Here is a 121,896-nt window from a genome sequence, read left to right as displayed (position 1 = left end):
GACCCTGCTCCTGTTCTGGGCTGTGTCCTCAGGCAGAGCAGCAGGCGACCCACCTGCTGCCTTTGGAGCCAGGAAACAGCGCTGAGTTTATGCCCCTCCCGGGTAGTTAGTGGGAGTGGAGGGGGGTCACGGAGGTCACCCTGACCAAGGACTGCAATCTGGCAGGACTCTGAATGTGGTTGGTCCAGACGGCCCTGGGCCCTGGCCAGGGGTCCTCGGGTCCAGTAATGGTCAGTGTCCCTGACACTCAGTGCTGGTGGCCTGTGTGGGGACACTGACGTGCTGCCTGGACCCTCTGGACTAGGGGAGTGTGGTTGGCAGGTGGCCTCCAGCTGCCAGCCCCCTCGAACCCGCTGGGGCCGCGTGGGCTGTGGGGGCCATCGAGGGGCTCCCGGCCCGCCCTCCTTGCGTCCACGGCCTCCTCTTCCTCAGGGGTGCGGCCCAGAGTTCTTGCTGTTCCTGGGACATGCCAGAACCTTCCTGTCTGGGCCTCGGCCTGCGCTGTTCCCTGCGCTGGGGTGCCCGTCCCGCGAGGTCGCAGGTGCCCCCTCCCCACCCTCCCGCCCCCTCCCCTCCGCTCCTTCGTGGCCGCGGGGCACCGCTGCTTTAAGGGCGACATCACAAGGCTGTGGAAGGCCAGGGGCGTGGAACTCCGGGCTCTTCTCTTGGTGTTTCTGGAGCGCCCCTGGGCTCTGGATTTCCACCTCCATGGGACCACGGGCCCGCACGTGAGCACTGAGGACGCGGCCATGGCTGAGGGCAGCGAGCTGGTGAACAGGCTCATGATCGAGAACGCAGACCTCAGGAAGCAGGTGCGCCTCATGAAGGAGAACCAGATGCTGAAGCGGCTGCTCAGTGAGAGCTGCCAGGAGAGCTGTGGGCGCGGGGGCTGCGACCTGCTCATCCCCAAGGCGCCTGCCTACCCTGAGGCCTGCTCGCCTTGCAGTGCAGGTGAGCCCGGGCCTGTGTCCTCAGGCGGGTCTGCACCTGGGAGGAGGGCGGACAGGTTACCCGCTTGGGCTGGTGGGGTTCTGTGTCCGTGGTGGCCGCCAAGGTGCTGTCACAGAGGCTACAAACAGCACGTCCAGGTCCACCAAGGTCAGCCCGGGGGTGCTGGCGGGGCCGGCCGTGTGCGCCTCTCCTTTCCTGGGAGCCGGGCCCGCCGGGCACGCTCAGCCCTCGTCCGGGGCAGCTTCGCCCGCCGCGCTGGCCGTCAGTCAAGGCCCGTCGCCTGGACCCCACGACAGGAGTGGGAAGGGCGCCCAGGAGGGGGGAGCTGCAGCATCACCAGCAGGAAGTGAGTGAGGAACCGTAAAACAGCGCGCCCTGTGGGAGCCGCTGCAGAGGCCGTGACACTTGCTGTGAAGGTCAGTTGGCTGTGCTTTAAGCATTTTCACATGTGGAGCATGATTTAGGGCGTGGTTGGAGCCCTGACCTTGGTCTGAGTGGTTGGGATATGGACAGTGGGCCCCTGACCAGGCAACCTCCTTGTCCCTGGAGGTGGTGATCACTCACTGCCCAGTAGGGCGGGCAGAGTCCACACCCCAGCCCTCGCCTGGGGGTGCCCACGCCCGTGGACCTGCCGTCTCTTGGGATGAGCCGTTTTTAACGACAGGGTGTGAGATGGTTTCCTTTCCTTTTGGAAGCAGTTGAAGCTGCTTCCAAAGCTGCTGCCAGTTCCGCAGCAGGATGCCCGGCTGCTCCGGGGACCTCCGTTGTGTGGTCACCTCCTGGAGTCCACCGAATGCCTGCTGCCACCCTGAGCAAGCAGGCCCACGTGGAAGGTGGCACCATCACCCATCAGCCCCTGCACGCAGCTTGTGGGCGCAGGGCCCCGTAAGCGAGCGTGTCCCCAGGGTGCAAGGGTCCCTCACGGCATCTCCACACCTTCAGCCTCAGGGGGGCCTTGAGGAAGGAGCTCAGACAAGCAGGGGGTCCTCGTGGGGGATGGAGGGTAAAGGAGGGGCCCTGCCGGAGCTCAGGACACACACTTGTCCCCGGGCGCTTGCTGAGGAGGGGCTGACCTCACGGTGCTGTGTCCCGCGTGTGACGCCTGCAGAGCACCCGTGCCGCCTTCGCAGCCTACGAGGGACGCCTAGTGCACGGAGGCTCATGGGGCACTTGTCCCAAGGCCTTGCCTGCACTGTGACAACTGTCAAGAGTCACCTGCCTCGTGCCACTCTGTCACCCTTCATCCCAAGAATGGGCCTACCCTCAGGGCTCAGAGCCATCCACGTGGTCAGCGGGCACAGGCTCTCTGGGCCCCCCCTCACTGGGCTGGAAGGGTGGGCTGCGGGGGAGGTGCAGGCCCTCGCTCAGGCTGGGCTGTTCCCTGTCAGAGTCCAAGTCGGGCCAGAGTCTCCGGGACCATGGCCAGCACCCCGCCTGTGGGCAAGCCCAGATCCTGCCGGACAGCAGTCTTAGGAGGAGCCCCAGCCCCTGGCCAGCCCGCGGCCACCAGGCCTTCCACAGAGAGGCCTTGGAGCCCCAGCTGCAGGGCGTGGGCCAAGGTCGGCATGGGCCCCAGCCATCCTCAGGGTCACCTCCATGCCCAGGGTTCAGCCTTCGGCAGAGGGTGCAGCGTTGGCCTTGGGGCTGGACTTGGAGAACCAGCGGGTGTTCCTGCGAGCAGCTCAAGGTACAGACGGGAGAACTGCACACAGCAGCGGCTCACTGTCTGCATTCGAAACAGGATGTGCTCTGAAGACCCATTTTTCCCATTTACCAGAGTCGCTCAGGGAACGTAACTGCCCCCAGGCTGAGCCTGAGCTCCTGACCCCACTCCCAGAGGCGGCCGCTGCCAGCGTCTACTCGGTGTCTCTCTGACATTGTCGGTGGCTGTGTGTGTCTAGGGATCCTTTTAGTTATGTAAATCGGGCTGAGCCGTTCTACACTTTGATTTCCCCAACCGTCCATCTTGCTGTCATTGCCCGTCGGCCCTCTCCTGGAGGGCACACTGTTCCCTGTGGGTTCACCACAAGCCCTTCAGCCTGGACCCCATGACAGGAGCTCCTTTCCAGCTCCCTGTGACCACGGATGGCCCCACGTGTGCATCTGCGGCCTGCCGAGGGGTAGCTGTCGGGAAACCCTTAGGTCAAAGGCCACGTGCAGTTGAAATGTTGAAGAGGACACTGGGGCCCTCTCCAAAAGGCTGCGGCCTCTACACCCTGCATCTTCCCAGTACACGGCCTCACCTGTGGGAGCTGAGCCAGGCCACACCGGTGTCTCCTGGGGCCGCTTCGAGCAGATGGTACACATGATCCAAGGGACAGAGGCGGGGCGGTCCCCTCCCTCCTGGGCCTGATTCCTTCAGACCATCCTGGTCCCCGAGCCCCTTGAGTCATGGAGCCTCCGCTGTTGCCTGGACTCCTTGCTGTCCTGGGTGCAGTGTCAGGTGATTTAAGTAGTTTCTGAGTATCTCTCTGCCTCTTTCCCTTTAACACCGTGATGTGGCTATTTCTGTATTGTTATAAATATATTTCAAATGGCTGTGTAATATTCCCAAAATCAGATGAACCACAATTGAATGAACTCTTCTTATGTTTGAAATGACAGTTCTTTTTTCTTACGCCGAGGTAGATACCACAGCAAAATACTTTATATTTAGGGTTATTTCCTTAGGGTATGTTTTCCTAAAGGTAGAATCACTGGCTCAGAAGGCAGGGGTAATTTTTTTCACATTTCTTCTGCGTACATTTACCCAGAGAATGATTTCATCTACTGCAGTTTTATTAAGCTCTTTTGGCTCTGTTTCTTCAAGCCTCTTCAGCCAGGTCTCACACATAAATCTTTCACGTTAATTAGTTTATCCCTGGAGCACTTTATGTTACTTGTTGTAATCATGGATGGGATTTCTTTTTCCACTGTATTTTCGTTATCAGTGTTGCTGTGTTTTGGAAAACTGTTGATTTGTAGATATTTATCCTATATCCAGCCTGTTCATAAGCTGTTTTATTCTGCTAAGTTTTTCAGTTCATTCTCCTATGTTTTCTAAGTCTGTAGTTGCTCTGTTTACAAACGATCATTTTAAACGAGGTTGGCAGCTCATACACTTGTTTCTGTCTTTGTTCCTCAGAACTCCCAGGACCTTTGGCCTTGGCAGCCTCCCCGCTATCCTCCTGGTGGGTGGTGGGCCGTGAATGGCCCTGTCTGCCCAGGGATCGGGGGGTGTGCAGTCTGGGTGCTGGGGAAGAGTCTTTCTAGTCCTTTTGTTTTTTTTTTTTTTTTTGCGGTACGCGGGCCTCTCACTGTTGTGGCCTCTTCCGTTGCGGAGCACAGGCTCCGGACGCGCAGGCTCAGCGGCCATGGCTCATGGGCCCAGCCACTCCGCGGCATGTGGGATCCTCCCGGACCGGGGCACGAACCCGCGTCCCCTGCATCGGCAGGCGAACTCTCAACCACTGCGCCACCAGGGAAGCCCGTAGTCCTTATTTTTAAAGAACAACAAAAAAAAAAGAACTGAGAAACGGCTTATTTTGTTAAATTTTTATGACCTCGTTTCGGCATCGGCGGAAGTGCCCTCAGCTGCTTCTCACAGCTCGTCTGTGGGGTCTTGTTATGCTGCTTCGTTGAGAGACCCCGTGGGTCCTGGGTCTGAGCTGTGTCTGTTGTGGCATCTGTTTGGCTGGGGCTTTGCTTAGGATCTCTGGACTCTGTTCCTACATGAATCTGGGCTACAGTTTCCTTTCTGTGGGTTGTCTTTGCAGGGATTTGATATCAGCGTTGTGACAATTTATAACCTTAATAATCAAGCATCTTTTAATTTTTTCAGTGTTCCAACCTCGTTTATATGATGTAGGGATTGTGAATTGTTTGGGAACTTGAAAGAACTCACTCACCAACCAATCACCCAGGCCTGCAGCCCTTTGCAGCATAACTATTCTGTAACTTCTAGGTTTTCCTTTTTTGCTTATTGGTCCATTTAGGTTTTCTACTTCTGAGTCATTTAAAATAATTTCCCAGATGATCTCTCCTTTTATTAAAATTTTTAATTAATATTCAATTGTATATAATATCAATACTTTTATAATTTAAACATTATCTTCCTAGTCATTCTTATATCACTTTTCTCATTTCCAATTTTATTCCTTTATGTTTTCTGTTTCTCTAAAGTAGCTTTCCACAGTTTCGCTATCTCATTGGGCTTCCCACAGAGCTGTTTCGAGTTTATTTCTGCTGCCATTTTTATTATTTTCTAACTTTTTCTTTCTTCAAGAGTTCATTCCCATATGAATGTTTAATTTTTTGCTGATGTTTTAGAAGTAATTAAAGGATTTAAGTTACTAATTTCACTCTAAATACAGTTTTTGTTTTATAAAGTATTTTTTTAAATTTATCTTTTGGCTGCGTTGGGTCTTTGTTGCTGCAATGCAGGCTTTCTCTAGTTGTGGTGAGCGGGGGCTACTCTTTGTTGCGGTGCATGGGCTGCTCATTGCATGGCTCCTCTTGTTGTAGAGCATGGAATCTAGGCACGTGGGCTTCAGTAGTTGCAGCACATGGGCTCAGTAGGTGTGGCTCGCAGGCTCTAGAGCGCAGCCTCAGTAGTTGTGGTGAACGGGATTCCTTGCTCCGCAGCATGTGGAATCTTCCCGGACCAGGGCTTGAACCCATGTCCCCTGCATTGGCAGGCGGATTCTTAACCGCTGTGCCACCAGGGAGGTCCCTCTAAATACGAGATTTAAAAAAAAATTTATTTTATTTATTTTTTTATGCAGTAGGTTCTTATTAGTTATCCATTTTATACATATTAGTGTATATATGTCAATCCCAATCTCCCAATTCATCACACCACCACCCCCGCCCACCACTTTCTCCTCTTGCTGTGCATACGTTTGATCTCTACATCTGTGTCTCTATTTCTGCCCTGCAAACCGGTTCATCTGCACCACTTTTCTAGGCTCCACATATATGTGTTAATATATGATATTTGTTTTTCTCTTTCTGACTTACATCACTCTGTATGAGAGTCTCTAGATCCATCCATGTCTCTACAAATGACCCAATTTCGTTCCTGTTTATGGCTGAGTAATATTCCATTGTATATAGGTACCACATCTTCTTTATCCACTCTTCTGTCGATGGGCATTTAGGTTGCTTCCTGGCTATTGTAAATAGTGCTGCAATGAACATTGGGGTGCATGGGTCTTTTTGAATTATGGTTTTCTCTGGGTATATGACCAGTAGTGGGATTGCTGGGTCATACGGTAATTCTATTTTTAGTTTTTTAAGACACCTCCATACTGTTCTCCATAGTGGCTGTATCAATTTACATTCCCACCAACAATGCAAGAGGGTTCCCTTTTCTTCACACCCTCCCCAGCATTTGTTTTTTGTAGATTTTCTGATGATTCCCATTCTAACTGGTGTGAGGTGATACCTCATTGTAGTTTTGATTTGCATTTCTCTAATAATTAGTGATGTTGAGCAGCTTTTCATGTGCTTCTTGGCCATCTGTATGTCTTCTTTGGAGAAATGTCTATTTAGGTCTTCTGCCCATTTTTGGATTGGGTTGTTTGGTTTTTTTAGTATAGAGCTGCATGAGCTGTTTATATATTTTGGAGATTAATCCTTTGCCCATTGATTCGTTTGCAAATATTTTTTCCCATTCTGAGGGTTGTCTTTTCGTCCTGTTTGTAGTTTCCTTTGCTTTGCAAAAGCTCTTAAGTTTCATTAGGTCCCATTTGTTTATTTTTGGTTTCATTTCCATTACTCTAGGAGGTGGATCAAAAAAGATCTTGCTGTGATTTATGTCAAAGAATGTTCTTCCTATGTTTTTCTCTAAGAGTTTTATAGTGTCCAGTCTTACATTTAAGTCTCTAATCCATTTTGAGTTTATTTTTGTGTATGGTGTTAAGGACTGTTCTAATTTCATTCTTTTACATGTAGCTGTCCAGTTTTCCCAGCACCAATTATTGAAGAGACTGTCTTTTCTCCACTGTATATCCTTGCCTCCTTCATCATAGATTAGTTGACCATAGGTACGTGGATTTATCTCTGGGCTTTCTATCCTGTTCCATTCATCTATATTTCTGTTTTTGTGCAAGTACCATATTGTCTTGATAACTGTAGCTTTGTAGTATAGTCTGAAGTCAGGGAGTCTGATTCCTCCCACTCAGTTTTTTTTCCCTCAAGATTGCTTTGGCTATTCAGGGTCTTTTTTGTCTCCCTAAAAATTTTAAGACGTTTTGTTCTAGTTCTGTAAAAATGCCATTGGTAATTTGATAGGGATTGCATTGAATCTGTAGATTGCTTTGGGTAGTATAGTCATTTTCACAATATTGATTCTTCCAATCCAAGAACATGGTATATCTCTCCATCTGTTGGTATCATCTTTAATTTCTTTCATCAGTGTCTTATAGTTTTCTGCATACAGGTCTTTTATCTCCCTAGGTAGGTTTATTCCTAGGTATTTTATTCTTTTTGTTGCAATGGTAAATGGGAGTGTTTCCTTGATTTCTCTTTCAGATTTTTCATCATTAGTGTATAGGAATGCAAGAGATTTCTGTGCATTAATTTTGTATCCTGCAACTCTACCAAATTCACTGATTAGCTCTAGTAGTTTTCTGGTGGCATCTTTAGGATTCTCTATGTATAGTATCATGTCATCTGCAAACAGTGACAGTTTTACTTCTTCTTTTCCAATATGTATTCCTTTTATTTCTTTTTCTTCTCTGATTGCCGTGGCTAGGACTTCCAAAACTATGTTGAATAATAGTGGTGAGAGTGGACATCCTTGTCTTGTTCCTGATCTTAGAGGAAATGCTTTCAGTTTTTCACCATTGAGAATGATGTTTGCTGTGGCATTTAATATGTTGAGGTAGGTTTCCTCTATGCCCATTTTCTGGAGAGTTTTTATCATAAATGGGTGTTGAATTTTGTCAAAAGATTTTTCTGCATCTATTGAGATGATCATATGGTTTTTATTCTTCAATTTGTTAATACGGTGTATCACATTGATTGATTTACATATGTTGAAGAATCCTTGCATCCCTGGGATAAATCCCACTTGATCATGGTGTATGGTCCTTTCACTGCATTGTTGGATTCTTTTTGCTAGTATTTTTTTGAGGATTTTTGCATCTATATTCATCAGTGATATTGGTCTGTAACTTTCTTTTTTTGTAATATCTTTGTCTGGTTTTGTTATCAGGATGATGGTGGCCTCCTCGAATGAGTTTGGGAGTGTTCCTTCCTCTACAATTTTTTGGAAGAGTTTGAGAAGGATGGGTGTTAGCTCTTCTCTAAATGTTTGATAGAATTCACCTGTGAAGCCATCTGGTTCTGGACTGTTGTTTGTTGGAAGATTTTTAATCACAGTTTCAATTTCATTACTTGTGATTGGTCTGTTCATATTTTCTGTTTCTTCCTTGTTCAGTCTTGGAATGTTATACTTTTCTAAGAATTTGTCCATTTCTTCCAGGTTGTCCATTTTATTGGCATAGAGTTGTTTGTAGTAGTCTCTTAGGATGCTTTATATTTCTTCGGAGTCTGTCGTAACTTCTCCTTTTTCATTTCTAATTTTATTGATTTGAGTCCTCTCCCTCTTTTTCTTGATGAGTTTGGCTAAGGTTTTATCAATTTTGTTTATCTTCTCAAAGAACCACCTTTTAGTTTTATTGATCTTTGCTCTGATCTTTATGATTTCTTTCCTTCTACTAACTTTGGGTTTTGTTTGTTCTTCTTTCTCTAGTTCTTTTAGGTGTAAGGTTAGTTTGTTTATTTGAGATTTTTCTTGTTTCTTGAGGTAGGCTTGTATTGCTATAAAATTCCCTCTTAGAAAGTCTTTTGCTGCATCCCGTAGGTTTTGGATCATCGTGTTTTCATCGTAATTTGTCTCTAGGTATTTTTTGATTTCCTCTTTGATTTCTTCATGATCTCTTGGTTATTTAGTAATGTATTGTATAGCCTCCATGTGTTTGTGTTTTTTTTACATATTTTTCCCTGTAATTGATTTCTAATCTCATAACGTTGTGGTCAGAAATTTTGTTTGATATGATTTCAATTTTCTTAAATTTACCAAAGCTTGATTTGTGACCCAAGATATGATCTACCCTGGAGAATGTTCTGTGCACACTTGAGAAGAAAGTGTAATCTTCTGTTTTTGGCTGGAATGTACTATAAATATCAATTAAATCTATCTGGTCTATTGTGTCATTTAAAGCTTGTGTTTCCTTATTAATTTTCTGTCTGGATGGTCTGTCCATTGGTGTAAGTGAGGTTTTAAAGTCCCCACTATTATTGGGTCACTGTTGATTTCCTCTTTTATAGCTGTTAGCAGTTGCCTTATGTATTGAGGTGCTCCTATGTTGGGTGCATATATATTTATAATTGTTATATCTTCTTCTTGGATTGATCCCTTGACCATTATGTAGTGGCCTTCCTTGTCTCTTGTAATATTCTTTATTTTAAAGTGTATTTTATCTGATATGAGTATTGCTACTCCAGCTTTCTTTTGATTTCCATTTGCATGGAATATCTTTTTCCATCCCCTCACTTTCAGTCTGTATGTGTCCCTAGGTCTGAAGTGCGTCTCTTATAGACAGCATATAGATGGGTCTTGTTTTTGTATCTGTTCAGCAAGCCTGTGTCTTTTGGTTGGAGCATTTAATCCATTCACGTTTAAGGTAATTATCGATATGTATATTCCTACTACCATTTTCTTAACTGTTTTGGGTTTGTTTTTGTAGGTCCTTTTCTTCTCTTGTGTTTCCCACTTAGAGAAGTTCCTTTAGCATTTGTTGTAGAGCTGGTTTGGTGGTGCTGAATTCTCTTAGCTTTTGCTTGTCTGTAAAGCTTCTGATTTCTCCATCGAATCTAAATGAGATCCTTGCCGGGTAGAGTAATCTTGGTTGTAGGTTCTTCCCTTTCATCACTTTAATAATACCATGCCACTCCCTTCTGGCTTGTAGAGTTTCTTCTGAGAAATCAGCTGTTAACCTTATGGGAATTCCCTTGTATGTTATTTGTCGTTTTTCCCTTGCTGCTTTCAATAATTTTTCTTTGTCTTTAATTTTTGTCAGTTTGATTATTACGTGTCTTGGCATGTTTCTCCTGCCTGGGACTCTCTGCACTTCCTGGACTTGGGTGGCTATTTCCTTTCCCATGTTAGGGAAGTTTTCAACTATAATCTCTTCAAATATTTTCTCAGGTCCATTCTCTCTCTTTTCTCCTTCTGGGACCCCTATAATGTGAATGTTGGTGCATTTTAATGTTGTCCCAGAGATCTCTTAGGCTGTCTTCATTTCTTTTCATTCTTTTTTCTTTATTCTGTCCTGCGGCAGTGAATTCCACCATTCTGTCTTCCAGATCACTTATCCCGTCTTCCTTGGTTTTGCTGCTATTCATCCTTCTAGTGTATTTGTCATTTCAGTTATTGTATTACCCATCTCTGTTTGTTTGTTCTTTAATTCTTCTAGGTGTCTGTTTTTTAATTCTTCTAGATCTTTGTTAAACATTTCTTGTATCTTCTCGACCTTTGCCTCCATTCTTTTTCCGAGGTCCTGGATCATCTTCACTATCATTATTCTGAATTCTTTTTCTGGAAGGTTTCCTGTCTCCACTTCATTTAATTGTTTTTCTGGGGTTTTATCTTGTTCCTTCATCTGGTACATAGCCCTCTGACTTTTCGTCTTGTCTATCTTTCTGTGAGTGTGGTTTTTGTTCCACAGGCTGCAGGATTGTAGTTCTTCTTGCTTCTGCTGTCTGCTCTCTCCTGGAGAATTTAGATGATTACTTTTATCCACCAGTTCGTTTTCAGACTTGCTCAGTTTGTAATGCTCTTAAAACATCCAGGTTCAGATGTAGAGTCAGCAGCATCAGAAACTCAGATGATAGCTCTTGACTGATGTAGACAAAGATGAATCAATAGTCAATCTAATGATACCAAGGGACCACTGCTTATCGAAAACCCAGTCTTCAAACTGAGAGCAGAGTTCTTCCCGTTACATGTTAAATCCTCTCTGAAATCCTGCTAGTGTTGGAGGGTCTCCTGCAGAGGCGCGGGTGGCTATGTCTCACTGTGAGGACAAGGACACTGGCAGCAGAAGTTCTGGAAAGTACTCTCCTTGGCGTGAGCCCTCCCAGAGTCCACCTAAATACAGTTGGTTTTTTTTTTTTAAACAAATCCTACAGCTTGGCTTGGGTTGTTATTCTTTTTAAATTTATTTATTTATTTGTTTATGGCTGTGTTGGTTCTTCGTTTCTGTGTGAGGGCTTTCTCTAGTTGCGGCAAGCGGGGGCCACTCTTCATCGTGGTGTGCGGGCCTCTCACTATCGCGGCCTCTCTTGTTGCAGAGCACAGGCTCCAGACGCGCAGGCTCAGTAGTTGTGGCTCACGGGCCTAGTTGCTCCGTGGCATGTGGGATCCTCCCAGACCAGGGCTCGAACCCGTGTCCCCTGCATTAGCAGGCAGATTCTCAACCACTGCGCCACCAGGGAGGTCCCTAAATACAGTTTTCAATGTACTGATGTCGTAGTATATATAGTGTTCTGATTTTCAGTATTTTTCAATAATCATTTTCTTCCTATTTTTATTTCCTCCTTGATCTGATCATTACTTAAGAGAATGCTTTTAATTCTGAGGAGATGGAGTTTTCTATTGACTCTCATTTTTCACTTACAGTTTTATTGTAATGTGACCTGAAAATTTGGACTTCACTGAGGATTAAATAAAATTTTTTTTTAACGTTTAACACAAATTTATTAAGGCTTAGGAATAACAGAAGGGGATTTCAATTCACTAAATAGAAACTAAATGAAAAGTGCAAACCCACCTGGCCACACAACAATCCCTCATAGATGTGGCTCTTCCCCAAGTCCATGAGGTGTTTTTCCAGCCCCTGCCCACTGCTGGAACAGCCCACCTCCCCTCGGAATGTTTGCATCCTGAACACAGGGCTCCAGGCTCCTCGGGCTGAGCCAGAGGAAGAATCCAGCTCTGGGGACCCTTGATGCCTCAGCCTTGGTAAGTCCCTGAGGCGTGTCCCGTTGGCAGTTTGTGGGCTGTGTGTTTGGCAGGGGATGCACATCGAGGGACACTGATCGCGGCTTTGCTTTTACAAGGAAATCTGGAAACAGCCCCACGTGCCTCAGTGGGATGATGGTTAAAAAAATCTGTGTCTGTGTGCAAGTGTGTGTGCACGTGTGCCGGGAAATGGTTAAATGAACCAGTGAGCTACCAAATGACTCAGTCAATGTGGATAAATCTCAACAAAAGATAAGTTTCAGAATAAAACATGTGTCAGATGATACCATTTATGTAAAATTTAAGAAACACATAACAGTCACTGTCACAGTGTGTGGATGCACAGGTTGGAGGAGGCATCAGAGGCACCCATGCTCACTGTGCCCATGAACCTGAGGCTGCTGGTGTCCTTGGGCGCCGGCGCCCATAGCTGTCTCGCCCACGTGTCCGTCACCTCCTCCAAAGCGTAAAGGGGAGCAGGTGTCAGAGCCGGGGCAGGGTGTGTGCGTTTTCTTAAAGTGGTCTCTGCACTTCTCGGGATGTTTCGGGAACCTCAGCCTGACGTCTCCTTCCTCTCCTCCCTGCCCTAGTTCCAGATTTTGGAAGGTTCAACGGTGGCCCTGATGCACCCTCCCAGCTGCAGGCGTCCTCCCTGGAGGATCTGCTGTGCTCACATGCCCCCCTCTCCAGCGAGGACGATGCCTCCCCGGGCTGTGCGACCTCCTCCCAGGTGCCCTTCAAGAATTTCCTCAGCTCCCCAGAGCTGTCTGTGCCCCGTGGCTCTGACCGGAAGCTGTCCCCGCTCCCGAGTTCCTTGCAGGACCCGCTGGCGGACAAGAGCCTGCTGGAGCCCAGGGAGGTGGGCCGGCCCAAGAAGGTGTGCTTCTTGGAGAGCAGCCTGCCCTCCGGGGACAGGACCAGGAAGAGCTTCTACCTTAACGGTACAGCGGGCCAGGGGTGGGTGCAGGGTGGGAGGCGCTGCTGGGGAGAGTGGTCCGGGCTCTGTGCTGCTGCATTTATCTGTGTCAGTATTGATTCCAATACACAGTGTCTCAATGACTATAGCTTTAAAATAAGACTGTAAATCAGATGGTATAAGTTCTTCAACTTTGTTCTTTTTGTCCAAGTTGTTCTGCCTATTCTAGGTTCTGTATGAATGTTAGAATCAACTTGCCCATTTCTACAAGAAAACCTTGCTGGCATCTACATTGAAAATTGGTTGTTCACGGTCTTCTGTTGGAAGAAGATTCTATCCAGGACTTTACAGTTAGAGAGGAGAAGTCACTGCCTGGCTTCAAAGCTTCAAAGGACAGGCTGACTCTCTTGTTAGGGGCTAATGCAGCTGGTGACTTGAAGTTGAAGCCAGTGCTCATGTATCTTCTGAAAATCCTACGGCCCTTAAGAATTATGCATTTATCATCTGAAAATCCTAAGAGCACTCTGCCTGCGCTCTATAAATGGAAAACAAAGCCTGGATAACAGCACATCTGTTTGCAAAATGGTTTACTGAATATTTTAAGTCCCCTACTGAGACCTACTGCTCAGAAAAAAAGATTCCTTTCAAAATATTACTGCCCATCAACAATGCACCTGGTCACCCTGGAGCTCTGATGGAGATGCACAATGAGATAAAGGTTGTTTTCATGTCTGCTAACACAACATCCATCCTGTAGCCCATGGATCAAGGAGTCATTTTGACTTTCAGGTCTTATTATTGAAGAAATACATTCCGTAAGGGTACAGCCACCACAGACAGTGATTCCTCTGATGGATCGGGGCAAAGTCAATTGAAACCTTCTGGAAAGGATTCATCATTCTAGATACCATTAAGAACATTCATGATTCACGGGAAGAGGTCAACATATCAACATTAACAGGAGTTTGGAAGAAGTTGGTACCAACCCTCATGGATGACTTTGAGAGGTTCAAGACCTCAGTGTGGGGCTTCCCTGGTGGTGCAGTGGTTAAGAATCCGCCTGCCAATGCAGGGGATACGGTTTCGAGCCCTGGTCCTGGAAGATCCCACATCCTGTGGAGCAACTAAGCCTGTGCGCCACAACTACTGAGCCCGCACACCACAACTACTGAAGCCCGCATGCCTAGAGCCCGTGCTCCGCAATAAAAGAAGCCACCTCAATGAGAAGCCCTCGCACTGCAACAAAGAGTAGCCCCTGCTTACTGCAACTAGAGAAAGCCTGGGCGCAGCAACGAAGACCCAATGCAGCCAAAAACAAAACAAAACCAAACCCTAATATTCGATTATTTTTTTAAAAAAAGACCTTAGTGGGGGAAATAACTGCAGATGTGGTGGAAACTGCAGGAGAACTAGAATCAGAAGTGGAGCCTGAGATGTGACTGACTTGCTGCAATCTCAGGATAAAGCCTTCATAGATGAGGAGCTGCTTTTTATGGATGATCTAAGAAAGTGGATTCTTGAAATGGAATCTACTCCTAGTGAAGATGCTGTAAAGATTGTTGAAATGACAACAAAGGATTTAGAACATTACATAAACGTAGTCAATAAAGTAGCAGCAGGGTTTGAGAGGATTAACTTTAATTTTGAAAGAAGTTCTATTGTGGGTGAAATGCTATGAAACAGCAATGCATGCTACGGAGGAATTATTCTTGAAATGAGTTGCAGTCAATGTGGCAAACTTCACTGTTACCTTTTTAAAGAAATTGCCACACCAACCCCAGCCTTCAGCAGCCACCACCCTGATCAGTCAGCAGCCATCAGCACTGAGGCAGGGGCCCTCCCCAGCAAAAAGGTTGTGACTCACTGAAGGCTCAAATGATGGTTAGCATTTTTTAGCAATAAAATATTTTAAAATTAAGGTATGTACATTGGAGTTTTTTTGGACGTAATGTTATTGCACACTATAGACTACAGTATAGTGTAAAACTAATTTTATGTGCACTGAAAAACCAAAAAAGTTCATGTGACTTGCTTTAGTGTGATATTTTGCTTTATTGTGGTGGTCTGGAACTGGATCAGCAATATATCCAAGGTATGCCTGTATATCTCTCCATTTATTTAGTTCTTTAAAAATATCGCTCAAGCCGCCGTCCTCGTTAGTATAGTGGTGAGTTTCCCCGCCTGTCATGCCGGAGACCGGGGTTCGATTCCCTGACAGAGAGGCAACACGCCCTCGGGACTTCCCTGGTGGAGCAGTGGTTAAGAATCCGCCTGCCAATGCGGGGGACTCAGGTTCGAGCCCTGGTCTGGGAAGATCCCACGTACCGCAAAGCACCTAAGCCCATGCACCACAACTACTGAGCCTGTACTTTAGAGCCCGTGAGCCACAACTACTGAGCCCGTGTGCCACAACTACTGAAGCCCGCGCACCTAGAATCCGTGCTCCGCAACAAGAGAAGGCACTGCAATAAGAAGCCCGCGCACCACAACGAAAACCCAACGCCTCCAATAAATAGATAAATAAATAAGTTAAAAAAATATTGCTCAGCAATATTTTATAGTCTTCTGTGTACAGATCTTGCACATTTTTGTTGAATTTATCCCTTAGTATTTGTTTTTGATGCTGAAAAATAAATAGTATTGTTTTTATCAATATGAATTTCGGATTGTTTCTAGTATACAGTAACACAATTGGTTTTGTATATTGACCCCATGATGGTTAATTTTATTTGTCAACTTGACTGGGCCATTAGGTGCCCAGATATTTGGTCAAACATTATTCTGGGTATTTCTGTGAGGATGTTTTTGGATGAGTTTAATATTTAAATCAATAGACTGAGTAAAGTAGATTGACTTCCTTAATGTGGGTGGGCCTCATCCAATCACTTGAAGGCCTGAATAGGACAAAAAGGCTGACTCTCTCCTAAGTAAGAGGGAATCCCTCCTGCCTGACTGCCTTTGGATTGCAACTGAAATCTCAGCTCTCATGCCTCCAGTCCTTTGAACTGGAGCCACACCATTGATTCTCTTGTTTCTCAGACCTTGAGCTCAGACTGAGACTATATCATCAGCTCTTCTGAGCCTCCAGCTTGCTGACTCACCCTCACAGATCTTGGGACTTGTCAGTTTTCATAATCACACACACACACACACACACACCACATATGGTTCTGTTTCTGTTTCTCTAAAGAACCCTGACAAATAGAACCTTGTATCTTGCAACTTAACTGAACTCACATATTTGTTCTAGTAGTTTTTTTTTAGATTCTTTAGGATAGATACCATGTCATTTGTGAATAAAGACAAAGTTATTTTTTCATTTCTAATCTGTATGCCTTTAATTTCTTTTTCTTGTCTTATTGCATTGGCTGGAACAGTGTTGAATAGAAATGGTGACAGTGGGCATTCTTTTCTTTTTTGGATGTAGGGGGAAAGCATTCCGTCTGTCACCATTAAGTATGATGTTAGCTAAGTTTTGTAGATGCCCTCCATCAGGTTGAGGAAGTTCCCTTTAATTCCTTGTTTGCTCACAGTTATCCTGGATGTATTTTGGAATTTGTTGAATGCTTTTTCTGCACCTATTGAGATGAGCATTTGGTTTTCATCTGTAGTTTGTTAATATGGTAAATAACATTGATTGATTTTTGAATTATAAACCAACCTTGCATTACTGAGATAAACCTCACTTGGTCATGATGTATTATACTTTTTTGTATTGTTTGATTCAATTTACTAAATTTTTGTTAAGAATTTTTGCAGTCTGTGAGGGATATTGGTTTTCTTATAATGTCATTTTTTGACTTTTATATTGGGTTAATGTCAGCCTCAGTGAATGAGGAAGAAAGTGTTCCATTCTCTTTAATTATCTAGATGAGTTTGTGTAGAATTGGCATTATGTATTCCTTAGGTGTCTGGTAAAATTCATCACTGAAACCATCTGAGCATTGAATTTTCTTTGTAGGAACATTCTCTCCCCACCCCAACAAATTCAGTTTCCTTAGTTGATATAAGGCTGTTCAAATTTTTTTTTATTTCTTCTTGAGTGAGATTTGGTAGTTCACTCACAAAAAAAGATACAAAAGTGAGCTTTTGTATCTTTTAAGGAATTGGTTCATTTCATCCCAGTTGTTAAATTTATTGGCATAAAGTTGTTGTTAATATTACATTATTATCCTTTTAATGTCTGTAAAATCTGTGGTGATGCCATCTCTCATTTCTGATAGTGGTAATTTTTGTCTTCTTTTTTTCTGTAATAAGTCTGGATAGAGGTTTATCAATCTTACTGACTTTTTTTCTTTGAGGAATAGGTTTTTGGCTGGATCTTGGAAGGCCCAAGTTGGCTAGACATGATTTCTAGATCCTCTCAGGTGTAGCTCGTTTCTTCTGCCTAATTTATACTTTAGGGAAGCAGGGAGAAGGACTGATTTCTGATGAGATAAATGTATTAATACAGAAGGGGGAGTTTGCAGCCTGCTCCTCCATGGGCCCCATTTTCCCTAACATGTTCCTGTGCAGTGTATCTGGTTCTCAGCTTTAATTCCTGGGCACCTTCTACAGCACTGCTAAGTGATTAAGGAAGGAGAACACTGAAAACTATAAAACATGGTTGAAAGAAATTAAGACCTAAAAAAATGGAAAAAATCTTGCAGTCTTGGCTTAAAAGACTTACTATTATCAAGATGGCAAAACTCCCCAAATTGATCCACAAATCTCAATGCAAATCCTTATCAAAATCCCACCTGGCTCCTTTGCAGAAATTGACATGCTGATCCTAAAATTTGTATGGAAATGCATGGGACTCAGAATAGGCAAAGCAATCTTGAAAAAGGAGAATAAAATCGGAGGACACACATTTCCCAATTTCAAAATTTATTATAAAGTTACAGTAATCAACAGCATGGTACTGATATAAGAACAGGCATACAAGTCGATGAAATAGAATAAGTCCAGAGATAAACCCATGCATTTACAGGTTTGATCTTTGACAAGGGTTACAAGACAATTCAGTGGGGAGAGAAGAGTCTTTTCAACAAACGGTGCTGGGAAAGTGGATATCCAGGTGCAAAATAATGAAGTTGGACTTCACACAATGTAGAAAATTAACTAAAAATAGATCACAGACTTAAAAGACCTAAAACCATAAAACTCTTAAAAGAAAACATAGACATAACTCTTATGACCTTGGATTTGGCAATAGAGTCATAGCTGTGACACCAAAGGCATGAGCAACAAAAGAAAAAACAGATATATCAGACTTTATCAAAGGTAAACACTTTGGTATTTCAAAGGGACATTTCAAAAAAGTGAAAAGTCAACTCACGGAATGGGAGAAAATATGTGTAAATCATGTATCCGATAAGGGAACAGTATCCAGGATATATAAGAACACTTACAACTCCTCAGTAAAAGACAAACAGTCCAATTAAAAATGGGCAAAGAATTTAAATAGACATTTCCCCAAAGAAGGCAGACAAATGGCCAATAAGCACGTGAAAAGATGTTCAGTATCCTCAGCCATCAGCGAAATGCAAATGAAAACTGCAGTGAGACACAACTTCACATCCACCAGGATGGTTATAATAAAAAAGACGGACGGGGCTTCCCTGGTGGCGCAGTGGTTGAGAGTCCGCCTGCCGATGCAGGGGACGCGGGTTCGTGCCCCGGTCCGGGAAGATCCCACATGCCGCGGAGCGGCTGGGCCCATGAGCCATGGCCGCTGAGCCTGTGCGTCCAGAGCCTCTGCTCCGCAACGGGAGAGGCCACAGCAGTGAGAGGCCCGCGTACCGCAAAAAAAAAAAAAAAAAAAAGACGGACAATAAGCAGTGTTGGAGAGGGAGTGGGGGAATTGGAACCTACACACCTTGCCCCTGTGGAAAACAGTCTGGCAGTTCCTCAAAAAGTTAGACATAGAGTTACCTCGTGTCCCAGCAATTCCATTCCTAGGTATATCACCGAAAGACCTGAAAACATTTGTCCACACAAAAATGTTTATGTGAGCGGTCATAGCAGCATTATTCATATTAGCCAACAAGTGGAAGCAGCCCAGATGCCTATCAGTGGAGGAAGGGATAAACAGAATGTGCTGTATCCATACCACGGAATGTTGTTCAGCCATAAATAGGACTGAAGTCCTGACTCACGGTACAACATGGATGTGCCATGAAAACATGCTGGGTGAATGAAGCCAGTCACGAAAGACCACATGTTATGTGATTCCACTGATATGAAATGTCCAGAGTAGATAAATCCATAGGGTCAGAAGGCGGGTGCGTGGCTGCAGGGTGAGCTGTGAGCGAGTGCTAGTTGGGTGCGGGGCTTGTAGACTGCTGATGGCCATACGACTTGGTGAGTATACTAAAAGCCACTGGATTGCATATTTGAAAGAGTGAATTTTATAATGTGAGTTACATCTCAATAAAAAGAGTTAAAAGTCATTGGGACGCAGCGAGCCCCTCAACCTCAGTTCCTTTGTGTGTAAGTGGAGCCTGAGGCCCCTCGAAGGCTCATCGTGAGGATAAGTCAAACCACGGAAGGACCAGAGACGCTCCTGGAGGAGGGAACGGAAGCAGCCCGGCTCAGCTGGGTTGGTTGCTCGGGGCCTCAAGGGCCCCTCTGAGGGGGTCCGAGCCCCTGTTACCAGGAACCTCCCCGTCACCCCCGGTTTAACCCTGAGTCCAGAGCCTGTCCTGCCGCTCCGGCCGCAGCCGCCAGATTACTTTCTCGACACCCGCTGTGGCTCCCTGTCTCCACAGGCTCAGCCCAGCATTTCTCCTGGGCCCTCGGACACCTGGCTCTCTGCCTCCCCCAACCCTGTGACCTTGTGACCCCAGGGCCCTCACAGGGCTCTGGGTCTTGTGGCTCAGGGGAGGACCCCTGCCCCGGGCACCCACACCCCCTCGGCCCCCATGCTGGCCCTCCCATCTGCCCGGCCCACATCCCCTGAGACCCGGAGTGCTCTGAGTTCGGCCTCGTCCTCCCCACTCAGCACCTGCACAGGCGCGGCCGAGGGAGCGGAAGGACGGATGTCCCCCCAGCCTCTCCTGGTGTCCACAGAGGAGGAGGCTGCCGATCCCTGGCCTTGATAAGCCCGTGCTGACTGGCAATCACGTTCCTGTGGAGAGTGACCAGGCGGGGTTCTGGGACGGGGGGCTGTGTGGACAGTCACAGGATGTGGCCGAGGGAAGCAGAACAGCTGCCCGATGTCACGGGCAGGGCTGGTCCTGGAGCCCAGTGCTCACGCCCACACAGACAGCCCGCAGGAGCAGTTCAGCCACTCCCCGGGCCACTGAGCCCTGCCGGCATGGCTGGGGAGTCAGGCCGAGCTCTCTGTGTGCTGGGGGTCCTGAGCCTTCGGTGGGCACAGGTGTCTGTGGGTAACAGGACCGGGGGGCCGGCTCTCCACGCAGAGCACCTATCCCGTTTGTGCACTGCCCGCCCGGTGGACGGACCCAGCAGGGCTGTACCATCCGACACCCTCGGAAGGGGTTTGGATCACGGGCACTGCCCGCCCGGTGGACGGACCTGGCAGGGCTGCACCATCCGACACCCTTGGAAGGGGTTTGGATCACGGGCACTGCCCGCCCGGTGGACGGACCCGGCAGGGCTGTACCATCCAACACCCTCGGAAGGGGTTTGGATCACGGGCGGGTTTGAAGGTTGCAGGGCTTTTAGGAAAGCTTTAGAAATGGGCGCGTTACTAAATGTCTCCCGTGGGGAAGAAAGGGCAGAGCGTGGAAGGCACCGGATGCTCTGCCGAGAGCCCGCGTCCCCCGCCGGGCGTGTCCTGGTCAGTGAGGGCGCCCCGGGCATTGTGAGGCAGGCCCTTTCTCACCCAGCCGTCTCTCAAGGTCAGGTGCACCTGGTGATAACAGTGTGACCTTCAGAGAGCACAGTGGTCTTGAAGGGTATTGATCGTATCACGGTTGTCAGGTGGAAGACTTGCTGACATCGGAGACTGCTGTGGGGAGGGGAGATTTGGGAGCAGGTTTTGGAGGGGAGGGCGGTTGATGTGCCGGGGTGACGGTGGGAAATAATTAAAATTAGAATCTGCCAGCGCAGCAATCCTATTCACAACGAAGGAAAGTCTTATTACCGAACAAGCACTAGCCCAGCATGCGAGGCACACGGGCTGCCAAGACAGAGCTACGCAGACTGGATCCACACGTGTTACTTACATGTCCTTCAGTTAACCAGACCCACCCTCAGGTGGGGGACACGCCTAGCCTGTCCTGAGTTCACCTGGTCTCAGGGCTGGGGCCTCTGAGGGGTCAACTTAGACTGGGTGCTGAGCAGACTCGGGGACAAGAAAATAATGCTGGGCTGTGAAACAGGCTTTTAGAGTGTTTACGCCCATCTTTGTTGGGGAGCGGGGGAGGGATGGAGAAAGGACCTGGGATCAGGGTGCTCAGGGAACATGCCAAGAACGGGGAGGAAAGGAAAGCTCTCTTTCCCCTTTGGCAACAGAAAATTCAAAGTTTCCTTTTAAATTTGTGTTTGCCTCACAGTGGAGGGCAGGTGTCAGTGGGGAGGAGGGTGCCCCCTCAGGTCACAACCAGGGCCTTGCGGAAGGCTCTGCCGGGCCCCCGAGGCTTCACCGCAAACGCACAGTGTCTGCGTTCGGGTCGGTCCTCTCCCTGAAATGGACCCTGGAGCACAGGCAGGAGGAAGGTGGGTGGCCCCTGACCCTCCGAGTCCTGGCCGGCCTGTCTCACTGGCCCCCCCGCCCCCTCCCCCTTGCAGAGACCCAGAGCTTTGCCGGCACCGAGAAGGACGGGCGCATCGTTGGGGAGATCACCTCCCAGCTGGACTGGTGCATCCTGGCCTATGTCTTCCCAGGGGTGACCCGGCTCTATGGCTTCACTGTGTCCAACATCCCTGAGAAGATCAAGCAGGTGCGCCTCCCTGCCTGGGGGCCCTCCCTGCCCTAGAACACCCCCTGCCCCGGGGCCCCCTTGCTGCCCCATCACACGTGGTGCCCACGCAGCTGCAGCCCTGGGCGAGCCTGAGTGGTGTCTGAGGCAGATGTGCCGGGGACACGATGAGCTGGTCCCATCTCAGGAGTGGCTCCAGGCCGGGGAGTACTTTGACGCTTAGCCCCAGCTGGCAAGACACCTTCTGCGAGCCTGGAGTGCCGCTCCCTGCTCTCCCTGACACTGTGCTGGAGGGAAACTGGGGGACGGCTCCCCTGGTGGGGTCCTGGCTGTGGGCCTCATTGTCACCACCTACACAGCTGCGCTAGGGGAATCTAGCCCCTGCCCAACCCCCCGCCCTGGGCCTGGGCCTCACCTCCCGCCCCACTCCATGGCCCCGCCTGCGGGTTCCCGGCTCTGCCCGCCCACCCGCGCCTGTGCCCACAGACGTCCATCAAGTCCCTGGACGGCTCAGTGGACGAGAAGAAGCGGCTGGAGCTGACGCACTGCTACCTGACGCTGACGGCGCGCCTGGAGAGGCTGGGCTACAAGCGCGCTGTGCACCCCGTGTTCAGCGAGTTCCTCATCAACACCTACGGCATCCCGAAGCAGCGGCCCGACCTGCGCGCCAACCCGCTGCACAGCAGCCCGGCCGCCCTGCGCAAGTTGGTCATCGACATCGTGCCCCCCAAGTTCCTGGGCGACTCGCTGCTTCTGCTCAACTGCCTGTGCGAGCTCTCCAAGGAGGACGGCCGCCCGCTCTTCGCCTGGTGAAGCCTCCGACCCGCGCCTCCCTGCAATAAACGCGTGTTGTAACCCGGGCGCCGCGCTCCTCGTCCGCTCTCCGGAGAGCGCGCTGAGGGCGCCAGGGCCCGGTACGCCTACGCCCGCGCTGTCCCGACACGCTGGCCGGCGCCCGGCTGCCCGCCCCACCGCCCACACCTGCGCAGCGGGTCGCACTCTATTAAAAGTCGTCTGTTTGCTGTTCCTCCTTTACCGCTGCTCTTTGAGGGCAGAGGCCCCACTGTATTTGGAACGAGGCCACCAACCCTGAGGACCCGCCAGCACACACGGCACCTGGTCCCCTCCCCTGGGGTCGCAGTGCCTCCTCTTGGAAGGGCAGCGGTCCGTCCCCCTGCGGGTTTCCCTGAAGGCGGAGCCTGGGGCAAGGATTCCGCAGCAGGCAGGGCAGCTGCAGAATCTGCAGGGCGGAGTGAAAACACAGGCCCCTTTTTCAAAAGTCAGGAATTGCGAGACAGCGACTGCAGCGCTTTAAACCACGTGCCCGCGTGCAGCTGTGTGGGTGCGCCCTGCCGGCGAGGCTGGCGCAGGACGGGCAGTTTACTTGGGAGATGATTCAAGGAAGCAGGAGCCCCCATGGGAAGGGGAGCCAGTGTGCAAAGGGCGTCGATTTTCTGCCTGGTTCTGGGATCGAGAGCCCTGGTCCCTTTGGTTGGAAGGTGGTAGTAGAAACCAGCAACCGGGTGCTGGTGAGATGGCTTTTTCCTGTAAGTGGTGGAGCTTTCTAGGGTCCCCTATTCAGGAGCTATTTTTAGCACCTGCCAAAAATTTTAATGTCTCAAAACTGCCCCCAAGAACTGGTCCCACTCCCCTGAGATAGAAAAAAAATAGAAAAGAAAAGAAAAAAAAAAACTGGTCCCAGCATCACACTGGGTCCTGTCCCTGCATCTTGCGTTCCCAGCCGTAGCCAAGCCCTGGCCCAGAACCGTCTCTGTAGGACACACAGCCCCACTCCTGCCAGAGCCCTCTGGCCCCCAACTCTCCTGAAGCCTGGAGAGGGCAGGTGGCCCCCTGAGGCTCTGCAGTCAGGACACCTTCCTGGTTCCTTCTCTGCTGTAGGTATGAGGATGAAGGTGCTAGGGCGCCCTAGCCTTGTGTGTCCCAGATGCACTGGCCCCTGTCGCAGTCAGCTCAGGTGCTGTAACAAATACCACCGACAGGGCGGCTTAAAAAATAGAAATTTATCATCTCACAGTTCTGGAGGCTGAAATCTGCGATCCAGGTGCAACAGGGCTGGTTCCTCCTGGGGCCTCTCCCCTGGGCACGTGGACAGCTGTCTCCTCCCTGTGTCCTCACATGGTCATCACTCTCTGTGGGTGTCTGTGTCCTAATCTCATAAGGATGCCACTCCTATGGGATCAGGCCCACTCTAGTGACCTCATTTTAACCTCATTATCTCTGCAAAGACCCTGTCTCCAGGCACAGTCATGCTGGGATTAGGCCTTCGACATATAAATTTGGGGGCGGGGGTCACAATTCAGCCCTTAACAGACCTCATCCCTCCCAGCTGCCAGACACTACCCTTGCTGAGACTCCCCACCACCTGGGGGCCCTCTGCAGGACGCAGGGCCGTCTGGTGGGCACTTTGGGCCCCCACCCCTGGGCCTGCGGGCTCTTTCGGGTTAGACCTGGCGTCGGGGCCTGAGTTTGGAGAGCTGCCCTGGTTAAGCCCTCGCAAAGGACCAGGTGCTGCCGGGGTGCCCACGTCCCCTCCTGGGACCCGGGGGGCAGGACGGCCATCACCCACGTTCACCCACAGTCGGCCCAGGGAGCCACAGCTGGACAGGACGGGCCTGCCCCTAGCCTCCAGGGTCTCTGGGCTCGCCCAGCCCTTCTCCCTCTTCCAGTCCCCGTGAGCAGCTGCTGGAGGGGGGGGCTTCCCAAGGACCAGAGAGCTGCTGACCCGAGGGATCTGGGCATCCCCTCTCCTGGCCCTGTGGTGACTGCAAGGGGTGAAACAGCTGCGGACGCTGACCCCACAAAGGCCGCGTGGGGGCCTGCTTCCGGGAGGAGCACGGATGGCTGCAGTCTGCTCTTGGGAGGGAGGGGTCTGTGGGGGTCCATGTGCTGCCAGGATGACCATGTGATCGGTGGGCCTTTGCAGAACGGAAACAATCCCCTGTTCAAAAATCACGAAGGACTGCAAGACAGTGTTGACTCGAGCTGGCTCTCTGGGCTCAGGGCCCTGTGCTGCTGACCTGGGGTGCGTCGCCCTTGTGGGGACCCTCCGGGCTCAGGGAGCACAGCCAGCAGCCGGGAGAGCTGGGCCTCACCTGCCCGCCCCGCCAGCAGGCACGCACCCGCACATACTCACCCCCTGCCCCTTCTCCTGCCCAACCAGGCGTGCTGCCCTCTGCTGAGAGCCAGGGCTGGTGCCGGGGCCTCACACATGGTCCCTCTCACCCCCTGCAGCCCTGAGGCTTGGCTGTTCTGCCAAGGAACGAAAGGCCTGGAGGGTCACCGGACGGTCACCCAGAGGGTCACCAGGGGGCCCTGGACCCAGCTGGGCCTCAAGCCTGGGCTGACCTGAGCCGCCGCCTGCCGAGGACCCTCCCCCGAGGGTCCAGGCCACAGGCACTTCCCACGGCGGAGCCCACGCCCACGTGGGTGGAGGCCTCGGTCCTCGCCCTCCACTGGCAGCCTCTCGGGTCCTGGCTCTGCCCCTCCCCCATCTACTCGGTTAATAAGAAGCCTGGCCCCGGGGTGGGGCGCCGCCCGAGGGCATAAAGGCCCTGCTGGCCTCCTTCCCACCTCTGCTGGCGAGAGGAGCGGCTACAGCAGGGCCTGGACTATGTCCCAGCTGGTAGAATGTGTCCCCAACTTCTCCGAGGGGAAGAGCCAGGAGGTGAGGCACCAGGGGGTGGCGGGGGGTGGTGTAGGGGCTCAGGGCAAGGAGGATGCGGCTCAGTGTGCGGTTTGGGGATTGTCTTCTCTGGAAAGGGTGCGGAAGGTGGCAGCAGGCAGGCAGCCAGGTCCTGGCCCAGGTCTGGGCCTGGGGTCCGGGGGGGTCACTTGGCATCTTGTGTGAAAACAGGGCCCCTGAAGCCCGACCCCCAGGGCCATTTCAGGGTCCCCGGGGGGTACCCCGTCTTCCTTCCCCACCTTCTGAGGTGGGCGCCGCTCTCATACCCACATGACCTGCAGGAAACTGAGGCACAGAGAGCTGGGCAGGCCTTCCTGCTGCCTCAGAAGTTTCCGGGCCCTTCATGCTCCGCCCCCCAGACACAGGTGGCCTGTGGGCTGGGGCCCTGCCCCTCTGTGATCTTGGCCTGTGGGTCACCTTCTCGGGGCCCTGAGAGCCCCTGCGCCCGGGTTCTGCTTCCTGCCTCAGTTTCTCCCGGAGGGTGCTGCCTGGGCGCCGGCCCCCATATGCCCAGGTCCTCGCCCCGCGTCGTGTCTGAATGGGGACAGGGCGGGCATGGCCCCTGCAGCTCCCGCCCCCTCTTCCGCGTGGGGAGACCGAGGCGCAGGCCTGGCTTTGTCCCCAGGTGATCGATGCCATCTCCCGAGCGGTGGTGCAGACCCCGGGCTGCGTGCTGCTGGACGTGGACGCTGGCCCCTCCACCAACCGCACCGTCTACACCTTCGTGGGGCGCCCCGAGGACGTGGTGGAGGGGGCCCTCAATGCCGCCCGGGTCGCCCACCGGCTCATCGACATGGGCAGGCACAGAGGTGAGGGCCCGAGTGCGCACGGCCGGCCTCGCCCGCAGGACTCCCCAAGGGCATGGGGCCATCGCGCTGGCTGGATGCTCCTTGGACCCCGTCCACGTTTCAGGGGACCCTGGAGTGGCTGGCAGAGAGGTGATCGCACTCTGTGCAGGCCCTGGGCGGGGGTGGGGGACACAGCCCGATCTGTCAACAGCCCACAAATCAAACACATTCTTTGGGCGGCAGGGTCAAAGGTCGGTGGACACACGGGGAGCTGGTCAAAAGGGCAGGGTCTCTGGATGCCCACAGAGGGGGAGGGAATTCACAAGAGATCCCAACTGGTGAAGAGAGATGGAGGCTTATCTCAGGAACCACCTGGGGGGAGGGGCCCGTGGGAGCTGCCATCTGACCCCAGTGGGACTCGGGCTCTGAGAAGGACCCTCTGTAAGGCAGCCGGGTGACGGCGCCCCTCCCTGAGGGCTCGGACTTATCCTCTCGGCTCTTAGGAGAGGGAGGGGTTTACCCCTGAGATGCCGCAGAAATCGGGGGCTGCTTCTCCCAGGGCCCTGTGGTCAGTGCGGGTGTGCGTGTGCAGGGGGCTGGAGTGCAGAGTCTGCCCCGAGCTCCACACCCGGGCCCCAGCTTCCTCAGCCCCCATCTCTGTGCAGGGGAGCACCCTCGGATGGGCGCCCTGGACGTGTGCCCCTTCATCCCAGTGAGGGGCGTCACCATGGACGAATGCGTGCTCTGTGCTCAGGCCTTTGGCCAGCGGCTGGCAGAGGAGCTGGGTGTGCCGGGTGCGTGCCTGGGGAAGGGCGGCCTACCCCAGGGGCTCCCCCAGCCAGCCCCTCCTCACTTCATTTCACTTCCCAGCAGCCTCAGCCATCCGTTGAGGCTCTCTGCTCTTGCATCCTTAAAAATGCATTTTAAGAAAAAAACCCAAAAACCCTACCATGCAGGTTTTTGACAGGTAGGAATATGTCCCGCTTCTCCTGCAATGGGACAAACCACAGGGACAGGGTCCCAGCCGTCAGGGAGGCAGGGACCGAGGAGCCGCTCTGTAAAGGACTAGGGGAGCCCTAAACAGTCTCTTTGGGGAATTAACCAAATCAAGGAAAAGCCCAGCACAGGGCAGCAGGCGGACCTGTGAGCCCGGGCACAGGTCCAGCCCCCTGCAATGTGGCTGATGGACGGGTGTCACCTGCCCTGTGCAGGTGTCAGAGCTGGTGGTGAGTTTTGTTTTCTCTCCTCCTCGTTCCTTAATTTGCGGGCGTGTTGCTCGTTCAATGAAAATGCACTTTGGAGAGAAACACGAATATCCTTCCAGCCCCTCTTGTGGGCGGGCAATGGCTTTTTCTGGGGCATCTGTGCAGGGGCAGCAGGGGTGGGCAGAGGACGGGTCCTGGCCCATACAGAGTGCCCATCAGCGATCACCCACACCCATCTGACGGGGCTCAGAGATGGGGGCGCTGCCAGCAAGACGGAGCTGCGGGAATGGGGGTCCTGCAGCGCCCGCCGGCCGAGGGCCTGACCGGCCAGGCCCCTTGCAGTGTACCTCTACGGCGAGGCAGCACGGACGGCCAGCCGCCGGTCTCTGCCGGCCATCCGGGCCGGCGAGTACGAGGCCCTGCCTGAGAAGGTGCGGTGTCCCCTCCCAGTGGGCGGTCTGGGGGCGGACCCCGCAGGGTGGTCCGTCCTCCCCCTTCCCTCACCCACTGGTCTCCCCACAGCTCAAGCAGGCTGAGTGGGCGCCCGACTTCGGCCCCAGCTCCTTCGTCCCCAGCTGGGGGGCCACTGTCACGGGGGCGCGGAAGTTCCTCATCGCGTTCAACGTCAACCTGCTCAGCACCAGGGAGCAAGCGCACCGCATCGCCCTCGACCTCCGGGAGCAGGGCCGCGGGGCGGGCCAGGTGAGGGCGGGCGCGGGGTCGCCGTGAGGGCACCCGTGCCGCCGCCGGAGGGGGCCCAGGCCCTGCCCCGTGCGTGGGGCTGCTGACCAGCCTGCCTCGGGGTCCACGCCACGTGGGACCGGCAGGGTCGGGGTTCCAGGGTTTGAAGCTGGGGAGCAGGTCTTTAAGGACATTTTCCATGGAAGTTGCAGGGCTGCAGCTGTGGTTAAAATACTGCATCATTTCCACACTGATAGGAAAACAGCCGCTTCTGCACCCTAGGTACCCCTAGGTGCCCCCATGTACCTCCAGATGCCTCAGGTACTTCCAGGTACCCCCAGGTGCCCTCATCCACCAAGTCTGCCATCATAGCTGTCACCTAGTGTGAGTATCGCTCCTGCAGAAAGTTCGAGCTGGACACAGACACAGAGACACCCGGTGAAGGAGGCCCTGCCCACCTGTCAGGCCCCACTCCCAGAGCCCTGGGCCTTCCAGGCAGCTGAGGCCCTGGGAACCCAGCTTCCGTGCTGAACACTCAGTTGTCTGCAAACACAATACAAAAACACGGCAACTCCCGAATCCTTCTCTGTGCTCTGCTGACGTCAAGAGTCTGCCTAAGCCCGAACGGTAGACTGAGTCACCCCAGGCAGTGAGGGCCAGGAGCTGGCCTCTGGGGCCAGGGGTGGAAGGGGTGGGAGGCAGGGACCCGCCCCCAGGACAGGGATGTGGGCGGGATGCCCAGGCCGCCCGGCCTGGTCTGAGCCTGTGGCTTGTGCAGGGCAGGCCCCGCGGCACTGACCCTTCGGGGCCTTGGTTTCCCGTGGTGGGCAGGCCCTTTCCCGGCTCAGATGAGAATGGGCGAGTGAGGAACAGACCTGCCTGAAGCCGGCTGCCTGGCTGCACCGCACAGTCTTCAGGCCACGGCCCCCCTTGTCCGGGTGTCTGGGGTGGAAGGGAGCCCTCGGGCTGGCTGGGGGATGCAGGGGCAAGGGGCTCTCAGTGAGGGGCGCAGGAGAGGCTGGGCGGGGCCGGGCTGGGCAAGCCTTCTCCTTGGCAGCCAGGACGCCTGAGAAAGGTGCAGGGCATCGGCTGGTACCTGGATGAGAAGAACCTGGCTCAGGTGTCTATGAACCTCCTGGACTTTGAGGTCACAGGGCTGCACACGGTCTACGAGGAGACCTGCAGAGAAGCCCAGGTGAGCAGGGTGGGTCCCCTCCCCTCTCTCTCAAGCCCAGCCCCCTGGGCGCTGACTCCCCAACCTCCGACCTCTGACCTCTACAGGAGCTGAGCCTCCCGGTGGTGGGCTCGCAGCTGGTGGGCCTGGTGCCTCTGAAGGCCCTGCTGGACGTGGCCGTCTTCTACTGCGAGAAGGAGAACCTCTTCGTCCTGGAGGAGGGGCAGCGGCTCCGGCTGGTGGGTGGGGCTGGGGGTGAGTCAGGGAGCAGGTGGGGGGCTCCGGACGCCTGCACCCCGGGCCTGGGGCCCTGTCTGTGGGGCCAGGCCTCCTCCTTCTTTGTTTTCTTGTCTGTGCCTGGAAGTTGAGATCACACTGTTTTCACTTGGGGGACACTGTTGAGGTTTTCTCTGTGACCTAAAATGTGTTCAGTCTTGTGAAACTTCAGCAGAGAGGACGGGGCCCGGTGCCTGTCCTGGAGCCACGTCCCGCAGATGGAAGGACCTGCCCCTCGTCCGCTCCCTGCCTGTTGGGATTTGGGTGCGTGAATCTAGTGTCCATGGGTTATTCACAAAGCTGTTCCTTTGGTCCCAGGTCCTACCGCCTGCTCTGGGTGTGGCCGTCCTTCTCAGTCCTGTTGCTCTGGCCTCGGAGTCATTTTGTCTTGAGGGTGTTTCTTATAATGAACGCGTGATTGGATTTCTCTGAAAGTTTTATTTATTTATTTATTTATTTTTGGCTGTGTTGGGTCTTCGTTGCTGGGCGCGGGCTTTCTCTAGTTGCGGCGAGCAGGAGCTGTTCTTCGTTGCGGTGCACGGGCTTCTCATTGCGGTGGCTTCTCTTGTTGCGGAGCACGGGCTCTATGTGCGCGGGCTTCAGTAGTTGTGGTGCCTGGGCTTAGTTGCTCCGTGGCATGTGGGATCCTTCCGGACCAGGGCTCGAACCCGTGTCCCCTGCATCGGCAGGTGGATTCTTAACCACTGTGCCACCAGGGAAGCCCTCTCTGAAAGCTTTTGTCTTTTGGTAGTTGAGTTTATCCTTTTGTATCTACTAATTTAGCAGGTATGTCTGGACTTACTGTTGTCCTAGTTTTAGGCATGAGAGTATGTGGTTTCCTTTGGGCTGTATGGAGGAGTTAGTCTATTTTTAGGAATTCTGCTAATTACCTTATAACAATATATTTATCTCTATTTTTTGATTTATTAATTTAAAAACTTTATCCAAATGTATCAGTTTGACTTAATTTTTATCAGCACAGGCACCTTGGAGATAGCATAGCTTTGGTTCTAGGCCACTGCAAGAAAGTGAATATTGCAATAAAGCAACTCACGATTTTTTTGGTTTCCTAGTGTGTATAAAAGTTATGTTTACACTAGACTGTAGTCTATTAAGTTTGCAATACTATTATGTCTAAAAAAGCTGTGTACATACTTACTTTAAAAGTACTTTATTGCTAAAAAATGCTAACCATCATCTGAGCTTACAGAGAGTCGTGATCTTTGTGCTGGAGGAGGATTTGAAATACTGCAAGAATTACCAAAATGTGACACAGAGACACAAAGTGAGCAAATGCTGTTGGAAAAATGGTGCCAATAGACTTGCTTGAAGCAGGGTTGCCACAAACCTTCAATTTGTCAGAAACGTACTATCTGTGAAGTGCGGTAGAGGGAGGTCTGCCTTTTGCTGTCTGGCGGAAGCCAACAGAGCTTATACTCAGTGGTGTAGCTTTGAAGACATAATCATCTGAAAGCATAATATACACTTTAAGAAAAGAATCTACATTCCCATAACATGAGACACAGGAAATGAATGAGACAGTAACTGCACAGCATTTACTGCTGTCTTTCTTGCTTCTCTATTTCCTGATTTTTTAGACTTGTGCTATTTTTTAGGGAGCTGGTTATTTTGGTGCTTAAGTATTTTTTCAGTTGTTTAAGTTATGGTAAAATAGACATGACGTGAAATTCGTCGTCTTTTAACCATTTTTAAGTGCACTGGCCCCTGGTGTGTGTGTAAAGTCGGGCAGCTGTCACCAGTGTCCGGGATGGGGTTTCCTATTTCTGCAAAAGACGTTGTCAGGACTGTGACGGGGCTCGTGCTGACTCCGCAGGCCACTTTGGGGGGTGGTGCTGTCTTACAGCACCGTCTTTCCAGCCCTGGACGTGGGCTGTATTCCCCTTCATTTGTCTTTGCCTTCTTTCATCATGTTTTGTAGTTTTCGTTGTAGTCTTTCACCTCCTTGGTTAAGTTAATTAATTCCTAAGTATTTTATGCTATTGAAACGGAATTGTTTTTGTAATTTCTTTTTTGGATTGTTCACTGTTAGTGTTTAGAAATGCACTGACCTTTGTGTGTTGACTTTGTATCCTGCTACCTTGCTGAATTCATTTATTAGTTCTAGGTGCTTAACTTTTTAAGTTTAAATAATGTATTTAATCCTTTAGCTGTTTATCAATATTAGACAATGTCTGTTGACTCTTGGTGAAGAGAGACAAAAAAATTAATGCGCTTGTGTGAGTGTTCCAGATTTAAACTGCTTTGCTGTTATTTTTACATTGTCAGTGTATAACACTGACCTTCTGTACCCATATCCACACATACTAAATACCCACAGATGTTTAATCTTGGTTCCATACACAAGTGAGGTCACTATGCATCTCTGTCCTTTCCCATCTGTCTGGCTGGATTTCACAAACAGGCAGATTTTTAAAGAAAGGCTCACAGGGGCTTTATTCTGTGGGTTCTGGCAGGTTTGGGAATGTCCTTCTGTGACGTTATGCTTGCAAGACCGTAGGACAACCAAAACCTCAAGTCACCAGTCTTTTCCTGAGAACGTTGCAGACACGTCGTTACCACCTTTGGAATGAATGTCCCTGTGCGGAGGTCTAAGGCTAACCCTGACCTGGTGGCCGGTTCTTTCTCCTGGATGCTTGAAGAATTCCATCCTTATCCTTGAGGGTCAACGACGCTGCCACAGGAGTCTTGCTGTGGATTGTTCCGCATCAGTTTTTTCTCTGGAACAGGGTTTCTTGGGATTCACAGGTTCATTCTTGTTTAGCTTCAGGAATATTTTCTTCCATTGTATTTTTGATCCAGTTTTTGGTCCTTTCACTTTACCGACACCCGTTACACTGCGGTAGCATTTTCTTCCACATATTCTGCCTTTTTTGTTCTTTCTTTCCCCCGTATTCACTGTGGTTTTCTCAGGCTTCATTTTGCAATCACTGATGCAGTTTATGGCTGGGTCTATTCTCTTTCTAGCAGTTACAAAGTTTTGTGTAACTTTTTATCTTGATGTAATTTCCTACTCACAGAAGAGGTGCGAGCACAGTACCAGGAGCTCTTTTATGCTCTCCAGGTTCACCTATTGTTGCATTTGGCCCCATCTGCTGTATCACTCTATTTCTGTATTCCACGCATAATCATATTTTTTTCTGGAACATTTTAAAGTAGATTGAAGACACTGTGCCCTTTACCCCTTGTTTATTCAGGGTGTAATTCTTAAGATCAAGGACGTTCTCTTACACAATCACAGTGCAATGATCAAAACCGGGAAATCCAGCACGGTACAGCCTGGCGTCTAATCTGCAGACCGGAATCAAATCGCATCCGTGCCCCCCTGTCCATGGTCTGCCCCAGAGCAGCAGTGGTTTCGGCTGGCTTGTCTTTTATGGCCTTTAATCTGGATCAGGTCCCCAGTTCTCCCCGTCTTTCCTTGACCGTGACGGACTGTGGAGCACCGGCTGGTGGCTTTGTGAAGCGCCGCTCGCTGGGTGCCGGTCTGACCTGTCTCAGGGCTGTGTGTGCTTGTGCGTTTCCGGCAGGAGTAGCACAGAAGTGATGGAGTGTCCCCCTCAGGGCGTTACCTGGGTCCTCTGGTCAAGCTGGTATCCCTGAACCAGGGTTATCACTGCAGTGTTTCTGTTTTCCTTTTGTTGTTAATAAGAACTCCCTGGGGAGGTAGTTTAAGAATGTGTAAGTGACCTGTTCCTCTTAAAATTCCAGCCGCAAGTATTAGGAGCATCGAGAATTTTCTAACTTCATCCTTTTTCTCTAAGAAGCTTTCACCTCTCCCACATTTATTTATTCTTTATTAATGTGTTTGACGCTCTCTACTGTCTTCTTTTTTGTTTTTTTTGTCGGTACACGGGCCTCTCACTGTTGTGCCCCCTCCCATTGTGGAGCACAGGCTCCGGATGTGCAGGCTCAGCGGCCATGGCTCACGGGCCCAGCCGCTCCGCGGCATGTGGGATCTTCCCGGACTGGGGCACGAACCCTTGTCCCCTGCATCGGCAGGCGGACTCTCAACCACTGCGCCACCAGGGAAGCCCTCTACTGTCTTTTAAAACATATTATTTTATATTTTTTATCTGAAAGTTCTGAGGTCTGCAGTCCTTGAAGGTCTGATTTTGCAGACTGTTGTGTCTGCTGATTCTCATGGTGGTGCTTCTTCACGCGCTTTGTGAGTTTGGATCGTGAGGGCCTGTTCTTTAGAGTTTCGTCTGTGGTAATTCTTGGTCACCTGGTTTAGTTTGTGTTTGCCTCTGTTAGATGTTTGGGCCACTTTAGATGAGCCTTTTGCTTGGCGCTTTGGTGCCACACAGGAAGAGAATTCTGTGTGAACGGTGGCCCACCTCCCCGTCAGGTTAGAATTCCCAGGAAAGATTTTTTTCGTGCTTCACCAAACGGAAGCCCGAGACTGGGAAGTATCCCAATATTTCCTGTGATGGGCCGTTTTTCCAAGATTCATCCTTGAAGATGTCCTCTTTCAAGGGTCTCCCGTCTGACACAGCTCTTGTGGGCTCGAGACCACCCTACTCGTGAGAGGTCGCAGATGTCTCCAGGGTGGACCCAGCTTCTGGGAGAGGAGGTCTTTCTGGGCATCTCTGGTCACTTCTGGCTGTGAATGGTTTCCTTTACTTTCTGCCAGCTTTGCCGGGTGCTGAATTCCATTCTGACAGTTCTGTTCCTCACTCTGAGGTTTTCTGCGGCAGGCGGGCTGCTTGCCGGCTCTACCGCCAGCCCTTGGGCGTGCTCTGCCCCATTTCCACATCCTCAGGGAGACCTCATGACCGTCCCCTGGGACCTGCTGCTTCGTTTCCCTCAAGCTGCACTTGTCATTTTCTGTTTTGTGTGGAACATGTCACCTGTGTGGCTCAGAGGGGTTGGAACTGTGTGATGGCATTCAGCATTATAAAGTGTCCTGAGTGGTTTTTGGTGGAAAGAATTCTACTCCAAAATGGGGAGTAGAATTTCCAACTTCCAACTTAATTTTGAATTTGGGTAAAATTCACTTTTCCTCACATATCAAGTCTCACATTTGGGCAGATCAGGCAGCTCCCGGCCTTTAAGAACCAGAGAGACCCTGACACCCGAGGAGCTGGAATCCTGTCCAAAGAGGCAGTTTTCTTGGTCCCTTTCCGGCACAGGCTCTTGTGGGGGCAGGATGGGGTCACCACGGGCCTTGGTCTCCCTGGAGCAGCACGGTGGGTGGGTGGTGTGTCCGGAGCCCAGGCAGGGTGCCTGCTCTCGGTGAGGCCTTCAGCCGACAGGGCTGCTGGTGGGCATGGGGTGCGGCAGCTGTGCCCCTGCAGGCTCCCCACCAGGGCAGGGTGCCCCGCGGGCGGCAGGGGTGGGACGTGCCGGTCAAGGGGACTCCACTCACTGGCCCCTCTTCCAGGTGGTGAACCGGCTGGGCCTGGACTCCCTGTCCCCCTTCAACCCCAAGGAGCGGATCATCGAGTGAGCAGCCCCCGCCCCCCACCCCTGCGTGGAGACCCTCTCAGTCCTCCAGAGCTCTGCTCTGTCGCCAGGCGTGGGGCTGGGAGCTTGCTGGGGGGCCCAGTGGGGTCCCGACAAGGTCCCACTCTGTCCTCACGCAGCTCCTGGCTGGTCACAGCCCTTCCCTGGGGCAGCCACTCTGCATATTGGACCCACATCCTTGCCCCCCCCCCACACTGGTGCAAATCAGGGGCCCCCAGCCTGGCCAATCCCACCCTTATGGCCTGGCTGCAACGACCCAGGACCCTGTCCCCGCCCCTGCATGATGCAGACCCTCACTCCCAGCCCCACCCCTGCAGGTACCTGGTCCCCGAGGCCGGCCCAGAACAGAGGCTGGTTGACCAGCCCCTGCGCACCTTCGTCCGTGAGGTGGGCGCCCGCTCGGCAGCCCCAGGGGGCGGTTCCGTGGCCGCAGCCAGTGCAGCCATGGTGAGTGGGGCCTGGGCGAGGATGCGGGGGGGACGGCCGGGGTTGGGGGCGTCGCCCAGCCTGGGGCTGGTCCCACGCACAGGGCACTCTCCCCAGGGTGCCGCGCTGGCCTCCATGGCCGGCCTCATGACCTACGGGCGGCGCCAGTTCGAACACCTGGACGCGACCGTGCGGCGCCTGGTCCCACCCTTCCACACGGCCTTGACTGAGCTGACCGCGATGGTGGACGCCGACGCCCGGGCCTTCGAGGCCTACCTGGTGAGCGTGCAGACGGGCCTCCGTCACCAGCCCCGCAGAGGCAGCCCCGAGGGAGAGTGGGGTCGGTGGACAGTACGGGGTCCGGACGAGAGAAAAGTGGGTCAGGGTCACAGGGGGAGGGGGAGGGGCTGCCACCAGCACAGTTGTCTGTAGACCCCGGGGGCTGGAGGGAGGAGACAGTGGTCTAGCCCCTCTTGGGCACCCCCCTCCCCCCGCTCGTGCAGGGCCAAGCTCGGCGGGTGTGGTGCAGGCGTGACTCCAGGTCGGGGTCTCTGCAGGCTGGGGGAGGGGCAAGAAGGGCACCTGTCCTGAGGGTCAGCCAGGCTCAGCGTCCCCCTGCCCACGTCCTTGAGTCCCGCTGATGGGTAACACCCAGACCTGCAGATGCCGGAGGAAAACAAGGTCCCCAAGGAAGAGCTCCCATCCCGGGAAGGGCGGGAACAGGAATCTTCCAGAAGAAACGCTGTGGGTCGTGGTCTCAGAGATCAGAGAAGATGTTCAGCCATGAGACACAAAGGGCCCCCGGGGAGCCGGGCACTTTCAGAAGCACAGGACGTGGGCGGCTGCATCCAGGCAGTGCCCATCCAGGGGGCAGCGGAGGTGGGACGTCCATCAGACCGGGCGGGGGATGGGGAACTTGCAGGAAGGTCGAGGTCCGAATTCAAGGTCAAGAAGCCCCAGGCGTGTCTGAAGGCAGATACAGCAGAGAGGACCCGGGAGAGGTGGGAATGAGGGCGCTCGTACCCCACGGGGGTAGGAAGACACGCCTGGGAAGGAATGAGCTCCCGACAGACAGCAGGCATCCAGAGCCGCCTCGGGGGTGGGTGGGGGACGGGGCAGGAGGACCTGGGCCAGGCGACCTCGGGGGCTGCTGGGCTGGGCGCCCCGACGTGAGTGCCACATCCGCACGGGGACAGTCTAGGATGTCGCACTGGGGAGGAGGTGACCCTGCGACAGAAGCTGGGTCCCCGGGGGCGGGGTACAGAGACTGATCACCTTTCCCCTATGCTCTTTTACGTTTTAATTTCGTTTATTTGCTTTTTAAAATGGGTGAAGACTTCAGGGGTTCAGAGTTCACAGGGGCAGAGGGCAGCTGGTGTGTTGTCCCCGTGCCCAAGCAGGTGCAGCCCCAGTGCGTACGTCTCCCTGAGATGTTTGTGTGCATTTGGGCAGAACTGGGTCTCCCCTTTCTCCTCCTTTCTTACGCAAATGGCGGCAGGCAGATGTCCAGTTGCAACTTGCATCTTTCACCTTATGTCCTCCTGGAGCAGAGACACCCCCGGCTCAGTGGCCCGGTGTTCTGGGGTCGCCTGGGGTGGAGGCCTTGGACCAGCCCTGTTGGGGATTCTGGCCAGGTCCAGTCAGCACGTGGGACAGGCAGTGTGGACAGCTGGCCTCCGTCACTGGGCACTCGGTGGACGGGCTGTAGGAGCGACTCGGGGACGGGCTTTCCCCCCAGGGCGGGTGTGTTTCCCACGTGGAGGGTGCTGCCCAGTGGCCCTTGCAGAGGTTGTGTGGATCGAGCCCTGGAGTGGCCCTCTCGCCGTCTGCCCCGACGCCGCGGCCACTGGACCTGGTGGTCACGTGCGTCTCTTGGTGCTGCCCTGGTGCGAGCGTCTCACGTGGGCGGGGCAGGGGGAGGAGCGTTTTCATACTTTCTGCAGCGGTTTTATTTCCTTCTCAGGAAAGTGAGGTGTCCTTTTCTTCTCTGTTCTGCGTGGTGCTGCCTAGGCCTTTTCATAAGCCAGGGAGTCTCAGCTTGTTTGACTTTCAACTTTGCTTGTGCTGGTTTCTGACCATAAGAGCCTTGTGTTTTCATGTCGTCGAATATTCAGTCTTTCTTTTGCTCTTTCCTTGGTGTTGTGTCGTAGTTTAAACGGCCTCCCCAGGCCAGAGTTGTTGCACTTCTCTCAGGGCACCTCTAGCTGTCTGTGGTCTGAGGCACTTCAGATACTGAGGGGCTCGAGTAGAGGCATCAGTGTGCATATAAGTAATAACACGTGATTAAAAACAAATATTAGAAATTCTGACCGCTAGAGATTAGAATAAGACAAATATAAAACAACTGGAGGGGGCACTAGAAAAATGAAAACCTAATCCAAAGGCAGGAAGGAAAAAGAAAAGTAGTCAGCAAAGAGGTGTGGTTTAGAGAAAACCTAACATAGAATGGTTAGACTGAAGACACACCCGACCGGCGATCACACACACACGCGCGTGAGTATGATAGACACTGCACTGGTCTAGGTCCCCAGTGAGCAGCAGGAAGACAGACTTTTGAGCAAAAATAAGAAAACGTCCTTATCTTGCGCCGAATACATGCGCAATCTCAGGTGGAGTCACCAGAGAAACCTCACAGGAATCAGAAAATAACTCAGACTGCAGCCCTGAGGGCGGGCCGCCCCCCTCAGCCAGACACAGACGTGGCCACGTGAAAGTCAGACTTGACGAAAATCAGCAAAGTTCTGCCCAGTGGAGACCCTCCTGCCCCCCCACCCCTGCCCCGACCTGGGTCTGCAGCAGAGTCAGCAGGTCCCCGTGTCCGGGAGGAGCTGCTGTGGGTCCACACGGAAAAGAGACACGTGTCACAGGAGACAGGAGGCCGGAGGGGCGCCCGGGGAGACTGGGGAACGTCAGGATGGTGACAGAACCCGGTTCAGGTCGGGTCCAGGATGGTCACAGAATCTGGTTCTGGTCGGGTCAGGATGCTGATCGAATTTGGTTCAGGTCGGGTCCAGGGATCCTTTATGCTCATGCAGGGTTGATGGACCAGCTGACTGTTAACGGTTTTGGGCGGAGATTTGGAGAAACCCACAAAACCAGCAGGGCATGTTCCCCACCAGCTACGCCTTTGGATCCGGCACGTGGGCAGGCCTCGGGCGCTGGTGTGAGCGAGCGGGGCTGGACGGGTGCTCACAGCACGGGGTGCGGGACGGGGGAGGCCTGCCCGGCAGTGGCGAGGCGGGCGACACATGGGCTGATGGCTCCTCAGAGGAGGCCTGGGTTGTGTGGCCCCTCGGGGATGCGCGGACACGGCCTGAACCATTAGACCTGGACTTCGGGGCTTGTGCGGTTGCCTTGCCTGGAGGCTGGGAGGCCTGGGGCTGGAGAACCCGCTCCCTTCCACCCTCCTCTCCAGCCTCCAGTGCTGACCACGTGGGGCCTTGCGCCGGGTCGCCTGCCCTCCTCTGCCAGGAGCCCAGGGCTCTAATCCACGGAACCGACCTCGGGGGTGGTGTGGGCCCTGCGTGAAGCCCCTCCCTGCCCCAGGCTCCCGTGTCCCCTCATCACAGTCAGTCACCCGCGCGTTTCTGTGTTTGCTCCGGCAGAAAGCAACGAAGCTGCCCAAGAACACACCTGAGGACAAGGACAGGTGAGCGCAGCGCTGGCTGCGGACATCCGGACGCCTCAGGAGGCCCTGGTACCAGTCAGTCCCCCACTGGGGTGTGTTGTGATTGAAGAACAGTTTCCCTGTGGTCCCCACCCTGGTTCCGTCTGCTCAGAACGGAGCCATCAGGTGGGTCCAGCAGTGTCCGGGCGCCCTGGGCTCTAACCACTGACCCTCTTGCTTCCAGACGCGCGGCTGCCCTGCAGGAGGGGCTGAGGCGGGCGGTGGCCGTGCCCCTGGCGCTGGCGGAGACGGTGACCTCGCTGTGGCCGGCGCTGCAGGAGCTGGCCCTGTGCGCGAACCTGGCTTGCCGGTCGGACCTGCAGGTACGCTGTGGAGCTGCGCTGCGGGGGCGACGTGCGGAGGGGCACTGGGCATCACAGCTCTTCACCAAGCCGGGCAGGCACAAGCGCTCACAGGGCGTTTCGGTCAGTCTCAGCCCGCAGCCCGGCGCCGTCACCCATTACGGTCTCGTGCAGGGTTGCGCGGCAGAGAGAAGCAGGAACTCGAGCGTGTCTCCAGAGGCCACCCCTAACCCTCCCCCAGACCCCGTCCCTTCCCTCCTTCCCGCCGCCCCTCTTCCAGAGCCCAGGGGCTTGCAGCCCGCGCCGCGCGCACAGGCTGGGGACCAGGAGCGCCAGGGCCGGCTCGGCGTGTCCGCAGCCCATCCTGAGGGGAGGAGCCTCGTTTCCTTGGGCTGGTTGTTATATCCGCCTCTGGAGGGGGCCAGGCCGAGCTGCTTCTCTCTGTGGGGAGAGGGCCGGCCCTGCCGCCTGGAGGGAACCCTTGGGCTGGTCAGTTTGCCGTCTTCACGGATGAGGCATGAGGCCCCCAGGCCGTGTCCCTGGGCTGAGGAGTGGGCAGGGCAAGGCCCTGCTGCCCCCGGTACCGACGGCCCTGCCCCTTGGCTGTTGTAGGTGGCGGTGAAGGCCCTGGAGACGGGTGTGTTTGGCGCGTATTTCAATGTGCTCATCAACCTGAAGGATGTCACCGATGACGCGTTTAAGGACCAGGTGGGCAGGGGTGTGGGCCGGGCCCGCCGAGGGCACTGGAGGCTGCCCTCGGGCTGTGGCTCCCAGACCTGGGGCCCAGGGCACCTGGCCAGCAGGTCCTCAAGGGAGGGAAGTGTCCATCAGATGAGTAGTTCTTCCAGCTCCTGAGGGTGGACGAGGCCTGGCCAGCAGAACGCAGGCGTCGGGGACGGCTGGCGCCGTCTTTCAGCGCCTCTGTGGAGGCAGGTGGCCTGGGGGCCTGCCGGCACCCCCTAGTTCCCTCCCAGGGGGCTCTGGCCAGGGCTGGGATCTCTCCCAGGTGGGTTGGGCTGTAGCGCTGGCAGCACAGGGTCTCAAAGAACAGTCTCCAGCCTAAGCAATGATCCCACTTCAGCATTTGTGATCATTTCATTGTTACTGTTTATTGGAGGAAAATTCACAAAACGTGCAGCTCACTGTGTTAGATGATACAATTCAGTGGCGTTAAGCCCACTTACGGGGTTGCGAGACCACCACCTCTATCAAGGTCTGGAACATTCTCAGCACTCCAAAGGATGCCCCACAGTCACCCCCATTCCCAGCCCTGGCCACTGCCCATGTGTCTCTGTGATCTTGTGACGATCTTTAAAAAGTGATTTCGCGGCTCGGAATGGGAGCGCCACGGCCTTTTCGAGCGTCAGCCTGTCCCCACCTGCCTCTCCAGCTGGGCTGGGCTTGGCCATCAGGGAAGGCCCTGTCCACTATGGAAGCATTGAGATGATGGACAGGCCGCTTGAGCTCTGGCCCTTAAGGCCTCAAGGACACAGCCCTGCCTTTGGCAGTCATGGCTAAAGTGGGGAGACCGGGAGGGTGGGGGCTGGCTGGCCCCACATCTCAGGAAAGACAGAGGGGCCCCTCCCGTCACCACCAAGAGACCCATGAGGAGCTGGGGACCCCTAGGTCAGGGGCTTGGGGTCACCCAGAGTGGACAGCCCAGGGAGGTGGCAGGGAGGTGGGGCCAGCGGGGTTGGTGGCGGGCTTGGGGTGGTGACGGGGCCCCTGTGTCTGTCAGGTCCGCCAGCGCATCTCCGGCCTCCTGCAGGAAGCCAAGACCCAGGCGGCACTGGTGCTGGAACAGCTGGAGGCCCGGCGGGAGTGATGGCCGGGCGGGGGACCTCACTGGACTCTGCTTCCCCCTGAGGCCCCTCCAGACACATCCCACGGGGCCCAGAGAGGGGAGGGTGTGGGGGGCAGGTGTGTCTGGGTTCGTGGTGTCACCTTCTGTCACCTGGGGCCTCCAGTAAAGTGAGGACACACTGGTGCCTGTGGGGTGCATACAGGGGATCCGTGGGTGGGCTGGGGGAGGGCTGAGCCGAGTGGCTGGGACGGGGACCCCGTGAGGTGCCGGTGTGGGGGCAGGTGGGGGGAGATGGAGGTGCAGCCCACGGTGACACAGGGTCCCAGGGCACCTGGGGGAAAGAGCCTGTCACATGGAGGGGTGAAGGCCGCGCTGCCTGATGGGCGGGGACCTGCCAAGGTGAGGACAGGCAGAGGGCCGGGAGTTCCTGGGGAGGTGCTGCTGACATGCGGCCGGGTCCCACGTCCTGGCGGGAGAGCTCAAAGCGTTGGACCTGGGCTCTGGGAGGGGGGTCCTGGGCACTGGGCACCGACTTCCCTCAGTGGAAGCTCAGGGGCTGAGGCCCAGTGGTGGGGGTCCCAGGAGGGTCCCTGCAGGGCCTGGGCAGTGAGGGAGGTGGGGGTGCGGTGGAGAGTCCCCTGGGCTGGGGGCAACCGACCTGGTCCAGGTGCTGCAGAGCCAATGATGCCCGAGGGAGGGACGAGGGATCCTGGGGGGCGAGAGGTGTGCGTGGGGCCCTGCAGGGATCGTGGGAGAGGCCTGGGCAGGCAGCCGTGTTGCCCCAGTAGGGCAGCATCCTTGAGGCTTGGAGCTGTAAGCGCGCGAGCTTCGGCGTTACTTTAGGAGGGCCAGGAGACACCAGGAGCTGCAGGAGGGCCCCAACCTGTTCTTTTAAAATAGGCAACGCATCACGTAGTTCAAAAACCAGGGCTGTGCAGAGTCCCCACCACCGGGTCCCCAGCAGCCCTTGCGTAACCTCTTCAGGAAATCACTGAATTCCCTCTTTGCGCCCATTCAGTGTTTATGCAAACACAAACACATGTGAATATATACTCTTCATTCTTCCTTGACTGCGTTAAGAGAGCAGATCAAATGCTGACTTTTGTTCCTAGTTAACACGTTAGCCTGGAGGCCATGGCCCGGCCCTTTCACATCAGCTTTTATTTTAGAGACTCCTACTTACTTTATTCACTCGTCCTTTCTCCATATTTCCTTCACCATTGCATTGTGAAATAGAAGATACATTCAGGAAGGTGCATGTCCTGATCGGCCTTCTCCCGTCACAGACCCCTTCTCACCCTGACCCCTGACCCCAACGGCCCTGCTCCACGGTGACCGCGCTCTGGCTTCCCGTAGGCCATCCGGCACAAGGGCACACTCCCCACGCAAAGGCTCAGTTTTCCCCGTGGGCTGACATCTGGGTGAACGGGGTTGTGTGTGCCCTTGGCGTCTGCTGTGTCTCTCCACCTCGCGTGCGTCTTGCACAAGGCTCAGAGGGTGGGGGGACCGCTGAGTCCTGGGGTGTCACCCTCCTGACACCTGGGGTGTCACCCTCCCGAGCAGTCACCACTGCACTCAATCTCTCCTTGTCCCCGTGGCAGAGCTCGGAGGAGTTCTCACCACTGACGGAGGAGTGTGCCCCTAGCTCTCAGATGCTGGGATGGGGGCTGAGGGGGTGAGCACGGTGCCCACTGGGCCAGAAGAGACTCACCTGTTTCTCACCTGTTGCCTGCCTGGGAACCCCTGACCTCCACCCGAGGACAGCTTTCCCCAGATGGCCACTGCCGTTGGCCTGAGCCTCCCCACTGACCCACAGCCCCTCGCTGAGAGTCGGACCTGAGGCAGCCCCAGGAGTCTTAAGCAGAGCTGCCCTGGCTTATTCAGGAATGAAATAAATTTCAACTGTCCCATCCATGAGACGTCATGGCTGGTTGTTATGTAGCAGCAGCTGACAGATACACTTCCTAACTGAGTGTATTGTCCAACTTTGGGGGTTTTGCCTTGAGAGGTGGAAGATGGGTGTCAGTATGGTTTAGTTATCTTTTGTTATATCTGAGGTTGACTGTCTTTTCATATCATTAACGATGGATTTCCCTTTCTGCAGTCTGTTCATGTGCGTAGCCTGTTTTTCTATTGGGCACTAGACTGGCCCTAAATATCCGCCAGCCTCCAGCTCCTTCCCAGGGGGTGTCCTTGGCTGCATTTGATCTGCTCTCTTTACGTAGTGAAGGAAGAATGAAGAATATATATTCACGTGTTTGTGTTTGTAGCCTCCTGCCTCCAGGAAGTTCCTGTTAAAAATAATTTGAAAAAATCATCACACACTGAAATTCCTTCCAGACAGGCTGTGCACATGGAGAAACAAAAAGTATGAACGTACTTGCTAGGTAACCATACAAGATATTAAAAGAAAATGATTTGGGGAGTATATCCTCCTTGAGCAAGCCAGAGAACCCAAGTGTTCTACAGGGAAGTCTTACTATCTAAAAACTTAAAAACTTGTTTTGTGGGCTTCCCTGGTGGCTCAGTAGTTAAGAATCTGCCTGCCAATGCAGGGGACATGGGTTTGAGCCCTGGTCCGGGAAGATCCCACATGCCGCGGAGTGGCTGGGCCCGTGCGCCAAAACTACTGAGCCTGCGCTCTAGAGCCTGCGAGCCACAGCTACTGAGCCTGCGTGCCACAACTATTGAAGCCTGCGTGCCTAGAGCCCGTGCTCCACAACAAGAGAAGCCACTGCAATGAGAAGCCCGCGCAGTGCAACGAAGAGTAGTCCCTGCTCGCCTCAACTAGAGAAAGTCGGCGCGCAGCAATGAGACCCAACACAGCCAAAAATAAATAAATAAAATAAATTTATTAAAAAAAACCCAACCCCCCCAAAAAAAACTTGTTTTGGTAAAAGACATCATATCCCGAAGTAAATGTCAAGAACCTATTGGAAGGATAAAACCCAACATAGATAACAGGTAGAGTTACTATGACCAATAGAAGAGCTCCTACAAATTAAACTGACAAGGACAGTGTCTGAGCAGTTGTGTGGTGGGTGTGCTTGTCTGCGTGTGCAAGCCGTGTGCGTGTATATGTGCAAATGCAAGGACAGCTCCAGGAAAGTCCTCAAGGGGTAAACTCTGGAAAGGGCGTGAGCTTGGGGTGCAGGGTCTCCGTTACCTCTACCGTATTCTCCCAGTGGAGTGTGGGCACAGGCGAGGGGCCTGCAACCGTGTAGGCCAGAGGCTCTCGTATGGGCCTCGCCTACACGTGGAGCAGTGGGGGCGGGGGTGGTGTGGGGGGCTGTCCTGGGGAGGGGACCTGCAGGCCCGTATGGGGAGGGATGGAGTTCCTTCCAAGAGGCTTAGGGGAAGAACTGCAGGTGGGTTTAGAATCCACCCCCCAGACGGCGCATCGAGGGTCCGGGCTGCCCAGGCGGCACCGCGGCTCCTTCACGACTCCCTTCATCCGCTCTTTCTTGCTTGCATGTGAGGCAGTTGTAGTTGCTCATGGTCGTTATTTTCATTGGAAATCACAGCGTCCCTGACCAGGAGGCCCTCCTCATGATCTGGGAGCTCGTCTGCTGCGCGGGCCCTACTCCACCCCAGCCCACTGATCTGGACGCTCCGCGCCTCCGCCAGGTCCCTCCTCTGGAGGGGTTGGAAGGCGAGGCGCCTGGGGTCTCGCCGTGTGTGTGTGTGTGTGTGTGTGTGTGTGTGTGTGTGTGTGGCTTGGAAACGCGGGGTCTCCGCTCTCCTTCCCCACGGCGCCCGGACATCTCGGGGCGGCACCCAGGACCCTGCTTGGCGCCCACCGCACAGCAGGACGCGGGGCACCGATCCCTGAGCGAGGGGAGACCCGCCGTGCCCACCCTCTCCCGCAGGACTGGGTGCGGGGATTGGGGGGGGCTCGTCCGGCTCTGGGGCGCTCACGGGAGGCCCTGCAGCCCGCCCGCCTCGCCTCTCGCCTTCCCCGAGGGCCCCCCAGCGCTGCTCCGTGCCCTTCCCCACCAGGTACTGCCCCTCCCCCCATGGTGGGACGACCTTCTGCAAGACCAAGGGGGCCCGGCTTCTGCCTCCAGACACCTTTCATCCTCAGCAGCGACCATGTGGCCCGTTTCTTGTGACAGACCAGGGGGTGCCCTGTGGGCAGATGGGAGGGACCCTCCCCGGCAACACTGAACCCAGGGAGACTCTGATCTCTGGGGAGATCCTGTCTTTGGGGACTCTGGTCTGGGGACACCCTGTCTTCAAGGGACCCCCACCTGAGTTGGGAGAGGCTCTGCCAGGCAAATCCAGGGGTGTCCCTAAGCTGACCCCCCACAGGAGGCCATTCCCAGGTCTCAGGTATTTCACAGGCTTTGGGACAAATGCTTGTGCTTCCAGATGCTGCTGGAAAGATGCCCCAGCACTCTCGGGTCTAACTGATTATTAGTGATTTGTCTTATACAAGCACGTGCCTGTTGGCCGCTTATACTCACTTGACTTTCTGTCTGCTGAGGCTCTTTGCCCACTTCCTTGGAGTCACTTTCCTTCTTATGAATCTGGGGGTTTCTTATAGTGCAGACACAGCCCTCGGCTCGTCACATGTCCTGTAATGTCTCTCCAGTTCGTTTCTTTTTCTTTTTAATTTAATTTATTTATTTTTATACAGCAGGTTCTTATTAGTTATCTATTTTATACATATTAGTGTATATATGTCAATCCCAATCCCCCAATTCATCCCACAACCCCCACCCCCACCCCCGCTTTTCCCCCTTGGTGTCCATACGTTTGTTCTCTACATGTGTGTCTCTATTTCTGCCTTGCAAACCTGTTCATCTGTACCATTTTTCTAGATTCCACATATATGTGTTAATATATGATATTTGATTTTCTCTTTCTGACTTATTTCACTCTGTATGACAGTCTCTAGGTCCGTCCATGTCTCTACAAATGACCCAATTTCATTCCTTTTTATGGCTGAGTAATATTCCATTGTATATCTGTGCCACATCTTCTTTATCCATTCGTCTGTTGATGGACACTTAGGTTGCTTCCATGACCTGGCTATTGTAAATAGTGCTGCAATGAACATTGGGGTGCATGTGTCTTTTTGAATTATGGTTTTCTCTGGGTATATGACCAGTAGTGGGATTGCTGGGTCATATGGTAATTCTACTTTTAGTTTTTTAAGGCACCTCCATAGTGTTCTCCATAGTGGCTGTATCAGTTTACATTCCCACCAACAGTGCAAGAGGGTTCCCCTTTCTCCACACCCTCTCCAGCATTCGTTGTCTGTAGATTTTCTGATGATGGCCATTCTAACTGGTGTGAGGTGATACCTCATTGTAGTTTTGATTTGCATTTCTCTAATGATTAGTGATGCTGAGCAGCTTTTCATGTGCTTCTTGGCCATCTGTATGGCTTCTTTAGAGAAATGTCTATTTAGGTCTTCTGCCCATTTTTGATTGGGTTGTTTGTTTTCTAAATATTGAGCTGCATGAGCTGTTTATATATTTTGGAGATTGATCCTTTTGTGTCCGTTGATTCATTTGTAAATATTTTCTCCCATTCTGAGGGTTGTCTTTTCGTCTTGTTTATAGTTTCCTATGCTGGGCAAAAGCTTTTAAGTTTCATTAGGTCCTATTTGTTTATTTTTGTTTTTATTTCCTTACTCTAGGAGGTGGATCAAAAAAGATCTTGCTGTGATTTATGTCAAAGAGTGTTCTTCCTATGTTTTCCTCTAAGAGTTTTATAGTGTCCAGTCTTACATTTATATCTTTAATCCATTCTGAGTTTATTATTGTGTATGGTGTTAGGGAGTGTTCTTATTTCATTTTTTTTACATGTAGCTGTCCAGTTTTCCCAGCACCACTTATTGAAGAGGCTGTCTTTTCTCCATTGTATATGCTTGCCTTCATTATCAAAGATAAGGTGACCATATGTGTGTGGGTTTATCTCTGGGCTTTCTATCCTGTTCCATTGATCTATATTTCTGTTTTTGTGCCAGTACCATACTGTCTTGATGACTGTAGCTTTGTAGTATAGTCTGAAGTCTGGGAGCCTGATTCCTCCAGCTCCGTTTTTCTTTCTCAAGATTGTTTTTGCTATTCGGGATCTTTTGTGTTTCCATACAAATTGTGAATTTTCTTTTTCTAGTTCTGTGAAAAATGCCACTGGTAGTTTGACAGGGATTGCATTGAATCTGTAGATTGCTTTGGGTAGTAGAGTCATTTTCACAATATTGATTCTTCCAATCCAAGATCATGGTTTATCTCTGCACCTGTTTGTGTTATCTTTGATTTTTTTTGTTTTGTTTCATTTGGTCTTTTTTTTTTAAATCTTTTATTTCTTTCATCAGTGCCTTATAGTTGTCTGACTACAGGTCTTTTACCTCCTTAGGTAGGTTTATTCCTAGGTATTTTATTCTTTTTGTTGCAATGGTGAATGGGGTTGTTTCCTTAATTTCTTTTTCTGATCTTTCATTGTTAGTGCATAGGAATGTAAGAGATTTCTGTGCATTAATTTTGTATCTTGCAACTTTACCAAATTCATTGATTAGCTGTAGTAGTTTTCTGGTGTCACCTTCTGGGTTATCTATGTATAGTATCATGTCATCTGCAAACAGTGATAGCTTTACTTCTTTTCCAAACTGGATTCCTTTTATTTCTTTTTGTTCTCTGATTGCCGTGGCTAGGACTTCCAAAATTATGTTGAATAATAGTGGCAAGAGTGGACATCCTTGTCTTGTTCCTGATCTTAGAGGAAATGCTTTGTTTTTCACCATTGAGAATGATGTTTGCTGTGGGTTCGTCATACATGGTCTTTATTATACTGAGGTAGATTTCCTCTATGCCCACACTCTGGAGAGTTTTTATCATAAATCGGTGTTGAACTTGGTCAAAAGCTTTTTCTGCATCTATTGAGATGATCGTATGTTTTTATTCCTTAATTTGTTAATATGGTGTATCACACTGATTGATTTGCGTATGTTGAAGAACCCTTGCATTCCTGGGATAAACCCCACTTGATCATGGTGTATGATCCTTTTAATGTGTTGTTGGATTCTGTTTGCTACTATTTTCTTGAGGATTTTTGCATCTATATTTATTAGTGATATTGGTCTGTAATTTTCTTTTCTTTGTAGTATCTTTGTCTGGTTTTGGAAGATTTTTAATCACAGTTTCAATTTCATTACATGTGATTGGTCTGTTCATATTTTCTATTTCTTCCTGGTTCAGTTTTGGAAGGTTATACCTTTCTAAGAATTTGTCCATTTCTTGCAAGTTGTCCATGTTATTGGCATAGAGTTGCTTGTAGTAGTCTCTTATGATGTTTTGTAGTTCTGCAGTGTCCGTTGTAACGTCTCCTTTTTCGTTTCTAATTTTATTGATTTGAGTCCTCTCCCTCTTTTTCTTGATGAGTCTGGATAAGGTTTATCAATTTTGTTTATCTTCTCAGAGAACCAGCTTTTAGTTTTATTGATCTTTGCTATTGTTTTCTTTGTTTCTATTTCATTTTTTTCCTGCTCTGATCTTTATGATTTCTTTCCTTCTACTAACTTTGGGTTTTGTTTGTTCTTCTTTCTCTAGTTCCTTTAGGTGTAAGGTTAGTTTGTTTATTTGAGATTTTTCTTGTTTCTTGAGGTAGGCTTGTATTGTTATAAACTTCCCTCTTAGAAATGCTTTTGCTGCATCCCATAGGTTTTGGATCATCGTGTTTTCATTGTCATTTGTCTCTAGGTATTTTTTGATTTCTTCATTGATTTCTTGTTATTTTAGTAACATATTGTTTAGCCTCCATGTGTTTGTGTTTTTTACGTTTTTTTCCCTGTAGTTCATTTCTAATTTCATAGTGTTGTGGTTGGAAAAGATGCTTGATATGATTTCAATTTTCTTAAATTTACCAAGGCTTGATTTGTGACCCAAGATGTGATCTCTCCTGGAGAATGTTCCATGTGCACTTGAGAAGAAGGTGTAATCTGCTGTTTTGGGATGGAATGTGCTATAAATATCAATTAAATCTATCTGGTCTATTGTGTCATTTAAAGCATGTGTTCCCTTATTAATTTTCTGTCTGGATGATCGGTCCATTGGTGTAAGTGAGGTGTTAAAATCCCCCACTATTACTGTGTTATTGTCAATTTCCTCTTTTATAGCTGTTAGCATTTGCCTTATGCATTGAGGTGCTCCTATATTGGGTGCATATATTTAATTGTTATATCTTTTTCTTGGATTGATCCCTTGATCATTATGTAGTGTCCTTCCTTTTCTCTTGTAACATTCTTTATTTTAAAGTCTATTTTATCTGATATGAGTATTGCTACTCCAGCTTTCTTTTGATTTTCATTTTCATGGAATATCTTTTTCCATCACCTCACTTTCAGTCTGCATGTGTCCCTAGGTCTGAAGTGGGTCTCTTGTAGACAGCATATATATGGGTCTTGTTTTTGTAACCATTCAGCGAGCCTGTGTCTTTTGGTTGGAGCATTTAATCCATTCACGTTTAAGGTAATTATCGATATGTGTGTTCCTATTACCATTTTCTTAACTGTTTTGGGTTTGTTTTTGTAGGTCCTTTTCTTCTCTTGTGTTTCCCACTTAGAGAAGTTCCTTTACCACTTGTTGTAGAGCTGGTTTGGTGGTGCTGAAATCTCTTAGCTGTTGTTTCTCTGTAAAGCTTTTGATTTCTTCATCAAATCCGAACGAGATTCTTGCTGGATAGAATAATCTTGGTTGTAGGGTCTTCCTTTTCATCATTTAAAATATATTGTGCCACTCCCTTCTGGCTTGTAGAGTTTCTGCTGAGAAATCAGCTGTTAACCTTATGGGAGTTCCCTTGTATGTTATTTGTCGTTTTTCCCTTGTTACTTTTTTTTTTAATATAAATGTATTATTTATTTTTAGCTGCATTGGGTCTTCATTGCTGCACACAGTGTTTCTCTAGTTGCAGTGAGCAGGGGCTAGTCTTCGTTGTGGTGCATGGGCTTCTCATTGCTGTGTTTTCTCTTGTTGTGGAGCATTGGCTCCAGGCGTGCGGTCTTCAGTAGTTGTGGCACGTGGACTCAGTAGTTGTGGCACATAGGCTCTAGAGCACAGGCTCAGTAGTTGTGGCACATGGGCTTCATTGCTCTGCAGCATGTGGGATCTTCCAGGACCAGGGCTTCAACCCATGTCCCCTGCATTGGCAGGCGGATTCTTAACACTGCGCCACCAGGTAAGCCCTCCCTTGTTATTTTTAATAAGTTTTCTTTGTCTTTAATTCTTGTCAATTTGATTACTGTGTGTCTCGGCGAGTTTCTCCTTGGGTTTATCCTGCCTGGGACTCTCTGTGCTTCCTGGACTTGCGTGGCTATTTCTTTTCCCATGTTAGGGAAGTTTTCAACTATAATCTCTTCAAATATTTTCTTGGGTCCTTTCTCTCTCTCTTCTCTTTCTGGGGCCCCTATAATGTGCATTTTGGTACATTTAATGTTGTCCCAGAGGTCTCTTAGGCTGTCTTCATTTGTTTTCATTGTTTTTTCTTTATTCTGTTCTGTGGCAGTGAATTCCGCCATTCTGTCTTCCAGGTCACTTATCCGTTCTTCTGCCTCAGTTATTCTGCTATTGATTCTTTCTAGTGTATTTTTCATTTCAGTTATTGTATTACCCATATCTGTTTGTTTGTTCTTTAATTCTTCTAGGTCTTTGTTAAACATCTCTTGCATCTTCTCGATCTTTGCCTCCATTCTTTTTCCAGAGTCCTGGATCATCTTCACTATCATTATTCTGAATTTATTTTCTGGAAGGTTTCTTATCTCCACTTCATTTAATTGTTTTTCTGGGGTTTTATCTTTTTCCTTCATCTGGTACATAGCCCTCTGCCTTTTCATTTTGTCTATCTTTCTGTGAATATTTGTTTTCCCACAGGCTGCAGGATTGTAGTTCTTCTTGCTTCTGCTGTCTGCCCTCTGATAGATGAAGCTATCTACGAGGCTTGTGCAAGCTTCCTGATGGGAGGGACTGGTGGTGGATAGAGCTGGGTGTAGCTCTGTGGACAGAGCTCAGTAAAACTTTAATCTGCTTGTCTGCTGATGGGTGGGACTGTGTTCCCTCCCTGTTGGTTGTTTGGCCTGAGATGATCAAGCTGATGGGTGGGACTAATGGAGGACTCCGGGAGGGCTCACGCCAAGGAGTACTTCCCAGAACTTCTGCTGCCAGTGTCCTTATCCCCACGGTGAGCCACAGCCACCCCCTGCCTCTGCAGGACACCCTCCAACACTAGCAGGTAGGTCTGGTTCAGTCTCCTATGGGGTCACTGCTCCTTCCCCTGGGTCCTGATGCAGACACTACTTTGTGTGTGCCCTCCAAGAGTGGAGTCTCTGTTTCTCCCAGTCCTGTCAAAGTCCTGCAATCCAATCCCACTAGCCTTCAAAGTCTGATTCTCTAGGAATTCCTCCTCCCGTTGCTGGACCCCCAGGTTGGGAAGCCTGACGTGGGGTTCAGAACCTTCACTCCAGTGGGTGGACTTCTGTGGTATTAGTGTTCTCCAGTTTGTGAGTCACCCACCCAGTGGTTATGGGATTTGATTTCATTGTGCTTGCGCCCCTCCTACCGTCTCATTGTGGCTTCTCTTTGACTTTGGATGTGGGGTATCTTTTTTGGTGAGTTCCAGTGTCTTCCTGTTGATGATTGTTCAGCAGTTAGTTGTGATTCTGGTGCTCTCACAAGTGGGAGTGAGCCCACGTCCTTCTACTCCGCCATCGTGAACCAATTGCTCCTCTCCCGTTTGTTTCTAATTCTGTTTATAATAGCATTTTGGTTACAGAGTCAGTTAAAAATTTTACAGTCAAATTTATTATATATATGCTTATCAACTACAGGGAAGGGGAGAAGGATCTAATTGCAGTTTCTGTTTCTCTTTTTTCACTGAGAATGCTACTAGGACCCCCCCCCACTATCCCCACCTGGGTGGGTGCCCTCCCGGGCCCTTCACACCATGGCTGGAGGTCCTGGCATCAGCCCCTCGCCTCTGACATCCCTGGACAGCAGCAGGCCCAGCCGTGCGAGCACAGGTCCGTCCCCGGCTGCCCGGAGGTGGGGCATGGGGCCTTGGGGGCAGGGAAGGGAGATGGGCCCTCTGTCTGGGGAGCACAGCTACACCTTGACAGGGTGGTCCTGGGAGAATCTTACTTCCTGATGGAGGCAGCCGAGTGCAGGTGGGGTGGGGCACAGGGGCTGCCCTGGGAGGGTCAGCTGGGCCTGGTCGGAGCACCAGTCCTGGACCTGGAGGGAGTTGTCCCAGGGGTCTGGGAAGGGCCTCAGGTGCTCGGGGGCAGCCGTGATGGGGACTCACTAAGTCAGGCCCGAGTGGCCACCGTCGAGCTGTGGGACTGTGTCCTGTCGGCCCCGGAGTGGCCTCCTTGTCCTGGCAGCCTCCTTGCTGGGGCTGCAGCTCTGCTTCAACCCCGCCTGAGAGCTGATGGGGCCCTGCCCCAGCCCTGTCCTGTCCTCTCCCTGTCCGCCAGCCCTGCGCCCTGCCCAGGCCTTTCTAGGGATGGCTGGAGGCGGAGCCTGTGCCTGGGGAAAAGACGGTGGTGTAGAGGGGTCAGCGGGAGCACCTGGGGAGGTCGTGTGTGACGGGTGATAGTGAGAGGCGTTGCCATGGGGAGCTGGTGAGGAGGCCTCAGTGAGGGGTGATAGTGAGAGGCGTTGCCGGGGGGGAGCTGGCGAGGGGGCCTCAGTGAGGGGCGATGGTGAGAGGTGTTGCCGGGGGGAGCTGGCGAGGAGGCCTCAGTGAGGGGTGTGGGTGACAGGGTGCTTGCTGCTGAGAGGGTGTTAGTGACGGGTCTTTGCTGGGGTGGTGTTAGTGGGGGGTGTTCTTGTGGGGACGCTGAGGTGACGTTTGTGAGTGCATATGTTTGAGGGTATGTTAGTGAAAGGACGTTGGTGTGGGGACTCTGCTGACGAATGTTCATGAGGGACAGTGTGAGGAGATTTGGTGGGGAGGCCTTGGTGAGGGGACATTTGTGCGAGGACACGGGTGAAGTGATAATGGTAGAGACAGTGTGAGTGTTACTGTGGGCCGTCGGTGAGGAAATGTTGAGGGAGCGCCTGTGAGGGACGCTCCTGGGGTATATTAGTGAGGTGACGTTAGAGAGGCATGCCGGTGAGGGGACATTTCTGAGGGGACACTAGGGGCAGTCAGTGTGGGGAACAAGTGAAGGGTGTTGGGGAGGAGGCTGGTGACGGGTCGATACTGAGAGACGCTGTGAAAAGTTATTGAGGGGACAGTAGTGTGGGGGGGAGATCGTAAGGGCTTGTGGGTGGGGTAACATTGGTGTGGCCGTTGCTGAGTGATGACCGGATGGTGGTGAGGGGACATTAATGTGGGACGTTGGTGTGGGGACATTAGAATGTTGACACTGGTGAGGGTCCTGGGTGAGGAGGTGTTTGTGCAGAGATGCTGTTGAGGGGATGCCGCTGAGGGGCCTTAGTGCTGGGCTGCTCGTGAGGCGATGCTGGTGAGGGATGTGCCGCTCTCAGAGGCAGGAGTGTGCCTGGCTCCTTACGGCCACTTTGAGGGCCTGCGTCTGTCCTTCCTGTGGGGGTGGAGGTGACAGGCATGACATCCACTCGGCTAAGGGACCACCTCGAACACTGTGTCTCGGTCGCAGAATAGGGCGTGGTTCCTCCGTATGAGGACCCACGGCCTTGTGCACACTTTGGAGGCCTGGGGAGTCCGCTGGGCTCCCCCGAGGACTGCACGCTGGTGATGCCTGCACAGCGGCCGTCCTGGGCGGGCTCCATGGCCACTCCGCTGGCTTCCTTCCGTGACCTTGGCCCCAGGTGAGCCCATCTGGGTTCAGCTGTGCCGAGTCTCCTTCACTCATGCCCCCTGCTCTCAGGATACAGGATCCATGTCCGAGTGGGGCTGGGTGGCGGTGAGCAGGCAGAGTGGGGACCCAGCTAACCCCGGCTGTAGAGAGGGCCTGAGGGTGTCCCGTATGTATGAGGGAAGGCTCTGGTAGGAAACGCAGAATCCTAACTCAGACACCACACGTGGCAGGGAGTGTGTCTGAGCGTCCCTCCAAGGGGCGGAGGGCTGGGGACGTGGGGCCTGAGAGGGAGCTGGTGCCCTTGCCCTCCAGGGAGGTCGGGGCCCCAGGGGAGAGAGCGGGGGACACCAGCGTGGCGGGCGCCCTGCGGGTCCCCAAGGTGGCCTGCGCCCGGGGGGAAGGACCCCGCTCACCTGCTCTCCGGGGTCGTAGGCCGGAGTCACGGAGAGGGACGTCCTTTCTTCTGCAGAGGGGACCCCGTGCAGGGTCCAGCGGATAGAACTCCAGATCCGTGGAGGGAGGGGCCCCTGCCTCCCCCCCGACCCCGCCCCCGGGAAGTTCACAGGCGCCGCCCCTGCCTCCCCCCCCGGCCCCGCCCCCGGGAAGTTCACAGGCGCCGCCCCTGCCTCCCCGCCCCCCCGGCCCCGCCCCCGGGAAGTTCACAGGCGCCAGCCCTGCGGCCTGAGGCCTGGGGCTGCCGGGCTCTTCTCTTTCTCGTGCAGGCGTTTCGTACTGTTCTTTGCGGGGAGGGAGGGGGGCAGAGGAAGAGAAGATACTCGGTGTGACGCCCTGCCTTTCAGCTGCAGGCCGTGTAGGCAGATGACAGGAGAGGCGGAAGTGAGTCAGTCACCCCCAAAGGGGGGTCAACAGGGTGTCATCGTGTTCTGGGCTGAACTGTGTCCCCCTCCCCCAAATTCCCATGTCGAAGTCCTAGCCCCCAGTACCTCAGAATCTGACCTTATTTGGAAATAGAGACGTTGCAACATAATCTGTAATTAGTTGAGATGAGGTCATCCTGGGGTAGAATGGGCCCTAATTCAAAATGACTGTCCAAGAGGGAAACGTGGACACAGACGGGCCGTGGAGGAGGGACAGGAACTGGTGCGCCTGGAATGGTCCCTCCCGAGAGCCGTCAGCGGGGGCGCGGCCTGGGGACACCGGGACTCTGCCGACTGCTGGCCTCCAGGCTGTTGTTGAAGCCCCCAGGTTGACATACTTTGTTAGGCCAGGCCCAGCAGACTAAACAGCCTGGGATTTAACAGGGCACTTCCCAGAGGGTGAACTTAAAAGACCTGGGCGTCTGGACAAGAAGTCACTGCGGCTGCCAGAAAGAGCCTCTCATTTCTCCCCTATCTATCTATCTATCATCTATATATCAATCAATTATCTATCTATCTACTTCTGTCTCATCTGTGTACCTGTCATCTATCTATTATCTATATATCAATCATCTCTCATCTGTGTACCTATCTCTCTATATCTATATATCAATCTATCAGTTATCTATTTTTCTCTCTCTCTCATCTGTGTACTGTCATCTACCATCTATCTGTATCACCTCTCTTTCTATCATCTGTCATCTCTCTATCATCTATCTCTATCCACAAACATCCTTATGCAAACCAGCAAACATCCCTAAAGTTCTCTGGCCCCGTTTTGGGGACAGAGTGAGACTTCACTGACCAAATACTTTGTTTTCAGCCCAAAGCCAACTAGACAAAGGTGGATTCCACGGTTGAGGCCATCCAGTCGGTGCCCTTGGGAGTGGGGTGCCTGTAAGGACAGGGGGCCAGGCCCGGCACCCTCTGGGTGCACAGAGCAATCCGGGGGACCCCGGGGCATGATCAGCCCTGGGGCTTCTGTGAACGGTCTCAGCATCCCCACTGGCACTTGGAAGCTGGGGAGCAAGCGGGGTTCAAAGCCTTTATTGGACTGGGGTGTGTGCACACGGGGAGGTGCAGGGCCTGCTGTCACAGCTCAGTCTGATGGGGGAGGTGACGCCCAGAGACCTGGGAGCGGGGTCCGAGGGCTGGCAGAGAGCCTCTGGAGGGCACTCGCGGGAGGACAAGTCTGGGAATGAGGCTGGGCTGAGGGAGGCCAGCCCCAGACGTGCTCCCCGTGAAGCCTCTGGGGTCCCGGGAAGGCACAGAGGGCAGGACAAGGGTGGATGGTGAGGAGGGACAGTGCGCTCAGGGTGTCCAGGGCTGCGGGGTCCCCGGTAGGAGCTGGGGTGGGCGGGGGTCCTCCGCTCCTGACTTTACACCCACACGTGGAGAGACTGAGCCGTCAGTGCGCTGGACCTCTCAGGTGGGGTCTGAGTAGCACCACGGACAGGAGGACAGCACCCGCGGGGCAGGGGTCGCGGGGCTGGTGGTGGGGGCGGGCAGGGGGCGCTAGCAGATCCAGCGGATGAACCTGTCGAAGAAGCCAGGCTGGGCCAGGCTGTCGTAGTCCTTCTCGCGGAAGACGGCGGCCGGGTCACCCAGGCTGATCTTGGAGAGCACGTCCGCGTCCACGTCGCTGCCCACGGCCACCACGGTGGGCACCACGTTCTGCTTGCGCATGGAGTGCACCGCCTCCTCCAGGCTGTCGTTGCCCGTGACGCCGTCCGTGAGGAACACGAAGTCCAGCTCGGCGTGGCGGCGCGCCCCGGCCCGCGCGCCGTGCACCACCTGGTTGATGGCGTGCACGATGCCCGCGCCCACGTGCGAGAAGGAGTTGAGGTAGCGCGCGCTCGCCAGCGCCTCCTGGATGACGGTCAGGTTGGAGGTCAGCGGGAAGGCCACCTGCTGCTCGCGTGGGCCTCCGAACTGCAGCAGCGCCACGCGCGCGTTGAGCGGGTCGTCGTCCCTGCGCGCCAGGGTCAGCCGCCGGGACACCTCCTCCACGAAGCGCCGCGCCTTGTGGAAGTTCTGCTCGCCCAGTCGCTCGGAGCCGTCCAGCAGGAAGACGATGTCCACGGGCCGCTGGGTGCACTGGGCCACGTACAGCTCTGGGGGCGAGACGGGGTGGTGCGCGGGCGACCCGGGTGAGGCCCCGCTGCCCCGCCCCAGCCGCGCCCCCCGGGCCACGCCCGCCCCGGCCACGCCCTGCGCCCGCCTCTCGGCGCATACCGCACCCACAGGAGCCACTCAGACCAATGAAACTTCACCCAAGGTCACCGGAGGCCGGGAGCCCTCCACAGCACCCAGGACGTGGGTCCAGGCTCCCACCCTGTCTCCCTGGGACCGACACCGTCTCTCCTGGTTGTGCTCCCACCAGGAAATGTCCCCAAACCTGAGGCTGCGGGGTCCCTTTCCGCTCTCCCAGCACCATTCCTGCCCAGCGACCTCCTTCAGGCCTCGCGGGCAGGCAGGCAGGGATCAGTAAAGCCCCTTCTTTTGGCCCAAGAACTGGATGCGCCCAAAGGACCACAGGGCATGGGTAGTAGGGGTGGGGGAGAGAGGTGTCATCACACCTGTGATCGTGTACAAAGACCTCATGGAGATCCCCAGATGCGAGGACCCACCTCTGGAGGCTGGGCCGTATTTCTCCCAGCCCTGGGAGCATCAGGGAGAGAAGGGGCCTGTGTCCCCTCGACTGGCTCAGGCTTTGGTGGGCAGTGGGCACAGGTGTGGCAGCCCGGGTGACTCCCCGTTTACGTGAGACCCTTGCCTCTTCCGGGCAGTCACCAGCCCAGGACATACTGGACAGTGTGAGGGCAAGGCTGCCACCAGGGCTGAGGCTGGGCCTCTGAGGGACGTGGGCGCCTCTGCACAGCCTGAAAACCCGCTCCGCGCACGGGACCACAGGCTGGGTCTCCGTCCAGGAACGCGCAGCCAAGCCCCTCCCGAGATCTCAGCTCTAACGGCCGACGGGGCTCGGCAGCGGCGGGGCTGGTCCTCCCTCGTGGGTCCAGCTCTCAGCCCCATGGGCACCCTCCTGACCTGGGCAGGAGAGGACTCCGCTCACAGCCCAGGCGTGCTGACCCAGGGCCGGGAGCACAGGGATCCCATCGGAAGGAGGTCCTGACCTGTGGCACCAACCACGAGGGGCTCAGGATCCCGCGTGGGCCCCGCAGGCACCAGGTGCCCCCCTGCATGGGCAATCCCCGAGGTCCAGGCGAGCAAGCAGTTCGCCCCAGCAGGTTGCTGACCACAGCACACATTCACACTCCTTGTTTTTCAGCTTTTATAGAATGTATGAGATGTGCTCACAGCACCTGAAGGACACTCTTGGGTGTGTCACCTGCAGTACTGGGCTACCCGTGGATGAGCGAGTGTTTCTGGCAGATTTTTTTTTTTTTTTAAAGGAGCTTATTTATACGGCAGTGCAGATGAAGAGCAGCTTTGGCTTAAACCCACAGAGCTGGAGCTGGAGCTGGAGCTGCCCAGCGAATTCCCTGTGTGCCCCTGGGCCTCTAAGTCCCTGCGGTCAGAGTCAGAAACGCAGGGACTGCTGGTTTGGGGGGTTCTCGATGTATCAACCAGGGGGGCGAGAGAAGCGCACAAGGGGTGACCTGGGCACAGAGGCCAGAGGTGAATCCGGGAGTTGGGGCCGTTTATGAGGCTCTGGTCTTCCCTCTTTCTTTTCGGCTAAATAACGGCCCCGAAGAGATGCCTACGTCCTAATCCTGGAGCCTGTGACTATGACCTTACATGGCAAAAGGGCTTTGCAGACGGAATTCAACTAATAATTCCCGTGAAATGGGGAGACCCTCCTGGATTATCCAGCCCTAAATGCCACACAAGTGTCCCTGTAGGAGGGAGGCCGGGGCAGGGCGGGGCGGGGGGGAAGGGGAGAGGCCAGGTGTCCACAGAGCAGAGACGGGAGCTGGAGAGGCAGGAAGGGCCTCCCTTAGAGGCCCAGAGGGCGTGCGGCCCTGGGACACCTTGCTTTTGGACTTCCGGCCTCCAGACCAAGAGAACAGCTTCCTGCTGTCTTCAGCCCCGCAGTGTAAGGTAGGCAGCCCCTGGGAGCTCCTGCAGCTGGGGGGCCGCACCCTGTGGGCTCAGCAGAGCGCCAGCACGGTCTCGGGGTCCCCCACGATGTCCCTGTGCACCAGCTTAAAGGCGTCAATGAACAGGTCCATCCAGTCCTGCCGTTCGCCTCCTGTGGCGAACTTGGCCCGCTCCGCGGTGTAGACCAGCACAGCCACCAGCCTGGAGTAGGCGGCTGGGTCCTGTGTGAGCTCCGTGGCGTTTAGCAACTTTTGGATCAGGGGGATGGTCCTGGGGAAGGAGGCATCCGGGCCCTCTTCCGTGCGGAGGAAGGTGACCGGGGGCTCGCCGCCAGGCCGCGGTCCATCTGCGGGGGATTCCAGAGAAGCTTTTCAGGGACTTGGTCGGCGTGATCGGGGCTCCAGCCGCCTCTCTCCTCGGAGACGAGGAGGGACCAAGAGGCCAGCGAGGGGGTCGGACGAGGAGCCGGGGAGGCTGCAGCTCCCCCGTGGTCAGCACGGGGTGCCAAGGCGAAGCAAATGGGGCTTTGGGGAGCCCGGAGGAGACGGGGAGCAGAAGCTCGAGAACTGCAAGACTCTTGGCACAGACGGCTGCTGAGGCTAACCGGGTTCTGGTGGCCCTGCCCTGGGACGACCCCAGCCCCTTAAAATGCTCAGTACTACTGGGACAACTTCCTGCCTGTTCCAGCCCGGCCTGTGATAGGCACCTGGGCCCCCAGAGCCCCTCTCAGGGTGGTTTCTCTAGCCGGCGTGTGATGACAAATCCTCCGCCCTTCACCTTCAGATGTAAACCTCCCTGCCCTGCGCTGTTGCCCTGAGGACCAGAGAGCAAACGCTCAGGGAGCCCCACGCTCTCCCCTTCCCATCCCATCCCGTCCTGGGGGAGGTCAGGGCCTACCCTCCGGGCCCCTCGCTCCAGGCGCAACACGGCCTCCTGTCCGCAGGGTGCCTCGGACACGTCCAGTTAGCTCGCCCGGGTGGCCCGGCCTCACGGCCCCAGCCCTGCCCTGCGCCCTTCCTTTGGGGCACCCAGCCTTCCGGAGCCTCCTGCCTTGGCGTGGGGGGCAGGGCTCGGGTCTCCCTGGCTCTCCGCCTCCCGCAGCAGCTGTCGCGGAAGAAGACCTGCCTTGGCCGCCTTTGCCTGGCGTCCGCCTTTGTTGCTCTTTGCCAGCCTCGTGGTTCTGCCCCAGTTGAGCTGCCCCCCTGCCCTGGTCCAAGCCCAGGATGTGGCTGAGCCTCTGGGTGGAAGGGGCCGTTTGGCCCAGTAGGTCAGGGCTGTGCCACGGCAGGCCGCGCCCACCCAGCGCCCCATCTGCGCAGCCCTCAGCGAGCGCGCCGGGGTCCATCGTGTCAAGGAGGCCATTTGTAAACGCATACTCTGTCGTTACAGCTCCTTCCTTCCCTTCTGGGCACAATGTCTAATTTACTGGGAAATTTCAAATCGCTTTAAAGGAGAAGGAGATTGTGCGTTTAGCAGAGGGGGGACTTAGGAGAACAGGGGAGGGGTCCCTAAGGGGGCTGTTCCCTTTCACTGTCAGGTCCTGGAGGCTCAGGGGAAGTGAGATCACCAGCATTACTCTAGCATCAAAACCAAAGACATCACAAGAAAGGGCACGACAGCCCAAGATCTCTCACAAACACAGATGCAAGAATCCTCAATAGAATATTAGCAATCAACTCTAACAATATATATGTATTACACATCATGACCAAGTGGGATCTATCCCAGGTCTGGAAGGCTGGTTCAGCGCTCAAAACTCAATGGACATAATCCATCACATCAGCAAAGCTAAAGAGGAAAAACCAACTGATCGTGTCAACAGGTGCAGAAAAAGCCTCTGACAAGATCCCACACTCGTTCACGATAGACTCTCAGTACCTAGGAATGGGGGACCCTCAGCTTGATAAGGAACATCTACAGAGACCCTCAGCGGACTCCCCCATGGCGAGAAATTCACAGCGTCCCCAGCAAAATCACCGCGGGGCCCTGGCACCAGGGGCTGGGTCAGGTTTCTGCCCTCGAGGGGCCAAGCTGACCACGGCATCCACACCCTGGGAGGAGTCAGGCACCCTGACAGGGCAGGGGCACAGACCAGGGGTTAGTTGGGTCTCTGCGTGGACCCAACCCCCTTTAGCCCCCGGGGGAGACTGGGGTTGGCGCTATTGGGCCAGCCTCTGGGGTTTGGGGTGGCTCTGGGTGCCACACACAACCGTCTTCAGCTGACTCTGGGGCCCCCAAGCCCAGGCCGTCTCTGGGATGACCCCACAGCTTGCCAACGGCCATGGCATAGTCATTGGTACAATCTTGGCGAGCACTTCCTTGGAAGTTCTCTGTCAGAATAAGTGTGTGGACCCCCGTCCCCAACTCAACATGGTCCCTTACCTCAGGCGGCCTTGGTGCCTTTGAACCTGCCCGGGGCCCCCTGACGCCTGGGAGGAGCCTGCCGGAACACTGACCTTGTGGCAGACATGGATGTGGACGCAGGCCCCAAGGTTCCCATCGGTGTTGGACCTGCCAACAGTCCAGCCCGACTACCCTGCCCCCCGCCTGCTGCGGAGGACCCACCACCCAGAGCCGGCCCCGGGGGCCCCTCCGAGGCAGCAGCAGGATGCCCAGAGGAGCTGATCGATGCATCCTGCCCCTTCCCCGCCCCGAGGGACCCCAGCCCCTAGCCTCCCACTCTAGTGCAACCACATAGGGCTCGAGGCACGGCCCCCTAAACACATCTGCTCTGGAGGGAAGAGCAAACCCCAGCCGCGAGGCAGCAGCTCAGGGCGTCAGGGCAGAGGCCCGCTCTGCAGCTGCCCCGGTGGCTCTGGATGTGTTCGCCTCCCTGAGGGTTTAAGACCAGCCATTTCACTTACTGGATCCAGGGCTTCCGCCTGCAGGAGCCGGGCGGCCCTGGGGTGTCTGTGCCTCTGGGCACCTCAGCCCAAGAGGCCGTGAATCTGTGTTCGAGACCAGCGGCCCGAGAGCTTAGCGCACCCCCTCCCCACATGCGCCAGGTGGGTAGGGTGGCCGAGCGACTCCAGACGTCAACTGCACCCTGAGCCCCCTCCTCAGAAGTGCCGGAGTCCCGGAGACCAGGCCACCGCGGGTCTGGAATCCGAGGCTTCTCACTGGGGCGGCTGCAGCGGCAATTCCTAGGGTCCCTGCACAACCCTCCCCCTGGCCCTGGCTGCTGGCTTTCCTGGGGGGCCAGCGGTGCCCGCGTTACCTGTTTGGCAGGGAAGTTCCGGGCACACGATCTGGGGGTCTAGGAGAGAGGAAAAGAGGTGGGGGTCCCGGTGGCTCCCTCGGAGGCCTGCGGAGACCTGGCCCCTCCCCGGCCACACGCCCCTCCCCTCCTCTCCTCCGGACTCACCCGGGCACAGCACGTCCTCCATGTCGTCGATGAACTTCTCGGCCACCAGGTCGGAGAAAAGCGTCATGTTGCGCACCTGCTGCGGCTTGTCGCAGGCGATGGAGTATAGGTTCTCGCTCTCGTGCTTCTCGTGGAACATGTCCCCGATGCCGATGGCCGTCACCGTCACGTCGTGGTTGCACAGCGCCCGCAGGTTGAGGTCGTCGTCGCGGGGGTCGTGGCGGCCATCTGTGATGACCACCGCGAACACGCGGGTCTTCTGGCGCCGGCTCTCCTTGATGAGCTGGTTGTAGGCGAACTTGAGGGCTGAGGGCGTCCAGGTGCCGCCCGCGATCCACTCAAGGTTCTTGACGGCCTCCTTGAAGCTGGACAGTGAGTCGATGCGCTCGTCGTCCAGCTGGATGGCCTCGAAGGTGCCTTCGTGGCTGTACTGCACGACGCCCACGCGGGTCCCTGCGGGCGGGCGCGGGCGTGACGGCGGCCCTCGGCAGAGCTAGGACCCCTCCGAGACCACTCCCGTGGATTTCTACCCGGACCTCAGGCGTCCTGTGGCCCCTCTGCTCGAGAATGCGGCCTGGTGCCCCCTGCCCCGCCGGACCGCCCCCCCAACTGCGGTGCCGCTGACCCGTCTCCGACTTGGGGTCCTTGGCGATGGCCCCCAGCCTGTTGACCACGTTGATGACGAAGTTCTTCTCCAGGGTGAAGTTGGTGTAGCCAATGCTCTCGGAGCTGTCGATGACGAACACCACGTCCAGAGCGCCACAGCGCTTCTCACAGTCTGCGGGGGGGCGGGGTGAGCGGGCGGGGCGGGGTGAGCGGGGGCGTGGCTAGAGGAGGGCGCGGCGAGCAGGCAGGGAGGGGTGAGCGTTCGGGGCGGGGTGAGCGGGGGGCGTGACGAGCGGAGGGCGTGGCGAGCAGGCGGGGAGGGGCGGGCGGGTGACAACGCTGACCCCCGGCCCAGGAAGACAGCCTGAGACCCCAGGGGCGTGCAGCCAGGTGCACCGTGGGAAACACTGAACGTGAGCGGGAGGGGAGGACTCGGACAGATGACCCTGACCCCGGGACAAGAGCCCCCAAGGACACAAGTGTCCCAGTCCAGCCGCGTGGGGGCCGCGACTCACCACAGCACCCGCACGTCTCCCTCACGTAGGTCATGACGTCGCACTCCTGTGACACAGCGGGGTCAGCCCCCAGCCCAGAGCGCAAACCCTGGGGAGGGGCTGGAAGCGCTTCTGCAGGAAGCCTGTGGTCCCTGCCCACCCCCTGCTCTGACCTCACCCCTGCTGACCTGCCCTTCAGATTTTTAGGAGGGAGAAGGACCCTGAGTCCCACCCCGACTGAAACCTACCGTGAGGCCGGGGTCTCCTGGGGGGCCAGGCTCTCCCTGGAAGGAGGAAGGATATCAGTGAGAGGTGACACCTGTCATGGCCGAGGCTGGGAGGGCCGGACTTATTCTCACGTGGCCACTCCAGGACCCCTGCATGGTTCGGGGTGCCCGTTGGCCTGGATGGCCCAGGGACCGCGGCCCGAGGGCCAAAGGGATGGGCGACTGACCTACCTCGGGTCCTGGCGCTCCTCTCTGCCCCCGCGGGCCTGGCTCACCAGGGGGACCAGGATCTGCCTGAGAAGGAAAAGGGCAGGTGGGCTCCAGCAGTACCTTGGGTGGTCCCCCCACGCGGCCCTGCCCCGGGCAACCGTCAACAGGGCGCAGAGGTACTCACAGGCTCGCCCTTCTGGCCTTTCCTCCCGGGTTTTCCTTTGGACCCAAAGTCACCTCTGCCCCCCTGTGACACAGGACACCCGTGTTAACAACGCAGAGAGCTCGGCAGTTGGCACTGCTCCCCTGCCGTCCCCCAGCCCTCCAGGGATCTGCCCAAGAGGGACACGCCTTTTCAGGAGGAACCTGTACTCAGCAGTGCGGGGCTGTCAGATGCAGCCCCACAGGGCAGCATTTCAGGGCGCGGCCCGCTCCCACCAGCAGAGCTCAGCACGGAGGCCCGCTGCACAGACCACCCCGCGGTACGTACCTCGGGGCCGCGGGGGCCAGGCTCGCCCTTCTCTCCCTGGGAAGCAAACACAGGGGTCACTCAGCACTGGGCTGAGGGGTGATGGCCATGCAGCCCCCTCCCTTCCCTGACGGGTGGGCTTGGGCATCGAAATCTGTACAGAGCCTCAGAGGCTATGGGAGAACATTTGATTCCCGGGGGACCTGGCTCTGCTCTTGATGGTCACCCCCTGCCCCCAACCCCAGCCTCACCCTGGGCCCGGCGGGGGGCCCTGGCAGGAAGTAGCAGGAACCTTCCAGTCAATGGAAGGCCCTCCCGACAGTGCCCACCCCCTTCCCCAGTCCCTGCCCCCCCCCAGGACTTACAGGTGCTCCTCGGGGTCCCGGGTAGCTGAAGCCAGGCCTGCCGGGGTCTCCCTAGGGGACACGGGAGGCCAGTCAGGGCAGGGCCAGTGGAAAAGGTGGAGACTGAGTCAGTCGGCCTGGACTGGGGGTGGGTGGGCAGGGCCTGCCTTGGGAGGACACGCCACCCCTGAGGGTGAGAACACGGGCTGGGATGGGAGGTTGCTGCCCAGGCCCCTGATATCCTCCCTCACCAAGGCATGCTCCCGGCAGCCTTACTCAGGAGCCCTGGCCCAACCTGCCTGCCGGGTGGGGAGGGGGCATACCTTGGGGCCAGGCTGTCCCGAGTCTCCGCGGGGGCCAGCATCCCCAGGGTCTCCCCGAGATCCCTGAGGGCAGAAAGGAAGCAGGGAGTCGGCACAGATGGGTCTGACCTCATCCAGCTCTGACCCCCAGGCAGCATCGCTGCCCTGCAGGGCTGGCCGTCCTGAGGGTCTCTCCTCTCCGCGTGCTACGTCCCGGCTCCCCCGGCACACCCCCCGCCTGGTAAAGCCTGACCCCTCAGGGCAGGATGGCGGAGTGAGGTGCGTGGGGGCCCTTGGCTCCCTGTCCCGCTGCCCAGGTTTACTGTGCGGACAGTATCCTGCCTGCCCGAGGACAGGAGGACGCAAAGCCATGGGCCCTCCCAGGCATCCTGCTACTGACCTGCTTCCCGGGCTCTCCAACAGTCCCTTGGGGACCTCTGGGTCCAGGTAAACCTCGGTCTCCCTGGAGAGAAAAGAGACAAGGGCACTTCAGAGACGCTGTTGTCACTCACTGTGGACTTCGGCAAGGGCAGGGGGCCCTGCTGCCCTCCAAAAGGTCCTTAGCCCTGACCCCAGTGGCCCCAGGCAGGGTCTGCAGGGTGGAGGGCAGGAGAGGGGCAGGGGGCCCTGGCGGTGCCACCCCAGGAGGGTATGTGGCCTTTGTGGCTGCCCACCCGCTGCCCCACTTGCCTTGGCTCCTTTGTTGCCAACCTCTCCAGCCAGGCCCCGGGGCCCCTCAGGGCCAGGGTCCCCCTGTGGGAAGAGAGGCCAGGTTAGTCTGGGGGAGGTGAGGAGAGGGCATCATGAGCTCCCCGGGGATGAGGCCCCAGATGGTGGAGGGTGGTGCTGGAACAGCAGGCCTACCCGCTTGGCCTCATGCAGCAGGGCAGGGGTCACCAGTCCCAGAGGAGGGAGCCCCTCCTGTGAGACCTTCCCCCACATCTCACAGGCAAATGGCTGCCCTTGGATTTCACCACAAAGACAAAAACCTCCTGCGCCAGCTACAGGAGCACATGTGTGCGGGGCGGGGGGGGGATGCTGGGGGGTGGAGCAGTGCACAGCCTGCACAGCTGTGCATGGCGTGCGTGGAACCGCCCTTGCCCAGGCCTCTGATCAGGGAGTAACTACTGCTCTCCCAGACCCTGCAGGGAGTGCACCCTGACGGCCAGGCCCCGGGGGTTGCCTTTGTTCTCCTAGGCGGACCGTGGAGGGGGTGTTGGTCATCCCTCGCCACAGGGGCTCCACTGGCACCACGGTGAGACTCCGGTGTAGACACAGACACGCAGACAGCGCCCGAGACTCCCCCGCGCGGACACTCACCTTCTCGCCCTTGGGGCCATCGCTGCCTGGGCTGCCCTTGATTCCAGGGTCTCCCCTGCGCCCCTGCAGAGAACAGGCACGTGGGAGTGTGGGGTTCCAGGGTGGGAGCCCCACTGGAACCCGACACTCTGTTCTCCCCATAGGGACTCTGGCTGTGGGGTCTGGGGGCCCCCCCAGAGGGCCTCAGCCTAGACCCTGTCCTCTGCTGGGTCGGTTTGGTCCCAGACGAGGATTTAAGAAATGACGGGGGCTGGTGAGCTTGTAAGCCCGGGAGTTCAGCTGACGTGACTGGGACCGAGCTTGGACCAGCTCTTCGCGAAGTCCCTCTGTTCCCTCCGGATCGGGATGCGTCCCCTCTGGGGGTCAGCCCTGGGACTGGGCTCCACCCACCCCGTGGCGAGACCCTCAGGGACGGCTGGGTGCGGTTGCCGTGTGGACCTGCAGAGTGTGTGCTTGGGTCTAGGTTGAGCCCTCGGGGGGTCCTGCCAGCGGGGCAGGTGGGGCCCCGGGGCCACTTAATGGGCACCGCGTCCGGCAGGGGCGTGCCTGGGCCCCGCAAGCCACTCCTCAGCGGCCCTCCGTGGCGGCTGCCGTGCGGGGGCCAGGAGGCTCAGCTGGAGAGGCTGGAGGACGCTGGGCCCAGAGGCCCAGAGCAGCGCGCGCTGAGGCAGCCCTGAGGGAGGGTGCGGCAGGCCGGCCGGGGTGCCCAGGGCCTGTGCGCGGGTGAACTCACGGGCTCGCCTTTGGGGCCTCGGGGCCCAGGCCCACCCTTGGCTCCTTTCAGACCGGGACTTCCTGGGGCTCCGGTGTTGCCTTGGTAGCCCTGTGGGGAAGAGACAGCTCAGCTACGGCCGTGACCTGCCCAGGCGGGCGGACACCTGTGGGCAGGGCCCAGCCCGTGCGGACGCATGCCCGCCGTCTCCGGTGGGGCCGTGTTTCCCTCGCGGTGCGGTGCGCCGTCACCTGGCAGCAGGGACAGACAAGCTGGGGGCGCTCAGGGCCCAGGGCTGGCCTGCCTGCCCACCCCCCGCCATGGGGCACCACGGGAGTGCAGCCGGAGCCCACCGGGAACACTTGCCTTGCTTCCTTTTGCCCCGTTTTCCCCCGGGGGCCCTCTGCGTCCCGGGCGGCCAGGGTCCCCCTGGAAAGGTTTGGAGAAATCAGCCTCATGCTCTTCAGATGCCAGCAGTGGGGCAGGACCCCGGCGGGGCTGGGGGCACGCGCTTCCCCTCCCGTGTCTGTGGAGCAGGTCCCCGTGTGGGCACCCACGGCCCCCTGCCTGGTTTGCAGGGCCAGGGCCTCTCTGCTGGGCGTCTCGGCCCAGTGCTACGGGCAGGGAGAAGGCCCCCAGGAGGCTGGCGACCCCCTCTGCTCTGGCCGGCCCGCCACCTTGGCCAGGCCGCCTACCTTGGAGCCTTGATCTCCCGGCTCCCCAGGGCTGCCGGCTTCCCCCACGTAACCATCTGGGCCCTGCAAGAAGGGAGAGGCTTGTGCTGGGGCTCTGGCCGGGAGCTGCGCTTGCATCTTCCCTGTGGGGTCAGGGCCAGCTGACCAGGGGCAGGGTGACCAGCACCCCATCGTTGGACTGGCTGCCGGGACCCCCGGCCTGGGTGGGCAGACTGGACAAGCCGCTGGCCCGGGAGCCCCTCGGGACTCTGGAAGCAGCCACCCTCCACCTGACCCGGGAGCCCCTGAGGCCATTCGTCATGTTGTGACCCCAACCCCGGCTGAACCCTGGCGGGGTTCCGGGACAGGCGAGGCAGGGGCTGGAGGGAGGAGCCCAGCTACTGGCTTCCCGCTGCAGCTTGCAGGGCTGGTGGCTGCCCTCCCCACCCCCGCCTGGCGCCCAGCATCTCTCAGGGCCAGGGGCTCGACGCAAAGCCTCGACGCTGTGCTCACCCGATCCCCGGCGTCTCCCTTGCAGCCAGGAGGTCCGATGCGCCCCAACTTGCCCTGAAGGAGAAGAGGGGAGCAGAAGGTGCGTCAGGGCCAGGATTCGGAGGACACAAGCCCCGATGACAGAGGTCAGTGGTGCCGGGTCTATGTGCACCGGGCACCCCACTGTGGACGTGTGCGTCAGTGGCTGTCAGGGTGGCGGTCCAGAGTCTCCGGGGTTGCAGCCGGGAGCGTGAGTGCCTGTGGTACCCTCCAGGAGTGTGCATGTGTGCGTGCATGCATGGTGCGTGCTCACCTGTGACATTTGTGTGTGTGCTGTTTGTGTGCACCTGTGCACGTGTGTGAACCACCAGTCAGGCCAGACGTGGGGTCTGCAGGCCAGGCAGGGAGATTCCTGCAAGGCCGGCCCTGCTTTTCAGGAGCAAATGTCCACTTCCGCTCTTGCAAGGTTCCCGTGTGTCCTGTGTCCACTGGGTAGATGCAACCACGGGCCACCCAAGCCACAGGTTGCGCGCAGTGGCCAGAGATGCCCAGAGGCCTGGCCCCTGGAAAGACCTGGGAGTCTCGAGGGCGTGGTTGTCATTTCGCGGGCACCCTTGCTCCGCCCAGGGACGCAGCCCCAGCGCACTCTACCTTCTGTCCATCCGTCCCGTTCTTGCCCGCCAGGCCGGGGGCGCCCTGGAGGAGAGGGAGGAGGGACCCTGTTAGCCCCGATGCTCCTTCCTTCTGAGCAGTGGGGAGGTAGGCACCCTGCCCCCGCCCGCCTGTCCACTCACCTTCCGCCCTTCGGCTCCAAACTCGCCCTGCACAGGAGGAAACGAGGCTAGTTAGCGCTGCTGACACATCACAGATGCCACTGCATTAGGCCCGTCTACCCTTGGACAAAACACGAGGCCAGAGCGGCCCCAGAAGGCTACTACCAGCACGACACCGGGTCCCATGCCCCAGCACGGACCCCCGGCTCGCTGCCGGACACTGCTGCCAGGGTTGGGGCCATGTGAGGTCTGGCCGCCCAGAGTCCACTCTCACCTTCTCTCCTTTGAAACCAGGAACACCCTGAGGTCGGAAGGAAAGAAAAGCAGCGTTACCAGTGTGTGTGTGCTGGGACCCAGCAGGCCTGGGGGAGGAAGGAGGGACGGGGAGGTGGGGGGATGGGGGTGGGGTGGTGGTCGTCAGGCTCGGGTGCAGAGGCGCCACCAGGGACATCGCTGGAAATGCAGAAGCGCCTCCCTTCCTTGGGGCAGGGGTGGGAGCGGTGGGCCACGCCAGGCACATCCTGACCCCAGCGGCCGGCCCCGCCTGGAGCCAGGGAGCCCTTGGCTTGTCCCCACGTGTCCCGCCCCCTGGGCAGGGTCCGCAGCAACTTGCCTTGGGTCCTGGGAATCCAATGGGGCCTTCGATGCCTGGATCTCCCTGTGGAAGAGCAAAGGGCCGTGGATGTAACCTCAGCCGTGGGGAGCGGGGGCCGCCGGGACGGGGTGTGGAGGGTACTCACCTGTCGCCCCTTCTGTCCAGGCTCTCCGGGCTCACCCATGTTGCCCTTGGCGCCCTGAAAGCAGATGAAAGAAAAAGGAATAAATCAAGGTGGGGAGGCAGCAGATGCATCTGGCCAGCGGCCTGGCAGACGAGCAGACACCCCTCTCCCGAATTTAGAAAGAAGCCACTTGGTAATAACTTTCCCTGTAACGGTGTTTCAAACGCTCTGTCTCATGTCCTCAGAGGTCTCTTTCCCTCTCCTGCCTTTACACTGTTTGACATGAATCACTGGTGTTTCTGATTCCCTGGCAGTAATTGTGGAAGGATTTCATCTGCTACACCTCTGTTGTTACGAAAATGCAGGGCCAACCTAACCTCTTAAAACCTACGTATGTAACAAATGACAGGCCTGAACGCCCTGTGTGAGTTAGCGCCATATTACCAAGAGCGACGGAGTTCATGTTTCCTTATGTACTTGAACATGCTTGTTTACTTTACAGGAGTCTTTTATGGGCAAATCTTAATTAAAAAGTATTCCTCCTTTTCTCAAAATGCCATATAAAAGGCAGCTGATAAAAACTGAATTTTAGTTTTGCCAGGGTGAGAAGTGGTGAGTCCATCCGAGGTGCAGTGGCCCTAAATCTGGAGTTCAAGACAGGTCGGGGGCTTTCCTGGGAAACAGACCCCTCGGGTCGTCTGGGCATCTTACCTTCTGTCCGCGGTAGCCCTTGGGGCCGGGGGGCCCGGGGATCTCCAGACAGCTCACCTTGTAGCACTGAAACAGGAAGCAAGGGGCAGCGCATGAGGCTAGCACCACAAGTCCCAGGAGGGAGGAAGGGGGTGCAGCCTGTGGCCCACTGGACACTGGGCCACGCTGAGCTGGGGGCTGCATGATGGAACAGACCTGGGAGGTACCCAGGAGGCCCCTGTGCCCACCAGGGGCGGGTTCAGGGGTCCACACCAGTGCTCTAGTCAAGTTTTGGAAATCAAGGCTGCATTAAGCAATGACCAACAGTAGAAAGTATTAAATCGCTGCTGGCCAGTCCCCCCTGTGCTTGCATATTAAATCGCTGTGGTATTGAGCAGCTGCTCCAGGAAAGGGTGCGCTTGTAGTATCCTGGGCTGTGAGCTGGTGCTGGGGAAGCTCAGGCTTCAGGTCCTGTGCTGCAGGTCCCGTGCTGGGCACACAGCTGGCCACCTGCCTTCTCCTGGCCTCCCTCGGGTGGATGGAGCCCGTCAGCCCAGAGGGCAACCCTCAACCTCGACCCTCATCTTTCGGCTGTGTAGACCCTAACGCTGACCTCCTGCGTTTAAACAGCCTGGTTTTGGCCAGGATCCCTTTGTCCAGACTCGAGTCTCAGGCCCCACGTGGAGCTGAGGGGTCTTGCTCCCTGGCCGGGCCCCCCTCATTGTCCTAGACCTCGGGAGCCACAGGGAGTGGGGCGCGGGTGATCGTCTCTGCTGGGTCAGAGGCCCCAGGCAGCTCCCGGCAGGGCCGGCAGGGATGGAAACGCTCTCACCTCTCCGTAGGCTTCATGTTTCTGCGGAAAAGACCCAGAGAGAAACCCTGGTTAGCGGGGAGCTGGAGACATGGTCAGCTCCGAGTCTGGGCAGGGACGCAGAACACCGGAATAGACAGGACCCTGCCCGGGGCCCACCCTCTTCAGCCACCTCACTCAGAGGGGGTAAACTGACGCCCGGAGCGGTGGACTGCCCCCTGCCACGCGGGTGAGCGGATCCCAAGGCTCTGGGCCCCACGCTACGTCCCTGCTGCTGGCGGGTGGGCGTGGCCTCCCCGGCCCAGCGACTCACCATGACCTTGATGATGCGGTTGATGGTGTCCTCGTCGATCTCGGTGGAGTCGGGCCGCATGGTGGCGTAGTTGTTCCGGTAGAGCTCGTGCGGCGTGTTGGCGATGTCCCGCAGGCCCTGCTCGTTCAGCTTCAGGTTGGGCGGCACCGCGAAGAGCCGGATGCCCTCCTCGCGGGCCCGCTCCGCCTGCAGCTTGATGCCCCCGCACGGGCTGCCCGTGACGTGGCCGTCGGTGATGATCACCGCGAAGTTGACCACCCCCTTGCCCACGTGCCGCCGGACCTCCTGGGTCATGTTAGCCAGCATGCAGTCGGTGAAGGTGCCGCGGCGGAAGGAGCTGATGCCCTGCAGGCTCTTGGTGAAGGAGGCCCGGTCGCTGCCGGGCGGGCTGAACACCTCCACCAGGTCGGAGAAGTGCAGGCCGCCGTAGCGCCAGCTCAGGGCCACCTGGTCCAGGTAGAGCTCGTCCTGCAGCTGGCTGATGAACTGCAGCACGAACTGCTGCATGTGGTAGAGCAGGCTGTCGGTGGGGGACTGCATGGTGATGCTCTCCGACGTGTCCAGCACGAAGTACACGTGGATCGGGCAGTCGGCCTTCTCTGGGGAAGCACACGAGTCACCGCGGCGCCGGGGGCCCTTGCGCGGGCTGGGGCCGGGCTCAGCCCGCCCCGCCTCCCCGCAGCCCGCCCCGCCCCCGCCCCCCGGCCCCGCCCAGGCCTCGCCCGGCCTCGCCGCACCCACCCCGGTGGTACCTGGGCAGCTGTTCCTCTCGGAGGTGCTGGGGCTGATGACCTCCTGCTGCTGAGCGTGGACGGCCCCCAGGAGGCCCCAGAGCAGGAGGGCGGAGCAGGGGCCTGGGAGCATCTTGGCAGCGCGCGTGCGCCCCGACATCCTGCAGCAAGGGAGGGCGGCGCTGCAGACGGTGCCCCGCGCGCACAGCACGGTCCGAGCCCTACTCCCCAGACGGTGGGGGCGGCACACACGCGGCCGGCCAGCAGCTGGGCTCAGGGGGCTCCTATCCCCCTGCCCTGGATGGGCCACAAGCATTGACTGGGAGCAGAGACGGCAAGCTTTGGGCTCCGCTCCGGGTGGGACGCTCGCCACTCCTCCCTGCCCTGCAGACCCTGGGTGCGCTGGGCAGACAGGTGCGTCCTGGGAACTGAAAAGCCAGTGACTGGCATCAGTGAGGACAGAGGGGGTCCTGCGGTGGGCAGGGCAGAGGGGTCGCTGGGGGCGACTGGGAGGAGGGGCACCCGGGGAGGGGAGAAAGGCCCAGGCTGGGCCGGGGTGCGCCTTGGTACTGGACGCCATGCTGACTGGGGGGAGGGGACGGCCTGGGGAGTGGAACGTGGGCGCTGACAAGGACAGGCCTGGAGGGCTGGCAGGCAGTGGCCTCCGGGTCCTGCTTTGTTGAGGGACGTGGGACATTTGCACAGGGTGCAGGGGACCCTTCTCCAGAGAGGTCACTGCGCCCTGGAATGTCTCTGCGGGGCCTGAGGTGGTCCTGATGCTGTGGCCTCTGCAGCCGAGCGCACCCTCTGCCGGACAAATGCAGTGAGAGGACCTCGAGGTGCGGCGGGGTGGGCTGGCTGGGCTCTGGGGACACGGTGTGAGGGGAAGGGGAACACTTCGTGGGAAGGCGAGGAAGGGGCTTGTCACCCTGCTGTTCCAGTGGGGACCCTGCAAACTGGTTCACTTGGCGCCCCTGGAACAGAGGGTGAACCTGGTGAAGATGCAGCCCTGCTGGGGACTTGGGCTCTGCTGGCAGCCTGGGCCCCGGCATGGCTGGGTGCGAGAGGAGGCACCTGGAGGGCTCTGGAGGGAAGCAGAGGCGTCAGGGGCGCTTTGGTGCTGTTTTCGTGGTGATGCCCCTCAACGCTGTGGAAACCTCTCATTTTTGAGAGGAGGTGAATTTGCACTTGGGTTTAAGGTGAGAGGGGTTATTCCTGGCGTAGTTAGGGGTGCACAGGACGTGGTCCTGCCTCCCTCCGCATGGGGTCATGGTGGGCTCAAGAGGCTGTGAGGCTACAGGTAACGGTCATGACCCCGAGGGTGGCGACAGTTGCTGAGATTAAAGTAAGCCCCGTGGGAGTATTAGGAAATCCAGGAGGGCTTCCTGCAGGAGGTGATGGATATGCCCAGACTGAGGGAATGGCCAGAGGAAGGAAGCTCCTGGCCGAGAGGAGTCTGGTTTAGGGAGGTCTGGGGGCAACGCTCAATTGAGGTGAGGACTAAGAAGGTGGGGTGAGGGGCAGGCCAGGGGCTCAGAAGCACCCAGAGGCCAAGAGGGAGTCGGGCTGCACCAGCCAGAGCCAAGGGTCCAGAGCCATCAGCCACCGGCGACGGCCACCGTGGGACCTTAGTCAGAGGGCCAGTCAGGGCTGACCACCGAGATGCGGGCCCGGCTTTGTCCTCCACTACCCCTCACCCCGCTGCTCCATGAAGGAGAGACCGCAGAGAGGGCACCGTAAGGCCCACCATGTCCTGTCTGCTACAGATGAGAGGGGACAGAACGGAGGGGAGGCTTGCCCAGCTTGGCACTGTTCTCCATATGCACACATGTCACACGCCACACACACACATCACACACACAGACATCACACACACACATCACACATCACAGCATACCACACACGTCACATGCCACACACAGACATCACACATACACAGCACACACAGGCATCACACACACACATCACAAACACCACACACACATCACAGCACACCACACACACAGACATCACACACACACATCACAAACACCACACACACATCACAAACACCACACACACATCACAGCACACCACACACACGTCACACGCCACACACAGACATCACACACACAGCACACCACACACACGTCACATGCCACACACAGACATCACACACACACAGTACACACACAGGCATCACACACACATCACAAACACCACACACACACACACACAGACATCACATACACATCACAAACACCACACACACACACATCACAGCACACGTCACATGCCACACACAGACATCACACACACATCACACACGCACATCACAAACACCACACACCACACACACGTCACACGCCACACACAGACATCACACACACAGCACACACACAGACATCACACAGGCACATCACAAACACCACACACCACATCACACAGACACACACAGCATACCACATGCGGACGTCACACACACATCACATACACCACACCACACACACACAGTGTACCACACACACATCACATGCCACACACATCACACAGCACACACAGCACACACCACACACAGACATCACCACACACACAGACATCACACACAGCACACGCCACACACATCACACGCCACACACATCACACACCACACACACACACATCACACCACACACACACATCACATACACCACACCACACACACACACTGCACCACACACACATCCCATGCCACACACCGACATCACATAGCACACACAGCACACACCACACACAGACATCACCATACACACAGACATCACACACACAGCACACCACACATGTCACACACAGACATCACACACACAGCACACCACACATGTCACACACAGACATCACACACACAGACATCACCACACACACAGACATCACACACAGCACACCACACACACGTCACACACACACATCACACACACTCACACATCATACACCACACACAAAACACACATAATATATTAAAAGAAGCCCACATAATAAAGTGTACTGGTGGAAAATCTTACTCTCAAATGTAATGAAAAATTCTAAAAATATCTACCCAGGGGAAAAACACAATAGCAACAACAAAATACAGAAAACACCCAAAGGGAAAAATCACTTTGGCCTGTGGCAGGCAGCCTCCAAGGTGGCCCCCAGTTACTCTTGCCCATCCAGAGTCCTCTCACCCCCTGAATGGTCTCTGGCCAGTATGACCAACAGAATAACGTGGAAGTGATGCTGTGTGACTTGCACGACTGGGTCGTAAGAGGCAGGTGCCGTCTGCCTGGGCCCCTCTCCACTTGCTCGCTCTGGGGGAAGCCGGCTGCTGTAGCGTGAAGGTGCTCAAGCAGCCTTTGCAGAAGCTCGTGGGGGAGGTGATGAAGCCTACAGCCGACAGTGGTGAGTGAGCCATCGTGGAGGCAGACCCTCCACCCCAGCCAAGACTCAGATGACCGAGGCTGTGGCCCACATCCTGACTGCACCTCATGAGGGACCCTGAGTGAGAACCACCCAGCGAAGCCTCTCCTGAACTCCTGGCCTGAATACATTACAAGATAGTAAACGTTTATTGTTTTAAATCACTAAGTTTTGGGTACTTTATTACACAGCAATAGACCACTAATAGAGGCATAAAACTTTTTCTCCACAACGTTGTCAACAGAAGATGAGACAATAATTCAGAATTTTGACAGGAAAATAAAATGACCCAAGGATGTCTCCCCAGCCAACTTATCTTTCACGTATAAGGATAAACATCTCAGAACACTAAAAAGAGAGCTACCATATGGTCCAGCAATCCCACTCCTGGGCATATATCCAGACAAAACTCTAATTCAAAAAGATACATGCACCCCTATGTTCACAGCAGCACTATTCACAATAGCCAAGACATGGAAGCAACCTGAATGTCCACTGACAGATGAATGGATAAGGAAGATGTGGTATATTTATACAGTGGAATATTAGCCATAAAAACCCACAAAATAATGCCATTTGAAGCAACATGGATGCAACTAGAGGTTATCACACCAAGTGAAGTTAAGTCAGACAGAGAAAGACAAATACCATATGATATCACTTACATACCGAATTTTAAAATATGACACAAATGAACTTATTACGAAACAGAAACAGACTCGCAGACATAGAGAACAGACTAGTGGTTGCCAAGGGGGATGGGGGTTGGGGGAGGGATAGATTGGAAGTTTGGGGTTAGTAGATGCAAACTATTATGTATAGAGTGGATAAACAACAAGGTCCTACTGTATAACACAGGGAACTATATTCAATATCCTGGGATAAACCATAATGGAAGAGAATATAAAAAAGAATGTATATATGTGTATAACTGAGTCACTTTGCCATACAGCAGAAATTAGCACAACATAAATCAACTATACTTCCATTAAAAATAAAAAAAGGATAAACATCTCAGATGTAAATGGATTCACATCTATGCCACCCACACACCATTCCTAAAAATATTCTGCAAGGAATTTCTGCAAACAATCGAGAAATGAATAAAGATAAATGAAAAGCAAAGAAACTTGAAAAAAAAAAAAAAGAAACTTGAGATGTACAGTAAAATATAGAAAATGAAGGGAAAAGAACTGAAGCATAAAATTAAAAGCCAGAAATTTCACATAGATCAGTTGTGACAATAAAGGTGTATGGCTTAAATTCTCCTGTAAAGACAAACTTTCCTAAATTGGGTCAAAAAATGAAACCCATTGCAATGAGGTTTATGAGTCACACTTTATGTAGAAAGTCACAGATGGTGTAAAGAAAATGGAGTGGGGAGGGATGGATGCAAACGGAGAGAAAGACGGGGCAGTGTTGTTGAGACACTAGAATTGAAGACAGAGGATGAGGGATGGGGCCCAGGAAAAGATAAAAGCTGCTGCAGTCCAGTTATAAATCTTTATGTACCTAATTTCATAACACAATATTACTTAAAGCACAATCGGTGAAAAATCAAAGAAAAAACTGACAGACTGCAACCAAGTAGACTTTAACTCATCCTTTTACGTTATTGACAGATCATATTAAAAAAAAACAGAGGATCTGAATGTTATGTTTTATAAAACTTTGATAGTAACAAGCAAGGATTATGTATTTTCTAAACATAAAGGATTTGGATAATGTGCATAAAACACACCCACATATTACATATATACCTATGTTTTCAAAACCTACAAGTAGGGAACACACACTCTTAAAAATTTTACAGAATTCAATCCTAGAGTAAGCCACAAAGAAAGCTTTAATTTATTAAAAAAATGGAAATTTTACAGATAAAATTCTTTGAGCTACAATGCAAAATTTGTCACTAATAAGACATAGGGGAAAAAACCCCAAAACAAAGCACTTGAAATTGAAAAACTCTCGCAAAAACTACATAGGAATTAGTGACAATGACGATGTACACTTAAAAACAAATATGAGAAGGCCAAAGCTATAATCGGGGGAAAATACCTAGCCTCAGATGCTTTATGTTATAAAATAAGAAATTAGTGTAACAAATTAGGCATGTGGTTAAAGAATAAGGACAAAAAATACTTAAAGAGATAAATCTCTGGAAAGCAAGAGAGAGAAAGTGGTAAAAAAACCCAAAAACAATTGGTTGAAAAAAAACCTACAGTAGAATAATAAATACATCTAAGAGCTGGTTCTTCAAAAAGGCCAATAAAATAGAAAAAATTTTAGCAAGTCTAAGCAAGAATAAAAATGATGTAAACACAAATATAGAAATATACAAATTTAAGGAGTAAAATAATAATAGATGAAGAGAGTTTTTATTGTTGTTTGTTTTTAAGAGCATACCAAGTGCAGCTTTGAGCTAGTAAACGTGAAAGACCATTTTCTGGGAAAGTGGTCTCACCTCTAGAGAGGAGGTGAGGAACTGGCTGGACTCTGACTTGGAAGGAATGGAAACACTGGAAGGAAACACGTTTCCAAAGACTCTGGCCCAAACAGCTTTTGGGTGAGTTCTTTTGCATTTTCAAGAACAAACACTACTCTATTTAACTTATTTCAGAACATAAAAAGATAAGCTTTTCAATTCATTTGTTAACTTGGCAAAACCTAAGACCAAAACTTGATAAAAGATATCCCTTAAAGGAACTCTATAGATAGGTATCACTTTTGAATACAGTTGGAAAAATCCTAACTGATATTAGAAAATAAAATATAGTAGCGTGTTAAGGACAACTAAACCAGTACTAAGATGAAGTTAGTTAAAAATACAATGATGCAACATTAGGAAACATATTAATGTAAGTCACATTAATATAAAAAAGAAAATCATGTATAGGCGTACCTCAGAGATACTGTGGATTTGGTTCCAGACCACCATGATAGAGCAAACATTGCAATAAAGGAAGCTGAAGGAATTGTTTTGGTTTTCCAGTGCATGTAAAAGTTATGTTTACACTATACTGTAGTCTATTGTGTGCAATAGTGTTATGTCTTAAAAAACAATGTACATAACTTAATTAAAAATACCTTATTGCTAGAAAAAATGCTAGCCATTATCTGAGGCTTTAGTGAGTTGTAGTAGTAACATCAAAGACTGCTGATCATAGATCACCATAACAAGATAATAATGAAAAATTCTGAAATATTGCAAGAATTATCCAAATGTGACAGACATAAAGTGAGCAAACGTGGTTGGAAAAATGGCGCTGATAAACTTGCTCAATGCAGGGTTGCCACAAACCTTCAATTTGTAAAAACCAAAACATCTGCAAGGTGCAATAAAGTGAAGTGCATTAAAACGAGGTATGTGTGTAATTGCTCTAAAAGAGCCCCAAAACATCCATTTGTGGTTAAACAAACAAACAAACAAGTCAAAACCTCATAAGAGACTTAGGGGTTGGATTAACATTATAAAAGTAAAACCTCATAAGAAACTTAGGTGTTGGATTAATATTATAAAGGATATAAATTTCAAATCAACAGCCACTATCAAATTTTACACAAAACCTAAATAGGTGTCCTTATCTTTGTGGGTCACAGACTCCTTTAAGAATCTGGACAGTTTCACCTGACACATATGCACAGATTACTCATATACAGAAACCGAAGTCCTCATTAATTCAGGGGGTCCATCTATGGAACTGACTCTGGATTAAAAACTCCTGCACTTGAAGAATGACCATTAGAGTACAAAAAATAAAAAAGACAAAGAGTGTTGATCTCATTATATTATTCACTGTTGTATTCGAAGCCAATGCAATAAGACAGTAAACAGAAACAAAATGTAAGTCTTGGAAAGGAAGAGATAGGAACTGTCCTTATTAAAGATGGGACTGTCTACCTAGAAAATCCAATAAAATCAATTGAACAAAGTTTAGGGGAGAGAGAAAGGGGTATTCAATGAGGCAATTATAAGAAAAAAATACACAAAAATCTACAGATTTTCTTCTATCAGCAACAACCAATTAGAAAACGTAATGGAAAAATAACTATTTACACTAGCAAGAAAAACAACTTAAATCCAAGGAATAAACTTAATAAGAATCTACGGATGTGCAGGACTTATGAAAAAGTTTCTAAGGAACACAGTGGAGAGACAAACCTTGTTTTTGGATGAGAGACACGATATTTAAGAATATCAGTTATTTCTAACTGAATCTATAATTGAATGTAATTTTGATTAAAATTTCCAATAAAACTTTTTGCTTTTTTTGCCATTATGTGTTGACAAAATGAATCTAAGATTTACCTGGAAGAAAAAGAGTAGCTGAGAAAAATAAAAAATGAAGGGTGATGAAACTTGTGTTATCAAGTGCAATAATGGAATACAATTACAGTAATAAAGCATTAGTGGTTTTGGTGCTGGAATGGCCAACAGACCACACAGCAGTGGCATAACACCACATGAGAACTGAGGAAATGAGACGGCTGCTTTTCAGAGCACTGAGAGAAGGCTGGGAAAAGGGGTCACGATGTGATTAGAAATAAAGTAATCCCACCTCACACAGTACACCCAAATAAAGTCCAGGAGAAGTAAGTAACTGAGTGTAAAACATGGACCAAAAAGTCTTTGAAGGAAATAGAAAAGATGAAATGACAGTGAAATGTCTTATGATTACTCTGCACCAGACACTATACTACATCTTTTCTTTTAACCCTCACAAGAGCCCTTGTGGATAGCACACTGGTGCTATTATAATCCCCATTTCATAGATGAGGAAACTGAGACTGAGACAGGTAACTTGTCTTCGGTGCTCAGATAATAGCTGAGATCCAAATTCAGGCAGCATGGTTCCGAGTCCACACTCATGATAACTGGGCTCCCACATATCACCTTCGTTAAAACAAAACAACGTGAGCAGAGTGGAAACATGCCAAGAGCCAGGCAACCATATTCCCAATGCATGATCAAGGTTTCATATTCTTAAGGTTTAAAATTTTGATGGCCTATTATTGTGTAAATGTTTACAAGTGTAATATATTTTTGTTGTTTTAAACTTTTTATTAATATATAATGTCCTTCTTTGCCTCTTGTAACTCTTTTTGATTTAAAGTCCATTTTAATCTGGTGTTAGGATAGCTACGCCTGCTCTCTTTTGGTTCCTATTTGCATGGAATAACATTTTCAATCCATTCACTTCAAACCTATTTGTGTCTTTGGTTCTAAAATGAATCTTTTGTAGACAGCATATAGTTGGATCTCATTTTTTTAATATACATTCTGCCAGTCTCTGTCTTTTGCTTGGACAGTTTAATCCATTTACAGTTAAAGTAACTACTGATAAGGAGAGACTTACTTCTGTAGTTTTGCTATTTGTTTCCTATGTAGTTATAGCTTTTTTGTTCCTCATTTCCTGCATTACTGTTTTCTTTTGTGTGCAGCTGATTTTTGTTGTAAAACATTTACATCCCTTCCTCATTTCTTTTTTTTTTTTTTTGCGGTACACGAGCCTCTCACTGTTGTGGCCTCTCCCATTGCGGAGCACAGGCTCCAGACGCGCAGGCTCAGCGGCCATGGCTCACGGGCCTAGCTGCTCCGCAGCATGTGGGATCTTCCTGGACCAGGGCATGAACCCGTGTCCCCTGCATCGGCAGGCGGACTCTCAACCACTGCACCACCAGGGAAGCCCCCTCATTTCCTTTTGTGCATATTCTTTTGGTACCTTCTTTATGGTTACCATGGGATTACATTTAACATTCTAAAGTTATAACAATATAATTTGAATTTATGCCAGTTTAACTTCAACAACGCATTAAAAAATCTACTTCTTTAAAAGCTCCCTCCCTATCCCTTTCAGTTATTGATGTCACAAAATTACATCTTTACACATTTTGTGTCCCAAAACACAAGCAAATGTTATTTTTAATGCATTGGTCCCTTAAATTATGTAGAAAACAAAATGTGGAGTTACAATAATGCTAGTTTTAAGAACAGAGCTGCACAAATCATGCACCCTGAATTCAGACTATACTACAAAGCTACAGTAATCAAAACAGTATGGTACTGGCACAAAAACAGACACATAGATCAATGGAAAAGAACAGACAGCCCAGTGCATAAACCCATGCATATATGGTCAATTAATCTATGACAAAGGAGGCAAGAATATACAATGGAGAAAAGACAGTCTCTTCAATAAGTGGTGCTGGGAAAACTGGACAGCTAAATGTAAAAGAGTGAAACTAGAACATTCTCTAACACTACATACAAAAATAAACTCAAGATGGATTAAAGACCTAAATGTAAGACCAGATTCCATAAAACTCCTACAGGAAAACATGGGCATAACACTCTTTGATATAAATCACAGCAATATTTTTTTGGCTCTCTCTCCTAAAACAAAGGAAATAAAACCAAAATTAAACAACTGGAACCTAATTAAACTTAAAAGCTTTGCACAGCGAAGGAAACCATCCACAAAACGAAAAGACAACCTACTGAATGGGAAGAAATATTTGCAAATGATATGACCAATAAGGTGTTAATATCCAACACATATAAACAGCTCATACAACTCAACACCAAAAACACAAACAACCCAATTAAAAAGTGGGCAGATTTCACCAAGGAAGACATACAGATGGCCAAGAGGCACATGAAAAGATGCTCAACATCACTAATTATTAGAAAAATGCAAATCAAAACCACAATGAGGTATCACCTCACACCAGTCAGAATGGCCATTATCAAAAAAGCTAGAAACAATAAATGCTGGAAAGGGTATGGTGAAAAGGGAACCCTCCTACACTGTTGGTGGGAATGTAAATTGATACAACCACTATGGAAAACAGTATGGAGGTTCCTTAAAAAAGTAGGAATAGAACTACCATATGACCCAACAATCCCACTACTGGGCATATACCCAGAGAAAACCATAATTCAAAAAGACACATGCACCACAATGTTCACTGCAGCACTATTTACAATAGCCAGGTCATGGAAGCAACCTAAATGTCCATCAACAGACGAATGGATAAAGAAGATGTGGCACAGATATACAATGGAATATTACTCAGCCATAAAAAGAAACGAAATTGAGTTATTTGTAGTGAGGTGGATGGACCTAGAGTCTGTCTACAGAGTGAAGTGAGTCAGAAAGAGAAAAATACCGTATGCTAATGCAGATACATGGAATCTAAACAAACAAACAAAAAAGGTACTGATGAACATAGTTGCAGGTCAGGAATAAAGAAGTAGGTATAGAGAATGGACTTGAGGACATGGGGTGGGAGGGTGAAGCTGGGGTGAGTGAGAGTAGCATCAGCATATACACATTACCGAATGTAAAATCATTGGCTGGTGGGAGGCAGCAGCATAGCACAGCGAGATGGGCTCCATGCTTTGCGATGACCCAGAGGGGTGGGATAGGGAGGATGGGAGGGAGGCTCAAGAGGGAGGGGATATGGGGACACGTGTATGCATATGGCTGATTCACTTTTTTGTGCAACAGAAACTAATACGGTATTGTGAAGCAATTATAAAAACAAAAATGGGCAGAAGAACTGAATAGACATTTTTCCAAAGAGGAAATGGCCAACAGGCCCAGGAAAAGATGCTCAACATTGCTAACCATCAGGGAATTGCAAATCAAAACCACAATGAGATATCACCTCACACCTGTCAGAATGGCTCTCGTCAAAAGAACACAAATAACAAATGTTGGTGAGGATGTGAAGAAAAGGGGACCCTCATGCACTACTGATGGGAATGTAAGTTGGTGCATCCTTTGTGGAAAACAATATGGAGGTTTCTCAAAAAACTAAAAGTACAACTACCATATGACCCAGCAATTCCACTCTTGGGTATATATTAGATTAATAATTTAAAAAATGTATTAGTCTTTCAAATCATGTAGGAAAAAAAGCGAGTTACATGCCACTGTTACAGTAATTATTGTTATAATAATAATAGCTTTATAATTGCTCATGTATTTACCTTTACTGAGAGCTTCATATTTTCATATGACTTCAAGCTACTGTCTAGTGTCCTTTCATTTCACCTGCAGGACCCTCTTGAGCATTTCTTACAGGGCAGGTCTAGCAGTAATGGACTCTTTCAGCTTTTGTTTATCTGGGAATGTTTTAAGTTTGCCTTCACTTTTGGGGGACAATTAGGCTGGACATAGAATTTTCAGGCAACAGGTGTTTTTCCATTTAGCATTTTGAATATATCAACACCCTGCCTTTGGTCTCCAAAGTTTCTGACGAGAAATCTTCTGGTAATCCTATTGAGAATCCCTTGGATATGATGAGTCACTTCTCTCTTGCTGATTTCAAAATTCTCTCTTTGTTTTTGTCTTTTGACAGTTTGATTATAATGTGTATCAGTGTGAGTCTCTTTAAGTTCATCCTCCTTGTCTTGGATGTTTATATTCATGTCATTCATCAGATTTGGGAAGTTTCTTCACATATTTCCGCTGCCCCTTTCTCTCTCACCTCCTTCTGGGACTCCCAAAACAAGTATTCATGTCCTTTAGGTTCTGTTCACTTTTCTTTAATCTTTTTTCTTTCTGCTCCTCAGACTCGTAATTTCCATTGTCTTATCTTCAACATCACTAACACTTTCTTCTGTCTTCTCAAATTGGCCTTTGCATCCCTCTAATAAGTAACTAAAAGTCATTGTATTCTTCAGCTCTATTAAATCGTTTTGCATTCTACCTAGGTTTTCTATTTATTGACATTTCTATTTTGTTCATACATTATTTTCTTGACTTTCTCCACATCTTCCTTTATTTCCTTGAGCATCTTTAAGATGGTTGTGTTAAAGTCTTTGTCTAGTAGATCCACCATCAGGTCTTTTTCAGGGACAGTTTTGGTTGGTTTATATTTTTTCCTTTGAGTGGGCCATACTTTCCTGTTCCTTTGTTTGCCTTTTGATTTTTTGTTAAAAACTGGACATTTGAATCTAAAATGGTAACTCTGGAAATCAGATTCTTGTCCTTCCCTAGGGTTTGCTGTTCTTGATTGTTTGTTTGTTTTCATTTTTATTTTTTGTTTTTGATTGTCGTAGGCTGTCTCTGTGCCAAGGTTCAGCCTGAGGAGTAAAGGTAAGGTCTTCTCATTTCCTTCTTGAGCCTGCACTTTCCCCCAGGCATGTGCAGCTCCTGTCTAATTTCCCCTGTATATGCAGTTGCTTTTGAATGTCATAATCTTCAATGTCTGGCTCCCAAAAGGAGAAAAAGAGAAAAATGAATGGGGGAAAAAAGGTGCCAGCCCTTTAAATCTCCTGGAAGTCAGTTCAACCAGAGGGGGAGAGGCTTGCAATGAGGAGGAGAAGTGTAGCAACAGTGGAAGGCTCAACAAATTTAAAAAGACTCATTAAAAAATATAAAACATTTATAAGAGAAATTAAAGAAGATATAAATAAATGGAAAGATATTCTGTGTTTATAGATTGGAAGAATTAATATTAAGATGTCAATACTATCCCAAGTGATTCACAGATTTAATGCACTCTCCATCGAAATCTCAATAATGACTTTTGCAGAAATGGAAGAAACCACTCTAAAATTCGCAAAGAATCTCAAGAGACCCTGAATAGCATAAACAATTCTAAAAGAGAAGAACAAACTGAGGAACAAACTTCCTGATTTCAAAATTTACTACAAAGCTACACTAATCAAAACAGTATGGCACTGGGATACAGGGACATCTAGACAAATGGAATAGAATAGAGTGCAAAAATAACCCTCACGTATGTAATCAAACAATTTTCAACAAGGCTGTCATGACCAGTCAGTGGGGGAAAAGACAGTCTTTTTCAACAAGTGGTGCCAGAAAACTGGATATCCACATTCTAAAGAATGAAGTTGGACCTTACCTAACACCATACACAAAAATTAACTCAAAACGGATCCGTGATTTAAGTGTAAGACCTAAATTTATAAAACTTCTAGAAGAAAACAGAAGGCAAAACTCTTCACAATACTGGATTTGGCAATGATTTCTTGAATATGACACCAAAAGCACAAGCAACTAAAGAAAAAAATAGGCATACTGGATTTCATGAAAATTTAAAAAATTTGTGCATCAAAAGACACTATTCAGCCTGGTCCAGGGCACTCCTTTTCGTGTCCTTCCACCAGTCACAGGCAGGGTCTGAGCGGTTCACTGGGGGCGGAGATGCATCTTTGGGGAGGGCAGCGAGGCTCTGGGGCTGTGAGGGGAGGGCAGCCTGGCACCAGAGGAGGCAGCGAAGCCTCAGAACACGAGGCTTTGGGACCCAGGATGAGGAGTCCCCAGGCCAGCTGCTGCCTTTGGGACCCCAGGGTAGCACAAGAGGCGAGGTTATTGTAATTCAGGATGTGAAGGGCACAGTCGATATGTACCATCTTCTGGAATGTCCACCAAGGAACTCTGAAAATGATGACCTAGCAACCAGTTTGGTTCTTGATCCCTATTTTGGTTTTCAAACACACAAAATGAATACTAGCTTTCGGTCTCTTACAGGAAGGCAAGAAGAACTAAAGGAAGTGATCGAACATTTTAAGAAAGACGAGCACTTGGAGAAAGCCGTCAAATGTCTGACTTTGCAACCACAAAAATGATGCAGGAGGAGCAACTAAGCCCGTGCACCACAACTACTGAGCCTGCGCTCTAGAGCCCGTGAGCCACAACTACTGAGCCCACACACCACAACTACTGAAGCCCACATGCCACAATTACTGAGCCTACGCTCTAGAGCCCGTGGGCCACAGCTACTGAGCCCACGTGCCACAACTACTGAAGCCCACGTGCCTAGAGTCCGTGCTCCACGAAAAGAGAAGCCACCGCAATGAGAAGCCCGCACACCACAACAAATAGTAGCCCCTGCTCACCGCAACTAGAGAAAGCCCACGCGCAGCAACAAAGACCCAACGCAGCCATAAATAAATAAATAAATAAACAAAATAAATTTATAAAAGAAAATGATGCAGGAGAATTTATTCAAGGAACACGTATTTATTTACTTGCGAATGTTTGCAACTGACAGTGGATTTGAAATAATGCCTTGTCACAGATACTCATTAGAACAAAATAGAGCCAAAATAATTGCAACAAAAGAGTGGAAACGCAATGACAAAACAGAATTACTGGTGGGTTGTGTGGCTGAGCTTTCAGCAATTGAGGAGAACATCCTACTTGGACCCAGAGAAAACGACTTCAGTGCTGTGTGTTCCAGAAGGAAAAGCCGTGCTCAGCTCACCTTGGTCCTGCTACACTTACAAACCATGACTGCAGACCAAGTGTGGGTTTGTGTCAGTTGGCCAAGACACAGCAAGTGCGAAGGCTCTAAGAGATACTGAACCTGGAGAAGAAATTCTTGTTATTATGGAGATGGGTTTTCTGGGGGCAATAATGAGTTCTGCGAGCGTTACACTTGTGAGAGACGGCAACTGGCGCTTTTAAATCCAGAGCGGGACTGCTTGCCTCTGCTCCTGTTATCAATAGAAAATATGGACTCAGAGAAACAGTAAACCTTTAAATAGGCTTCAAATGTTAGGTGACAGCAGTAAGAATTCAGTCAGTCAGTTCTAACACTGATGCAGACACCACTCAGGAATAAAAACAAGGCAAGGTCGTCATACGTTTGAAAGAAACCTTTCCACGGTGTTAGCTTCTCTGTGATGATGCTGTCAGGTCCCACGAGAAGACAAAGGACGAGGTGGCGTCACACAGGCACACACGTGTTCCACGCCTGGTCAGTCTGTTAGGCTGGATGGTGGACTTGGGGAGTTCATAGCGTCTGGCCTCCAGGCTCCCCACCCCCTTTTTACAACTTGCTTGCCTTTTTCAAAATGAGCTGACGCAATTCACCAAACCACCAGTTTCCAGAATCAGAACTGTGATAGAGGAGCATTCTGAATGTTGCTCTACTATGGTGTGTTGTAACAGCCACTCCTCAAAGCAGCAAGAGAGATGAAGAGGAGAAAGAAGTGAGCTTGAAGGTACCAGTGGCGAGTGCAGGTAGAGCCTAATGGAAACTGGAGAAAGACAGAATGAAGAATAAAGAGAAAAGAGAGAAGAAAGCCTAAACAAGCAAAAGAAAACACATCATGTTTGTGGAGCTTTGAAGTCCTGGAATCACTGTGATGGCTACTGTTTTGCATCTGGGTGACACCAGTTTTCTAGTTGCCCCTAAAGCAGTAGCCTCTTTAGTCTGACTTGTCTCTGACAGGAATAAAGTTTAGAAGTTTTAACCTGATGGTCCCCACAGCACACCTGCTTTGGCACTATAAACGTCCATACGTACCTCTCAGCACGTAAGTACCGTCTGAGGTCTGATTATTTCGGCTCTTCTCCCTGTGTCTTCAGATGTCTTCAGCCCAACTCTGGGTGCTCCTCTCCACTACAGAAGAGCCCAAAGAAAAGGGAGGGTGTCTCCCACGATGGTGACTGTCACTTCCATGAAGTCTGACTCTACCTGCTGCTGGGGGCCAGAGGCCAGGGCTAACCTCTGCTGTGGAAAAGTGATACTGTGTTCCTATTCCAGTCTTTAACGTCCAAAGTGAACAAAGACAGGCAGTCAGTCTGTCATTTACCATTGACTGTTGGTTTTAATAATAAATGCAGAACAATACAAAAGAGACACTATCCAGAGAGTCAAAGGGCAGCCTACATAATTGGATCAGATAAGGGATTAATATCCAGAATATATAGAGAACTGAAACTCAACAACCAAACCCCCAGCAACCTGATTCAGAAATGGGCAAAGGGCTTGAACAGACATTTCCCTAAAGGAGTTATACCAATGGCCAATAAGCACATGAAAAAATGCTCAACGTCACTCATCATTAGGGAAATGCAAATCAAAATTACGATGAGCTATCACCTTACACTCATTAGGATGGACAGTATCAGAAAACAAGAAATGTTGGAGAGATAAGGGGAAATTGGAATTGCTGGTGGGAATGTGCAAATGTAGAGCTGTATGGAAAATAGTACGGTGGCCCCTCAAAGAATAAAAGTAGAATTACCATACGATCTACCAGTTCTACTTCTGGGGATATAGAGACTCAAAGGAATTGAAAGTTGGGTCTCAAAGAGATATTTGCACAACAATGTTCATAGCAGTATTACTCAGAACAACTAAAATGTGGAAGCAACCCAGGTGTCCATTGACGGACGAATGGATAAGCATAATGTGGTCCATCCACACGATGGAATATTATTCAGTCTTGAAAAGGAAGGAAATTCTGACACATGCTATGACATGGATGAAACTTGAGGACATTATACTGAGTGAAATAAACCACACACAGAAAGATGAATACTGTATGATTCACTTATATGAGGTACTTTGAATATCTCAGAAATCATAGCGACAGAAAGTAGAATGGTGGTTGCCAGGGGCTGGGGGAGGGGGGATTGGGGAGTTAGTGTTTAATGGGACAGAGTTTCAGTTTTACAAGATGAAAAGAGTTCTGGAAATGGACGGTGGTGATGGTATCACAATATGAAGGTACTTAATAGCACTGAACTATACATTTAAAAATGGTTCAGATGGTAGATTTTATGTTATGCGTACTTAACCACAATTTTGAAAAATTAGGGAAAAAAATCTCTTACAAAGTAGTAAAAAATGAGCGCCCATTAGGAAGATGGGGAAGATGAGGAAAGTAACAGCAGCGCAAATGGTCAGTGATCGAGCTGCACAAAAACCAAGGACACGCAGGCAAACCATCAAGGCACCATCCCTCATCTATGAAACTGGCAAACAGGACAGAAAACCAGACACTGTCCACAGCCAGAGCACCAGGGCCCGTCTCCACTCCTCTGGTGGCTCTGACAACAGGTTTGGAAGCCTTGACACTTTTCAGAACTTTTGACCCAGACTCTGCTCTCCAAGGTGCAGTCCCCCACAGTGGGGATGCCCACCCTCCGTCTGCCCGTCACAGGGTCTACAGTGGGCCCCCGGAGGCTAACCGCTGGCGGGGCGTGGGGATGCCGGTCTGTTCAGATCTCCGCGGCAGATCTGCACCCGGTCTTTGCAGGGTGTTGCTTTCTGATTTGGCCCAATCCCAGCACATCTTCAGGGTGGGGACCGGCCCCCCAGGTCCTGTTCAGTGGGCAGCACCCCACGAACCCTGCTTCTTTGCAGGTGTGCCCCACACCAGGGCCCCCCGGCTTTGCACAAATGTTTGAAAGGAGCCACAGGAAGGAGAGACCCACTGGAACACGGGGCTGTGTTTAAAGGAAAAGAATCAAACTATTTGAGTTTTTCTTAAAATAATCACAAGAGCTAGGTTTCCCAGCATTGTAAAGCACTCGTGGCCGCAAACACGGTCTCCCTATACCCTGTGCACCTAGAGACCTTGTTCTACAGATGAAAGGCAGCGCCAGAGAGGAGGCTGGGCGTGGCCCACACCCTCTGCTGAGGCCCCGGGAAGACCCCTGGGTCCTGCTCCTCTCCCAGGCACCGGCCCATCCCAGGGAGCTCATCCGACACCTGAGGGGCCTCAGGCGGGCCTGCTGCACAACAGAGCTGCCTGTGCTGGCTGGCGATGCAGAGTCTGCTGGGCGTGGATGTGCCCTGCCCGGTGCAGGGCTGCACTCCACCCGACCAGATGACCCAGCGGCTGGAGCCTGGCTTTCACCTGGATGTTGCCTTCCCTGTTGTTTCCACTGTGGACGTGCCCAACCTGCCCCCAACCTGCCGCGGTCTTCACAGGCCTCCCAGGTCACTTTCATCAGCCCAGGGTGGCAGCTTCCCCGGGGGCCAGAGTGGCCCAGTGGCCCACTGAGACCCACGTTCTGCCAAGGGGACACATCTGCGCCCCTTGCATCCAGCCCCTCCAGTTACCTATGCCCCGGGGGCCCAGGCCCTCTCCCCCACCCAGCTCTCCTGCCTCGGAATGGCAGAAGGAAGGCAGACCACTTTCCTCCCTCCTGGGAGCCCCCAGCGCCCGTCCAGCCTCCTGGCCCTGGTGAGGCAGACAGGGAATAAACTCCAACGCAAGATGGCCTCCAAGCCAGAACTTCCATACTGGAAACAAAACCCAGGGAAATCTGTGTCCCTCAACCCTCCTTCTTTTTGGGTGTCCCTCTACAAGTGCAGATCTTTCCCGTGGGGACAGTTGGGTGACCTGGGGGTGTAGGGGCCATCAGCTTTCTCCCTGGGTTCAGGGGACCATTCTCTGGGGCCCCCAGGCAGGATGGCAGGCACCCCAGGGCGCCACCCTGCCGTTTTTGGTTGTTGTTACCAGCATCAGCTGATACTCTCAGCGGCTGATCTCCCCACCCCCTCAGTGGGTGCTGGGTCCTGTCCTGGGCTCTGCTGGGCCCGTGAGGAGCCCTGGGTGGGTGTGGGGCCCGACCAGCAGACTTTGTCGGGGGGATGCCGGTGCGCCCCTCCAGCCTCAGAGGAATAGGGGCAGGCTGGGCTCCTAATGACTCCTGGGTAGAGTGGGGTGTGGCCTGTGCTCTCCCCATCCCTGCTCACCCCTGCTTCCGGGTAGCAGAGACCCCCTCCTCCCCTGCAGTCCGAGTGCCCGGGAAGCTGGCCCCTCAGAGTTCATTCTAGGGGCCAGTCCTTCCAGGGGGACGAGGGACATCGGCTCCCTCTCAGCCGAGCTGAGGAGGGGGGCCAGCACCCCTGGAGACCCTGTGCTCAGTTCCGTTGGGGGGGGTCCTCTCATGGGAGTGAGCTGGGCTCCTGAACCTCCGGAGATGTCCCCGGGCCCGAGACAGAACCAAGCCGCCCAGGAGCGGCCAAGGGTCTGGCTGCAGATGGGGGACCCGGGCAGGGACGGCAGGCGCCGTGGCCTCAGCACCGCGCCGGGAACCGGGAGACCAGCTCGGCCCCAGGAGAGGCGGGGACAGACGGACGGGCCCCCGCGCGAGGCGCCCCAGGCGCGGACCCGGGGGCGCCGAGCGAGGCTGGCGGTGGAAGTGGGGGCACCGCGGCGGGCGCGTCCCGCGGCGAACGCCAAGTCGCTGCGTCCCGGCGCCGAGACGGACCGCGCTGCCCAGGGCCTTACCTGACCACGCGTCGGGAGCCCTCGCCGGACTCTTCCCGAGCGCAGAGGCTCCGGGTCCAGTCGGTGCGAGACGACGCCGAGTGGGCAGGGGGAGGGGCCGCTGCTAGGCCCCGCCCCGGCCCCGCCCCGCCCCGCCCCGCGCCCACAGAGGCCACCGGGAGGCGCTGCGGCCCCGCGCATGGAGGCGGGGCGGGGCCGACAGGGGACCCGAGGGGCCGGGAGGGGACCGGAGGGGGCAGGGGTGCGGGAGTCTGGGGACGGGGCGGGAGAGCGGCCCCTCGAGGACAGGAACGCTCCCCGCCCTCGGCCTGCTGCTCCGACTGGACGCCTGCCCACCTCCCTGCCTGCTGCCCGCCCCCGCCCATTTCCCCGCGACCAGCGGCGTCTACTCCGGGGCCTGGGGCGCCTCGGACTCCCCAATCACTCGCCCCTTGAGGGAGCAGCCCTGGGAGGCCGCAGGGTCCTCCCGCCAGGCGTCCCCTCCCCACGTCCCCCTTGCTCAGGACCAGCGAGCTGGGGTCTTCTTCCTCGTGCAGGGACACGCAGCTCTGTGACCCACTGATCACAACGTGTGTCCCGTTGTGGGGTCCCTGCCCCTCAGGGGTGAAAGGCCGGCCGGGGAGGGGCAAGGGCAGCCAGGACAGTGGGAGCCTCAGGCGCTCTGGGTGGGGAGCGAGGGCCTAGTAGTGCTGGCTGGGCCCCGGTTTCCTTGCAAGAACCCACAGGTGCTCTTGGGGCTGGGCCCTGGGGCCACTGTGATGGCCCTACCTGAGCCGAGTCTGGGAAAGGGTGAGAAGGGTCCTTGTCAGGGCTGTGGTGGGGTTCGCCACTCCCCCACCCACCCTGGAGCGGCAGCCCCCCAGGACCAGGGCTCCTCCTTCAGGGAGGGTGCAGGCGGGGCTGGGGGTGAGGTCCCTGGGCTCTGGGATAGGGCGTGCCACCGCCATCCTTGAAGGGGGCCCAGGCAGCAGGAGGTGTGGCCCCAGGCTCCGCTGAGCAGCTTTGCACATCTCTGACTCAGCCCCTCCGCCCAAGAGGAGAGAGACCCCAGAGCTTCCTGGCCACCGGTGTGCCCAGGAGGACTTCCCCACCGCGCGCAGCCCCGCTGGTCTTCCTGGCCACCTCTTTCCGACTGTGCCCGGATTCTGGTGCAGCTGGCTCCCCTCTCCTGTTGGGACAGTCCGGTGGCCGAGGCCAGGGGTCTCTGTGTCCTCAGTGAGCCCAGCAGTAGTGACTTGAAGCAGAAGGGGAGGCACATGCAGCCCCTGCAGCCTCGAGACAGGACGGCCCTGCTCTGCCACCTGAAGGGCTTGCCAGTTACTCCTCGGCTCCAGCATGCGGCCGTCCACCTGCTGCCCCTCCCGGAGGCCCTCAGGCTGGACGCCCATCAGTGCCACTTCACCACCCACTGCCCACCCGTCCCTTGGCCGCACCAGTCACTGTCTCCTCCCCAGGGGCCTTTCCCGTGTGGATGGGCGCCAGAGCCAGGGGGCACTGAGGTGGGGGTGTGGCTGTGTGAGTGTGTGTATCTGTGTATGAGTGTGGGTGGATGTGCGGTGTGTGTGTCTGTGTGCAAGTGTGTCGAGTGCAGCAGCTGCGTGGTGGCCAGGAACACGAGCCCAGGTTCCCTGTTCCTGGAGTGCTGCCGCCTAGGGCCCCGCATGGTGCTGCCCTGCTGGGTCCACCTGTGCTGTCTGGGGCAACACTTCACATGGGTGCTGCTCCCAGGGCTATGAACGCAGGCCCACTCCTGCAAGACCCAAATCCTTTAAGGGGCTAAGCTGGCTCCAGGTGCCCCTGTCACCATGGCCGGGACGGTCTAGGAGCTGCTCTGTGGGCGGCCACTCGCCCTCCCCAGCGCCCTGCCCGTGTCCTCCCGGGGTCTCGCCTCTGGCCCGAGGGCTCCCCCGTCGTCCCCAGCCGCCTCTCCTGGATCCTTTGCAGCCACTGCCCCAGTGCATTCCTAGTCACATCCCGCCTGCCTTGGCGCCTCCTTCTCGGAGGGCCCCAGGGGACACAGGAGTGCAGGGGGCATTGGTGCTGCCTCTCCCAGCACTGGGGACCCCGTCCCGGTTGGTGTGTGTGGGGCAGGGAGTTCTTGGCACAAGGTGGAGGCCCAGTTGCCAGATTCCACCAGGGGTGACCTGGGAAAATGTCCTGTTACAAGGAGCACCTCGCAGGTATGACGACTCAGGAGTCTGAAGCGGTCGGAGGTCTACCTGGCTAGTGCTGAGTTGCACCGATGGCCCTGCAGGGGGTAACGGGAGACTGAGGCAGTCAGCCAACGGTTAAGGGCACAGAGTGAGCACCAGGGTCTCTTTGTCCTAAAAAGAGATCCCATCTCCTTCGGGGGAAGAACCGAGGGCTGAGCAGCGGCTGAGAATGATGGGAGCACCCGGCTCCAGGCACGGTGACCACTCGGCCGTCGCTGGGCTGTGGCGGCCAGGCCCCGGCCGAGTAAACCCGAGACCCTGAACCTGGGTGGGGACGTCCGGGTGGAAGCCCTGAGATGAGGCTCTGCAGACCCCTGAGCCGTCAGAGCTTGCGGGGCCCCCCTCTTCCCTGGTAGAGCCAGCACTTCGCTGTGCTGGGAGTTGCTGCAGGGGCCTCCCTGCTGCAAGGCAACAGATGCCCCCCTCGGAGGCCACCCCAGCCCACCTCCTGGCTGCCAGGCCAATGGCTGGGAGAGAGTCCAGTGGGCCGGGTCAGAAGGACGGAGGTCGCATGTCAGAGGAGCTGCGGGAGAGCCGGCCCACCTGCCGGCACCGGGCAGCAGCCCTGGGGTTGGACTTGAGGGTCCTTGACCCAGAGGCCAGAACAGAAGACTGTGAAAGCAGGAATTCTCACCTTGGAGGCGCTTACTCGGAACTTCGGAGTTAAGCTCCTGGCACGTCTTCAGGTCACCGGGCACGCTCAATTCTGGGATGACTCGCAGAGGCCTGGAGAAAGTTCTGGCCCACAGTGAGCAGAATAGAAGTGCTGAAGCTGCCCTGGTAGATGGCGGAGGAAGGAGCGAAGAGGCTGAGGCCAGGGCCCAGTGAAGGGGCGGGGTCCCGACTCTGTTCCCAGACTTCACGAAGTTCCCCTCAGAGCCACTGACTGCAGAGGTGGCCGGGCGGCCACGAGGAAGGACCGGGCCACGCCTTGGCCAGTTTTTACTGTGAGGCTCCCCGACGCTCCCAAGGACCTACAGCAGTTACGTGGTGGCCCGAACGCTCTGGTAGGGAGCTCTCAAGACGTTCTGAGGATGATTGGACCCAGAATCTGAGGGGACACTGGACACCTGGAGACCCACAATGTCACCATGGCCTCCCTGTTGGAGGGGGCGTTTACCAGGCCGGGTAATAAAAGAATTCTGGCCAAAGTGTTGGTCAGACCACTCAGTGGTCATTTTCCTTGTCCCCAGGTGTGCAGCTGGGCCCTGGAGTAACTGCACGTTGGGCTCCCTGCCAGTGTGGCCACAGACCACCCAGCAGGGAAGCCCAAGGGGAAGCTTGGACATGGCCCCCTCGTGCCCCAGAAGGTAAACCACAAACTACGTGTTGTCCTGGAGGTCACGACCTGGAGGATGCAGGCGGGGTGGGCTGTCGGTCTCTGTGGTGACAAGGGCTGTGGAGACTGGCTGGTCCTGGAGAGTGTAGACCCCCGAGGCTTAACCAGGGAGCAGCCCAGCTGCACCTGCTGCGCCAGGTGTGACGTCCTCGTGACACCCTTGTTGCAGGTTAGTAAGGCCGTGGATCAGTGATGACGTCCTTTTCCATCCCAGTTAGAAAAAGATGGTCAGACACAGTTTGCGGTCAGTGGGAGGGGTCATAGTGCTCATTCACGGTTTGGCCTCAGGGCTGTGCCAACTCTCCCCTCTGTCCTAACACAGTCAAGGAGACTGGGCCCTTGGACGTCCCCCAGGACAGGACACAGGCCCGTCGCAGTGAGGACATCAGGCACTGGGCAGGACGAGCCAGGAGGCTGTGAGCAGAGGGCCTTAGGACACGTGTGCCCCAGATGTGGGAGGGGAGCCCTGTGAAATGCAGAGAGCTGCGCCTCAGGCAGGTTGCAGGGCCGGGGGTCGGGGGTGAGCCAGGATGTCCCCCCAAAGTGAAAGACGAGTTGCTGCGCCTGGCGCCCCCTTTCTAGGAAGAAGCACAGGCCTGGCAGGCCTTTTGGGTTCTGCAGGCGCACCTTCCACTCTTAGGAATATCGCCCCGCCCCGTGTCTCCGGTGACTCGGGCGGGGAGCAGGTGTGTCCGCGCAGCAGGCCGGGCTGGGTGCAGGCGGCCCTGTGCTCGGAGCCCTGGCGTCAGAGGTGTTGGTGGGAAGCGCCCTGCGGGCTTTGGGCAGTCCCTGGGCCCCGGAGCGAGGCCGTGTGTCTGTGGATGACCCTCACCTGTAGAGACGCTTCCCGACTCCCGATCACCGATCACCGGGATCAGCCGGGACACCGGGGGAGGCTGGGCACTTTGCGGCCTTGCTGGGAGCCTGCGTCCCCACCCTGTCCTCCGTGGGGGCCATCAGCGCCCGCCGTGCTCGCAGCTCTGTCTGCCTATCCAGGCGGTCACGACAGCGTCGGTCACTCGATGGCGTCCCACTTCCTGCCGGGCGCTGCACGCACGCGGCTCATGGTACCGGCTGCCCGGCACTCTCGGCTGCAGAGGGCGCAGGTAACCTTCCCGGGAAGAGAACCTCAGCCTGGGAGGCGAGGCCGGCCTCCTGCGCCTTTATGCCTGCAGGGCGGGGCCCGGCTTCAGCGCGGGGAGGGGGCTGCTGAGCCGGTAAATCCTGAGCCTCAGAGGCAGGCCTTGCAGGGCCCGATATTCTATGGAGGTTCGTGGGGACCAAGACCCTGAGAGTTGCCCTCTGCGTCCAGCCCGTCTCGGCTGGGGGTCTGCGAGGTGTCCGACGCAGTGAAAGCAGGCACCTCGCGTTCCCCTGAAAACCACCAGCGCCTCCTGCTGTGGCTGTATTTAGAGAGTTCTGGAGGCGTCACTTAGCCTTTATGGTCCCTTGGGCCTGAGGAGCCTTCCCCTTGCTCCTGCACGGCTGTTCCCCCAGGATTCTGAGGTGCAGAAGGATACGGAGGGGAACCCGGGTCAGCCCCACCTCAGCCAGGTGTCCTGAGTCCAGCGGCCCTGGCAGCTCTGGCCCCGGGCTGCTGTCTGCACTGCCACGCTGCCCGATCCGGGCAGCATCCCGTGAGGGACCTGGCTGAGGTCCGAGGCTGGGGGCTCATGGCCCTGAGGGGTGTCCGGGAGGAAGCCAGGTGCCAGGGTCACTCCTGTCTGTGGGAAGAGTGCGGGGGTGAGCAGCACAGATGCGCTTTGAGGCCTGGGGGACCAGCGATTCCTGAAGATGTGAGTGTGCCCTTAGTGAGGGAAGGAGCTGCCCTTGGCTGTGGGCCCTGCCGGCCCCACCTGAGGGATTAAGAAGTGCCGTTTCTGGGGCTTCCCGGTGGCGCCGTGGTTGAGAATCTGCCTGCCAGTGCAGGGGACACGGGTTCGAGCCCCGGTCCGGAAAGATCCCACGTGCCGCGGGGCAACTAATCCCGTGCGCCACAACTACTGAGCCTGTGCTCTAGAGCCCGTGAGCCACAACTCCTGAGCCCACAAGCCACAACTACTGAAGCCCACGCGCCTAGAGCCCGTGCTCCGCAACAAGAGAAGCCACCGCAACGAGAAGCCCGCACACCACAACACGGCTCCCGCAACTAGAGAAAGCCCGTGTGCAGCAACGAAGACCCAGCACAGCCAAAAATAATAAATAAATTTTTTTTAAAAAGAAGTGTCATTTCCTCCTCTGCCCACATGTTTTTAGGCCGCGGGAGGCCTTAAGTGGTTCCATGTGGACAAGCCCTCCATGGCTTTCTCATGCTCAGTGGCTCTTGTGGGACTATTCTGGGGGGCGGGGCGGGGCTTTCACAGCCTCAGAAATGCATTTAGAAGAAGACTGTGGACTCACATTTTCCTTTCCTCACCCATGGGGCTGACAGAGTAACTCCACTGTCCGCTTTCCAGACTCAGAAATGACAAAACCCGCCATTAATGGGTGATGCCAGGAGTCAGTGTGTCACAGTGTGTGTTCCAAGTTGGTGGGAGGGCGACACCTTTTACGGTTTTAAGCCAAAGCTACCTCACTGGTCTGGATAAACTTAGTGGGTGTTGGGCAGCAGAGTGCTTGTATTCATGACAACCTAGGGCGCTGTGACAACTTGGCATGGACCACCATTCACATCTCCAGTGCGAGCCAGGACAGAGGGGGACCCCGGCGAGGGGCCTGCCTGGGGCCAGGACACCAGGTGGCAGGAAGGTTGGGGGACACGTGCTGTTGGGCAAGAGCTGCCCCCTTGATGGAAAGAGGCTGTGAGTGCATGGTGGCCTCCGTCCAGCTATGCGACGCTCCTGAGGGTCCTTACTTCCCCTGCACGTCTGGTCATTTCTTGGGAAGTGAAGCCAGCCTGAAGATAGCAGCTCCCCAAGGTGGCATCCACAGAGCTTCCTTCATACACCTTATCCAATGGATCCTGTGTCACGAGAGCCTCACAGACAAGAGACAGATGCTCACAGGGAGGACAGGTGGGGGAGGAAAACCTGAGAAGGTGGCGTGGCCTTCCTGTGTCAGCAGAAACTGAGTTGCATGACATTCTGGGCCTTTCAGTTCAGTACCACACGGCTGGTCAAGAGGAGGCATAAATATTCTGAGGCATTTTGTAAACGAATTCTATTTGGTTTAGATGTACCCAGAGGTGACGGAGGGGAAAACCCACCACCACTGGTGGGATGAGAAGTTCAAGACCCAGCCTTTGGTTTACAGTGTTTCACTGTGATACACCTGGGAGTGGTGCTCTTTGTACTTGCCCTGTTTGGCTTATGTAGATTTCTTTTTAGAGTCTGCAGTTATATATCTTTATTCAGTTTTAGAAAATTCTTGGCTGTTAGCTCCTCAAATATAGCCTCTGCTCCATTCTGTCTTTATTCTCCACCTGGGCCTTAAATTTTACATATGTTAGACATTTTCATCACGTTCCATTTATCTCTTATGTTCTTTTCTGTATTTTCTATCTGTTTTTAATTTGTCCTTCAGTCTTGACCATTTTCTATTGACCAATTTTCCAACGAATTTATCCTCTCTTCTGCCATGTCTAATCTGTTGTTAATTCCATCCATTGAGTTCTTACTATTAATTACTGTATTTTTAATTTTTAGAATTTCCATTTAATCTTCCATTTCTAGATTACAGTTCTCTTATTCAGTTCTCTATCTTACCTTCCATTTTCTGGAGATATTAACCACATTTATTTTAAAGTTCATGTACGATAACTCCAAAACCAGGTCCACTTGTGAATCTTTTTCTCTTGTTGGTTTTTTTCCCATAGAGTCATATAGTCCTGTCTCTTGACTAACCTGATGATTTTTTATTAAATGCTGGACATTATCAGTGAAAGACTGTAGAGGTTCTTCTTAATGTTATCTTCCTTTTTATAGGATTTAATTTTATTTTGGTGGGCAGTTAGTTTAGGCCTGGATTCCTTTCTCCAGTCAGGGATTGATATAATTCAAATCTAGGTTTATGCCTTTGTGAAGACTGGTAAATTACCAGTTCTTCATTACTTTTAGAGCATAACTTTCTAAGTGACCCAGTTGAGAACCTGGCATATTTACCAAGGCTTCCATTTCTTTGAAGGTCCAGAATTCTAGGTGTTGAACTGAGAGAATAGCAAAGGCTATGCATAGCTTAAAAAAAAAACAGATTTATTGAGGTATATTTTGTGTAACACAAAATTCATCCTATTCAGGTATGCAGTTCAGTAATTTTCAGTAAGTCTGCCGAGTGGTGTAATCATCGTCACAAATCAGTTTTAGAACTTTTTCATCATCCCAGTAAGAGCCCCCATGCCCATTTAGGGTTAGCCCCCTTTCCATCGCTCAGCCCCAAGAAACCGCTAGTCTACTCTTCTCTATATATTTCCTTTTCTGGATGTTTCATGCAAGTGGAATCATATAATATGTGGGCTCTTGTGTCTGGCTTCTTTCACTTGGCATCATGTTTTTGAGGTTCACTAATGTCATAGCATGTTTCAGTAGTTTATTCTTACCAAAGCACAGTCGTTTTTCTTGAATAAAATCTTCAGGTTGTTGTAATCCTTTGGTTAATCTCCAGAGCTCAGAAAAAGTTAATTTAGATGATTTTGCTAGTGATTTCGTTGCTGTTAAGAAGGAGCAGATTCACAGCGGTCCTTACTCCGCCATCCCTGAGGTCCTGCCTTTTACTTTTGTATATTGGTTCTGTGCCTTTTGCCAAATTCACTTACTGGTTCTTGCAGCTTTTTCTGGGTAGATTCTGTAGAATTTTCTAAGTACACAATCATATCACCTGTGAATACACCGTTTTACTTCTTTCCAATCTAGATTTCTTTTATTTCCTTTTCTCACCTTTATGCGCTATTTAGACCTCCAGTATGATGTCACGTAGCAGGAGTGAGAGTGAACACCTGTTACTCTGTCCCCGAATTTAGAGAGGAAGTCTCCTGTTTTCATGTTAAATACAATATTAGCTGTGGGGTAATTTTGGTTTTTTTGTTGATGATGTTCTTTATTAGGTTGAGAAAGTTACCTTCAATTCCTAGTTTTCTTACAGTATTTTCATAAACAGGTGTTGTATTTTGCCAAATATATTTTCTGCATTTATTGAGGAGGTCAAATGGGTCCATCATCTTTATTCTGTTAATATGGTGAGTTATATTGTTTGATTTTTAAAAATTTTCAACTAAAATTGCATTTTGGGGATAAACCCACTTGGTAATGGTATGTTATCTTTTTTCTAAATTTGTAGGTTCAACTTACTAATGTTTCCTTAAGGAGTTTTGTGTCTATATTCATGAGAGATGTTGGTCTGTGCTTTTCTTTTAATATCTCTGTCTGGTTTGGGTATCAGGGTAATACTGGCCTCATAAAATGAGTTGTGAAGTGTTCCCTTTTCCTCCATATTTTGGAAGAGTTTATACAGGATTGGTGTTACTTCTTTCTTAAATGTTTGATAGGATCCTCCAGTGATGCCCTCTGGGATAACGAATTTATTTTCCTTAATAAATGTCAGACTATTTCTTCTTGAGTTAGTTTAGAAAAATTTGTGTCTATCAATGAATTTGTTTATTTCATGTAAGTTGTCTAAATTTATTGTTATAAAGATGGTCGTTACATTTCTTTTCTTCTTTCCTTTTTTCATTTTTTTGAAAATGAAGTGGAGAGAGAAGAATTCTCTACATTAGTGTTTAAGAACCAGGGATAAAACAAATCTGAAATCTGTAAGTCCAGGGTCTTCCGAGTGTGATTCCTATTGTGTTGACAGTTCGGTGAGGACTTTGCTTATGCTTCTCTCTTATCATTGCGTTTCTTTATTGTTCCTTATTGTCTGTCTAGTGTCTGTTGGATCTATAGCTATGTTTTCTCTTTCATTCCTGATATTAATAATCTGTGACATCTCTCCTTTTAGAAATTAGTATGTGTGGAGTTTTATCAAATTTATTGATCTTTCCAAGCAATCAGCTTTCTGTTCTGTTGATTTTATCTTTCATTTGTCTGTTTCCTACTTCAGTGTTTCTACTTCAGTGACTTCCCTGTGTGGCTGGGCCTGTCTCTCTATCTGAGATGATGAACAGTCCCGTTCAGGTCAGTCCATCTGGGAGATCAGGGCCTCTGGCTGGTCCATGATGACAGTGGTCAGGATCATGGGCCAAGGCACACAAGTGACCAGTCGCAAAGGGCACGACTCCAGAGTCCCACCTGTGCCCTGTGATGCTGGCCAGGTCTCGGAGTCACCCGACCTGTGGCTTCTCCTCCGTCAAAGGGATCTTCCTAGCACTTGTGTCGACAAGCTGTCCCGTGGAAGTGACTCTGCAGGGTGCCAGGGTCAGGACAGCGTTGGTTTGTGACTTGGCCCCTCTGGCATCTTCCCCTGCTCACCTGGCAGGTGTTAGCACCACTGGGTGGACATATGTGCTGTCTGGCATGATCATGTGAAAGCCGTCCAGCTGAACCCAGGAAGCACAACTGAGTGCCCCATATGGAAAGGAGGAGAAAAGCCAAAACTGCTTTTAACAACACCCGGCATCCATCCTGACGAGCCCTATTCTCACAGTTTTAGAGATGCACACTCACGCTTGGCAGTGAGACTGCATGTGCTCCCGTGTGTTCCCTATTTTCCCACTGGCATGGTGACTGGTTCCTGCCTGGGCTCACCCCTGCTCTTCCCACTGTGCCTTTACCGCGTCGGGCGTGAGGGGTCAGCGCCTTATCTGGTTGGCAGCCCCCTCCATGGTGCCCACCCGCTCCCCACTCCTCCCGAACGGCTGTGGCCTGGCCACCCCGGATGGCGAGAGTTTGCAGATGCAGACTGCTGGCAGCACGGGAGCCGTGGTTAGAGGTGAGGGCACACCACAGAGCTTGGAACAGGGCCCTGGGTCCTCTCCCACAGCTGGATTGCAAGGCCTGGGGCCACAGCTGACCTGGGGTGATTTAGACCCAGAGGCCGGAAACTGACTCTCAAAGTCAGGCTGCTACTGCTGAGATGCCTGTGGCCTAACACGGGGACGGGCCAGGAGGCGGAAGGGCCCCTGAGCACAGGGTGCAGCCCAAGCATCATAAATAAAGCTCCCCTGCTTGGAAGGGACCTCAGGGGCCCCCTGGAGGGACACCCATTTCATGCCCCCCCCAGGATTCAGGGACTTCTGTGTCCTCACCAGCACCCCACTTGTACTGCGAGGCCCCTGTGATCAGAAAGGGTGACTGTGGTACCAGAGCCGGCCTGGGGCCCTGCCGGCTTCCCTTGGGACGAGCGTCTCCTGACGTCTGCAGACCCCGCGGCTGGTGTGTGCCCCTCCGGGGCCATCTGGCCCCGCCTCTCCCCGTGGGCCGAAGCTGGGAGGGGCCAGCAACCTCAGCCACGAGGAGGATCTCTTCCCTTTGATGGGACCGCCTTCTGGCAGGAAGAAAATTCAAAATTGTCCGACAAATCAAACCTTAAACAGAACCAGCTTGTCTGAGGATTAACAGCCTTGAGACGCGGAATTCCTGCAGACCTACATGGAGGGGGTGAGCGGCTCTGTGGGCGGCGACTGGAACGGATTTGAGAGCTGGAAGGGACTTCAAGAGAGTCCTGATTCCAGGGCTCAGGATAATTGCGGGTGTGGGATTTTCTGAAATGCCCCAAGAGCCCTATCCATTTCCCCTCAGATCAAGGGCTCCCAGGGTCGGGAGGGGCCCAGGCTGCCACCGCCCTGCCCTGAACGGCCCGGGGGGGACATCCAGCCCCACTGAACAGGCCCGTCCTGGTCACGAGGACGAGGCTGAGGGAGGCCAGCAACATGTCCCCCCCACCCCTCCCTCCAGTCAGTTATTCCACACACTTAGACCCTGGGCGTGGGGACACGGCGGCAGGTGTGGGAGGGGTGCTGGGGTCACTGCTTCCACCTGGGGGGCCTGGATTCCGCCCCTCCTGAGGGCAGGCCCTCGTCCACCCAGGAAACTGACGGGGAAGCAGCCCGGCCACCCTCGGACACCTTTCCAAGCTCAGGTCCAGCTGCTGAGTGTCTGGCCGGGTTGCGTACTCCTCTGGCTGTGGCCCAGCTACCCCGCCCGTCCTGCAGGGGCCTGTGCCCATCACCACGTCTGTGCCTGGCCGGTGGAGAAGCCCCACCCCGGCCAGCTCTTCCTGGAGCCCCCTTCCACCAGCTCCGAGACCCCCTTACGTGGTTACCCGGGCCACTCCGCCCTATCCCAGGTCCCTGGCAGCCTGTCCTCTCACTTGGCCTGTGTTTGGTGACCTGGCCTCGCCATTCTGAGTGGCCTTCCTGGAGGAGGTTCTGGTCCTCTCTGTCCTGCCAGATGCCAGGTCCCCCCGAGCCCTCTCTCCCCACTGGTCCAAGTGGCTGCCTGGTAGCCAGGAGTCTCAGGCTCGGCACCAGGCGGCACAGGGCCTCAAAGCGAGAGCCCCCAGTGCCCTGCCCAGCTCTGCCGTCGAGGCCTGGCCCACAGGGTGGGTCAGGGCTGGGGCGGGGGACTCTGGGACCCAAGAACAAGGTCTCCTGGGCCAGTGGTCAGAGGGAGAGAGGGGCAGGCAGCTGCTGGTGGCCCTGGAGGGCCCAGCGGTGCCCGGAGGACGCAGCGGTGGGTCCTAAGTGAGTGGGTGAGGGACCAGGTCACTCCCTACAGGAGGAGGGACAGCAGCTTGGCCCTGCCTGCTCACTCCAGGACTGACCTTGGCCTCCTAGGGGCCCTGCCATGGTGGCCCAGCCTTCAGCACGGTGGTTGGAGCCATGGCTGGTGCAGGGCAAGTGGTTGCGGGGTGGGTGGCCAGGCTTGTGGATCCAGAAAGCCATTCCTGACACAAAGCCCCTGAGGTCCCCGCCTCTCCGCCTGGCCTCATGGGCGCCCTCCTGGGCCTGGGCTCGTGCACAGCCCGTGCTGGATGCTCCCGGTCAGCCTCTCTGGGCCGCGTGGTTGCAGCATGGCGGAGGGATGGCTCCCCGCTGGACCTCGGGATCTGGGCACTGAATGGTGGGCGGGGTCTCCAGAGTCCGCCTCAGTGCCCGAGCCCTCTGACCATCACCCACACACGGCGCTGACGGAGAGCCAGGCTCCTGGAGCCCCACCTTGTCTGCCGCGCAGCTGGAGGCCAGGAGTTGGCTCCGCATTGCCTCAGTCTCCCCGCCGGTAAAAAGGGCGGGCACGTCCTGTGAGGAGGTCAGTGAGACACAGCCCTGGCTTTCAGCTGAGGTTCTCCAGTCCCCACGTGAGGGCGCTCCGCCCGAGAACAAGGGAACGGCCCACGAAGGCGAGGACGTTGCCACCCCTTGTGCCGCCAGCGGAGATTCCATCAAGCAGTCGGTCCTGAGCGCTGGTCAGGTTAGATCCGCCTGCCCTCGAGCTCGGGGTGCCCTGCCCGCCCGGCCCTCTTGGGTGGGATGCTGAGAGAGGGAGTGCCAGGAATCTGGGCGCCAGAGACGTGGTGACTGGCCAGCAGGGATGCTGAGGCAGGGCCCCTCCCCCTCCTGCCCGCTCTGGGCCCACCTCTCAGTCCCTAGGGTTGGGGACCAGGGAAGCGTCACACTGCTGGGGAGAGACACGGCCACAGCCCTCCCCCGGGCCAGACGACTTGGCCACGGCAGCTCCTGTTACAACGCGCTTTCCAGAACCTGGGCCGCTGAGCCCTATTAGTCACTCCAAAAGAACGTTCTGAAGGTAGTTGGGTCCAGGTGAATGTGTCACAGCAAATTTATCAGGAGGGAATTCGGGTTGTTTGTGAGTAACTGTGGAAACAGCGAAACACCCACATTTTCTGCAGAACCAGCCCGTGTCTGGTACCCGGTGGAGATGAAATCATTCGGCCGATGTCTCTGTGTCTCTTCCTCCGTCCCGCTGTCCCAGAGAAGTCGCTCTACGCCCCATGAGGTTTTGGGGGGCCGTGTGGTGGCTGTCTTGGCCTTGCTGCCCAGGAGACCTGCCCTTCCCGGCGTCCAGCTTGGAGGCCAGCTCTGTCCCGTGGCACAGGATCCTGAGATGGCCCCTGGGCCAGGCCTGAGTGCCACGGCACGTTTGCAGCGTAGCTGAGGTTGCCAGTCAGCCGATCTTAGGATGGGGGACCATGCGGGTGGCCTGACCCGCCCACACAGCCCTTACAGAGCTGAGTTCTCTCTGGGTGGAGCTGGGGGGATTTGGCGTGAGGGAGGTGAGGGCTCTCTGTTGCAGAGATGGAGTGACCTCGTGGCAGGAGCTGAGGGCAGCCCCAGCTGACAGCGGCCAGAAGACCGAGTCCTACGGCCAGAGAGAACTGAACACAGCCAGTGACCCGAATGACTCTGGAAGAGGGTCCTCAGAGCCCCCAGTCTCACCCTAGCTCATCTGTCCTGGCTGTCAGCGTGTGAGGACAAGCTGGCCTCGTGGGCTTCTCACCCAGAGACAGTGGGCTAAGGGTGTGCGTTTAAGCTGCAGTTTGTAGAAAACTAATACGCTCCCGGGGGCTCCCTTCTGCTAAGTCCTCGCAAGGCTGGCAGCCTCTCTGCACCTGCCCTGCAGGTTTAGCTGCTGTTTTCTGATGCCACTGGACTCAAGGGCTGGCATCGCCTGGCACCCACTGAATGTGCTCTAGACTCCCAGAGAGAAGCTCACGTTCCAAAGAAGACATACAGACGCCAACAGGTACAAGAAAGGTGCCCAACACCGCTGATCATAGGGCAATGCACATCAAAGCCACAGCGAGGTACCACCTCACACCTGTCAGGGTGGCTGTCACCAAAAAGACAAGAAATGAGAAGCGCTGGAGAGGGTGTGGAAAAAGGGAACCCTTGTGCACTGTCGGCGGAAATGTAAACTGGTGCAGCCACTGTGGAGAACGCTACGGAGGGTCCTTAAAAAGCTGAAAATAGAACTACCACATGATCCAGCAATTCCACTTCTGGGTATTTACCCAAAGGAAATGAAAACATCACCTCAAAAAGATATATGCACCCCCATGTTCATTGCAACTTTATTCACAGTAGCCAAGACATGGAAGCAACCTAAGCGTCCATTGATGGGTGAATAAAGAAGATGGTATATACATACAATAGAATATTACTCAGTCATAAAAAAGATTGAAATCTTGCCATTTGTGACAACATGGATGGACCTAGAGGGCGTTATGCTGAGATCAATTAAACGGAGAAAGACAAACACCGTATGAGCTCACTTACCTGTGGAATCTAAAAAAACACAAAACCAAACAAAAAAACCAAGCAAAAAACCGAGCTCATGGATATAGAGAACAGATTGGTGGTTGCCTCAGGTGGGTGGCGGGGTGTGAGCAAAATGGGTGAAGGGGTCAAAAGATGCACACTTGCAGCTTAAAATGAAAATGTCACAGGATGTCATGTACTTAATAATAGGGTGTTTGCTGCATATTTGAAAGTAGCTAAGAGAGTGGATCTTGGAAAGTTCCCATCGCAAGAAAAAAATTTGTAAGTATGTGTAGTAATGGATGTAAACTGGACTTACTGTAGTGATCATTTTGCAATGTATGCAAATAACGGATTATTACATTGTACACCTGAAACTTATTTTAATGTTATGTCAATTACACCTCAATTGAGAAAAAAAAGAAACTCATGGCTATTCCCTGCTCACCTGGTAGTGGGCTCTAGAGCTGGGAAGCCGGAGGCCACGTGGGTGTGGCCAGGGCAGTTAATCTGGACCATCCTCCAGGGAATGAGAACAGGTAACACAAGGATGGGGTACAGAAGGTGCTCAGGCTGATGGGGCAGGTTTAGGAGCAGGCGGCACGTGTCCTGTTTAATCCCCTTGGTGCACGCACCCCATGGTGCACACACCCCATGATTCACACCCCGCACGGCACAGACCCCAAGGCACACCCCCCATGATGACACCACAGAGCAGGAATGATTTGCTGTGGGCATGAAGGCTGCTTTTCAACAGGGGATGAGGGAAGGCCATGGGCTGGCAGGAGGGACTGGGTGCCCTTTCCATCCCCACTGCAGACGGCCTGCTCTCTGCTGCGTTTTCCCAAAGCAGAGCCCCTGGAGAGGCCTGGAGCATGGTCCTGGGAGTCCTGAGTGGTCACTTCAGTGAGCTGGGATCCCACGTCCCTGCAGGCGTGAGGAGCTGATGGAATGTGCTGTGTGCACGTATGAAGGTGTACATGTGTATCTATTGTGTCTGTGAGCATGCATGTGAGGGAACATGTGTGCATGTATGCAGGTATGTAAGTGTACATGTGTATCTGTGTGTCTGTATGCATGCATGTGAGGGAACGTGTGTGCATGTATGCAAGTGTACATGTGTATTTGTGTGTTTCTGTGTGCATGTATGTAAGTGTACATGTGTGTCTGTGTGCATGCATCTGGGGGAACGTGTGTGCACGTATGCAAGTGTACATGTGTATCTGTGTGCATGCATCTGGGGGAACGTGTGTGCATGTATGTAAGTGTACATGTGTACCCACGTGTGCCTGTGTGCATGCATGTGAGGGAACGTGTGTGCATGCTTGCATGTGTACATGTGTACCTACGTGTGCCTGTGTGCATGCATGTGAGGGAACATGTGTGCATGTATGCATGTGTATGTATGTAGCCAGGTGCTCTAGGGAAGGATGAGGAGCTGTGGTGACCCCTCTCCCGGAGTCAGGCCAGACGTGCATGGGAGCAGAGCCTTCTAGAATATCCCAGCTGGATGAGATCAGCTCTGTGGCCTACACATGTCAGCCAGACCGAAGCGGGGGCTCACAGGAAGTGAGCCCCCAGTTAAAAAGCCCGTGTGAGCTGGTGGGGGAGGGTGGCGCCTTCTCCCTCTGAGTCACACGCGGGTCTGTTTCTAATTACGGTCCCGCCAGCACAGAGCCTGCCTTGTGAGGGGCTGGAGTCTGGGAGCAGCTCCGCGTAGCCTCCTGGACGCTCAGACCCACAGGGGCCTGCGTCCCTGTCCACCCTGGGCCACTGAGAGGGCTGGGATGGGGGAGGCTGGTGACCCGACGGGGTCCGGTTGCACGGCAGCTGCGTCGGCACTCCTGACCCCACATCTGGGACGCCTGGCCTGGACCCTCGGTGGTTGATGAGTTGGCGGCGTGGTGGGCCGGGGTCCCTCCTGAGAGTGCAGGGCTGTGGCTGCGCGGGGCTGCCTCTCCAGCCTGGCGGCGCTCGCTCCTCTCTGGGGCGCCCCTGCGGCGCTTTGCAGCCACGCTAGGTGGTTCCAGGACCCACGCTCTTCGTTTCCTTACAGCTCAGCCTTCGGCCCCGGGGACCACAGCTGTTAAATCTCTGTCACTGTGAATTTCGGACCCTCTCCAGAGAATCCCAGGAGGCCCCTGGGGGCAGAGGCACGGGCAGGGGACAGTGGGGCCTCTGCTGCTGAGAGCCAGGGACATGCCCTGCCCAGCACCCAGGCCCCAGTGGCCACAGTGTTTTCTCTGCCAGGGCCTCTTGGGTACTGTGGATGCCCCTTCTGTTCTGACTCTGTGCCGGGGTGGGGATTCCAGGAGGCTGCAGCCCAGGTTGCCCTGTTGTGGGGCCCATACACCTGCCCAGCCAGGTGGATGTGGGTGGCTCTCGTCAGTTCCCCTGCCAAAGTCACCTTTCCCAGGCAGAGCCTGCAAGCAGGATCTTTCCAGAACCTTCCACCTTACCTTAGGCCCTTCTAGCCCCCTCAGGTACTAAGACCTTGAAATACGAACATGGGAAGAGTGTGTTTGCCCTCCTTCCTGTATCAGTTGGAGCAGAAGGGCCGGAGGTGCATCCGATGGGGAAGCAGTAGCACGGGGGACCCATCCGACACTTCTGACCATGGCAGCCCCCATGGGCCGTGCAGGGTGGTCCATGGTGGCTGCCAGGGCCAAGTCGTGGAGAGGAAGGTACAGGATGGTGATCTGGTCCAGGAGGAGGCCCGAAGGATGACGAGGTCTTGGCCTGTCACTGGCCCCTCGCCCCCAGGCTGTGCGGCCTTGGCAAGAGTATCCGTCAGGGTCCTCCAGAGGAACAGACCATAGGATCTGTATCTATATTCGTATCTCGATCTATAGATCTATAAATAGATCTGTATACGGCCTATAGATCTATAGGATATTCTATAGCTCCTGTATATAAATATGTCCTGTAGATATATGTATAAGGATCCATTTATGTACAGATATGCATAAGAGGAGATTAATTGTAGGCATTGGCTCACGTGGTTCTGGAGGCCGAGAAGCCCCGCAATCTGCCCTCTGTACGCTGGAGGCCCAGGGCAGCTGGTGGTGTACTTCAGTCCAAGCCCAAAGGCCTGAGAATTGGGGGGCTGATGCTGTAAGTCCTGGTCTGAGTCCCAAAGCCCAAGAATGAGGAGCAGCAATGTCCGAGGGCAGGAGAAGGTGGACGTCCACTCAACGAGGGAGAGCGAGTTACTCCTTCAGCATGGGCCCGTTGTCACACTTTTTTTGCTGTGAAGCGAGCAATGCTGTGTGGAATGCGTGATGGATACGGTGTTCTGTAAGTCCATGGGTGGTAGTTTGGCAAATCTGAATCCACGGTGTCTATTCCTGTAAGGACAAAATGCTGCCCTTTCCGTGATCGAGTGGCCCAGTGTAATCAACCTGCCACCAGGTGGCTGCCTGCTCCCCGCAGAGTGATGCCATATCAGGGGCTCAGTGTTGGTCTCTGCTCCTGCAGGTTGGACGCTCAGCAGTGCTAGTGGCCAGGTCAGCCTTGGTGAGTGGGGGCCCACCCGTCGCTCCCCACACCCCGCCACCATGGCTACTTTGCTCAAGAGCCCATTGGGCGATGGCAGGGCTGGCCAGGAAAGAGGCTGAGCGGTACTCACAGGACAGGTCACCTGTCCACTTGATAATTACAATCCTTCTCCACTGAAGTCACCCTTTGGGGAGCATTCTCACGGGACATAGTGTCTTCACATTTTTTCTCCATTTAGAGAGGTCTATCCGTATTCCTCTTTCCCAAATTTCTTTGTCACCAGTTTTCCAGTCATGGTCCTTCCAAGACCCTGACCGTCTAGCCAAACCGCAGGCCGCAGCCCGAGAATTGGTGTATGACCACACAGCCGGCCACTTCTCCTTCTAGGCCAAGTGCACAGCCAGGTGTGCTGCCTGAAGTCCGGCTCCCTGGGGGGTTTCCCTTCACCAGGTCTTCGGGGGATGTCCCAGGGCGAGGCTGTGGTCCCAGAGCCGCCCGCCTGTGGGTCCTGCTGCATGTCGTGCAGAGCCGTCTGCGCACCAGGCCCGAGTCCTGTCTTCCTCTGTCACGGGTCCTAGGGAAGTAAATCCCCCACAAGGCCATAGGTGCTGGCTGGAGAGAGAAGGCAGAGGACAGGCGTGGGGACCTGGGGCGTCTGAGCCACTTTCTCATGGGACTTCCCTGTGCCCTCAGGGCCTGCTCAGGCCCCTCACACACACACCACTTCCATTTGATGATGAAGTGCTGCTGTGCCTCTCCAACTTTATGGCTTGGTGGGCCAGACGACACCTGGTTCACGACGGGCCGCTCATGTCTCATGGTAACGCGGTGGCCCACATTCGCATTCAGTTTCATCTAAGGCCCAGTGGCAGGCCAAGAGCTGTTTCTCAGAAAGAGAGTAGCTGTCTGCACAGGGCAGCAGGGCCTTGCTCCAAAGTCCTAAAGGCCTGCGCCGAGATTCACCTACACCAAAGGCTCCAGACAGCATCCTTTCTGCCACTGTCACTTCAGGCATTGTTGGATCTGTGATGCAGGGCAGAGAAGCTTGCCCCGCAGCCTGGACCTGCAAGGAGGCTTCTCTTGTTCTGGGCCCCACTCAGAGACAGCAGTTGTCCAGGTCACTTGGGAGATGGGCCCGAGCTAGGTGGGGGAACTCGTATTGCTGTCCTTGTCAGAAGAAAGCAGACTGCCTCTGGTGATCTTTATTGACAGGGATGGAAAAAAGGGCGTTTGCCAGATTAATAGCTGCATACTAGGTCCCAGGGGAGTTAGTTCTGGGGTTTCTGGAATTAGCTCTCTAATCTGATTTGCTTTAAAGACACTAAAGACTATTTTCAGTCGTCAAGAGAGCACTGATAGCCCATGGCATGGACATAGAGATGGACAAAATACCTGCATGGGGTACCCCTAATCGACCACTTATGGAAAACAAAGAGCTGGGTGACTCTGTATGTGATACTTTCAAACATTTGGAAAACGAAGGCATATGAAGACGTTAGTTGGTCGCTCCTAATGTCACTGGACGAAGTGATGAAAGAAAAAGATGAGCTCAGGAATTCAAATTCCCAGAGCAAGCTGTGCACGATGATCTAAGAGCTTCTGGATTTGCCCTAAAGGATATGAGGGATGAAACTGCTCTAAATCAAATGCAGAACCTCACCCATGTGATCGCCTCGTGGAATATCTACTGTTAATGTGAGGGCATTCAGTGTGAAGGAAACGGCTCCTATAAGTCGGGTGGGGATGTGTGGGAAGACCCTGCTGGAGCTGTGGACATTAAGCCCCGAAAATCTGGCGAGTCTTCTCTGTCAGTGGAAGAGACCTCTCCAACCCAGCAGAAACGGCCTTCTCTGAAGAGTCTTCATCCATGGGGGTATCAGCCTTCCCACCTTCATCTAAGGGGGTTGACCCTGCGATTCCTGGGGAAACCTTAATGGCCTCCCACAAGACAACGCTGATTGTACCCAGGACCCACCCCACCGCTCTTCTTTGCTTCTAGACCTGTATCTAGACTCAAGTCCCAAGAGACCCCTAAAGGTAAGGCACAAAGTGTGACACAGGAGGAAGTGTGCTGCATGCACTCCAAAAGAACGACTTGAGTTTTCTAGTTTATGCAAGCAGAAATCCTGGAACAGGTGTGAGAACGGATCCTAAATGTGTGGGATCATGATAGAAGGAGCATAAAACTGGACCAGGTCAAATTTATGGGTATGGGTCCATTAAGCAGAGATTGTGCATTTAATGTTACTGCCCCAGGAGCTAGAAAGGGCTCTCAGTGTGTTTTGTTGGTTGGTTGGCTGAAACATGATCCAAAAGATGGCCCACCCTCTGCAACTCAGAAACACCTGACCTCTCTTGGTTGAAAGTAGAGGAAATGATTCAGAAGCTTAAGGAGATTGCAATGCCCGAGTGCATTTGTCATTTAAGACCTACACATTCATCCTGGGAGGGTCCAAAAGACATACCTTTCACTACCACTATGAGAAATGAATTTGTGAGGGGAGCCCCAACATCCTTGAAGAGCTCCTCGATAATTCTTCTCTGTAGCCCGGACCTTATAGTGGGAACGGCAGCCATCCAATTGGAAAACCTAAACGCAATGGAGTATTTGGATGCTGGGGTGTCAGGGGCCAAGTGGTAGCTTTCAATCACCAAAGGCAAGATGGGCACGGTCCCCATAACAACAGCAGAATCAAGAAACCAATCAGAATTGTCTGATTCGCCTAGACCTACAGCACTGGCTGGTTACCCATGATGTTCCTGGAGAGAAATACATAGGAAGTCTACTAAATCCCTGCTTGCCCTGCATAAGCAGAAAAGTTCTAGCTCAACTGAACAAAGGTCTAACTCAAATGATAAAAACAGAGTTATGGCCCCTCAGTCAATTCCCAGCCTTGAGCTAGTTTACAGACCCAGAACCCCTTGGATGAAGGTCCTTCCCTTGAGGAAGGACACTGGCCACCATCCAAAAGTTATACTGTTAATCTTTCTCCCAGTCTTTCCTCAAAGGAACATAGAGCCTTTTACCAGAGTAACTGTGCTTTGGGGAAAAGTAAATAATCAGACGTTTTGGGGGCTACTGGATAATAGATCTGAACTGATTCTGATTTCAGGAGAAGAAAACGTGGCCCCCCAGTCAGAGGAGGGGCTTACGGAAGTCAGGCGATCAATAGAGTTTTAGCTCAGGTCTGTCTCACATTGGGTCAGTGGGTCCCTGAACACAACCTGTGGTTACTTCTCCAGTTCCAGAAAGTATAATTGGAATAGACATACTTAGCAGCTGGCAGAATTCCCACATTGGTTCCCTGACCTGTGGAGTGGGGGCTATTATGCTGAGGAAGGCCAACTAGAAGCCATTAAAACTGCTTCTACCCAGGAAAATAGTAAATCATAGCAGTACCACATCCCTGGAGGGATGCAGAGATTAGTACCACCACCAAGGACCTGAAAGATGCAGGGGCAATGATTCCCACCACATCCTCATTCAACTCTCCCTGCTGGCCTCCGCAGAAGACAGACGGGTATTGGAGAATGGCAGTGAATTGTTGTAAGTTTACTGAGGAAGTAACCCCAGTAAAGGCCACAACAGTGAGAGGCCCGCGTACCACACACACACACACAAAATTACAACTTCCGACTGTTCATTGCCGGAATATAGAAACACAATTTCCTTGGGGGAAGGCGCTTACTGGCCTTGCATTCTGTGATTTTGTTAAGTTGCCATGTCAATTCTAGTAGCTTTTTAGTCGATTTCTTTAGTAGATTTTTAAGGTATGTAGTCATATTGTCTGTGCATAAAGACAAGTTCACTTCTTTCTTTCCAATCTGTATACTTTTCATTTCTTTTTCTTGGAGAAAGGCCAGGCTCAGGGCAAGGCTAGGCCTTTGAATACCGTGTTGAATAGAATGGTGAGTCTACTTTGATATTAATATACCAAGTTCATTTTTGCCTCTTTTCTTATCTTAAGAGGAGGACATTCAGCCTTTCACATTACACCGAAATTAGCTATGAGACTTTTGTGGCTATCTCTTATCAGGTTGAGGAAATTTCCTGCTATGCCTGGTTTCTAAGAGTTTTTATTACAAACAGCTGTTGAATTTTGGCACATGCTTTTCCTACATCTATTGAAATGATCACATTGTTCTTTAAAGACATTCTATTAATATAGTGAATTGCATTGTTAAATCTTTGAAAGTTAAATGAATCTAGCGTTTGTTGGAAATATCTCAACAAGTTTGATCAAATTTGAATTTGATCACGATACATTAAAAAAATACATTGCTGGATTTGATTTTGTTAAGGACTTGTTGAACTATGCTCATGAGGGATCCTGGCCTGTAGAAGAGTTTCTATTTTTTTTCCCCTTGATTCAGTTTGGTAATTTGTGTCTTTTAATGAATTTTTCCATTTCTTCTAAATTGTCAGTTTGGGGAGGAATAAAGATCTTTATAACATTCCCTTATCTTTTTAATACCTGCAAGGTCTGTAGTGCTGGACTTCTATTTTATTCCTGATATTGGTAATTTGTGTTTTTTCTTTTCATCAGTTTATCTGGATATTTCTCAATTTTATTAATATTTTCATTAAACCAGCTTTGGTTTCATTGATTTTTCTCTATTTTTTGGTATGTTTTCAATTCCATTGATATCTACTCTTTTCTTTTTAATTTTCTTCTTTCCACTTATTTTTGGTTTAATTTTTCTTTTTCTAGCTTCTTAAGAAGGAAATCTAGATCTTTGATTTTAGATTTTTTTCTGTTCTAATATAAGCACATAAAAAGCTATGTATTTTCCTCTAAACATTACTTAGCTCTACCACCTATTTTGACATTTTGGATTTTAATTTTCACTCATTACAAAATATTTTCTAATTTTCTTTTGATCTCTTCTTTGAGCAAAGTACTATTTAGAAGAACTGTTTAATTTCAGAATATTTGGGGATTTTTCAGATATCTTTTATTACTGACATCTAGATTTATTCCATTGTGGTCAGAGAATATACTCTGTATGATTTTACTCCTTTTAAATTTGTTGAGACTCATTTTATGGCCCAGCAGATGGTCTGTTTTTTTCCCTATCAATTATTGAGAGAGGTGTTGAAATCTTGACTATAATTGTGGGTGTGTTCATTTCTCTTTTCCATTCTGTCAGTTGTTTTTTTTTAGAAGATGTTGGGGGTAGGAGTTTATTAATTAATTAATTAATTTTTGCTGTGTTGGGTCTTCGTTTCTGTGCGAGGGCTTTCTCTAGTTGTGGCAAGCGGGGGCCACTCTTCATCGCGGTGCGCGGGCCTCTCACTATCGTGGCCTCTCCTGTTGCAGAGCACAGGCTCCAGACGCGCAGGCTCAGTAGTTGTGGCTTATGGGCCCAGTTGCTCCGCGGCATGTGGGATCCTCCCAGACCAGGGCTCAAACCCGTGTCCCCTGCGCTAGCAGGCAGATTCTCAACCACTGCGCCACCAGGGAAGCCCTCATTCTGTCAGTTTTTGATTCATGTTTTCTGAAGATTTTTTATTAGATGAATATTTCAGATTATGTCTTCTGATGAATTGACAATCTTATGATTAAGTAACACTCTTGTTTATTCCTCATAATATTGCTTGTCCTGAGTCTACTTTGTCTGATTTAATATAACAACTCAGTTTTCTTATGATTAGTATTTGCATGGTATACGTATTTTTTATCCTTCTATTTTGACCTACTTGTGTCTTTGAACTTAAAGTATGCTTCTTTAAATATTGTTGTAGCTTACATTTCTGTGCACCCTGATATCTCTGCCTTTTAGTAAGAGTGTTAGACCATTTCTATTTAATGTAATCATCAATATGTTTGAGATTAAATCTACCAATTTGCTAATTATTTTTTATTTGCCCCATCTATTCTTTCTTCTTTCTTCCCTTTTTTTTCTGCCTTATTATTATTATTATTATTATTTTGCAGTACGTGGGCTCTCACTGTTGTGGCCTCTCCCACTGCGGAGCACAGGCTCCAGACACACAGTCTCAGCGGCCACGGCTCAAGGTCCCAGCCGCTACGCGGCATGTGGGATCTTCCCGGACCAGAGCACAAACCCGTGTCCCCTGCATCGGCAGGCGGACTCTCAACCACTGCGCCACCAGGGAAGCCCTTTTTCGGCCTTATTTTTGACTGGGTATTTAATATTCTACTTTACCTCCTCTATTTGTTTATTGGCTATACATTTGTTTTTTTCCCCCTACGGTTGTGCTATGGTTTGAAATATACATCTTTTACTTTTTTCAATAATCCTGTGTCATATGTATTGTAATAAACTCATAACTGTGAACGTCCATGTCTCTCTCCTACCCTGTAGGCTGTTGCTGTTTTACATTTTATATGTATATATGTTATAAAACTCAAAGTACATTGTTCTTATTTTTACTTTAAACAGTGAATTATCTTAAGTAATTTTAAAATGAAAAAAATTCTTTTATATTTACCTACAGTACTCATTATTTTATGTAGATTTCAGTTTCCATCTGGTATAATTTTCCTTCCTTCTAAAGAACTTCCTTTTGCATTTCTTATAGGCACAGTTTTGCAGGTGAAGGATTCTCTTAGCTCCCCAACCGCTCAAGATAGTAAATCAGAAACAATATCGCATTCCAAAGGGGATGACAGAGAGTAGTACCACCATTAAAGACCTTAAATATGTAGGCTCCCTACCGTAGCTCCATTTAAATTCACCCCCGCAGCACCAGGTGGATCCTGGAGAGTGATTATAGTCCACCACGAGAGTAGCCCAGCAGTAACTCAAATGCAGCTGCTCTTCTGGGCATGGTATTGCTGCTAGAACAGATTGATAAGACCTCATGTACATGATGTGTGGCCACTGCTTTGATGAATGCGTTCTTTTCTATTTCAATTAGAGAGACTATCAGAAAAGCCTGTAATCATATGGGATGGACTGAAATACCCACTTATTGTTTTGCCTCAGGTTCTGTTAACTTTTCTGTCCTCTGTCGTAAGGACGTTGATCAGTTACATTGATGACGTCATGCTGACGTCATGCTGATCAGGCGCGACGAGAGAGCGGGATTCGGGATCAAGCCCATTCCATCTATAGCTGAGAATCACAGGCACTCAGAGAAATGTTTTGGTGTCTTGATAGGAGGGAGCACTTGTCTAGGGGACGACTGACCATGCAGAGGCAGAGCCTGTTGGACTCACCACGTCATAAAGCCACGTGTGCTCAGCAGCGGTCTTTCAAAAAATGGAAAAGAGGGGATGAGTCAGCTGCGTGAGAAGGTAGTGTTGACTCTCACGTCACCCCAGCAGTGACAGTGGTACCCCTCCCCCAGCTCACACCTATGTGGGAGAGGCTCTGTCGACCACATGCAGAAGGAGGGAAAGGTCTGAGCTTGGTTCACAGTGCAGTCAGCTCAGTGTGGGAGCCGGCTGAAAATGAGGGTGGCTGCACTCCAGCCAGAGGCAAGGACATCTCTGAAGGCCATGGAGGAGACAGCTACCCAGTGGGCAGTGCTCCAGGCACTTGGCCAGCCACTCTGTAGGGAAGGAGATGTGGCCAGATGAGAATATGTACAGATTCCCAGGCAGCAGGCACTGCATGGCTGTCTGGTCAGGAACCCCGAAGGAAAAGGCTGCAGGATCAGCGATGAGGATTCTGGGCTAGAGGCATGTGGATGGACTTTTGGGAGTGGACATGAAGTGTGAAGATTTTTGTATCACTCGTTAACACCCACCAGGAAACACTCACCACAGAAGAGGCTCTGTGACTCGGCCAGTAGACACCAGCCAGTTTTCACTATCAGTTACCCCAGAACCAGCGTGATGGGCACAGAAGTGGAATGAGCACAGGGCAGAGATGCAGGCCATAGTGGAGATGGACCCAGCAGGATGGATACTCACTTCCAAGGAAGATTCAGCTACCTCTGAATGTCCAACCTGCCAGCAACAGAGATCAGCACTGGGTCCCCGTTATTCCTCAGGAGACAACAGAACACTTGGCGGTGCGTCAGCCACATCGGGCTACGTCCGTCCTGGGAGAGCTTGGTGAATAGATCCTCCAGGCACAGTTTCACCTGCTCACAAGGCCTCAGCCACATGGTCCCCAGGCATGGAATCTCATGAGCATAGCATCCAACCAGGGGACCCACTTCACAGCGCAGGAGCGTGGGATTGGGCACATGACCATGGGGCCCACTGCTCCTCCCAGGGTCAGGCGGCCCCCCAGGAGGCTCGAACAGCTTTCTCAGGGCGAGCTGAAGCCCTGACGAGGAGGGACACTGAAAAGGGGAGTGCCCTCTTTCAGGAGGCAGCGTCTGTGCTGAATCAGAGACACTTACATGGCGCTGTGTCCCCAACAGGAAGAATACGTGGCCTCAGGAACTGAGGGTGTGAGCGGAAGTAGCCCCACCTACCATCGCTCCCTCTGGCCCATTGGAGGGTCTGGGGCTTCCTCTCCCTGCAACTCCGGACTCTACAGGGTTGAAGGTCCAGTCCCCAAAGGGTGCCATTGGACTAACAGGGCACATTGGATGGCTTATATCCAGGGTCCAGCAGACAAGAAAAGGAATCACCAGCTTGGCAGGGTAACTGGTGCTGATCACCAGAGAGCAGGACCACTTTCCCGCCATGGAGGCTGGGAAAGACACCTGTGATTCACTTGGTGCCTCTAGGCAGTCCCTTTCCCAGCCCTAGTTGTGAATGGACTCATGCACAAGGGCTCAGACTCCTCCAGAATGAAGGCTTGCATCACACCCCAGGGAAGCCGGGGAGACCTGCGGGTTGAAGGCTGCCCAGCGTGAGGGGACTCAGAAAGGATGGTGGAGGAGGGAGAGGACCAGGGTCTGTCATGGCGCTGAGACCTGCTGCAGCGATGGGGGCTGTGGTCCACCCCACTGACCCCTCCTCTAAGTGTCCGCCAGAAGCGAGGCCCGTGGGAAGCATGGAGGAGCTGGGCCCGTGCAGCGCAGGGCAGGCGGCCGTGGAGGGCGCGCTGGGGCAGCAGGAGTGACTGACGGCCCCCGGTGCCCTTGTCAGACCCCACGGTGCCCTGGCATGCTCTAGCCCAACGACTCAGCTTGTGGGAGCGGGTCGCTCCTGTGACGCACAGACTTTACGAAGAAGTGCACTGCCTCCCCCTCCTCCTCTTTCCCCCGCACCTTCCCCAGCCCCTCCACCCTTTATCTGTCACAGAGGTTTCCCCAGGACATCTCCTGCATCCTTTCTTGGTATCTGCTTCTTGAAAGACACTAACTAGCACCTCTTCTTTTTCTCAAATGGTAGCATCTTTTGTTAAGGCCAGCGATTTCCTTTGCTCGGTGTTTTTGCTGGAAATACGTGTAAGTGGTGCATGGCTTACAGTCATGTTAGGACTCAGATGGGCCCTGCTTGAGACTGGAGTGTGCTCCCATCAGCATTCCTCCACAGCCAGATGAAGGGGGACAGGTTACGGCGAGTTTCCGTGCGTAGGTTGAGATCCAGTATCCAGCGAGGGGCGCCAGGCAGCAGGAGCTGCAGACCGTCCCGGAAGGGAGTGGAGTCTGTGCCACTGAGGGCTACTAGTGCAGGTACAGTCCTGAGGCCTCCCCAGCTGCTGATGTGACCCAAATGCTGCCACCTCTCAGCAGAGACCTGCCCCAGGTCCGCCCTGCCTCTGGCCCTGGGTCCTGGGCTGGGGTTCCTCACAGGAGGAGAGCCTCAGACAGCCTCAGTGGGTCCTTACTGGCTTACCACTCACACAGAGACCTGGGCCACAGACAGCCTCTCCCTTGGCTTTTAGCCTGAACACATTTTTAAGGCGGGTGGGGAATTTCTAGCCCAGATAAGTTAAAGGGCTTCTGGTTGGGAGAGTTATTTATTTATTTATTTATTTTTGGCTGTGTTGGGTCTTCATTGCTGCGGGCGGGCTTTCTCTAGTTGCGGCGAGCAGGGGCTACTCTTTGTTGCAGTACACGAGCTTCTCATTGTGGTGGCTTCTCTCGTTGTGGAGCACAGGCTCTAGGCGCGTGGGCTTCAGTAGTTGCGGCACACAGGCTCAGTAGTTGTGGCTCACGGGCTCTAGAGCACAAGCTCAGTAGTTGTGGCACACGGGCTTAGTTGCTCTGCGGTCTGTGGGATCTTCCCGGACCAGGGCTCGAACCCGTGTCCCCTGCATTGGCAGGCGGATTCTCTACCACCACTGTGCCACCAGGGAAGCCCTGGTTGGGAGAGTTAGATATTGCTTTTCCAATTACTACTTTGTTTGAAATTCTCTCCCCAAACTTTACTGTCGGCTGTACAGTACTGTAAAATTACATTGTATTTATCTTTGCATGTATTCTCATTGAATGTATGGTAGGGCTTAATAAAATCATGTTTAGCAAATAAGAATAAGATAATCTGAGAGTCTCCTTCCTGCTTATCCAACCTGCAGAGGTCTGGACTGAGCAGTTACCAAAGGTGAGCGGTGAGAGGAGGGCTATGAAGAATACCTGCACGAAGAATAACGAGACACTCGGAGTTTGTAGAATTGGTTTACGATTCTGTTTCCTGTGAATGTTAACATAAGATTGTGCTGCTGAGAGGCCAAAGCAACAAATATTCTGACCCTGGGAACTACCGTGGAAGGGGAGCACACTTCCATGCAGATCTGTGTTCGCCCTTGTGGTCGGCGTGGCCTGCATCACCCATCAGTGGTCTGTCGGCTGCCCTGCAGGAGGCCAGAGGCCCCTCGAGCTCTTGAGAGCAGAGACCTGGTCTGCTCCGTCCCTCCCATTCTCACCATACAAAGCCTTTCTCTTCGTAGGTGTTGAATAACCATTGGGTGAACTAATGAATAGAAGGGGAATTTGGTTGACATGTTAGTGTGTGTTAGGACAGTTTCTGTATTGCCAGAGTACATATTTGAGATTCAAAACTGGGTGGAAGTGTGAAATTCCTCATGTAGAACAAAAATAGAACAAGTCAGCAAAAACCGAATCAGTGAAGCAGCTGGTTCCTGGAGCCTGGGGCCATCTGGACGCAGCAGCCTTCCTCGGTGGGGACGGGCCAAGCGGTGGGAAGGAGACACTGGCGCTCGGGAACGAGGGCTTTGTCACTAGTTTGCTGTGTGGCCTTCTCCTTGCTCCTTAGCTGCTTCATTTTACAATGAAACAGCTGGAATAAAGGAACAATACTTTCCTAGCCACCAAATTCCGTGATTTCCAGAGACAAGGAATCCTCAGCCTCAGGGTATAGAAAGCCTATTCCACCATCAAAAGCTCTGGCTGTTAGAAGGAGAAAAGGCAAGTGCTGCGAGCTTTTTTGCTCTTATATTTATATCACGAGCAGGGCTGGAAGACATGGGAGCAGAGTTCCCCCCACCCCGGCCTGATCTGGAGAGAAGCCTGCTCCAGGGTGGTAGAAAGAACGGCCACAGCCCTTTCTCCTTGGTGACCCAGAAGAAGACTTTTGTCCAGCTGGCTCTGTGGCACAGACTGAAATGGGGGAGAAGGAGTTAAGTGAGAGTTAGTTTGGATTTCTGGAGTCCAAGTCTTGCTGAGTTTCCAGCCCTAGGTGCCTGCTGGAAAAATGTAGCTGGGAGCCAGGTGACACAGCTGTGTGTGTGTTTGTTTTTGATGTTACCAGAGAAACAAGAGGGAAAAATACAAAAACAAAGTTTCCACAAAAACCCAAACTGACTTCAAAAAAAGTCTGTGTGCATGCAGAAAGAGAACCAGGCAGCCCAGTCTCCAATAACAGTGCGCTCTGTCCTGCCTCGGCCGTCCCCACCCCGTCCCACCCCAGCACACTCAGACACGGGAAGCGGGAAAGCAAGTTGGCTTCTCCACGTGGGCACGGCTGCCCTCTGCCTCAGTGCTGGGAGCAGTGCCATGACGTGAAGTAACTCTCAGCCACGGTCAGGAGAGACACACTGCTCTGACTGTGAGTGTTAGATTGCTAAGTGGATTAAACAGAACCACCCAGCCGCAGAGGACACTGGGCTGCGTTATTAAGTGGTTATGAATAGGTGGGGAGGGATTGCTATAGCAATTAGACATTAGGAATCAGAGGACCGGAAGGGAGGAAGCT

At 53.0% G+C, this 121,896-nt stretch overlaps 3 protein-coding genes and 1 pseudogene across 4 annotated transcripts; 3 read left to right on the top strand and 1 right to left on the bottom strand.

Annotated features, from left to right (window-relative positions):
• Window positions 1–749: 749 nt before the first annotated feature.
• On the top strand, window positions 750–22,754 carry SPATC1L (spermatogenesis and centriole associated 1 like). Its single transcript, XM_060149097.1, has 6 exons — window positions 750–951; window positions 1,055–1,297; window positions 2,340–2,510; window positions 12,553–12,903; window positions 21,618–21,769; window positions 22,235–22,754. Exons 1-6 carry the CDS (start codon window positions 750–752, stop codon window positions 22,559–22,561), a joined length of 1,446 nt encoding a protein of 481 aa, XP_060005080.1. The 3' UTR covers window positions 22,562–22,754.
• A 2,625-nt stretch (window positions 22,755–25,379) lies between these two features.
• Window positions 25,380–41,282, top strand: FTCD (formimidoyltransferase cyclodeaminase). Its single transcript, XM_060149479.1, has 14 exons — window positions 25,380–25,433; window positions 26,077–26,260; window positions 26,905–27,033; window positions 27,787–27,875; window positions 27,967–28,146; window positions 29,183–29,320; window positions 29,407–29,538; window positions 34,980–35,041; window positions 35,380–35,509; window positions 35,606–35,767; window positions 39,094–39,137; window positions 39,340–39,478; window positions 40,070–40,165; window positions 41,196–41,282. Exons 1-14 carry the CDS (start codon window positions 25,380–25,382, stop codon window positions 41,280–41,282), a joined length of 1,626 nt encoding a protein of 541 aa, XP_060005462.1.
• A 14,672-nt stretch (window positions 41,283–55,954) lies between these two features.
• COL6A2 (collagen type VI alpha 2 chain) lies at window positions 55,955–91,743 on the bottom strand. Of its 2 annotated transcripts, none has more exons than XM_060151111.1 (28): window positions 91,666–91,743; window positions 72,258–72,397; window positions 71,506–72,104; window positions 71,214–71,234; window positions 70,403–70,468; window positions 69,713–69,766; window positions 69,586–69,630; window positions 69,247–69,273; window positions 68,994–69,020; window positions 68,851–68,895; window positions 68,221–68,274; window positions 67,729–67,791; window positions 67,400–67,462; window positions 67,055–67,144; window positions 66,322–66,384; window positions 65,688–65,754; window positions 65,402–65,460; window positions 65,023–65,085; window positions 64,721–64,771; window positions 64,377–64,412; window positions 64,071–64,133; window positions 63,908–63,970; window positions 63,698–63,733; window positions 63,471–63,516; window positions 62,975–63,127; window positions 62,350–62,802; window positions 62,203–62,241; window positions 55,955–57,037 (listed from the first exon to the last, which is right to left on the bottom strand). In XM_060151111.1, the coding sequence occupies exons 2-28, from the start codon at window positions 72,394–72,396 to the stop codon at window positions 56,439–56,441; spliced, it is 3,084 nt and encodes a 1,027-aa protein (XP_060007094.1). In that variant the 5' UTR covers window position 72,397; window positions 91,666–91,743; the 3' UTR covers window positions 55,955–56,438. The 2 variants fall into 2 exon arrangements, with proteins under 2 accessions (XP_060007094.1, XP_060007095.1); XM_060151112.1 differs by lacking the exon at window positions 55,955–57,037 and adding an exon at window positions 58,202–59,331.
• On the top strand, window positions 82,929–86,920 carry LOC132520342 (histone-lysine N-methyltransferase KMT5B-like; annotated as a pseudogene).
• Window positions 91,744–121,896: the final 30,153 nt, after the last annotated feature.

Source organism: Lagenorhynchus albirostris, chromosome 5 (assembly GCF_949774975.1).
Source record: "Lagenorhynchus albirostris chromosome 5, mLagAlb1.1, whole genome shotgun sequence".
Taxonomy (NCBI): Eukaryota; Metazoa; Chordata; class Mammalia; order Artiodactyla; family Delphinidae; genus Lagenorhynchus; species Lagenorhynchus albirostris.
Note: the sequence above shows the minus strand (reverse complement) of the source record. Positions and strands in the feature narration are given on the sequence as shown.

Coding starts and splice junctions, on each gene's coding strand:
- SPATC1L (XM_060149097.1), top strand. CDS start 750: ATGGCTGAGGGCAGCGAGCTGGTGAACAGGCTCATGATCGAGAACGCA. Junction 12,904..21,617: donor GAAGAGCTTCTACCTTAACG/GTACAGCGGGCC, acceptor TCCCCCTTGCAG/AGACCCAGAGCTTTGCCGGC. Junction 21,770..22,234: donor TCCCTGAGAAGATCAAGCAG/GTGCGCCTCCCT, acceptor CTGTGCCCACAG/ACGTCCATCAAGTCCCTGGA.
- FTCD (XM_060149479.1), top strand. CDS start 25,380: ATGTCCCAGCTGGTAGAATGTGTCCCCAACTTCTCCGAGGGGAAGAGC. Junction 35,768..39,093: donor GGGCCTTCGAGGCCTACCTG/GTGAGCGTGCAG, acceptor TTGCTCCGGCAG/AAAGCAACGAAGCTGCCCAA. Junction 40,166..41,195: donor ATGACGCGTTTAAGGACCAG/GTGGGCAGGGGT, acceptor TGTGTCTGTCAG/GTCCGCCAGCGCATCTCCGG.
- COL6A2 (XM_060151111.1), bottom strand. CDS start 72,396: ATGTCGGGGCGCACGCGCGCTGCCAAGATGCTCCCAGGCCCCTGCTCC. Junction 68,896..68,993: donor TTGGAGCCGAAGGGCGGAAG/GTGAGTGGACAG, acceptor CCTCTCCTCCAG/GGCGCCCCCGGCCTGGCGGG. Junction 57,038..62,202: donor GGAACTTCCCTGCCAAACAG/GTAACGCGGGCA, acceptor TCTCGCCCCCAG/AGCTGTACGTGGCCCAGTGC.